The sequence below is a fragment of the Pogona vitticeps genome, chromosome 6, assembly GCF_051106095.1.
Source record: "Pogona vitticeps strain Pit_001003342236 chromosome 6, PviZW2.1, whole genome shotgun sequence".
NCBI classification, from domain to species: domain Eukaryota; kingdom Metazoa; phylum Chordata; class Lepidosauria; order Squamata; family Agamidae; genus Pogona; species Pogona vitticeps.
In genome coordinates this window covers 120,547,616-120,685,981 of record NC_135788.1, presented here as the reverse complement: position 1 = coordinate 120,685,981, position 138,366 = coordinate 120,547,616, and the positions used below count along the sequence as shown (strand labels likewise).

The 138,366-nt window shown below is 49.1% G+C and overlaps 7 protein-coding genes and 2 long non-coding RNA genes across 14 annotated transcripts in view; 4 read left to right on the top strand and 5 right to left on the bottom strand.

Annotated features, from left to right (window-relative positions):
• The window catches only part of EIF5A (eukaryotic translation initiation factor 5A), an 11,919-nt gene extending 4,945 nt beyond the window's left edge, over window positions 1-6,974 (bottom strand). Inside the window, exons 1-2 of one of the 2 annotated variants that reach the window (XM_072977193.2) lie at window positions 6,828-6,974; window positions 1,127-1,316 (exon numbers count right to left, since the gene is read on the bottom strand). In XM_072977193.2, coding sequence (XP_072833294.1) covers window positions 1,127-1,291 — 165 coding nt within the window. In that variant the 5' untranslated portion in view covers window positions 1,292-1,316; window positions 6,828-6,974. The remainder of the gene's footprint in view (window positions 1-1,126; window positions 1,317-6,827) is intronic. The other variant, XM_072977195.2, reaches the window with a different exon arrangement.
• A 7,626-nt stretch (window positions 6,975-14,600) lies between these two features.
• Window positions 14,601-24,393, top strand: YBX2 (Y-box binding protein 2). The gene is made up of 10 exons (XM_072977192.2): window positions 14,601-15,207; window positions 16,576-16,639; window positions 17,643-17,676; window positions 18,739-18,828; window positions 18,914-19,198; window positions 19,569-19,678; window positions 21,122-21,296; window positions 22,402-22,581; window positions 22,889-22,981; window positions 24,055-24,393. The coding sequence occupies exons 1-9, from the start codon at window positions 15,021-15,023 to the stop codon at window positions 22,937-22,939; spliced, it is 1,176 nt and encodes a 391-aa protein (XP_072833293.1). The 5' UTR covers window positions 14,601-15,020; the 3' UTR covers window positions 22,940-22,981; window positions 24,055-24,393.
• Window positions 24,394-26,574: 2,181 nt separating this feature from the next.
• On the bottom strand, window positions 26,575-55,736 carry SLC2A4 (solute carrier family 2 member 4). Of its 5 annotated transcripts, none has more exons than XM_020799812.3 (11): window positions 55,341-55,736; window positions 39,388-39,507; window positions 37,593-37,765; window positions 35,601-35,725; window positions 34,807-34,922; window positions 34,442-34,604; window positions 34,010-34,197; window positions 33,505-33,609; window positions 32,122-32,223; window positions 30,385-30,588; window positions 26,575-29,423 (listed from the first exon to the last, which is right to left on the bottom strand). In XM_020799812.3, the coding sequence occupies exons 1-11, from the start codon at window positions 55,380-55,382 to the stop codon at window positions 29,220-29,222; spliced, it is 1,542 nt and encodes a 513-aa protein (XP_020655471.2). In that variant the 5' UTR covers window positions 55,383-55,736; the 3' UTR covers window positions 26,575-29,219. The 5 variants fall into 5 exon arrangements, with proteins under 5 accessions (XP_020655471.2, XP_020655472.2, XP_078234603.1 ...); XM_020799813.3 differs by lacking the exon at window positions 55,341-55,736 and adding an exon at window positions 42,582-42,725; XM_078378477.1 differs by lacking the exon at window positions 55,341-55,736 and adding an exon at window positions 42,421-42,529.
• Window positions 45,275-47,310, top strand: LOC144583775 (uncharacterized). Its single transcript, XR_013537709.1, has 2 exons — window positions 45,275-45,615; window positions 47,125-47,310. It is a non-coding gene; the product is annotated as an uncharacterized LOC144583775 (long non-coding RNA).
• An 11,491-nt stretch (window positions 55,737-67,227) lies between the features above and the next one.
• Window positions 67,228-69,567, bottom strand: LOC140701394 (uncharacterized). The gene is made up of 2 exons (XR_012080328.2): window positions 69,450-69,567; window positions 67,228-68,634 (listed from the first exon to the last, which is right to left on the bottom strand). It is a non-coding gene; the product is annotated as an uncharacterized LOC140701394 (long non-coding RNA).
• Window positions 69,568-69,578: 11 nt separating this feature from the next.
• CLDN7 (claudin 7) lies at window positions 69,579-85,561 on the top strand. Its single transcript, XM_020799865.3, has 4 exons — window positions 69,579-69,801; window positions 81,149-81,313; window positions 83,193-83,277; window positions 83,901-85,561. The coding sequence occupies exons 1-4, from the start codon at window positions 69,579-69,581 to the stop codon at window positions 84,070-84,072; spliced, it is 645 nt and encodes a 214-aa protein (XP_020655524.3). The 3' UTR covers window positions 84,073-85,561.
• Window positions 85,562-87,384: 1,823 nt separating this feature from the next.
• ACAP1 (ArfGAP with coiled-coil, ankyrin repeat and PH domains 1) lies at window positions 87,385-117,426 on the top strand. Its single transcript, XM_072977191.2, has 23 exons — window positions 87,385-87,526; window positions 92,256-92,313; window positions 93,888-94,007; window positions 95,659-95,712; window positions 96,959-97,017; window positions 98,133-98,316; window positions 98,519-98,563; window positions 99,998-100,093; window positions 102,432-102,506; window positions 102,929-103,038; window positions 104,090-104,141; window positions 104,691-104,791; window positions 105,139-105,250; window positions 107,149-107,357; window positions 108,190-108,259; window positions 109,320-109,414; window positions 110,342-110,511; window positions 111,366-111,398; window positions 112,059-112,261; window positions 112,366-112,475; window positions 113,854-113,964; window positions 115,806-115,855; window positions 116,534-117,426. Exons 1-23 carry the CDS (start codon window positions 87,474-87,476, stop codon window positions 116,638-116,640), a joined length of 2,277 nt encoding a protein of 758 aa, XP_072833292.2. The 5' UTR covers window positions 87,385-87,473; the 3' UTR covers window positions 116,641-117,426.
• On the bottom strand, window positions 117,058-130,767 carry LOC110082304 (monocarboxylate transporter 13). Its single transcript, XM_020799752.3, has 4 exons — window positions 128,992-130,767; window positions 125,748-125,891; window positions 124,011-124,778; window positions 117,058-121,773 (listed from the first exon to the last, which is right to left on the bottom strand). Exons 1-4 carry the CDS (start codon window positions 129,194-129,196, stop codon window positions 121,589-121,591), a joined length of 1,302 nt encoding a protein of 433 aa, XP_020655411.3. The 5' UTR covers window positions 129,197-130,767; the 3' UTR covers window positions 117,058-121,588.
• Window positions 130,689-137,865, bottom strand: LOC110082373 (monocarboxylate transporter 13). The gene is made up of 4 exons (XM_020799844.3): window positions 137,466-137,865; window positions 136,483-136,626; window positions 134,106-134,879; window positions 130,689-131,283 (listed from the first exon to the last, which is right to left on the bottom strand). The coding sequence occupies exons 1-4, from the start codon at window positions 137,668-137,670 to the stop codon at window positions 131,096-131,098; spliced, it is 1,311 nt and encodes a 436-aa protein (XP_020655503.3). The 5' UTR covers window positions 137,671-137,865; the 3' UTR covers window positions 130,689-131,095.
• Window positions 137,866-138,366: the final 501 nt, after the last annotated feature.

Sequence of the window (138,366 nt, the reverse complement as noted above, 5' to 3'; positions counted from 1 at the left end):
AGCCTCATTTCTGGGCATTTCAGGCTGCAAAGTGCTTTTTGAGAGAACTAACAGAAAGGACACAGACAGCTGGAACAAACTGCAAATGGGACTGTACAAGATAATGCAGTGCAGACTGCTTCTGTTCTGGTCCTCTGCCCCAATCTATTTATTTTCTTTGGTACCACCCCAACTTCCTGCCCCCACTCGACCCCAGCAGTCTCCATGTCACAGTTGCTGAGCCTGCTCCATCAACCTGGGCCCCTTCTGAGGAACAGGCACACCTGTGCCTCAACACACCAACAGGGCAATCTTAACTGTAGTCTACGGACATCTCTTGTCTCTGTCTGAGAGCATTTTAGAACGGCTCCTTAGATTGAGCTAGGACTACTCAAACTAGTTAATGGTTCACTCCTTTCTCCTTTTAAAAAACACACTCCATTCAAATTCCTTCCTCTGTGGCTGTTCATTTTTCTTGTCCGATCTGCATCATTAAGTCCACGTGAAGTGGAAGAAGCGTGCTCTGAAGATTTCTCAAGTATGAGCAAAGATTTTAAAAAATCTACTGAAACCTCTCTTGGGTGTGTGTGTGGAGAGGTGAGTGCTGTTTGGGCTGCAGCTGCATGAGCAGAGACAACAAATTAAAAATAAAGGGAAATATTACAACTAGGAAGGACCAGACACTACATGGGAAGAGAACTGGGTTTGTAAACAGAATCCTGCCCCTTGACACTTTACACCATTCTTGCAGCCCTTTCATGACAAGAGGGTCATAACGGGAAAAGTTAGGAGCTGAATTTTATGCACGGATCTGAAATTTAAAAATCGGTCCTACAATCCACTAAGAACTCTGCAGGAGGGCACTATGACCCTGCTTTCAAGAATCCAGCCAGGCAAAGGTTCAAGCCACACACAAAAAACTTCCAAGCTAATTCTCAAATGCCTCAGGCAGGTATGGATAAGTGACCAGCTCCTCAGATGGACGAAGAGGCAACATTCAAAAACTAAGGGTAGACAGGAATGAGTGACACACACACTCTCTCTCTCATATACACAATTCATACACAATCAAGGATTGTCACACTGAAGAAGGGAGCTCACTGAAGCAAAACCAGCTGAAGGAAGGCAAAGGACCTGGCACACTTACTTTGGCATGACCGTGCTTGCCGGTCTTGGAAGTGGACATCTCCACAATCTTGCAGGGACGCCCTTTGAGCACCACAAAACCGTTCTTGCGGAGAGCGGAGCACTGCATAGGGAAGGTGGCGGAGGCCCCGGCATCCCCGGTCTCGAAGTCTAGGTCATCAGCCATGGTGGATCAGATGTTACAGAAACTGCTGAGGGAGGGGGAAAAGAAAAGAAGAAAACTTGTCTCAGACATGGTGGCCTCCTGGCAAGAGAGTCAAGCTGGAGCTGCTGGAACACCTCTCGAGTTCCCCAATTCCCACTAGCAGCCAGGTAGGATATAGGCTCCTTTTACCAAGATCATACTATGTATGTAGAAAACTGGGCAGGGGGCGGGGATGGGGAGCTGTTTGTGCCAGATATTGTTAAAATATCCTGTGACAATGAATCTCGCAATTTAATGTTACATTGTGTGAAAGCACGTCCGCGAACCAAATCTGCATCAGGCAATTACTTCTGTTACAGTTTTAGAAGAGGTCGCCGTGTGAATTTGTGCTGGTATGTCAGGCAAAAACAAAAACATAGGGAAAAAAAGAAGACAAAAATGTGGCCCCTTAAAGACTAACTGCTGTATCTTAAGGTGAGCTTTCATGGACACAAAATGTGTGACACCCACATTTTTGTCTTTTTTATTTATTTATTTTTAAATTTAATTAAATAAGCTTTTTTTTTTTTTTGGTAAGCAACTCTTAGCACGTCCATGGAGACATGGCTTTATGCGACTGGGCAACGGTAGGCCGTCTGAGATAGACCTTATGCTCACTATAAAAACCAAGGCCTCATCATGGCCCCGGAAATCCATCATTCTAGCAGCAGAAAGGAGAAGTCAATGAGCCCACAGATTGGCCAGGATTTTCTATCCAATAATCAGAAGACGTAATACTAACACCACTGTTAATCCGACAATATTTTCTGTATTGGGCAAGGCTGGCTTTAAGAAGACCATCCCTTCTTCCAGCATGACTACCAACCTAGTCAAATTCTCAACAGAAACACAGGTTTAAGGGTCTCGCATTGATTCATGCCAAGCTCACAATCCAGGACCTTTGGAGACCACAATGTCCATGGATCTTGCAATTGCTTTCCCCAGGCATATAGTCCTTGGCTAGTCTAGTTTTTTAGGATTTTATTCTCTGTAATAACTGGCCCAAGAACTAATCAGCGTATCAACCCAGTATTTCACCAGTATATTCTGCTCTACAGGCGGGGATCACATTCAAGGCACAGACCATTCTGTAAACAACTTTCCAAAAAACTGAAGCCAGCCAAGGGTGGGGGAGTTCAAGCAATTCACCGGGTTGCCTTAAATATTCAAGAAGGACAAGAGCACACTCTGCAACTTCACCCTCATTAACTGCTGCAGTGTTTCTCCAAACAAATTTCACCCTCAAGCCTGGAATTTATATTGTTCTGCCGCAAGACAGCTGTGGTGGCAAGGAGGAAGAAGAGGGTTTTATTTTAAAGAAAGCATAGCAACTTATGATTGAGACTCAGGAGGCCTCAGTTCTAATCTCCAACAAGCCAAGGAAACTGACTGGGGATGCAGAATTTAACAGGTCCTAAGTATGTACTCCAGGCAGAATATAGAAATCTCCAACAGCACCCCAATATGATTATGTCACGTATCCAATCCCTGCTGGGGAACATACCTACACTTTGAAAAAAAGAATGAAAAAAGTACATACACCCTTTTTTCTCCCCAAAAGGCCCCCTCAGATGGATTGATTTACACGCTGAGCGCATTTCTTCACGAGGCCTTGAGACCCCTGACAAAGACCGGGCCATGTCTTATTTCATGCAAACACATGGCTCCAAGTGATCTGGAACTCTTTCCACCTTACATCAAAGCTGGAAAAACTAGATTAGATTCCAGAGGAGGTGCTGCAGGCTCACCCTAGCGTTAAGACAACGCAGAGGCAGGCGGAGAGGGCAGCGGACAGAGTCCCCGCTACCAGCTGCTACCTTGCCCCTGCTTGGCACTCCAACGGAGACGGAGCAAGGCGGTTCATTTACCTCTCCAGAGATTGCCTGAGCTCATTTTAGTTTCAGCGGTCCTTCCACCCCATCTCCAAAGGCCTCTGGAAACCTGCACTGCCCTCCGATAATTGATTAGAACAACTGTTTGCTGTAACAGCTCGGGCAGAATGACAGGTCTTTCAGAGACGGCAGCGGCGGCGAAGGCCATGCCTCTCCCAAGCACCCCGACCAAGTGCTTCCGATTTTGTCTGCAGCAAAGGGGCCGACCGACCGGTGGGAAAAGGGGAGGGAACTGCAGAGCGAGACAGGAAGTTTTAACCCACTTCGCAAGCAAGCAGCAGCCCTTCGTGCCACATGTTCGGAGGGAGACTCCCTCTCTTCCTGCCAACACCAAGCATGATTCAGCTAAGCTGCCACTGCAGAGAGCCAGCCTCAACCACGTGGCTTTGGGGGGGGGGGGGGAGAGAAGGAACATTTAGATGGGAGTCTTCCCTCTTTCCTACTTATGCAAAGAATGCTGCTCCTCTAGTTTAAACCCGTTAATTTATTAAAGCTCTCATTTTAGAAATTCTGAACGACATTCCCGGGCAAAAAGAGATGCACGCAAACGCATGCACACCCCTTCCTAGATATTTCAATTCTTCCTACACTCCAAACACAACCGCCCCTTCCCAGTCTGTCCTGCAGGCTCCTGGGTCCCCCACATGCTGATTCAGCAGCAACACACCTCACGTGGGAAGGGCCTCTTTCAGCCACAATCATTCAGCCACCAGCTCTAGGTCACACCCAGCCCTGGGTCTCTGTCATGCAGTGAAAGCCCAGCCAACACCCACCACGGCTATTCGGCACTGGCCAGAAGCTCTATGCAGAGGACAAAGTAAGGGCTCTTTTGAGTAGGATCCCACCAACCCGAAGAGAAGTGATGCCACAAGTTCGGCTGCTAAGGCACAAGGAATCCTGGGCCACTGTTCCCCTCTTGGTGTAGAAGCAACAAGTTGGGACTTATAATTCTGGCTAAGCCAGAATTAAATTCATTCAGGCCACTCTCCAGATAGTCTGACCTACCTTACAGGGTGAGTTTGGTTCCACTCAATTTTTAAACTCAAAATAAAGCAGAAATCAGCACACGCCCTGGACAACTAAGCCTACACCCCTTGCTAATGAGAAGACATCCCTAAGCACAAGCAATGGCTCACCGAACCCAGACCACACAACCTTCATTTTGATTTTTCTGACTATATAAGGATTTAGTCTGTCTATTTTCTTCCAGTACTTAAGACTGCAATAGCACCAGGTATGGAAAAAAAAAGGCTTGTGGCATTTGTGGAAGCTTCAAATGCATTAGTTACAGCTTTACATATTGGCTGAAATCCAGTAGTAAATCACAACTAGAGTAGACCCACTGAATCCGTAGTGATTTGGTCAGACAACTCCATAGGTTCCACTGAGTCAGCAGGCCTCCTCTAGCTGTGACCTGGTCCAGGATTTCAGCCATTAAGTAAACTTTTACTTGGCTTACCTGCAAGCCCACAGGAAGCCATCTTAAGCCTTCGCTGCTTATTCCTCTTGCTGTCCCCCTCCCCACTCACTTACAAACACAAAAATTACCCCACCCGGCAGCTTCTTCTCTTAGCTATGCCCACTAGTATGGAAAACCCCAAAATCATTGACTCCTGAGTTTCTCCTCCACATTATCCACTCCTGCTGTACTTTCTTCAGCCACAAGCGAGAGGTGGAGGTGAAGAAGAACCAGCAGGTCTCGTTTTTTTTTTTTTTTTTACCTACACCTCCCTTCTCAAAGGGAAACTGCATGAGTCAATCTCTCCAAAAACCACGCTACTTAACACCTAGGAGCCTCTCTTCCCCCCCCCCCCATAACTTTGGGGCCTACTGGGAGAAATTTCCACATTTCAGTCCTACCTCTCCAAACCAGAATTTCCCTGCTCTGCTCCCCCAAAAGTGCTTTCATCCTAAGCTGGTGAGTCTTTTTCGGTTCTCACCTCCTGCACTCCCTCCTCACCCAAGCCTCAGAGCTAGGCAGAGGACCAGCCTTTTAGGAAATCACCTCCGCCATGCTTCTGCATGCGGCTGGCCGTCTCCCATGTGGAACCCATGATCTTTCCCTAAAACCCTCCTGGGAAACCCACCAACTACTGTACTCATGGAACCTAGAAAGCTAGCTGAGGGTTGCAGGTGGAAACCCTAAAATAACACAAACACACCCATCACACTAACCAGAGGAGAACATAAGGGATCATTGCCGCCAGCTCTCCCCATAAAACACCACCACTGCATTTTTTTTTTCAAAGTTCAGCTCAGGACAAGCTTCCCCACCCACCCTAACCCCATATACTGTATACAGTAATTTTCCCCATCCCCCAAACATCACTCCAGGCACTCCCTCCAAAGCTACCCCTTCTTCTTCGGGATAGGAGTGCTACTGAGACAAATCCCCAGCCCACGTGCACACACAGCCCCCCCCGCCCACAAATTTAAAAAACGCAAGAACAATCCCAAACCCTTCTTTTTCTCTCCCCCCCCCCCTCATATAAGGACTCCAACCAAACCCGTTATTGTCCCTCCGAGCCAGCCCCCACCCCACCAGGACTAGCAGGCACTGCCTCGGGGCGGGTGGTTGCCCCCCCAAGGCCCCCACCCCAAAGTCTCGAACCAAAGACACCCCCCTCCTTCTAAGAGCTCCGACAGGGACAAGCCTTTCCCTTCCCTTCGGGCTGTTCTCGCACGAGTCCAACGCCTCCCCCCCCACCCAAAGCTGGAAAAAGCCCGCCGACCCTATGCAGACCCCGCACCCCCCCCATCAGCCCAGGTGATAAGACTCCAGGTCCAGCCCACCTTCACCCCCTCATCCCCCTTTTTTTCAGGCAGGGGCGCCCCCACCCCGCCTTCCCCCTCCCTTCCAAAGCCAGGACAGAGTCCCGCCAAGAGCAATTCGTCACTGCCCGGGGGTGGGTGGGGGGGTGTCATTAAAACGCCCCCTTCCCCTCAACTTTTAGCCACCTTTCTAAAGGGGGGGGGAAAGGGAGGCCGAAGAAGTAAGAGAAAGGCCCAGCCTAGGACAGGATACCCCCTCCCACAATATTGGGGCGCTCTTCTCCCTTCCCCCCTCCCTCCCTCCCTCCCCACTCCGGCAAGGGTGGGGCTCCCTCCAATTCCCTCCCCCTCCCCCACCCCCGGGGCCCTGGGACGGAGAGGGGCCAGGGGCCAGAGCGGCCGCCGCCGTGAGTCAGCCCAGGCGGGCCTTCCCTCGCTCTCCCTCCAAGGAGGGTCGGTCGGTCGGTAGGCCGCGGCGGCGGCGGCGGGAGCCGGGCCAGGGCCGGCCTTCCCCCTCACGTGAGGCGCCGAAGCCGCCGCCGCCGCGGCCACCACGAGGACCGGTTACCGGCCTTCCTTCTCTCCCCTCAGCGCTTCCCTCCGACGGTCCCTCCCTGAGGCGAGGCGCTCCGGTCCCCCTCATGCCGCCCAGCGGCGGAGGCAGCCCGGCTGAGGGGAGGGGAGGGGAGGGGCGGAGAAGGGGGGGTTCCGCCACGCGGCCTCTTCCCGAGGGGGGGGAGCGTCCGGCCACCCGTCCTCGTGCGCGCGCACGCCGCCGCCGCCTCCGCCGCCTCCTCCCCTTTCCCCCTCCCACCCCCAACTCCCGCGGCCCGCCACGCTCCGGCTTCACTCACCCGCCCGCGAGCTCAACCGCCGCCGCCGCCGCCGCCGCTGCTGCAACCCAGCCCGCAGTGCGCACGCGCACTTATCGCCTCCTCTCGCCCTTCCCCCTCTCCTCTCGCGCGGCAGGGCCTCACTCTCCTTTCCTCGCTCCGCGGCTCCACCGCATGCGCACTGCTGCCAAGGAAACCCAACCCAAAAGCCCAGCGCCCGCCGCGAGACCCACGAGAAAAGGGAGGGGCCTCTCGGGAGGTTTTTTTAAACCATCAGCTCCGCAAGGCGCCTGCGCCAAGCGAGTTGAGCATGCGCGTTGGGTGACTTCGGCCAGGCGGCTTCCTAATGCGCATGCGCAGTGCTAACCGGGAACCGTGCGCACGCGTTCTTCTCTAGCTTCCTTAAAGCCGGCCAGTCTTTCTAACAGGCATGCGCCGGAGTTCCGGCAATCCTCGTTTTAATTGAGTGAGGCGGTCTCAAGTGAACGCTTGGGAGCGAACACTCCCTATGCGCACGCGTGCTACGGCTGCGTTCCCCAACCATAGAGGGCAAATGCCGGGTGGGCCAGAAGGGCGCACCCCGGTCTTTTCCTATTTCGGACTCCCACGCGGTCTCCGGCGGCCATCTTGACTCAGCAGCGGCCGCCATTGTTACCAGGGCAACCGAGGTTGCGCCCTTTCAAATACACGCACGTCAAATGTTATACCGTTTGAAAAGCACGTGTAATAGAAAAAAAGCATAGCTAAAAGTTGTTCGTAAAGGCCCCTGGAAGTCTCCAGGCCCCTAACTATCTTTGTTTTAATTATATGTACAATATATTCACTTCAGCTTCTTACTCCCTTCTTATAAATTGGGTCCCAATCATCCGCTCGTTTCATGGGAAAGCCTTATATGGCTATGACCTTATAGGGCTTACTTCTGCGGAGAGACGTATGCTGCCATTGCCCATAAGAATATACACCCAGAGGAGTTTGCTCTGTAATTTATACCTAATTTATTCTCATAGCTTTTAAGAGAGATACGTTTAGAAGAGAAATCTGACATAATTCTGTGCAAGAAAGAGAAAAGGACACTAGAGACGTGCATGAACTACTCAGATCCCTTTTAAAAGTTTCTGGCATGGCCATTTCGTCCTTTCCCCTAAAAATTTATTGCCACCACTTGGCTATAGAATGGAACAAGAAAAACAGCCAGTCTTTGTAGAGTAGGGCCTGGAAAAAAAGGCCATCATACTGATGCAGCCGCCCCCATATTGGGGAGCCTTTAAAATTACTTTTTGTCAAAGTAGCTCCTGAAGTTAATAACTAGTGTTGGCAGTGGCTCTCCTGACAGCGGGACTGAGGGATGCAAACAAAGTATGGAAATATGGGGTGCCCTCGAGTGGGTGGGCTACGATTCCCAGAATTTCAGGCTCTGGCGTCGCCCTAATGACAGACTCTGGGGAGTTGTATTCCACAAAAGGAATTCATCCCATCTTTGGTGTTTGATAATCTAACTAAGGCATTACAGTATACCTTTTCCCTGAAAATAAGCCCTAACCTTAAAATAAGCCCTGGTAGGATTTTTCAGGATGCTCGTCATATAAGCCCTACCCCAAAAATAAGCCCCAGTTAAGAGAAATCCCTGCCCACCACCCTTGTTCAGCAACCAGAAGAAAACATGACTGTATTTGAATCAATGTAGATTGTTGTACATGAACAAAATAAAACATCCCCTGAAAATAAGCCCTAATGTGTTTTTTGTAGCAAAAAATTAATATAAGACCCTGTCTTATTTTGGGGGGAACACAGTACACTTCTGATGTACTATAGCTTGGAATATAACATTACAAAAGGACTCTTGAGTAACATAGTTACTTTGTACTGCGGTAGAAAGAAGAAAACTGAGAAAATAAATGTGGCCCTTGTACACAACTGGAAGGCAAAGTTATTAGACCACCAAAACCAACAATAACAACTAACTGACCATTAAAACTCTTCATCAGGCTTAGCACCACAGAGCTGTGTGGGTGGTTCGGAAAAGGGGGGGGAAAGTAAATCAAAATGTGCTGTTTATATGTTGCCCCATAGTGCTTACAGCACCCTCTGGGCAATTCATTATACAGTACGATGATAAAGGCCAATCATGGCTAGTTCCCAGTTTGGCTGCAATTGGCTTGCCTGGTTCGTGGGCTAAATTTTACCCGACCTTCTCTTATATCAGGTTCACCATGTTTTCTGTGTGCTTCTATTCCAAGACAAAAAGAAGCCTCTAGTTTTTATATTGGGCAATGAGTAGGTATGGGGGAGAGGGAATTACGACATGACTGGCAAGCCTTCCTCTACCAAGACTGGGAAAGGAATTCCCACCCACACACGCAGAAGTGAAATCTAAAACGTACAGCTCTGACCTAAATCTGCAAAGCTCCCTCCCCCCTTTTTAATATTTTGTTTATTTTTAAACCTGATTTTAAGTAGAGGCTGACACATTCATCTGGCCATGCTTTGGGGAATTTATTATTATTTTTAAAATATTTTCTGTGTTCCTTCTGCATCTCTGTGGTGTTCAGCCTGTTTAAGACATTTATGGGGTGGAAAGCAAGCTCATGGCTGTCACTTTTTAGTGGTCTAACAAATATATCACTCATCCTTGATTTTGCTTTGCAGTCTAATACATTGAGTAGACTCTGAAGAATACCTGTGTAGACGCCAGGGGGCAGTCCAAGCAAGGTGAAAATCAAAGTGTAGTTTTACTCAGCCAGGTATGATGTCATGAAATACTGTATAAAGAAGGAACAGACCCATGTATTCCCAATGGACAAGTCACCTTGCAACTTCTTTCTCGTTCATAACTATCAAGAATGCATGCCTTTGCATCTGGATGTCCTGTGCATACTGTGCCATCAAGTTGGGATTGTCTCACAGTGACCCTAATAGGGTTTCCAAAGAAAGTAAGATATTTAAGGAGTGGCTTTACTGGTTTTACACCCTTACCAGTTTCAATAGCTAATCAGGGATTTAAACCCTGTTCTCAGTCTGTCACTCTATCCACTACACCTAGCCAGTGGCAAATCATTAGATTATTGACTCTGGAGGAAGGCTGTACAGGGGAGAGGGTCCTGCACTAGTTACCCACCTTGGACTGTATTATTTGGAGAGAGAGAGAAACAGGCTGCATCAGATTAAATACTACCTAGCCTATTTCCCACAGTAGTCAACAGTGTAGCTAAATTCTGAAAGATTCAAACTGTTGGCTTTAACCTATAAAGCCCTAAACAGTTTGGGGCCAAGGTACAGTATCTCAGGGACCGTGTCTCCCTTTATGAATCTGCTCAGGTGTTAGGAGAGGCCTTTCTCTCGGTCCCACCACCTTCACAGGTGCATTTGGGGGGGGGGGACACAAGAGTGGGGCCTTCGCTATGGCTGCTCCTTTAAACTTTGGAACTCCCTTCCACTGGAAGCCAGCCTGGCACCATCACTGCCATCCTTCCACAAGCAGACAAAGACTTTTCTTTTCAGGCAAGCTTCCCCTGCCAATGAGACAATTAATGAGATGGTTTATATGTTGTTGCTTCTAAAACTTTTTTTAAAGTAATGTTTTTGACTACCATTTTAAATAACATGTTATTAATTCTTTTTAAATATTTAAATATTTTACTATTTTCAGCTTTTAATATTGTGTTTTTAATGATAAATGCTACCTTGGGTTCTTTTTTAAGGAGAAAGCTGGGGGAAAGATATTTTAAGTCAATAAAGGATTAAGACAGGCAAGGGAACTGCTTCTTCACACAGCAGGTTGAAAACAGTGGCATTTGTTACTATCCTGTGGACTCCCAGATGACTCTAGAAGTGGACTGGACAAACACATGGAATATTAAGCTAACAACAGCTACCTACCCTGTTTCCCTGAAAATAAGCCCTAGTCTGATTTTTTTCAGGATGCTCATAATATAAACCCTACCCCCAAAATAAGCCCCAGTTAAGTGAAAACCTGCCCTCCACCCTTGTGCAGCAGCCAGAAGATGACAAGACTGTATTTGAATAAATGTAGATTGTTGTACATGAAAAAAAAATCCCTGAAAATAATCCCTAATGCATTGTTTGGAGCAAAAATTAATATAAGACCCTGTCTTATTTTTGGTGAAACATGATATTAAGGGGCATCATAAGTCATAAGCAACTTGGCCAAACCTTACCAATGCGACCAACAAAGGCCACAGACACCTGGATAATTGTAGGCAGGAAAATAATCAGAAGGATGCCCGCTAATCTCTTCCTTACAGGTGTCCCAAATCAATCTGGTGGCTCACATGGGAAGCCCCCTCGTGGAGAAGAGAGGGCTTTGCATAAAAGAGCCCAAAACATCTGCCTGGGACACTGAAAAGACACAGCCCCTCATCAGAGACAATGGCGGTGTTAGGAGGGACAGATGTTCTGTCTATAACAGAAAGATTTATTGGCACAAGGATCTGTGTTCTTTATTTCAGCTTGATTGGTGCATGCGTTTTTATCCCTGTAAACCGCCCAGAATAGTGCATGGCACCAATTGAGTAGTGAGAGACAGAGATTAGACAGAGACAGACAGATAGATATAGCCCCCACCATACCCTCACTCCAAAAGGAGAAAAAGAGATGTGTGTAGCATGGGGAGTGAGGAACATGCCATAGAGAGCCAGGCTCAGCCATCAGTAGGAACTACACAGCAGAGAGCAAAGCAAATAACTGCCCGGAGGTACAAAGTCTGAGCGCATGCGTCTTTCCATGCATGTGTGTCTCTAGGCTACATCAGACTCATTCCTTCCACGGCCTTGGCTCCTATTCCACCGTCTGCTTACTCAGCCAGAGATTTAAAAAGACACAAGGCAGTAATTAGAGAACTTGGATTTCTTGGAATTCTATGTCTCACCCTTGAGGTAATTATCTAAAATCATATCCTGGGGAATCTTTACCTTCTGGATATCCCTGCCTGTTATCTCCCCGGCCTTTGATTCTACTTTATTTTTTGCATACTTTTATTCAATGTTATTCAATGCACAACATTTACTTCACTTGGCGTCCATGTCAGCATGTTTAAGAGCACAACCTGTGCCGATTGCGGGTCCCGCTTTTCGCGTTATGGTTTGCAGCACCAAAGTTGAGCGAGCATCGCATATGCTTAAGGTGTCGGAAGCATCTCTACCACAGGCTGAGCTTAGAAATGTTGATGTTCTCTACTACGACTCCCAGAATGCCCAGATCGCATGCCTCCTGGGCCATTTCGGGAGCTGTAGTTGTGTGTGTGTGTGTGGGGGGGGGAAATAACTCACGTTTTCAAGCCCTGGTCACAGCCAATACTGGAGTCTGAAATCATAAACCAAACCCAAAGAGAAACTGCTCTGCAGGATGGGCTTTCCACAACTCAACAGAGAAGCCCACTGTGCTGACACAGAACTTAAGTGCCACCTCCACCCGACTGCTAGACTACACTTCCCATTATCCCCAGCTACTAGCCATGATTGCCGGTGCTGATGAGAATTGATTTCAAACACCTCTGGAAAACATCAACATCCAGGAGTGGCGATATACAGGGCTATAGTGTTAGAAGGTCAGAGGCAAACAGTAAAGCAAATATTTTGTATTAGAAAGTAGAAAGGACACAAACAAGGTGAAACTTTTTGTTACAATGTCCCACAACAAGGAAGTGTGTTCAAGACATTGAATGCTTTGTTGTTGCTTTTCCCAGATGCTGGAAGAGGAACAACACATATCCTTTTGTTAATGGTTAAATGGGGGCATCAAAGCTGCTGGACTTTTACCTTGCTTGTTTATTTATTTTATTTTATTTTATTGGATTTCTACCCTGCCCATCTAGACCAAGGTCTACTCTGGGTGGCTTGCATGATAAAAAAAAAAGATTACACTTCACGAATCAGCTGGGGAGGAAATCAAGATTAAAAACAAAGGGGATTTGTTGATTTTCCACTTCTCTGCTTTGGGGTGGGGGGAGTTTGTCTGAACCTCACATGGATAGGCTCAAATACCTAATTTCAAACTAGTATGTAGGTGGCTACATGTATGAAGAACTGAATTTCAGATCACAAAAAGTGATCCCGAGGAAAACTGGATGGTTTTGACGGAGCCACAAAATTGTGGCCGTGCCAGCTGCAAGGCGAGTTGTAAAACCTTAGAGAATTAATAAAATGATGTTTCTATCTGAGAGCTGTCCAAATTGTCTTCAGATACTGTGATTGCATAAGTCCACTGACAGACATTCCTAAGAAAGAGTCTCTAGCGGCACCTTGGAGACAAAGAAGATTTATTTGGCACAAGTTCTCATGGACCTTGTGAGAAATACTGTATCAGGTAAACTTGAGCCCCTGAAAACTTATGCCCAATAAAACTTGTTAGTCTCTAAGGTATTATGACAAATGTTGCTGTTTTTGGTTTAACAAAGTAATGCCCTTTGAAAAAAAAACCAAACTTTCCATGGTCCTTCCTCGTGTTTATAAGGAAGTAAAAAACCACTGCCCTCAGAGTTTAGTTCCACTTGCTTCCAAGTCGCATGTATGGTATTGGACAGATACACATAGGCTGAAGTCCTGTCGTAAGTGGCAACCAGAGTAGACTCATTGAATCCATGGAATTTACAGAGTAGTTGGCTCACCAAATCCCCACTGATTGAGTGGGCCAACTCTAGTTCTGACTCACTGCTGGTTTTCAGCCAGGTATTTAAGGACTGAGGTGTAAATACCAAGAGGTCTGTAGCCCTTCCTTTGGAGGGATCACACAGATGTCAACCCAAATCATCGCACCCAGGTCTAGACAGATACACACATGCCAGTTAAAACCCCAGTGCAAACCAGTTCCAGCATCTTGTGTAACGCTGTGTGAAGGCACCTCTATTAGAGTGCCTATACATGTCAAAACATAAATAAATATACCCTGGTAATGCACACATCTGTGCATGATATTTATGCACAGATGTGTGCATAAAATGTAAGTGATGGGTGGAGGGTAAATCCAATAGCTCTGGGAAATATAAATATTGTTGGTGTTCGCCAAAAGATACAGCTATATGCTAACACTGGCTATTTAATAGTAAAATGTTCACTATGTAAATAGTGGAAAAGGAAGAACGGGGGAGGTTAAGGAAAGCATTCTGCGTGCATGCAGGCAGCGTAAAAAGGGCAGCTAAAGACATATTGCAAAGCCTAATAATAAATTAATACGGAGGAATTGGCCAAGTTTCTCCCTAGGCTCTCCGTCGAAGTTTTTTTTGGGGGGGGGGAATCACGCGTCAAAGGCTCGCTGGCTTTATTGCACCGCCCGAAGCGCTTCCTGGAAAAAGAAAGGCGAAGAGCTGGCCCCTGTCCCGAGGTCTACTCGGGAGCAAGTGCCCTTGATTCCCGACGGAGAGGCTCCTCTTCCTCCCGAGGAGCCGGGCCTGGGAAGGGAGGGTCAGCCGGTCAGTTCCACGGAAACCTCCTGCCCCGGCACTTTCGAAGGCAGGACCGCCTTAGGTCCCTTTTTTTTTTTTAAGAGTAAGGCGGGCCAGAAATATTTTAAATTATGAATTTCAAATTAAATAAATTAGTTAAATACATTTAAATGTTTTTTTAAAAAAGTTTTAAACGAGGGTGAAGGTTGCGGTTAGGGTTGCGGTTCCAAGTTCCAAAAATTTAGATTAAATGATGTCAATTAAATTATATTATCTAAATCAAGTTTATTTAAATTAAATCACATTACATTGAAATTCATTAGACTAAATTGATTTTAAACCCTAACCGTAGCCGTGCACACAGCTGACGGAGAGCGGCCCAGCCCGGTCGCCGGGGTGCCAAGTTCTGCCCAGGCCACCCACGCCCACGGAGGGTCCGCTGGCCGGAGCCAAGCCGCCCGGGCAAAGCCTCTGGCGCCCACGTGGCCCCGAGCGCACCTGAGCGGCCCGGGCCGGCCAATGGGAGCGCGCGGAGGGGCGTGGAGGGGCGTGGCCCGGCGGTCTATAAGACCCCCCAGGTAGCGCCCGGACAGGGAGGGCGGCTGCTGATTGGCTGGGTGGTTGGGCGCCCCCCCGCGCGCGTGGGCGACAGGTGGAGGTGGAGGAGGCGGGCGCCGGCGGCCGTTGCTGCTGATTGGGCGTTGGCGGCGCGCGGAGCGAGGGTGTGTCCCGGGGCGCGAGGCGCGGGTTCGGCGGCCGCGGCGGCACCAACGGACGGACGGACGGGACGGGCGGCGGCGGAGGTGGCGGCTGAAGGGATGCTGAGCGAAGCGGAGAGCGGCAGCAGCGGCGGCGGCGGAGGTGGCGGAGGAGGAGGAGCCGCCGTCGTCCCCCCTCAGGGCACCGGGGAGAGCCCCGCGGGGGAGCCCGCGGCCGGAGGAGCCAAGCCCGCCGTCTCTGCGGGCAACGTCGCGGCCAGGAGCCAGGCGGCCAAGCGGGTTTTAGGTGAGGGGCGGGGCCTCCACCGTGGGGGCGGGGCTAAAAAGGAGTGGGCGGGGCTGTCCGTCCCCCCTCTCTCACCCCCCCTCCCAAAAAAAGAGGTGCGGGGGTTCGGTTGGTCTTGGTAAGGGAGGAGCCCTCAGAGAAAGGCTGGAGGTTGCAAAAGTTACTTTTGGGGGGGGGAACTACAGTTCCCTAACCCTGTGGAATAACGGGAGCCTACTCTCTCTCTCGAAAAAAGAAACTTTCCCAAACTCTGGGTGAGGGGAGGCAGACAGCCTTTCTTCAGGAGGGGGGGTTGAACTCCAGAGACGATCAGCCTGGAAGAAGGACAACGGGAATTGTAGTCCAAAGAAATTGGAGGGAAGGGTGGGGAAGGGGGTCTCTCCTCTTCCACCCCTAATTCCTCCTCCAGGTGGGGGTGAGGCTTAGTGCTTGGGGAATTCCGGGAGCTGTAGTTTGGAAGAAGTAACAATACTAGTCTCAGTTTGCACTACAGGTCCCATCAGTCCCAAGTGCCCATGCCTCCTGGGGATTAAAGGGCTGGTTCGGGGGTGGGAGTTAGCCCCTAACGGCTCAGCTCCTGGAGGGGCAAATTTGCCCGGAAGGTGGGGCCGTAAAGAGGGGAGGGGCTCCGGCTGCAGGCGTCACTGGGGTGTGCTTAACAGTGTGAGCTCTGGTTTACTTTGGGAATAGAAGGGGCCATGTTAGGCTGCTGCTCTCTTGAGCCCAGCACTGTCACTCCAGGTGTGAGAGGCATGTTTGCTGGGTGGTCCTCCTCCTCAGAGGTGGCCGGATCCGAACCCGGGACCTTTCTCTCCTGTACCCACTCGGCCACACTTTCTCTTTTGCCCCGAGATGCACTCCTTCGAACTTTGGAAAAGATGCAAGCTGCAGTTCACCCTCTTAAGTCCTGGAGGGGATGAGGGTTCTAAAGTGCCTGGCATGAAGGATTGCAGCATTTGGCTGGCGATAGGAACGTGGTGGGCCATGGATGGAAAACCCACTGCTTAGGGTTTGGTCACTCAGAGTGGGTCACGTGGTGAGCGCTTTGCTAGACATTTCTGGTCTTACTTCAGAGGAGTAATATTTCCCCCCCCCCAAAGTTCCTGGTCTGGAAACCCCGTCAGTTGAATTGAGGGTGCATAAAGATCATGGCTATGCCGGCAAAGTTGAAACCTCAAGGATTAGGTATGCACTGTAAAGTTCCTAAGGTGTGGCCGGAGAACTCTGTACTCCTTCGGTGAAAGTTGGAGGAAGTGTTGGGCGACTGCCGCCGAGCAAAGTGGCCGCGTGAATTCTCTCAAAGGGAGACTCCCATCTCGCTCGGCCTGTCACGAGTCTTTCTTTCTTTCCTTTGACAATGGTTTGCAGCCACCCAGGTGCAGGGCACGGTGAAATGGTTCAACGTCCGCAATGGCTATGGATTTATAAACAGGTAAGAATGCACTTTTTTGTTCTAAACCCATCTGGGCCGACACAAACCTTTGATCAGTCAATGGACGTCAGAGGTAGCTGGAGACCACCAAGGTGGATGGTTAACTTGTCAATGATTCTTGGAATGCTGTTCCTCTAAAATCAGGAATCATATAACCTGTCATTGTGTTGTAACGTCTTAGTGTAAATGATGGTAGCTCAAATTCACCACCAAGAGAGCTCCCTAAAGTGCACGATCAGAGATAACAAGAGATGCGAAGGGCCCACTCTAGACCAGTGATTAAGTTCCCTCGGTCTCAGTTTTGGGAGTTGGGTATAGTTTACCAACACCCTGTATTATGGACAGAGGTAAATTCGCTTCCTCTTAAGGTAAGCTTCAGGTGCAGCTTTGCTCCACTAATGCTATCTGCTTCTCAATGCCACATTTCCTCTTAGAGACATGCAAGTGAGTCAGAAGAGCAAAGATTATGTGGAAACCTTGGCAGCGGATCAGCTGAGCACCTTGCTTTCTTGGGGTTTTTTTTGGCAGAAAAAGTATTTGGGCTCTGCCCAAGATAACAGTGGGAAGCCTTCAGCAAACCTGAACAAGCTTCTCTGAATGTCTGGTGATAAATTAAGCTGCTGAAGCCTGAGTCTTTACGTTAACATCATCTCGGCATGAATGAGGGGCCTTCCCGAAACGTCTTGTTTTGCCTCGGATGAGACGTGCCTACAAATTTGTCACCATCTTTTCCCCATTCCTATGATTTTAGAAATCTGAGCGAACTGCTTAAGATGGCCAAGGCAAACAGCGGGCTAAGCCTGGCTGGGACACTCCCAGCAAGGCAGCTGAGGACGTGAGATTCCTTATCCATGCCCTGTGTTTGTTTTACCGTGCCCACTTAGGAGATCTGTGTGCAAAAGGAGCTGTGGTTCTTTTAGCTATAATTTTTGCAGTCTGCCTGACAGGTCGCTCCCCTAATCTGGAAGTACATTGAGCTTTTTGTCTTCCCCCCTCTCCGCAGGAATGACACGAAGGAGGATGTGTTTGTGCACCAGGTAAGAAGCCTGCTTCTTGTAAGGGAGTTCTCTTTTGCCACCTTCTGTTTTAAGACCTGTTTTAGACAGGTGGGTGGGCCCATCACAGTCCTTCTCGTAGTTGTGAACTGGTATTGGCAAGCGGTGGTTGTTTTCATGTGGGAATCTCTGCAGGCCCCAAATCTAGAGTCTGCTGGCCTTCTATCCTTTACCAGTTGCAACACCCTCTAGTGCAGACACCATAATCCCTTTGGTTACAGTGGGAGCCATCATCATCATTACTTAGTCCATTTGTGCACTGCTTCTCATAGCTAAGGATTCCTTAAATCACATAACCATTTAGCTTGAGGAGACACACGCCGCAGTACCAGTTGATAGGAGAGACACACGGTCAGGCAGGTCCCTTAGTCATGGGACTGAGCATTTTGAAAAGAGTGTCTGTGATCAGGGAAAGGATCCACTGAAAGGAATCTACTGCTCAAGCATCCCTGCTGGAGGAGCATCTATCTGCCTTTGATGAAGGAGAGGCCAGCACCTGCCAAGGTTGGCTGGCTCTAACAGGCGGAAGGTCTCCCTTATGTTTTGCTGGAATCGCCTTTCTTGTCGTGCGGATCCACTGGCTTGTGTCTAAACCCCTTTTTGAATGTCGTCCACCTGACCAGACCAAAGACCAGCCCAGCCTTCTGTTCTTCATAATTGTTGTCAAGATGCCTCCGGGAAGCCCACCAGTAATTCCCCAGAAACTATTATATAAAGATGCTTTATCTTTGATGATGAACATAGCCGATAGCGCTCAAGACTGATCGCCCCTAATTGCCTTACATCCCGTGAATTTGCTGAACAGCCTTCCAAAGCTCTCTTAAGAGGACGGTTATCATCGCGTTCACATGAATAAGTTTTCTTTTGTCTTTCCCTTCTTAATTGCTAAACGCAGCAAGAGAATATTCAAAAGGCAGGGCTCTAGGAGATTTGGCGGCTGTCTTTCACCGAATTCTCTCTAAGCCAGACCAGGAGAGTTAGGACAAGCTTCAGATGCTTTCTGATGAGCTCATTCTGTCTCGTCTTCTCGTTGCTCTTTCCTAGACGGCAATAAAGAGAAACAATCCCCGTAAATTCCTGCGCAGTGTTGGTGATGGGGAGACAGTGGAGTTTGATGTTGTGGAAGGAGAGAAGGTACCTGGGGGAGAGGGAGGGCCATTGGTCCAGTGGTCCTGGACCGCTGTTGGAGTCTACCTTGCTAACGATCATCTTTTTGCAGGGCGCAGAAGCAGCCAACGTGACCGGCCCGGGGGGCGTCCCCGTGAAAGGCAGCCGCTATGCCCCCAACCGCCGCCGTTTCCGCCGGTTCATCCCCAGGCCCCGGCAGGGCCAACAGCCGCAGGACGCAGCCCGGACAGATGGGGTCACCGAGACGGTCAGCGAGGGGGAGAGGGCCGATGATGTGGTGCAGCAACGCCCTCGGAGGAGGCGTCCCCCACCGTTCTTCTTCCGCCGGAGATTCGTGCGGGGCCCTCGGGCTCAGCAGCAGGGGCAGCCCATGGAAGTGAGTCCTTTGGGGGGGTGTGAATCGGTGGGTCACCTTAGGAGAAGCCAGACCCCCAGCCTGTAATCTCACACACCGCGGGGGAGTTTGTCTCCCTTCCCCTCCATCTCTGAGGCTGATGTCCAAGGCCTAGAACTCAAAAGGCAAGATCATCTTTTTAGAGTTTGTCCTTGAATAGCCTGCATGGAAATGTTTGTACGGGCTTGTCCTGCCCAGAAGGGACACGGGTTCCAGCCTCCTCTTGAGTTGTTCGCTTATGCTCTTTGTCACGGATCCGTTCCATCGTCAGCTGTTCTTCCGGCTTGAGCCAAAGGGCCACTGTGGCGGCTCTTTCCTCAGGCTCTCGAGCAACATGGTCTTCCTTCCATAGGGCACCGAGAGCGCAGAAGCCAAAGAGATCACCCAGCCTGAGGGAGACCAGCAGCAGATCCAGGCTGGGGAGAGGGCCCCAGCGCCTCGCTTCCGTCCCAGATACCGCAGGTAAAGCGGCAGGACGCTGCTCGTGATTTTGCTACCGGACAGCCCTGTGGAGGATATTGGTGCCGCAGCTCCCTTGGAACAGGGCGCTGGCTTCCCACAGTCACAACAGGGAGAGTTGGGCTACGCGGGAGCATGCGGTCTCTGACTAGAGTTTACACAACTTGCAGGCAGGAGAACTTTCCTCGCTTTTTCTGAAAAGCGTTTGATGGGATAAAGGGGCCAAACATTGCAGTTTTCTGCTTTCACGACTCCTGTGTTGGATAGGGTTGTCCTGATATAGTGTAGGACAGCTGTAGATTCTCTGTGAAGTATATCGCAAGTGGAGGAATGGAAGCGAGCATATTGTTTGTTTTTTAAAAGACTCTGTGCTCTAGCTTCTTCCTATAAAAAAACAGTTGTGGTTTTATAACTACCACCACATTTCCCCGACTCATTTCCACATTGACTTCAAGGTGTTAATGCTTACATATAAAGCCCTAAATGGTTTAGGACCTCGATACCTGACAGAGCACCTGCTCCCACCTAGCTCTACTCGTGTCACTCGATCTAGCCAGGATTGGTGGCTGAGGGGCTCGGCCCCGAGGGAGGCCCGGAAGGAGAAAGCTAGAAACCAGGCCTTCTCAACAGTGGCTCCTCACCTCTGGAACATCTTGCACTTTGAGATTCACCTGGCACCCTCGCTGGGAGTTTTTAAGGACAAGCTGAAGACTTGGTTTTTCAGGCAGGCCTTCCCCAAAATTCCATTTCTTAATTCCCTATTTCTTATAACTTGGAATTTGCCTATCTCTATGTTGTCTGATATTGTTTGCTTTATATTTGGAATGTAAGCCGCCCAGTGTAGATTAATTGAATCTAGATGGGCGGGATAAAAGCCAGAAAAATTAAAAATTAAAAATTTACAAATTTATTTAACTTAACTTCTATGAGTATTGAGCAGATACTTCAGTCCGACAGCCCTTCGGTAGACCAGCCTGCTCTCTCTCTCTGTCCCAGACACACTTGTGCAGCTGCTACTGACAAACAATTACATAGACCAGGACTGAGCAAGTTGGGAATCTTCCAGATGTTGGCCTGCAATTTCCACCCACACCCTTTGTTGGATGGAAATCCCAGTCCAACATCTGGAACTCCTGGCGGCACTAGCCAAGAGCAAAGTTGATGAGTGCTGCAGACCTATAATATCTGGAGGGCCACCAGGATGTCCACCTTGAGCTTGCTATCTAGGTTTTCAACTGTTAGAATAAGGTTGCCTTGTATTAGGGATTCTGGTTGGGTAAATAGCTAGACACAGATGTGAATCTGAGGAACACCCTCCGAGAACACAGGCAACACTATCTGAGCAGGTTTCAGTCTTTTGAAATGCAGGGTCCCTTGTCCAGATGAAATTAAGAATGATTTTAAAAATACCCTGAGAGGCTAACTTGTGATGTTTTGCTGGCCCAGACCTTTCCGCCCCCGCCCACCACAGCAACCCACTACGGAGGGAGGCGATGGGGAGACCAAAGCAGCGCAAGCCCCAGCTGACAGCATCCGTCCCGAGCCCCAGCGCCAGCGCAATCGTCCTTACTTCCAGCGTAGACGCCAGCAGACGGCTGCAGCCCGCCAGACTACAGCGGAGGTGAGACCCCAGGAGCGCAGTCGGTCAGAGGGGATCATGGCTGGTCCATTAGGTTTCTTGTCTGTTGCCTCAGGAGCTTGCAAACATTGTCATATTTAGTGCTCGCGTCAAAGGACTGACGGCTTTCTGTGGCTGAGATGGACAGGAAGTCTTCCTGCATCTCTGTTCATCTGTCTCTTTACTGAAGCTGAATGGTTTCCATCTCTTAACTGATGAGTGTGGAGTCAATACCCAGCATAGCAAGAACCTTTTCCACAAAATTATCACAAGGAGGAACGGACCTGTGTGTTCTCTAAGCCTGGGTTAAAAGTTCTGAAAGCCATGGAATTAAAAAGAGGTGGTCAGGGTCAGTACACTCCCTGCCTCTCACAAGTCCTCTTCAGACTAGTGAGTTGCCCTGAGCCAGCTCATCCATCTTCGGAAGACTGTTGTGATGTTTTTGAGGTTTCAGTATGGGGGCAAAAGAAGAAAATTTAAAAAGGCAAAATATTGTGGCCCTTTAAAAAAAAAACAAAGTTTGATTTCAGCTTGACTTTTTTTGTGGCTCAGCATCCACTTCTCGGACACTAGAGTGCAAATACGTGTCCTGTGCGTTTATACATGTATTCATGCCCAAGTGAGCATGCAGATAATGAGCGAAGGGTTCACAAGGGGAGTTCGGGTGGAGGAGGAATTTGAGTAGCTGCCTGCTTCCGTATTACAGAGAGAGGAGAGCTGCTTTATTTATAACTTGCCTTCTGTGCTTGGAGTTTGAAAGAAATGTAAGCCATTTAGATTTGCTAGATCAAGGGATCTCTGTGCTCGCTAATGGATTCCTGTCAAGTATTTCAAACGCCCGCTTGTTTCCAAGGGATGTATGACAGACGAGGCCATTTGCCACGGGCCTGCACTGTCCATAAGCTCAGCTGGGTGGCTGAAAATCTACCCCAATGTGTGCATAAACAGGTGCCCGCGCTGAGAGATAAGAGGTGCATCCTGATGCCACCCATGGCATTGCCCTCCGACCCCTGGAGGGGGAAAAAAAATCCTCGTGATAAGTCCCAGGTTTCCCATCTAAGTGCTGCTCTCCTTTCTGGCAGCTCACCACCCTCTTTTTTCTTCACAGGCTGCAATGGCTACCAAGGAGCCACCTGCCCCAAGTTCTGCCGCCGCGGGCGGCGATACTCCGGCCAGCAGCACTCCTGCGATGGCTCAGGAAGCACCAGTGGAAGCCAGCAAGCCGACTTCCCCAGACCAGGAGGGTCCCGCTCAGCCGCCGCCAGGAATCCGGCCGCAGCTTGTGGATGTAAGTGGAGTCTGGCCGGCCGGCTGGCCGCCTCTTCCCCCTTCCCCCTGGGACCTCTGCTTCCCCTCAGCACCTCTTGGTCATGTTCTCAGCCCAGTGGCGGGGGCCGTGTTGGGCGGCTGCCTGCCTGCCTCGCCCCGTCTGCTGGGAAGTTCGCTCTGGGACCCTGTCGGATGGCCGCTTTGCCACAAAGGGGCAAAGGGCCTTGCATTAAGCTGAGAGGCAAACCCCCTCGGGCTCCGGCATGACAAGGAAGCTGTTCTTCTCTGTCCCAGCAGCAAAAAAGGTGGTGGTTTTGTCTTTGCAGATTTCGACACCAGAACCTGGGGGAGAACTTGCCCCAGCCCTACTGGCATGATGGATCTGCACACGGTGAGGGGATGCCAAGAGCTGTGATCTGGTAAGGATGCCTGTGCAGGGAACGGTCCATATATATGAGTCTTGGGTCTTTTATTTTCTTTCCGCATTTTATACCTTGCCTCCTCTCCAGGGAGTTCAAGGCAGAAGAGAGAGAGTGTGTCAGGTGGGGTTAAGCTGAGGGCAAAGTGGTCCAAGGTCGGCCAAACTACTGTATATCAAAACAATATTTGCAAATCCACAGCTGGCCATGCTGGCTGGGACCTTCTTAAAAAAAAAGGCAAAAGTATGCTGCTTATATACCACTCCCATAGCATATAATGCACTCTTTGGGCAATTTATAGTTTAATTATGCAGGCTACCCATTGCTGCCCCCACCCTCCAAAGCAAGATGGGTACTCTGCTTACTAACCTCGGAAGGATGGAAGGCTGAGTGAGCCTCGAGCCGGCTTCCTGATTGAACCTGTGCCATGAGCAAAGGTTTGGCTGCCGTTGTCATCCCCCAAAAGTGAATTTTCTAAGGTTATGCTAAGCAGCAACATAAAAAGTCCTGTAGGGTTAGAGGTGCCTTAGGTTTTGAGACTAAGCTTCAGTCCTTTCCAAGCTTTTTCCAGCTTGATGCATGCGGAACCCTTTAGGTTTGCATGCCAAGTTTTAGACTTTGGACACAGGTTAGTTTTCCTCTAACCCCGCTCTCCCATTGTGCTTGGCATGTCATGGGATTTAAAAGTGAAATAATCAGGCGAGTGGCGAGAATGTCTTCTGGATCTGGGCCGCCAGGCTCTTCTGAGGAAGCTCACTGGCATTTAGAGCTGCACAGCAAAGCCATGAGAAGGAGGTGCTTCCAAACCGTTCCAACTTCTCTTCCATGGCAGAGAATCTCCCTTGGCATCAGGGAAAGTTGTCTTTCTAAGTGAATATTTGGGTAGCCTAGACTTTTTTCTTTTCTTGTTCCACCATGAAGACGTCTGCAGGGCTTGAGTCCCTGCGCCCTTGCACCCTAAACCTAGGTAGACCTTGACTGGCCGTGTCCCACTGGTCTCGCTGCCAGGAGGTCACGGCTTCCAGCCTCTCCTCACTCGGCATCTAACCTCCTTCTTTTTTCCCTCCTGCCAGGTGTCCACAATGTGCCTGCAACCCAAGTTACCTCATCCTGCACTTGAAGAGACCCCAAACTTCACCAGTCCCACCCCCCTTTTTGCTGCTGTTGAAGTCCCACTTGAAAAGAAAAAAAATTAAACCTGAGGGGGGAAATCTGACCAAAAAAAGAAAAGTCACTTTGCTTTAAAATCCTTGTGAGGGGCTTGCCTTCCCCCTCCCGCAGCTTTTGCCAGTTTGAGAGAAAGAAACTGGTTGTTGAATCTTCAGTTAATTTTTTCTCCCCCCGTTGTTGAAGAACACCCTGTGTGAACCATTGCGTGCAGTTTGGGCGTCAGTAAAAAAACAAAAAGCACAGACTTCTGTCTCATCTGTTTGTGTGTGTGTGTGTGGTCAAGAAATCAGTCATCGTTTAAACAGTAGAAAAAGGAGCTTGTTCACCATTCTTCTCTCACAATCTGTGCCGAAAACCATGATCTTTAAAAAGTAATCCTAAAACTGTTTCCATAAGTAGGAAACTGGGTTCATGATAGTGACTGTTATGTAAACGAAGGCTTGTTGAAGCCTGTACAGCAGGACCGAATATATAGAAGGGAGATCAGGAATACCTACTGGCAGATTTGTGGATGATTTGCCATATATATCCAAAAGGTTTCTTGGCTTTTGGTTCAGCACGGAAGCAACAAAATGTTTCTTGTGCCTTAAAAGGCAGAGCTGAAACTAAGAAAGTTTCAGACTGACGAGGAACAGTTCTGTGCAGAATGCCTGTAACCTCTGTTCAACTCGGGTGCTGAAATGCCTGCGCCCAGTTTATATCTTTTGCATCAAACCCGGCTGATGGATTTGATGGTTCTTTTGCCACGGACAAAGCAAAGGATATCATGCCAGCCTGATGTCTGCCCAGCTTTGCCCTGCCAAGCATAGTGTGAACAATATCCAGGTCACAACTGATGCTGGGTGGGGGCGGGAGATTCGGTATCGGTTGAGGAGATGCTGGAGGGAACATCCTTCCCACTATATAATCAAACACGACGGGTCCAGCGGGCACGTTCTGAGGGTCATCTATCCTAAAGGAAGTGAAGAAAAGTTCAGGAGATGGGGCGTTAAGGTATCGGTGCGGTCTCTGTTTTCTCCCTCCACCGTTCCTACGTTGAAAGGAACTGGCCCTTGTCTTCACCTACATCTTTCTTGGTCCCCTTGCCCATTCTGTAAGAAGGACAGCTACAGAATCTGCTGTACATCAGCGGATGCAAGAGACAGAAAGACATCAGCCTCTAAGTCACCGTTCGTAATCCCACATAGGAGTTGCCCACTGCTCTTAAACGCTGTCACTGCATGTATGTTCCGTACATATTTTTAATACTTGCACACCACCTGACTTAGTGCCAAGCACAACTCGGGGCAGTTATCAGTAACTATAAGAAAATCAACTCTTAACCCAAACCAAACCCTGCACAATCAACACCTTTTTACCAACACCAATAAAAATGAAGCCAAAGACAAGAAACCTAAAAGCTGGCACAAGAAGTGGCTCAAGCCCACCACTGGCACAAGGCAAAGATGTCTTTACATGCTTCTGTCACATAGCTTCTCTCAAAGCACCGTTATCTTTGATCATTTCAGCCGTGGCTGACCTAAACCTGGCTGGATGGGTCAAACATAGGCAATGGAAAGCTATGCAAAAGGGGCATTTCTTACAAGTTGTAGATTGGTAGCACAGCACGCGGTTGGCTTCTAGAAAGAGTATTTCCACCGGAAGTGCAGCCAGAGAGCCTCTTTCCAGGATAAGGTGGAATTGCCGTTGGAACATCCTGGGCTAGAAGGGTCAGTGATAGGATTCGGAATAACATGGCTTCACAGATTCCTCCCCAAACGCTCCTAGTGTGTGGAACAGGTTTAGCTGCCTTCCGCTCCTCACAAAGCACGTGTGTTTCTGTGAAGAGGAGCTGCTTCCTCTTTGCCTGGAAAATGCAAAGGATCAGCTGCAGTGGAAAGAATGGCATGCGTAGAGAAGACAGAAAGCATCTCTCTGGGGGAATCGGACGCAAAAGAAGATCGCTCACGGTTATGGAAAGAAGCCTGCTGTTTCGAGACTGCCCCACAGTGCTTAAAACACTCTCCAGGCAATTTGCAATTTAATTCTGCTGGCTACACGTTTATTTATTTATTTATTTTATTTGTACCCCGCCCATCTGGTCCTACGACCACCGGCAAGCTGGAGACTCCATTTACTGACCTTGGAAGGCTTGAGTGAACCTCGAGCGGGCTAGTTGGATCTGAATCCAGCCCGTAAGCAGAGTTTTCACCGCAGTACTGCAGTTTAACCACTATGCCACAATGGTCCTAAAGTGTTCAAATTAAAATACTGTATAAACGAAATATACAAAATATTAACAGTGGAAGAACTGGAGCACGCTGGCTGTTCACATTTTTGGGTGGCATTTTAAGTGTCCTGCTCTTTTGGGTTTTCACCATAAGATATGTTTTCACCGCGAAGAATCTGAGTAGACGGTATACGAAACAAACGACCACCACCACCACCTGGTAAGCTATTCTTTATATACAAATACATTTTTTTCTGGAAATACAAAAAAATAAAATAAACATGCACACGCACACACAAGCACGCCCACCATTTTAAGACAGTCCCCTCTTCCTCCTGCCCATTCTGGCCATAGAAATGAGCACACATTTGCCTCCTTTCGGCTGTCCTCCGTTGTTATAGAATAAAAATGTAAAGATGTCTGCTCTGGCTGTATCCTGTAAATTAATTCTGGGCCACGGGGTGGCTGTAACTTGACTTTTGGAGAGATGTCATCCGTGTGACCTTGACTGAAAGTTTTGACTTTGACTTTTTTCTTAAAGTCTCATCTTGAGGAGTAAAAGTGTGTGGAGCACAGAGAGAGGCTTGGATAATTGGCAAGATAAAAATTGCTGACGGATCATTTCAACAGGAGTGAACTCTACAGCACCTAGCATCCACAATATTGTCCGGGACTTGATTCTGACGCTCATTAAGACGATTCCCACCTGAGTGATGCATAATCCTAAAATCTTTGCTGCTGAATTAAAATGGTTCAAACGTCAAAGCCCCCCATCAAGACACTGTCTGAGCATCTTTCTGTCACTCAGAGTTGTTAGGATAGCCTGTCTTTAAACCAGCTGACAATTGGAGCGGGGATGATCGGAAAAATAGGGGAAAAACTAGGTTTCTTTCAGATCCGCATTCACTGTTTAAATTAGTAGTACTAAAATGAGAGTTATGTTTCCTTTAAAATTGTTCCTTATCCTCTTAAGCAGTCCTCTCAAGAGAAAAAGCTAGTCCTGCAACTGTCAGGGCCTGTGTGTGAATCTGTGGGCGCACGCACACCCGCAAGGCACAGTGAGGTACAAACGCCGATGCATGTTTTGGCCTGCCGAAGGATTCCCCTTTGCTTCACAGAAATGGGGAGGTACAAAGATTGTCTTCACAGGGTGTAAAGCTTTCAGGTCTTTTCCCTCGTTGCTTTTAATTCTCTTTTCCACCTCTGCAAAGCGGAGGAACCGTTAGAATACAGCTGCTGGTGGTCATGGGTTCGAGACCAAAAACCGGAAGGGTGTGGGTTTGTGGTGGGTTTCCTCGGGAAGTGGCGTCTAGAAAACCCACCACAAGCCTCTATCCAAGACAATGCATGTGTCCAGAAACACAATGTGGACCAGCTTAAAGCGGCCTATTAATTTGCAGGAAATGCCTGTGAGAGAAAATAAGGCTGGATACAAACACGAGGGATGCCCAAAACGCCACCGCGCATGGAGGCAACCGCTGAACATGACGCTTTTGGGCTTATTTGCTCACGCGCACGACTTCTTTTTTCCACCTCTCCCTGTTAGGGAAGCCGACGACTCATAAAACTGGGAAGTTCTGCCAAGAAAATTCAAGCTTCTTTAAAAAAATAATTAAAAAAAGGAAAACAATAATTCATTCCCAGGGTCCTCCGAGGGGAAGAAAACGGCCATCAATTTCATGGCACGTTGGAGATGTGTTTGCTGTTTGTTTGTTTGAAAGGAAGTTGTGTAAATTTGCAAGACAGCCATCGAGAACTTCTGTCACGGATGAACCCGGGAAAAGTCCTGGCTGTACAGCCAGGGGATTCTGGGCAATGTAGTCCTAAAAGTAGCCTGGCCCAAGCTCTGATTCTCCATCTCCCTGTCTTGCACACCCCCCCGCACCCCTGTTTCCCTTCTGGACATTATATTGCTTTCCACTTCCTGTTGCCCTTTGCCCTTGACATATGGAGGGACTGCTCTTGGCGGCGGCCGGTCAAGGACAGGATGCTCCTCGTTTCCGCAACCGGCCTGCCAAGATGACCGCCAGGGAGCTGCGGAAAAATCTTCCCAGCCTTTGCTGGACAAGATGGGGGGAGGGATACAATCCAGTGCTTAGACTACTTCGAATGATCCTGAAAACCACAGGGTTACCTTACAGAGAAGCAGCAAACCGTGTATAAAGACAGAAAGATACTCTGCACGTGTTTGGGGGCACCCTTGATTACGACTGTGTGCACTTCCCCCTCCTGGCCAAAATGAAAACCAATACAATATATAAATAACCCTCCTCTCGGGGAGCAAAATAAAATGAGCTGCTACCCTCTGGGTTCAATTCACTGTCTCCCGTTTTGGACTTAGTCCGGGATTTCGGGCTTTGCTTTCCGGAGAACGACTCTTCCAGGTCCCGGCCAGGAGACACGCCGAGGGTGTTCGTTTTCCACCCCAATCCCGCCACGACCCCGCTCTTTGCCGCAAGAAAAGTCAACGGCTCTTCCTGCCTCCCTTGTCTATGCCGCGAGTTTCCGGCGAAGGAGACCTCATGTTCCTAGGGGGACAAAAGCCCACCCCCGCCCCGCCAATAAACCTGCCTGACCCTGCTTTATTAAATATATTTTTTTCTTTACTCTCTTTCTTTAAAAAATAAATCAAAATGCATCCAGACTAAAAACTGACCTAAATTAAAAATAGGTTCCACTCTGTGCCGCGGACCGAAGTCTCACTGTATCATTAAAGTGCTAGACAGACCCTGCTGATTCCTGCCCTCCGTCCCAAACGCTATGGACCACACTGACGTCCGAATGTCCTTTTTTTTGGGGGGGGGGGTGCAGGGTGTCCCTGCCTGGCCCACCCCTTGCCCCCCACCCTGGGCTTCCCTTTCATTCGAGCACATCCCGGCTGAGTTCGTCCAGTTCCGTGTAAGGTTTGATCTCGCGGTCTAGCAAGGATGGCGTGCGTCGGAATGTCGCGGCGATGTCGTCGAAGGTCCGCCCTCGCGTCTCTGGCACCTTGAGGAACGTGAAGATGGCAAACGCCACCAGGAGGATGGCGAAGATGAGGAAAACGTAGGGACCGCAGGCTTCCTGGAGAAGGCAGGAGAGATACTGTGAATGGGCAAGTAGGATTAAAAAAAAAACTTTGTTTTTTAAAAAAACCTCTCTTGGCACCCTGAAATGTTTTGTGGCTGGGAAGATTTTGTGGATTCCAACTAGCTTATCTAGAGGCAAAGTTCAGATAAAATGTTAGTCTCTGAAAGTTAGTTCCAAGACCCCCCCACCCACCCACCCCGCAGATGCTGAAAACTACGGATCATAGAGAACCCTATACATATAGCATGGTCTCTGGCTCCCTCTAGTGACCAGTTCTCATACTTACATGGTGGCAATACACATTTCTTTAAAAAAATATATATTTTAAATATTTTCTGACCACGGATACTGAGTCTGTGATACTGTCAGAGAATGGGCCGAGTCGCCGCTTCTCATAACCACACCCAAATATGTCCCTGGTCCCTTTTACCCTTGCAGTTTTTTAATCCATCCTTCCCCGACTTACAACTCCCAGCATCCCCAGACTGTCAACAATGAAGTGATGGGAGTAGTAGTTTAAAAAAAAAACAACCTAGAAGGCACCGGGAGGGAGCAGAGCGACTTTACCCTGTGAGGCTGTGAACCAGATCTGGGCAAATCAGCGCAGAAACAGGCGTGCTCTATCCAGAGCTTGGCAAAAAGGTGTGTGTGTGTGTGTGTGTGTGTGTGTGAGCTCCCAGAACCCCACTGGCCATGCTCACTGGGGAATTCTGGGAGGTTTCTGTGCAAGAACTGCCGTTTGAGCCAATGCTGGCTGTACCGCTTGACCTTTGGCCACGGTCAGCTCAGATTCTCTGGATTCCTGACCCGATGACCTCCATGCTTTCCATGAGAAGCTCAGACCTGCTTCAGGGCATTCCTGCCACGGGCGGGCGGCAGAAGTTCCGACTTTCTCCTCTCCTTTCCCAGCCCTCGCCCCCACCCCGGCACGAGCGGTCCGGGCACGGCCACTCACCTCGATCGACTGGAAGCTCATGCCGATGATGAAGTTGCAGGTCCAGTTGGCGAACCCGGCCACGGCCATGGCGGCCGGGCGGGGCCCCTGGCTGAACAGTTCGGCCACAATGAACCATGGGATGGGCCCCGGGCCGATCTCGAAGAAGGCCACGAAGCCAAAGATGGCCACCATGCTCAGGTAGCCCAATGCCGGCACACGTTCCTGGGGAGGGCAGAGAAAAAAACACACAAGGAGCCACCGTGTTAAACCCTCTCAGCATGTCAACCACCAAGGCTACGTTTGCCCCCACATAACTTAGGATCCTATTTCCATCTTGATGTGGGGGTCAGCTGGTTGCTATAAAAAAAACAACAGCACAAACTTCTTGGGGAATTTTAGAGACAATATCTGCAAGGTATCAGTTACAGTGGTATCTTGCTTTATGATTGCCTCGCATTACGACAAATCCGCTTTACGACAATCTTTTTGCGATCGCAAAACGATGGTCTAAATAGGGGGAATTTCGTTTTGCGATGATCGGTTCCCTGCTTCGGGAACCGATTCTTCGCAAAACGATGATTTTTTAAACAGCTGATTGGCGGTTTCAAAATGGCTGCTGGGTAACTAAAATGGCTCCCCGCTGTGTTTAGGGACGGATTCCTCGCTATACAGGCAGCGAAAATGGCAGACATATGGAGGATCTTCGCTGGACGGCGAGTTTTAAGCCCATTGGAACACATTGAAAGGTTTTCAATGCATTTCAATGGGCTTTTTATTTTCGCTTTATGATGTTTTCGCTTAATGGCGATTTTCCTGGAACAGATTATCGTCGTTAAGCGAGGCACCACTGTACACACACACACAGTGAAAACCATGGATAATAGGGAACCCTATATATAGCATGGCCTCTGGCCCCCTCTAGTGGCCAGTTCTGGTAACTGCACTGTGGAAACACATACTGTATTTTTCCGCGTATAAAACACCCCCATGTATAAGACACCCCCCACTTTTCTAACCCAAAATTAGAAATCTATTTTGGGCTTAACAAGTGTAAGGGGAAGGGATCACTTTGATCCCTGCTTTCCCATCCACTTGCTTTTTGTTTATAAGACGACCCTCAATTTTTAGTCTAAAGATTTTAGACACAAGTGTAGTCTTATATACAGGAAAAAATATGGTACTTCTCTGTGTGTTTTTTTTTAATTTAATATTTTTAATATTTTCAGACCACGGATAAGTGGAACCAGGGATACCGATCCCGTGGATAGGGTGGGTCCTCCTGTATAAAGTTTTATTTGACTTGTGCCTTTAAAAATATAGATTACTAGGATTTTTCTTTTACTGTTTTAAACATTTTTGTACTGTGGATAAGTGAATCAGATACGGATCCCATGGGTCAGAGGGCCCGGCTGTTTACCAGTCCTCATCGGGCGGTGCCCCCAATATATGGTGGATAAGGCAGGAAGGGGAAAAAACAGAAAGTCCCTGGAGGAGATCCCCTTAAGAACAGCAGCGAGAGTGTAAGTTGCAGTGTATTGTCTGCTCTCTCAAAACACGACAACGGCAGGTTCATTCCACCAAAGTGAATGCTGGTCACTTCAACCAGAAGTCAAGATAAAGCAGCATTTCACTCTGTGGAACTCACTGACACAAGACACAACAGCCAGCCATGGAGAGAGAACTTTAAGTAGACAAGTCACTTGAGGGTTCCGGCTCGTTCTGCCTGTGGGTTGCGTTCTTTTCCTATCAACTCACCGTGAAGAGGAGAGCCACCATCATAAGAATGGCACAGACGCTCATCCCGGCCAATCCTACCATGTGCAACGTCCGCCGTCCTGCCCGCTCCACCAGGAATACCTGAGATGGGGGAAAGATCAAACGGTCAGGAAGAGACAGAGAACAGACGAGAAGGCTGAGCCAGAGAACGCCTCTTACACGAGAATTGGGAAGGAGAGCGGTCACACCTGCCTGCAGGTCCACTGTCATCATAAACCCAAATGGCTTTACTTTATTATTATTATTGGGATTTGGAAAGGAGTTTTAAAACATAATTTTTCCAAGCCCTGCTTGTAATAGTTATTTAAAATATTTTACTCCACATTTCTCCTTAAAAAGGACTAAAAAAAAGCTGCTGCTTATATACAGCCCCACAGCACTTAAAAACGCTCTCTGGATGGTTTACAAGTTAATTGTGCAGGCTACGCATTGCACACAAACCCCCAGCAAACTGGGTATCCAGCTTGGAAGGATGGAAGGCTGAGCGAACCTTGAGCCGGATACCTGGGATTGAAACCGGGTAACGAGTACAGTATTAGCTGCAGTACAGCAGTTGAACCACTGTGCCACGAGACTCACGATGACCTACATCATTTAAAAGACAATATTCAATTACCATGCTAAAAAAACACCTATAAATACAAGGAACACCAAAATGCATTCAAAGCAGTAAGGCACAAAATCCATTCAAAAAACCCACCTACTCAGGCAGCCATTGACTCAGGGAAAAGCTTGCCTGAATAGAAAGGTATTTTGCCCGCTTGCAGAAGGACAGCAAAGACGGGGCCAGGCCGGCCTCCAGTGGGAGAGAGTTCCAGAGTCTAAAGGAGCAGCTACAGAGAAGGCCCTCTCCCGTGTCCATCACAAATGGGGTACAGATGTAAATCTGTGCCTTCTTAAGGATTCCCACCATTCTTCCTCTTTCATAAAGTGAGGGGAAACACCTTGGAAATCATGACAGAAGAATCACGAGGGCTGCTCAGTTTTGCTCGACAGACAAAAGTCTTTTGGACACTTTGCTCACAGACATAGCAGGCCTATCTAGAGAGTTATTTTGGGGTTTTTAAATTATTTTCAGCCAGCGGATAAACAAGTCAGCGGATACCGGTCCCGTGGATAAGAGGGTTCTCCTGTATTTCTGGGTTTTTTAATTTAGTATTTTTAGTTAGCAGATAAGTGAATCAGCAGATCCTGATGACACGGATGGGAAGGGTCCCATTTTACTTGAAAGGGTGGGTAGGACAAGCCCCCCCCCCTCGTGACCCTGTGGAGGCAAATCCGAAGGCCAGCTTCCTCGAAGTGAAGCCGCCACTGGAATGACGGCAGTTTTGACGACAGGAAGCCCCGTTTGCCTTTACTTACCGAAATCAAGGTGAACAAGGTGTTGACCGCCCCAGTGCCGATGGTGGCGTAGATCGGCTGGTCCAACCCAGCTTTGGTGAAGATGTCGGTGGAGTAATAAAAGACCTTAAAGGAGGATGAACAGAAATCAGCGGCAAGTCCTTCTAGCATCAACCCGATCTGATTTTGGAAGATATGCCGAGTCGGGCCAAGCTGGCCCTTGGATGGGAAGGGCCCCGGGGGAAGAGGGCCGAGGGGCCGAGCCGGAATGGTCAACGCACGACCGTGGCAAGAGATTCGACCCACGACCGCCTCTCTATTAGGTCAGGCGGGGAAAGATCAGAGACGATCCGATGAGCCACTCTTGAACCTCGCCTGTTGACCGTACTCGAGGAGGACCAAGGAGTGGTTCTGGACCGGTGATTTCGGACGGCCACTCCTGCCTCCCGGGGAATTCTGGGTATTGTAGTCCGAAAGGCGCCCCGTCGCCCACACCCTCTCCTCCTTCTAGCCTCTCTCTGCTCACCGCGTTGATGCCGGAGAGCTGTTGCGATAACTGCAGGACCACGGCGATCAGGAGGGGCTGCCGGTAGAGGCGCGAGCGGAACAGCTCCAGGATCGAGACCTTGCGCTCCAGGTCCATGCGGCGCTTCTCTTCCTTCATCTCCGTCAGCGCCGCGCTCACGTCCACGAGGCCCGTCAGCCGCTTGAGACCTGGGGGAGGACACGAGGAGGAGCGGGTCAACTCGTGAGGAGTGTGTGGGTTGGGCCGGGGGGGAGGATCTGATGTACAAACTGGGTGTGTGTGGAGATGTTAGGGGTGCCAGTTGCTGGGGGGCGGGCAACCCTAGCGAGGAAGAGATCTATTGGGAGAAAGGTGGCGTCTGCATTTCTTGAAATCAATAAAGGGAATAAAAGAAAAATAAAGACGGGAAGCCGGCCGGAGGACGAGGCTCACTTTCTTTGGCTTTGGACTCCTTGTTGCGGATGATGTAGAGGTATCGCGGGCTCTCCGGGCAGAAGGGGAACATCAGGACCTGGAGGAAGGAGGGCACCACGCTGACCCCCATCAGGAGGGGCCACAGGGTCTCCGATCCGAGGATGAACTCCAACCCGAAGACCTGCGTCCGAAGAGGAGAGAGAGAGTCTGTTCCACCTTGAAGCCCACCCGACTCCCGCAGCCTGAGGGTGGACACAGGCCGGTGAGGGGATTCTGGGGTTTGTAGTCCAACGCCTCCAAAAGTCGTCCTTCCGAGAGGCTGTGACCGACGGCGGCTTTTGGGTGCGGCAGCCGGTGGGGGGAGAAGAGGGGATGTTCCTTACCTGCGCGATGAGGATCCCAATGACGATGGCCAACTGGTTGAGTGTGCCCAGCGCCCCCCGCAGGTGGGTGGGGGAAATCTCTCCCACGTACATAGGAACCAGCCCAGAAGCAAACCCTGCCAGGGGAAGAAAAAAGGAAGAAGGGTTAATCGGAAGACCACCCAATTAATGAATTCACTAGGAAGCTCTCCCCCCACCCCCAAAGCCCTGCTTCTATGAACAGATGGGTAGCTTGAGGAAGCCCAGTCGGTCTCCCCAGCACCAGATGGGTAAAGGGTTACAAAGATAAACCCCAACGGTCAGGAGAAGCTCCTTTACATATATATATAAGGAGGCCTGGGTTCAAATTCTCCAAAAAAAAAAAAAAAAAAGCATGGAAGGTCACCGGTGAGTGGCCTGGGTAAAACCACCGCTTAAATATCTCACATGCCCCAAAAATCCTTCATAGGTTGCCCCAAGTTGGATACAACTGGAGAGCCCATGAAACACGCACACACACATTTTATATTTTTGATCTTGTTAAATGGTGTTTACCCAATACCATTTTTAGGCACACATTATTCCCAAACTTGGACGTCAGGAAGCGGGAGTTTACTGTGGCTGCTCAACAGAAGGACGTAAGCTATTCTCACGCACTCTGAAAACATACTCTTTTTATAAGTCACGTCCAGTGTCTACCTGGGAATCAAGGGGATTTTGAACACAGACACACCCGGAAACCTCCAGCTTTTTCTTTCTCTCTCCGCTAACATCCCCGCAGTGCCCCGGGTTCAACGGGAGGCTCTCTTTCCTACCGGAGAACGCTCCAATCAAGAATCGGCCGAAGATCATCATTTCGTAGGACTTCCCGAGCTTGGCTAAACCCATTAAACCGCAGCCGAAGAATGCCAGCCCGTTGTTGACAATGATGGCCCTCTTCCTGAAACCACAGAGAAAAAAAAACGCTCTTGGCGCGTGCAGAGTTCATCGCCTGGAACCTTTCCAATGCAGTGCACCAGAGACTGGGGATGATGGGTTTTGCAGTTTCACACCACTTGAGAGCCTGAGGTTAGGCAGGGCTTGCAGAGAAGTTATACCGTCCACCTTTTACCTCCCTCTCCTGACCCCCTAAAGTTTGAGGGTTGTTGGTTTCTCATTAACCGTAGCGAGGGGAGGACTGGAAGCGTTTCCCACATGCTCAGAAAAAACTCTGGTCTTGCTCCAGAGCAGGAATGGGGAACTTGAGTTGCGAGACTCATTGTCCAGTCAGGCTTAAGTCTCACCGGTGATTCGGCTCAGATTCAACTTGTTGTTGTTGTTGTTGTTGTTTTCAGTGATTCAAACTCGACTCATGACTCAGAACCCGCCCACCCTTCCCCTTTTTTTCTGGGGGGAAAAAAAGCTTGTTCTTCATGGTGCGAAAAACACAGACTCAAACACCAGAGAATCGGACCTAAAGGCTTGGCCAGCGGTCCTTGCTTCAGAGGGGCCCACCTGAGTGATGGCGTGTCACCCGGAGCGACACCCAAACTAAACACAGGCGTCACACTGATTCAACCAACCGATGAACAGCTTCGGAACGTAAGAATTAAATCCAAAATTGCAACCCCATGGGGCAGATGCTGTAGAGCTTGTCCAGAGGAAGTCCTTGGCGCTGTTAAGAACAGCGCGCCTGTCCCGGAGGATCGTGCCATGCCGAGGATGCAAGGCTTACTCCGCCTTTTTTCCCTCACCATCCTCCCTTGCTGACTTCTTCCGTTCTGGGATTTGTTTTGCTTGAGGCGGCCGGGTTTAGCGCTACAGCACTTCCTGTGCAAAGTTCATTCTGACATCAAGAGCCTCTGGATCGAGACGTTCTCAATCAGCACATGGCTTTAGCATTTTGTCAAAAGGAACAGCGGCGCTCCAGGAAGGATACGGATTCTGACCCTGGACTCTAACTTTCTCTGGAAGGAAAGTAGTTTCCGGAGACCAGGCTCCTTAAAGTTTCGTGTGGACAAAAATTCTGCTCATCCTTGCAACCAACAAGGAGAAAAAGGGATAAAGTAGAGGCAGAATATTTCACCCATCTGGACATACCCTTAGTTCATTTTTAAATCAATCAATCAATCAATCAATCAATCAATCAATCAATCAATCAATCAATCAATCAATCAATCAATCAACCAACCAACCAACCAACCAACCAACCAACCAACCAACCAACCAACCAACCAACCAACCAACCAACCTACCAACCTACCTACCTACCTACCTACCTACCTACCTACCTACCTACCTACCTACCTACCTACCTACCTACCTACCTACCTACCTACCTACCTACCTACCTACCTACCTACCTAATTTATTTTGCATTGCTATCCATCCATCCATCCATCCACCCAACCATCCATCCATCCATCCATCCATCCATCCATCCATCCATCCATCCATCCATCCAATTATTTAAAATATTTTTACCCTGCCTTTCTCCCAAGGCGCCTTGCATCATTAAAAGGACAATATTTAAAAGAAAAAAAAAGGCAAGTATACAAATATTTAAAAAGAATTAAACAAGTACCCTATTAAATATGGTAAATAAAATCAATACTAAAACACACACACACACAAATAGTTCAAAGGCAACAGAGCCCAACAGTCCAAATTGGACTAAGAAAACTGCTCTCAGATGGCCAGTTGCTTTCAGGAGCTGGACGACGGGGTGGTTCCAGCAACCTGAGGACCGGTGACCCGCTAAGACGGTTCAGAGGCCCACCCTCTTCCCGACCTCCTGCGGGGGGGGGGGCAGAGAGGGAAGGGCTCACCTGCCCAGCCATTCTGAGACGATGCCCACCACGAAGGACGCCAGCATGCCCCCGATGGAGAAAATGGCCACCGAGAGGGACCACAGAGTCTTGAGGGTGCCCGGGTCAATGGGCGTTGGGTTCTCCACCCCTTGACGGTTCATCCAGGTGGCATTGTAATTCTGCTCAATGATCTGTACAAAAACAGGAGGAGGAGGAGAGGAGAGGACCGGTGAGGGAAGCCACCCCTTTTATTTCAAAACAAGGCAGTTCCACCCTACATAGTCTCTTCCCAGTGGCTTCCAATATTTGACAGTTCAGTACAGACCAAGAGATGCTTGCAGGTCACCTCAGAGTATAGCAACCCACACTCCCTCCTTCGATACTGATTTGAATACCAATTTCCCAACCTCTGGTTGATCTTTCCTTCTTTGACAGCAAGTCCTTTTCCCTCTGATATATGAACGGCGTTGTGGGTTTTATGACCCCACGGCTCTTTTGGATTGTATTTTTAATGACCTATTATTGCCACTGGATCTTTTGAAATGCTCTACCCAAATGGTAACGGGATCAGGGGCTGCATTTAATATGGGGGTTCGTTGACGTCAAAGGTATGAGGCCAGAAACAAAAGAAAAATTTAAAAAATAAAGGAGACAAAAACATGGGGACACCTTAAAGACTAACCGCTATATTTTAATGCCAGTTTTGGTGGATCAAATATTGAACCAGGTGTGTCCATAAACACTCATGTCAAAATACAGCAGTTCCTCTTTAAGATGCCACAACATTTTTGTCTCCCATATTTTTTTTTCCTTTTCCTTTTGTTTTTAGCCTACTACCCTAGCAGAAACTCACCTAAAACAGCAACTGTCAAAGTGATGATAACTGATGTTTTATGTATAGGCTTTTGTGAACCGCTTTGAGCACAAATGTACCGTGAAAAAGTGGTATACAAATCAATGGGCCATGGTGATGTCACAGACGACAACGTCATTTCAAAGTTTGCTTGTTGTGAGCATATTGAAGTACGAGATTAAAAGTCAGGACTCGTCATTATTGTTGTTGATGATGTTGATCAAGGTTCAATAATATCATACTTTCATTAACAATTTTTTCTTGTTCATATATTATTACCATGGTGGTAACTCATATTCCTATTTGCATCCTTTGACCTTTCCAAGTATTTACATATTTATTTCTGCTTATTAGATTTGTATTCTACCTTTCTTCCTCACAAGGGGAGACAAGCAGGCCTTTATGCATTCAATCTCATTAAAAACCGAGGAAAAGTGTGGTTCTGACTGAGATTGACGAGACAGCCACTGGTTGGGAACCTGTGTCCTTCTAGATGGCACTGAACTACAACTCCCATCATGCTTGCTCAGGATAATGGGCATTTGAGACTGTCATTATCTGGAGTGCCACAGGCCCACACAGACCCCAGCCTTGTCATTCAAGGTGAATGGCCTTAAAATCTAAATCAAGAGAGGGCAGGTTCATTTTTTAATTTCTGTATTTAAAATATTTTCTACCTCGCCTTCCTTCTTTAAAAGGACTCAAGGCAGCTTAGGTCGTTCAAAGACAACATTTAAAGCTAAAGTCCTTAAAGTTAAAAGCAGACTGACGACCTCTCACCCTAACCCTCACCCTTTTTCTGCCCGTATTTAAAAACCAAGAGACCTGGCTGGTCAAAAGGAGCTCTCGTGGAGCGCATGCTCGGGAGCATCAAAACTGTGCACGCTCAGAGGCCCGTTTCTACACCAGCCCTGCCGGGTCCCAAATCCATGTGGACCCTTGGGTTTTGCCCCTCTGTACCTTTTGGGGTGCATTGATGACGCCAATGTTGTAGCCAAACTGCAGGGACCCCAAAACGGCTGTGAAGACGGACAAGATTAAGGTGGGTGTTATCCCACTTCCACCATCCTCGTCTCCTTCCTGTAAACGCAGACACACAACAGAAAAGAACTCTTTAAGACTTTTGTTCCTCTTTCACATCACCACACAAAGAGCACACTCGACAACAAGAACCACGTGGGGCCCTGGGGAGAGGGACGGAGGAGACATACCTAGGCCAAGCTTCAAAATTCGGCTCCCTGAATTATTTACTTGGTTCATAGACTGCCCCATTAGTGCAAGAAGGGGAGAGAGAGAGAGAGAGAGAGATGGATGGATGGATGGATGGATGGATGGACGGACGGATGGATGGACGGATGAATGGATAGACAGACAGACAGCCGGATGGATGGATAGTTGGACGGACGGACGGAAAGATAGATAGATGGATGGATGGATAGAAGGATGGACAGATGGATGGATAGATAGACAGACGGATGGATGGACAGATGGGATAGACAGACAGAGAGATAGACAAATAAAATAAAATAATGCACTATTCTGGGCAGTTCACCACATAACAAAATAAACAGGCATATAACAATAAAAGCATAAATGAACCCCCCCCCAAAGGAATAAAAACAGCCCTAAGGGTAAAAAATGCCGGGGGACCCAAGGGAGATCACCTCTGCAAAAGCGGGGCAAAAAATGTGACATCCTGCAGGGTCCCCGTTGAAGGCCTTCCCTGAAAAGCAAGGTTTCAAGTTGTCTTCTGTCTAACCGTTTGCAGGGCGTGCGTGGGCCAGGCGTAGAGCTCCCCCGGGAGCTGGTTCCACAGAGCCGGTGCCACCACGGAGAAGGCCCTGCCTCTGGCGGGTGACTTAGGGGCCTCCCTCGGGGTGGCTATGGGGAGGAGCCGGGCCTGGGAGGATCCGGTGGATCAGGCCGGTGGCACTGGGGAGAGACATTCCAACAAGCGGTGTAGTCCCGAACCATGGAGGTCTTTATCCCTAAGCATCAAGACCTTCAACCTGACCCAGGACGTGAGGGGTCACCCCCCCAGGCAAAGGCGAGCCCAAACCGGCGTGAAACCGGCTCAGAATCCTCCAGCATCCTGGGCAGTGGCCCTACCGGCCAGGAGATTTCTGGGACCCGTAGCCCCCCCCCCCCGAAAAGGGGACTTTCCCCCAAGTGTTGATCTTTTCCTATTACACACAAACCCCCAGCAAGGCTGCTGCTCCTCTGCCGTTTCCAGCCTTTCCCCCACCCCTCCTTCCTTTCTTTTTTTTCGAAAGGCGACTACGCAACAGAATTTTCCACTGGACTGGGGCTGCTCCATCTTTAATACAGAATCTCTTAAGAGTCGGATGACTCAGAATTTTTTTTTCCCCATGCTGATAAAAATCTCCAGAAGGGAGATCCTGGTGGGAACCGGCCAAAAAAAAAAAGGGGGGGGAGCTGTAAACCATTTGTTTTGCATCCGTAACCCAGGGACCAGGAATTCTCTTCCACCAGTAAAACGTATAGTATTCCTTTATGGGTTCAACAATCCCCCACCCCATCCCGTGGCCTTCCCACTCACCAAAACCAAGCATGGGAACCAGTTTAAAAGGGGACGAAGCAAGTATTCAAAGCAAGTTTCTTTGGCATGCTATTATTTTTTTTAAAAAAACATTACCAGACATTTCCTGTTCTTTTATCATCTTACAGGGCTTGGGGGGGTGGGAAGGATTCTCTCCCTCTTTTTTATTGTGCATGGAGGGCAGTAAAATGCTCCCAGATCCTTCTGCCTGCCTAGCCACTTAGCATGCTAGCTGAGGGGATTCTGAGAGTGGCAGTCTCCACCCCCCACCCCAAAAAATAGGTTTTTTTTTTTTTTTTTTTTGGCTTTTCAGAGTTCTTGATCTGACCCAGTTCAGGAAAGGCGGTAGGTACTCAGCTTGGCAGGAGAAATGTCAATATTTGATCTTGGCATTACGGAAGCTGTTATCGCCCGTTTGAGAACTCCACGGCAGGACCAAACCCAGGTCAAAAGATGGGAGAAAGGGAGAAAGGGTGATGGGTAACCTCACCGGATGGTCCCAATCCAAGGTATTCCATTTGAGGCTTAAAAAAAAAAAGAGCGTCCAAGAACGAAACACAGGTTCGGAAGATGCCCATGGCTACAGAGGCGGGCGAAAGGTGAGGAAGAACCACCTCCAGAACACGGCCAAAGAGCCCGGAAAACCCACAACAGATTTAAGAGCAAAAAGCCACAAGGTCAGACCTCATCTCTGGCATCCATGAAGCGGCTTCTTCTTTTCAGAAAAGGCACCTCTTTGGTTTGGCACGCACGGGCGCCATCCTTGTGCAAAAGTCACACACGTAAATCCCAGACAGCGAGGAAGTCAGGCCTCAAGGTCACAACAGCCGGTCTGTGCGAAGCGACCCGGGGAAGGTGTGTGGCGCCTTCCGGCCCTTGTGCGCGTCTCTTGCAAAAGGCACTACCGGGAGGCAGGTGGCGGAGTCCAGGTGTGTATCAAGCGGTCCAGGCTTTGTGGTGGCTTCTGCGGCTTCCTTTGTCCTCCTCCTCTTGCTTTCTTTCTTCTTCTTTTTGCACCGTCATGCCTCCTCTTGCATAAAAAGTTATGCTCTGAGTTTCCCCGGCTGGGCTCCTCGTAGGTCGCTCCACGTCCCCTGGCACCCTGAGGCCACCCTGTTTTGTTTTTTAAAACACCAAAAAAAAATGCCCTCTGCTTGTCTTTGGAGATCAGCCTCCGGAGTGTGGAAGAGAGAAATCAGCGTGCTTCCTCCTGGCGAAAAAGCGGGGCTTCCGGCAGAATATTTCAGCATGCCCAGGCTGGCTGGCATCGGCTGGGGGAAGGGTCACCGGCGGTGCCAGGGCAATGCCCCAAAACTCCTGGTCTGAGTGCAGAAACCCTCCCCTTCTCAGTCTCTCCCCCCACCACCACCTTGGCCAGGACCCCCCAAAGAGCTGATATCCAGACATGTCTCTCTCCTGGTCCTCATCCTCACCCCAGAAGTAGCTGGATCTTAGGGGTGGGGGCCAGTGCTATCCCATCCTTTGTGCCAACTGCAGGGCTGGCACAGGATCCTGCCCCCCTCTTTCTCTGGCACCTGGGCAAAGAAAGGGAGAGGGAGAAAAGCGAAGAGGGAGGAGGAGAGGACAAACATACCCGTTTCCTGCCAGGGGCCATCCTGAGCCGGTTCAGAGCCTCTCCGCTGGCAAATGACGCACAGGCATGGCGTGCGCGGGCTAGCTAGCACACTGCTGCCGCTGCCGGCCGGCCCTCCCTCTTCCTCTGGGTCTGGTATGTGGGGTGAGGCCTGTTTCCATGGAACTGGGTGACAGGGAGGGGCGGCTCGCAGACCAAACCAGCCACAGGGCTGTGGCGTGTAGTGGTTAGGGACAGGCTGGCCAGGCCTGGGTGGGTTTTAATTTTTCTCTCTCTCTCTCTCTCTAAAGCTTGCCAGGACCTCTGCTTTTTTTTAGTTTCCTAGATTTTTAACTTTAAAAACAAAACTCAAGAAAAAGTCTGTGCATCAAAGCAAAAGTTGGCCGGCAGAGTTTTTTTTTCCCCTCCAGCAGAAAAAAAGGGGGGAGGTTTCATCTGTTGAACTTCCACCTGCTCGGAAGCTGCTACATACCGGCACAGAATATTCCTATGTTCTATTTTTAAAGGTAAAGTCCCCACTAAGGAGTGACAGTTAAATTTGCATAAAAGTTAAAAGAGTCTGAATTTGGTGTTTTTTTTTTTTTGTGGCAAGCCGCTGTGGTGGTGGCGACGGTTGCGTTTCTCATTTATCGTGAATCCAGCAAACTTTTGCAGACGTGTGAGATGCTCAAGGAAGGATTTCCCCCCCCCCATTGCTGCCTCCCCCCCCCCCCCCGTGCGTTTTCAAGGCTGAGCAAAAATTCAAAACCCAGGGTTTTCGAGTCCTGGTCGGATGATGGATCCCTGGACTAAGGGGCTCACAGAAAAGTTTGTTCTAAAGGCATCGGGCATCGGGCAGAGGAGGAACTCTGGAAAAGTTTTCGACATGCTTGGAATACAAATCCCGGAATCCCCCAGCCAACGGTGGGGGATTATGAGACTTGTAGTAAAACAAAACAATACAAAAAAAACCCCCACAACCTTCCCACATTTTTCTACCCAACGCTGTTTATGGGTCGTACTCCGCTGGGGATGTGCCGGTAGGCCATCCGAGTGTCTAAAATGTTTTCCCAGATGGGCCTCCCACTAGAGATGGGAAGGACTGGGTGGGGGGGAGGAATGGGGAAAATTGAGTTTTTTCCCCCCTAAGCTGTTTCTCCCCACACCCTGGAAAAACTGGGGGGGGGGGGACATATAGAGTGTGGAATAAAGTCTCAAACGTCTTCCATTAAGGTCTTCGTCTTATATACTGTAGTTTGAATACCGTGTCATAGACATAATATTTATCATTGTAAAAGAACACATTCCACACTCCTTATTTTTTCCCCCATTTTTTCCAGAAAGGAAAAAAAATGGGGAAACCCTTGATTCTCCCCCACCCACCCAATTTTTCCATTTCCCCCCCCCCAACCTTCCCATCTCTACCCCCCCCCCACAGCCTCGGGGAGGGCCGGCTGGACAAGCAACAGACCCACGAACGGACCATATTAGGGGATGACGTGCCGGAGCCAAGCTGCTGTGTGCATGTAAACAGGGAGAGGAGGGCTGACCCGGCCGACGTGCGTCTCCAGGCTTTCCACAGCATTGGGTTGGCAGAAAAAGAAAGGCCACGATCCGGGGAGAGAGTCCGGGGAACCCTTGCACCTTCCGGGGAAGAAGAAAGAGTCCAGAATCGTTTGCCAGCAGCCCATTTAGGGCACATTTACAAAACTGCCACCCCTCTGGATTCCCCCGGCGGTGCACCCATGGGTGGCCACAGTATGAACAGAGCACCCCTGAGCATGTGCAGAGGGCTTTTGCTTTACAACATCTAGAAAGGCCAACAATTTTTTTAAAAAAAATCAAACTATAGGGCTGTTACGAAACTTTAAGCCCTAGAACCGCCTACCATGGAGGCAGAGCGGCTATGAATCACCAGGCATGCCCGGACGGACGATCTGACTTCACCAGAGATTCTCGGACAAGCCTTCTCACTATCAGGCACTGGAGGGGTTTTAAGAGCTGTAGCCAACCCCCCCCCCCCAATTTTAACTCAGCTCTGATTTTTACCCACAGCCCCCTCTGAAGTGTAGTATTTTATTTTGTCTTCTATCGTTCTTTTTATTCCAAGAGTTTTACTCCTGTCCTCCCTCTGCTCTTTCTGCTATTCTTCTATTATCTTTTCAGGTTTCTTTTGTTAACCATTTGAGAGATTCCTTTCAAACCCCCCAAAATGGGGGTTGTATTTTTAACACCTTTCCCCCCCCAAAAAAAATACCACACCACACACATGATGAAAATAAAATAAACTTATTTTCCCTCTGGTGTTTCTCTCTAGAAAACGCTCCCCCTATGCCTATCCAGGAAGTTCGAGAAGTTTTTCTCCCGGACTACAGGGCCCAAAATCCCCAGGCAGTGGCCAAGCAGAGAGGTCGTGGACGTTGTAGCCCCCAAATAAAAGGGATCGAACTCTTTCTGCACGTGGTCCTCAGTGTGAACTTTTGGGAGAAAGAGGGAGGAAGGGTTCCCCTTTAAAATGAAAAAAATGACATTAAGCTGACTCAAATGTCAACCAGATGTTTCTGTGTTTCTTCTTGCTAACCTCCAAGAAGCCGGAGCTTTTCCGTGGAAGTGGGCAAACCGCACCTTAGATTTGTCACCACGCTGTTTTGCCTACGTGCATGCAGACGCGTGCACAGAGAGACACTGGTGCACCACTTCCCTTCTCGTCCCCCTTCCTTCCCATCACAGCGTCTCCGGATAATAAATACTGTACAGACAGGGGCGGTTGGCACAGCAAGACGTCGGTCTGAGCAGACCCAGATCTATCGGCAGATCAAACGTTCCTTGAAAGGAAAGGACGGCAGGGTGATCTTGTCTACCTGCCCCGCACACACCCTGTTTCAGGAGCCGGTTCCGGACAAGATGTTGCAGATAACAGAAAACAGGAGAAAAATCCCGCAGGGTCAGAACAAACGACCATCTGGTTCACCGTCCGGTCCTCCCCGCAGGGCCCAGCAGCCCTCGGCTCTACTCGCGTGTTGACACCGGCAGCTCCAGCGACAGGGAGACGGAGGTAAGCCCTGGTGCCTCTCGAGCTGAGGATGATCAAAGAGCGAGTACGAGGGAATCGCTGCGGGATCACTGAACGGATGAGCTGTAAAAGGGACCCTAGAGGTCATCAAGACCAACCCCGTGAGACAAAGCAGGGAATAAAAGGCGGAATGACCCCGGACAGACGGCCGCCCACTGTTTTAGCACCTCTAAGGAAGAAGAGCCCTCCGTTTTTCTGGAGGTAGTCCACAAATCATATAATGATATGTCACCAACTCGATTACGACTTGTGGTGAACTTTTCCAGGGAGTTCTTGGTCTTCAAGATGACTTAGACATGGTTGACCATTCCCTCCATCTTGTGTGTGTGTGTGTGTGTGTGCTCTGGGACTATCTCGAAGCTTGCCCGAGGCTGAACGAGCTGGCTTTTCCCGCACCAGGCCCAGTGGGTGGGAATCAAACACCCGACCTCTGGCTCCACCACCAGGTCCCCAACTCACTGAGCTATCCAGCCACCAGAGGTCATCCACACCACGGTCAAGCTTCCTTCAGGAGCTTCATCTTCTACACAACAGGCCTTCAGGTATTGGAAGATGGCTATCTTGTCACCTCACTTCCTTCTCTGGGCTGAATAGACCCCCTCAGCCATTCTTGACAGGGCTCAGTGTCCACATCTTTTTATTCTCGTGCTTGCTCTCCTCTGGACACATCCCATGTTCTCCTCCTCTTTCTGAAACGGGGGTGCCCAGAACCAGAAACAGGATTCCAGGTAAAGTCTGACCAAAGCAGAACTGGGAGATGCTATGACGTTTCTTGAGCCAGACCTTGCATTTCTGTTGATGGAAGCCAGTATTGCATTGGTCTTTTTTGCTGCTGCATCACACTTGCTGGCTGATGTTTTGGCAGGTGGCCTACTATAACCCCTGGATCCCCTTTTCATGCACTACTGCCGAGCCAGCTGTTATCTACTTTGTGCATAGGTGCATCTGATTTTCCTTGCCTCAGTTCTGAATCATACCTTTTCCTCTGTTGTCATTCCTTTTGACTGTCTTAGCCCAGTTTGCCAGTCTATTAAGGTCATTCCAATCCCCTGATTCTATCCCAGTTTGGCGACACCAACAAATCTGATTGGCATCCTTTGGATTCATGTTATGGGCAACGTGTTGCCCAGTATATTGTTCTCTTGCAAAGATTCAGGCAGACGAGGCCTAATATTCTGAGAACTTGCCGCTGGAGAGATGAAAATTTGCTTAAATTAACAAACAAAAAGAACATTCGTCCAAAATGAAAACCTACCATTCTCAGGGGCGCCCATGAATTTATCTGGCCCACTTTTAAAGCTGTTTCAAACACTGAGCACCATCACATCTCATGGCGGTGAGTTCCACCGGCTAACAGAGACCCTCATAAGCCTGCAAAGTCACCGGGCCTGTGTGTCTTTTCCAGATCAAGACACTTTTTGATGTTCACAAAGATCTATCATCTTTTGGTTCTTCATTGAGACCTTTGTGTTTTTTACTCCCATTTTACAGACTAGAACTACTGAGGCCCACGAAACACAGCAGCAGAACCCGATGGCAGAGCTTAGATCTGAAGAGCACTCCCTTTTTGCAATGACATGCGCTGGCTTTCCTCATCTCCACAGAAATCTCCTGAGCCGGAAACCCTGCCTCCTAGTCCAGGTGGCTCATTGGATGTGTGTGCCATTCACTTACTGGTTATTTATTTAAAATATTAAGAAGTCTTTGCCCCGTCATTGTATACAGGGAAGTATATGATCGACTGTATTGCAAACAATAAAGCAATAGAACAGCTGATAAAATCCCTTGCAATTAAAAGGCTGCAACATAATTCATGAATGATTGCACATCCACCCACTGATGCATTCTAGATGGTTGTGTGTGGGCCTGTTATATTAAAAAATAAGGCATATAAAATAATGGTAAAACAACAGCCATATGGCACAAAAGTTAATGAGCAGCAAGGGGAAACCACAGAGTAGCCCACGAGAAACATGAAAGTAAAACTGACAATTTAAAAAAAAATCAAAGTAGCAGAATAAAACAGACATAAAAGCATTAAAGCCGCTCACATGCCAGACAGAGGAAGTTTCAAAGGGCACAGAAAACGCCTTAAAATAGGCAACACGTAAGCGTTTCTGGGAAGGCCTCTGACAGATGTTTCATCAGACGGCTGTGTCCCAGAGACCTTTGGGTAGGACTTGCAGAATTCAGGTATGTGGGTCCCAAGCTGGTTAAAGTTGTGAAGGGAACCAGTACATCGAACTGGGCCCAGAAGATGATGACAGATAAGCCATGAATTTTTTTTTCCAACTTGTTGCAACGCACTCCGTGTCCTGGGATTCCACCAGCCCACATTCGGGGGAATGCCGGCTGAAACCCACCAAACCTGGCACGTCACCTTCAAGGGTGGAGTCCCAAACGCCCCCCCCCCCATTTAAGAGCTCAGACCATCACAGAAGAAGCACCGGCCGCTTTATGCAGGGACTGGAGATAGGACGTGAAAAAAACTGGCCATGCTAGCATTGCATAAGAAGCTACCCAAGGAATGACGGACGGGGTCACTTACATCCTTTTCAAAGGTACCCACCAAGTGGTCCGTTCGAGACACACAAAGGAAACATCTCCCTCTGCTCTGGGCTACTCTGAGGACTAGGTAAAGGTTCCCCTTGTCAATTTGTCCAGTCGTGTCCAACTTTAGGGCGCGGTGCTCATCCCTGTTTCCAAGCCGTAGAGCCAGCGTTTGTCCGTAGACCGTTTCTGTGGTCACGTGGCCAGCGCGACTAGACACAGAACACCGTTTCCTTTCCACCGTGGTGGTACCTATTTATCTACTCGCATTTTTACATGCTTTCGAACGGCTCGGTTGGCAGGAGCTGGGACAAGCGAGGGGAGCTCCCTCCATCATGTGGATTCAATCTTACGACGGCTGGTCTTCCGACCTTGCAGCACAGAGGCTTCTGCGGTTTAACCCGCAGTGCCACCCAGGTCCCCTCCGAGGACTACAGGTTACCCAAAAAACCCACACACACATTTCCTGGGAGTGTGGGGCTGGAGACACACAAGAGCCTCCCTCTGCATCAAGTGACCTTTTCTTTTCCAGTTAAAAATAGAAGGGAGCCCACGCCCGCCCGGTGCCTACCTGCATTAAGCAAAGCATGAATGACAAGGGAAGGACCGTCCATGGTGGCCCAACCAACACCCAGTCCCTAGCGAGGCAAGGAATGTGTCAGGCTTTTGAAAAGCAACCGGGGCCTGAGAACCACCCAGGGTGTGTGTCTCTCTTTCCTCGGGCCCCCGTCTCCTTTTCTCGTCCCTGGTCCATCTCATTCCTGCATCCGGGCCTCGGTTGGCCAACGGCATCGCTGGACGCAGATGTCACAGGGAAAGAGAAATCGGTGCCATGCACTCACGACAGCTCGTTACAGGTCCTCTGGTCGGGTGGCCTCACTCCTGGGGATGTTAAGACCCATCGGGGATTAAGACGGGAGCCCCGAGGAATACGCAAAGGTATTGAGAAAGACACCCTGACTTTAATCTTTTGGTAATCTGGAGCAGAAATGCCAAGGGCAATGGGGCCAAAAGGTTGCTAAGACACCAGGAGAACCGGGAGATTATAATTGTGTGTTTCAATGCATTTGCATTCTGCTGTTTTCGTATTTCAATTATTTTCTTTTCTGGGTTTTGTCAAATTAGTATTTTAATGACGTTATTGCACGCTGCGTTGTAAACTGCCCAGATTGGCTGTACAGAAGTGAAATAAATATACATACTGTACGGCCCAGAGTGGCAGTATAGAAATATGAAATGAATCCATCAATAAAGATTTGACCACAAGGCCAGCTTTCCTGTCTTTCCCAGGAGAGATTGTAGGTCATGCAGATTAAAACTGTTGTGTAAGCTCCAGGTCTGCACATGCTCAGAGGCACTCTTCCTTCGGTTACCACCCGTTCTAGGGCACCGTGAAAAGACAATCTTGTTATGTGCTGTCTGGTCGCTTCTGACAACCTTGATGATGCTTTCAAAGGATGTATGATGTTCACCAAGTAATTTCCCATGGCCTGCCCCCCCCTTGAGTTTCCACGGCTGAGTGGGGATTTGAACTCAGATCTCCTGAGTCCAACACTCTGTTCCATACACCACACTGAAAGCAGGATGGGTGCATCTCAAATCAAACACTCTTGGGAAAGGGTGGAGGTAAAAAACGTGCCCCCAAGGTTGTGGCATGATGTGGACCACACGGTTTTCTCTTGCACAAGAGGAAATGACCTTCCACTCGTGCAAGAGGCCTTTGCATGGGCCACAGAAAGAAAGAGGATTTCGCCCATGAATTTTGATCCCAGGTCTTTGCCTAGTGAGCTGCTCCACTGAGCAGCAGAACCTGTAAAAGTCAACAGACCTTGGAGTTGTGACTCAGACTTTGGAACTCCCTGCCACTGGAGGCCAGCCTGGCCCCCTCTTTGTTGTCCTGCTGCAAACAGACGAAGACCCTTCTCTTCAGGCAAGCTTTCCCTTGACAACTGGCTGCCTGCGTGGGGTGTTTTAAAACGGACGGTTGTGCCTTGCTGCTTTTAATGTGCTTTTCGTATTGCTTCTGTTTGTTGTCTTTTACCGTGACCTTTGTTTGATCTTTTTCAGTATTTATATACTCCTCGTTCCTGGCTTTACAAGGTATTGCCTTTGAATCATGTAAGCAGCCTGGGGTCCTTCTTAAAGGAGACAGGCAGAGTAAAAGTATTTTATATAAAACAAACAAACAAAAAACTTTTCCAAGCTCTGTGATGGAGTTATGTGACTCTAGGATGATTATTCAGGGTTATGCAAGGACGTGATGGAGGAAGGGGGCAGGCCCTGCCAGGCGTGGGTGTGCGCTGGAGGTTTGCATGCATATGTCTACGTGACTTTCCCTTTTTTCTCTCTTCCTAGCAACCTCCCCGAAGGGAGCGGGTTCTGTCTATCCTTTGGCAGAAGGAGTGCGGAATCCACCCCGGGGGAAATGGATTACTGGGCATCATTAAAAAATGGGCTGCAGGTGATGGCTTTGGAAATGTCTTCTCCTGGCGTGTCTACAGCCAGAGGAAAAAAGTCCGGGTGCCGTTCTTCTCCCAGCAAGTCGAAACCACTAGGATGTGTGTCAGGGCTTCCTGTTCTGCTTCAGGTGGCAAGATCTTTGGGGACGGCCTTACCTAGGAAAAGGAAGACCACCACCCCACAGTTCCCTTCTGGATGTCACAGCGTTGGCAGGCCTCTCTGGCTTCTCCCGGCTTCCCAGCCCCTCTGACCAGGCCAGGATCCTGCCCGCCGCCTCCATTATAACACGGGAAAGGATCCAAGCGCGTTTCAGATTTCACTCCCTGGGGAGAGGGAGACTGCAAAAGCGGAGGGTCATATATTTTGCAAGAAGTTGGCAGGCGAGAGAGCCAGGTCTTTTTGCAAAAGGGCGGACAGGTGTGTGTTGGGGGGTGGGGGAGCAGCAGGCAGAAAAGGGCCTGCATCAGAGAAAGGCTGATTGTCCCTTGTCCTCAGCACCCTTGGCAGGATATGTCCCCCCCCCGTGCCCCAGCCACCCTCCCCCTCACCACCTCCCTGCCCCTCTGTGGCTGCAGCATCTTTGAATGGTATGAATTTCACGCTGGGTAACTGGATCTCTGGCAAAGGCCACCCGGGAACCCCCCCCCCCCAGGGGTGAAACGAAAGCAGGTGGGGGGGTGTCTGAGCGGGTGTCTTGACAACTCCGACAAGCGCCCGTCCGTCAGCGCCGAGGGCCTGGCACCCAGCACCTGTTCTCTTGGGTGCCCGGGGGGGGGCAAGAGGGAGGGAGGCGATTTGTTTTAAAGGGCCAGCGGCCACTCTGGGAGCGGGGGGGGGGGGGAGAAGAAGCGGTCCCGTCCCGTCATGCATCTGTCACTCCGCCTAAAGGCAGATCACCGGGATTTGGACCAAGCCAACCAAATAAGGTAAACTGTTTGCGATGAGGCTGAGAGAAGAGCAATCTTTGCCTCCAGACTTGGGAAAGAAACACACACCAACCCCTGCCCTTCTGAGTCAGTCATCAGAAATTAAAGAAGCGGTTTTGCCAGCGCTTGCCCCACCTCCGCCAGTGAGTGGCCGAGCGGAGATTCGAACCCGCGTCTCCCGAGTCCTCCCCATCCCTCACTCTGCTCCCCGAACCACACAGAGCTTGGTGCTGTCTGCATAACAGGCAGTAATTGTAATTTTAGTTACGAGGGCAAGGCATGGAACACCATCATGCACCCCTGAGCATGGACAGAGTGCATCTTTCTCTTAGCAGCACGCACACCCCAGGGATCCCCCCCATCAGACATGCCAGGTTAGTGGACCCAGCCGCTCCGGATCAGAGAGCGAGCCTTTGCCATCTTTAATTATAGAAACAGACCGTACCCCGGTCACGATGAAAAGGTTTTACAATGTGACCTGTGGCTAAAATTAACATTATGAGAAAATTCGTAAGGAAGAAGACCGCTCTAATCCTCTCTACAGGGCGGGGAATGGAATAGCTGGCTGGAAGGGCTGGTTTTATGGATCCGCCTGTTTTCGTATAGGCTGGATTTCGTTTCCTCTTGTCCTCTGTTTTACGACAACGGTAAGCCACCCTGAGCACTACATATGCTACAGGCCAAGGTGGGGTAGGAACCTAATAAACAAACACAAGGAAGGCCACTGAATGATATACAAGCACAATTCCCAATACAGCTCAGCTTTTAATCGCGGCAAATGACACACACTGGACACCTGGGTGTGGTACGTTTTAGCCACATGGGGTTGTTGGATTCCACCTAGATTTGCAATGGACCCCTGGAGCATTGCTCAGCACCCTCGTGCTTTCAGAGGAGTGGCCTTAAAGGTGCATAAAGCATAGAATCCTGGAATCACGGAGTGGGAAGGGGAGCCCCGAAGGCCATCCAGTCCAAACCCCCTGCTCAAGGCAGGAATCCAGATCAAAGGAGATCGGCTAGAGACGGTGGTCCAGCCTTCTCTTGGAGGGCTCCCCAGCGCTAAAACGCTCCCCACTGAGGTCATCGGTTCCCTTGTTGTACCGCTCTAACAGTTAGGAAGTTTTCTCCGGATAGTGCTAAGAGGTAACTCTGAGTATAGGGTATGAAAGATTTAGAATGTTATTAAAAGGACAGGAGGGGAAGGTAAGCAAAGGTGACCCATCCCAGACCCAAGGCAGACGCTCCGTGTGGGGCAAAGATGCTCCAGGCCCTAGATTTCTGCATCGGCTCGGGGTTAGACAAATTAATTCTCAGATCTCCAATCCTGGGATTCTCTGACTACAATCCAGCCCACAAGCTAATAGGGAAGTCAGCATGGACCACGACCCACAGGGCTGGATGTGGGCCTCTGGATTTAAGTTTCTGCTCTTATTGTGCTCCTGGGAAAGCCACCCTGCCACCCGTCAAGTGGCCCCAAAACCTTCCAGGGTTGTCAGAGAGTAAAGCCTGTTGCATGCTAATAACACCGGGAGTAAAGCCCGTTAAATGCTAACAACACAATACGACAGGGATGTAGGGGTGATACATAGGAAAACAGACGAATATATTTTCTGCCATTGACTCTTAAGGCTACAATACTTTCATTCCACTCTCCCTTCTATAAAAAAAAAAAAAGCACTTATTTATGTCGTCCTTAATGCAATTAACAGTACTTAAGGCAACCTCGCTAATTACGAGGGAGGAGGATGACAGCTCTCTGACGTACATTATACAGTACGAAGGGCGGCATTTCAGAAAGGTTTTGCACCATGCAAAGAAAGTAGTATTTGCATAAATGTAAAACTGGGACTTCATTTGCACACACTGACAATTTTGGCACAGTGACCCAGCATTTCAGAATTGTCCAGGGACTGTCAGCAGAAAGAAGAAAAGCAGGGATGGGATCCTGCGGGAGTGGAAACCAAGAGAAATAGACTAAAAGGGGGATTGAAATGTCTCTCTGCCTCAGTTACCCTTCTGTAAAATGGGAATCTTGCTATTAGTGCCTCGTTTCTAATACGGCAGGCGTGGACCCCCTTTAAGGGGATTTTGCAGCTGTAGCTACTATCCTGCCTGCATCTTAGAGCAAATCAAGGGAGCCATCCTAAGCCTCAAACAGATGATGCCCACAGCTCTGCATTACTTGTGTAAGTGAGCCAAGCTGCGTACGTCCGGAAAGAGCAGACTACAACAGAGAAAAAGACGTTTCTCCATGCAAGACCTTTATAAAACATACTGGTAGGAACAAAACTGGAGTTTCAGGGAGCTGTCCTTGAAAGATGTCACTTTTCCAGGATGTCTTTGGTTCTTATGGACACCAAACCACTGGCTCTGAGTTAACGCTCCAGCCTTTCTCTCTAACAAATCCTGAGCGATACGTAAAAGGAAGACCCCCCCCCCGCAAGGAATAAGCTCAAAAGCAACGTTTGTAGGGCTGCAAACCGACACCTTTGGTCCATTTCTGTGCAGCTCCCGAGGTGAAAACCAAGAGGGTGGAGTGATCAGACCATGTGGGTCACAGCCCATGGGCCCCAAACGAGGCGGCCCACATTATTTCTCACCAAACCATCCAGTCTGTCCACTACCCACTAGAAACTTCAGCTCAAAATCCTGGTACGGATCTCTTAAGCAGGCACAGACTCCAGTTCTGAATGTTCACGCTGAACTTTCTTGAGGTCTAGAAACTTGCTAAAATACAAAACCTAAGTTGCCCAAATTCTACTATATTCGTCCCAATCCCTAAAAATTCCGATGATACGGTCTGTGCCGAGGATCCCATTGCAGCTTCGGAACTGAGCATCCTTTCCTGCATCCTCAATGTAAATCAGCCAGGTGGGGCTACTCTGAGGAGGATGAAGGAGTCAGAGGAGTACTCTGCCCATGCTCTAGGGAATGATTTTCTCATCCATCAGCCTGGAAGCAAGAGCAGTGGGGACAATATCTGAACTTGGGAAAGGGAGGCTGTAGGACTACATGTCCCAAAATCCTCCAGCTATGCTAAAATCATTTTCCAAGCCTGGGGGGGAGGAAATCATCGGGTCCAGCAGAACACCATTGTTGATTGCTCCTGCCATTGGAAGACTCAGGGTGACCTCTATCCAACCTTCAGAAGAACCAGGCTAAAATCTAAGCAGAGAGAGAATTTGGGGGGGGGGGTTCCCTCCCTTCCCATCAGCCGCTCAGCCCAGCCTGCAACCCTACGCAAAGGGGTGAAAGCCAGCCCCACGGAACAGAGAGGGTCCTCTGCCCGTGCACCCAGATAGAGCTCCACTGTCCAGGGCTGCTCTACCTTATTCCGGGGCTGCTGTTTTCCTCGACTAGGTCCCTACCCCCAAAACTGGGAAGACCAGCAAAAGCAGATCACAAGCAGGGGTGCAAACGCACATGTGCCGGACCTGACAGTGCCCGGGGGGGGGGAGTCCGTGCACACGAAAGGGCGCACACTCACATCCATGTGAGGGGCAGACCCCACCACCTCCCTTCTCCAAATTACACAATAGCTGGGACATTCTGAACCTCCGGGTATAAATAGGCACGACCGGGGGGGGGGGGGCAGCATTAAAACCATGTCTAAATTCCCATCAAAGCTTTGGAGGCTGTGAAATATCAGATGTGTCGGCAAGGGAGCCACAGAAGACACAAACACCCCTCCCCAAATATATCCGCAAACCTCTTGCCCCCCCAATGCTGACCCCAGCACCCTCCCCACCACCATTCCCTTGGCCCCATTACCTCCTCCTCCTCTGTCCGCATCTGCCGGAACCCACTGGGCATCTTTTTGTTTGTTTTTTTGGCAGGCGGGTGGCGAGTTTGAATCCTGCCCTGGGAGGGCTGAGCGACCTTCCCTACAGGGGCGGGTCCCTCCTCGCAAGGGGGGCAGTCCCTCTGGTCCTTTGAGGAAATCGAGTTTAAATCCCAAACGGAGAGGTGGAGGGGGATCCGAGGAGAAGGAAAAAAGGGTCTCCGGCTGGGCGGAACGAGAGTTGCAGAAGACCAAAAAGAAAAGAAGAAAGGAGGAGAGGAGAGTCCGGGCGCTCCTTACAGGCGAGGCAAGGAGGGCGGCGAAGCGGAGGGAGCCCAGGGGGGCAACTGGCAGCCGCCGGGTCCTCGCCGCGTGTGCCCACCACCGCCCTGGCCCGCCCCACATCCTCCTCCCCATTGGTTCCGCTGGGCATCGACGACCCTCCCTTCCAGCCTGCGGGGGGGGGGCTTTTAAGAGGAGGGGGAGGGGGAGGGAGAGGGGCCAGGGGAGGCGTCGCTTGTGGGGAGGGGGGCGGATTGGTGACGTTGCTCTCTGGGCTTCCCTCCAGGAAGCTTGGGGGCGCGTGGCTGGCGCGCCTCCTCCGGGCTTCTCCTCCTCCCCATCGACCCTGCGAGGTAGGTCAGACCCGGGAAAGCCGGAGCTTCGGGCTTCCTAGCTGGGCGGGGATTCGAACCCACGTCTCGGACCCTGATTTCTTTCCAGAGCTGAAAGGTCCGTTTATTCATCTGTTCGACTTTCCGTCCAGTCGGATCAAGGCGATTTCCGTGGCTCCTTTCCTCTTTCTCCTTCTCCTCTTCTTTTTCCTCAATTCGCTCTGGCAAACAACAACCCTGCCAGGTAGGTCAGTCGGAAAGAGAGCACTGGAAGCTCGAATAGGGATTCAAACCCAGCGCCGAAATCGGGGTCCCAAACGGATCCTCGCGGGAGAGGGGTCCAATTACAGGCATTTCAGAGAGGGAGGGGTGTCTTCCAACGCTTTCTGACCCACCCTGCCCAAGAGATTTTCTACTATTTAAGTTTTCCTCTATCATCCTCACCTTCCTCATCTTGTCATTATTATTAGACTTATACTGATCTTTTTTTTTTTTTCCAAAGCACAAAATTCCTCCCCTGGGCTTTTTTTACTCTTCACAACAACCCAACGAGGTAGACCAGGGAGAGAATTTAAAAAAAAGTTGTCTGGCCGGACAGCACTTTGTGTCTGGCGGCTGAGGAAGGAGCGGCTTCGACTCTTCCCCCCCCGCCGCCAAAACCCAATCCTTCCCCCCTTGCTTTAAGCGACGGGTGGTAACCACTAGGCTTCTCTACCCTCTGTGGACTTTGGACCTCCTGGGATCTTGTCTCTTGGGAGGGGTCCGGATCGGGGCCAGTCTTTCTCCTATTTGTAGGGGGTAAGTCAGTGCACCCTATAATTTTGGGGCATCCTATGGGCCTAATCCATGCCAGCAACCGAGCAACCTCTGTTTGCCCTCCCCCTTCAATCGTGCCCAGATTTCTCCCCTTCCCCCATAATAACTTGTTGTCCCATTCTCCACCCTTTTAATCCAACACCCCCCACACACACACACTTCCCAATGCTGATTTTTAAACTCTGTTTGAGACAGAGGCCTGGAGAACAACCGAAAATGCATGCAGAATCTTGCCAGGTGGTTTTTTTTTTTTTAAAGGGGGGGGTATGTATGTGTTTCTTCCCAGCCTCTAGTTTAGAATCATGGACTTGGAGGAAAAAAAATCCTCTTTCTGACTACAACACCCAGCATTTCCCAAGGGAGTTCTGGGAGTTGTAGTCCAAGAGAGGACGCTGGCCCCCTGGGTTCTTTCTCAGGAGGGGCGTGTGCAACTTGAGCTGGGGGGCAGAAATGGCCAGGGGGGAGGGGGACGAAAAAGGCCACCCACCCATCCACCCCCAGATCATCTGCTCCTTGGGTGGCCTTTACCGAAACCCTGGGCGTGCCCGGTGCCCTTCACGGATGCTCACTCTCTCCCGTCTCTGGGACTCAGCAATGGTAACACCAGTCACACGCTGCTTCTCAAAATAACTCACCGCCTCCAAAGGATGTGTGAATTCAGCCCTGCGTCCTATGAGAGAACAGTGGGGTCAAGATAATGGGAGACAGGGTGGCCTGGATTGAGAGGTGCATTTGACCCATGTGGGATCAGCCCCAAGGCATAATCCGAGTGGCATGATTCAGACACGCTGGCATCCGCCTGAATCTAGGGCTCTGTTATGATGGCCTCCCGTCAGGAGCCCCAAAAGGGCAGGGACAGGCGGGAGGTGGATCTCCCTGCGCCGTGCCCAGCGGCTTCGGGAGGGTTTGTCGCTCCCAAGTGCTGGGCGATCCCGGCAACAGCATTGGCTCTCTCCGTTGGGCGGCCCGACAGCCAAGGAAACAACATAAACCATGTGCCACCACGTCCCACGTTCAGAGGAACTCTTTGCCTGGGCCTTAAATATATTTCCCCTGACCCGCCTCTATGGGTCTGGGGCCAGGCATTAAGGTGCTAGGAAGGAAGGAAGGAAGGAAGGAAGGAAGGAAGGAAGGAAGGAAGGAAGGAAGGAAGGAAGGAAGGAAGGAAAAGGAAGGAAGGAAGAAAGGAAAAGGAAGGAAGGAAGGAAGGAAGGAAGGAAGGAAGGAAGGAAGGAAGGAAAGGAAGGAAGGAAGGAAAAGGAAGGAAGGAAGGAAAGGAAGGAAGGAAGGAAGGAAGGAAGGAAGGAAGGAAGGAAGGAAGGAAGGAAGGAAGGAAGGAAGGAAGGAAGGAAGGAAGGAAAATGAAGGAAGGAAGAAGAGGGAGGGAGGAACAGAGAGAGAGAGAGAGAAGGAAGGAAGGAAAAGGAAAAAAGGGAGGAAGGAAGGAAGGGAGGAAGAAGGGAGGGAGGGAGAGACGGAGAGAGGGGAGGAAGGAAGAGAAGGAAGGAAAAAAGAAGGAAGAAAGAAAAAGGATGGAAGAGGGAAGGAAGGAAGAAAGGAAAAGGAAGGAAGGAAGGAAGGAAAGGAAGGAAGGAAGGAAGGAAGGAAGGAAGGAAGGAAGGAAGGAAGGAAGGAAAGGAAGGAAGGAAGGAAGAAAGAAAGGAAAAGGAAGGAAGGAAGGAAGGAAGGAAGGAAGGAAGGAAGGAAGGAAGGAAGGAAGGAAGGAAGGAAGGAAGGAAAGGAAGGAAGGAAGGAAGGAAAAGGAAGGAAGGAAGGAAGGAAGGAAAGGAAGGAAGGAAGGAAGGAAGGAAGGAAAAGGAAGGAAGGAAGGAAGGAAGGAAGGAAAGGAAGGAAGGAAGGAAGGAAGGAAGGAAGGAAGGAAGGAAGGAAGGAAGGAAGGAAGGAAGGAAGGAAGGAAGGAAGGAAGGAAGGAAGGAAGGAAGGAAGGAAGGAAAGAAGGCAGGCAGGCAGGCAGGCAGGCAGGCAGGCCAAACCTGACAGGGAAGGTGGCTACCTGAGTCCATGATAATACTGTAAAAGCAAACCTGGGTCCTCAGATTGCTGTGCAGGCTTTTGAGTTCTCCAGAACTCTTCAGGCGAGGTCAGAGGAGAAAGAAGGGATAAGCACAGAAGCAGAAACATTTAGCCGAGGGCAAAGTTTTGGGGTCCCCAGCTTCTCTTTCCCTTGCGCCTCTTACATCCTTGTTTATACTACCTGGTGTGATGAAGCATTCTGGAGAACTCAAAAGTTTACACATTGTGGAGGAGCTGGACCTGCTCCCGAGGAAAGTGGTCTGTGTGCCGCCTTCATGGTTTCCAGGCCTCAGGATTGGAAAGCTGGAGGAGGAGAAGGAATTGACCTCGAGTTATTATTTGTGGTGGAGGAGGTCCAAGACATGGCGGGGTGGGGAGGAAGGAGGGGGGGATGCCGGGAAAGGGCTTCTGGTGCGAGGGGGGAGAAGGAGGGACACCTGCCGACTGGACTGCACGGGGCTTCGCTGACCCGCTGTATTTTTAGCCCATCCATCCATCAGGACCATCAAATGTCAGCTATTTCTCGTGAGTCATGTGGGGGGGTGAGGGAGCGTGGAAGCACGGCACGTGGAGGAGGATGCTTGGAGGACTGGCCTCACGGGCGGCCACTTCCTTCTCTTGGGGACAAAACATACCGATCCGTCCCTGGGCCATGGCATGAGATTCGCCTCAGGTATAATTACCTCGTTCGGACTCCCGTACCATTTAGCCCGACCAACCTCAGAGGCTTGTTGTGAGAACAAAGTGGGACAGGGAATAGAAAAGAGGCCACCGCCAGCTCACTGGAGGAAAAGTCGGCCCAGAAATAAATTGGTAAACTCTGGGAAGATTAAGAGATCATCAAGGTCCAGGGTGGTCGCCTAGGGTGAGCACAGAAGGAGAAAAGGCGATCACCTCCCCATTCCCAGATCGAAGTTCAGAAAAGTTACTTTTTTTGAACTACAGTTCCCAGAACCTACCATTCTACTACTGTGCCGGAAACTGTCATCCAGAAAAGTTACTCTCTGGACTTTGCCCCTGGGGGGGAATCCATCCGTAAGAGAAGGAGAAATGGTTTTGCATACGTCGAGCAGGAACTGGAAGGGTGGAGAAATTCAAGGTAACTCACATCAAAAAAAACCCAACCAGCCCTGGGAGAAACTAGATCTAGTCAGGATCCTGTATGAACCAGGAAGAAGGAGGGGAATGTTTCATCCGCGGCCCCCAGGCGAGCCTGCTGGGGATGAGATTTTCTATGACACCCCCCACCCGGTCGACATTTGCAACCCAGCCATCATCCAACGGAGGCATTTTGGCTCTGTGTGTATTTTGAAACCTTCCCAGAGACAGCCCGTGCGCCGCGTTCTTAGGTTACTCACGAGGTGCGCATGTGTGTTGTGGAATCCCTCTGGGTAGAATGTCATTCCCTCCTCCTCCTCCTCCAAAGTAGGATGATGGGACACAAGGCACCTGTTTCGGCCTTTAGAAAGGGCTGCTGGCAGACGCGGGCGCTGGCTGGCCTTGCGCCAGTTTCCCAGACACTCTTGATACGGGACGGGGGTCACCCGGGGACGCCAGGGTGTGTGTGTGTGGCCGGTTCCTCATTTCAAAGGCTGCCTCTCGGGGCTGGATTGTGTGAAGCATGGCTCAGGGGGTTGGGGAGGTCTCCGGCTGAGGGGCCAGAGGTCGGGAGTTCAAATTCCCCCCATCTGTGCCTCCTGGACAGGGGCTGGACTGGATGACCCCACGGGGTCCCTTCCAGCTCTGCCGTTCTCAGATCATTTTCTGAAGACTTAATTTCTCAACTTGGCTTTCCCTGCGTCCATCCTTTCCAAGTTAACCCGAGGGACACGCAAGAACATATGAAGGACCCTCCAGATTGGACTGAAATTCCCTCTTTTAAGTCCACCATTCAGAAGTTTCCATGCTGGCTGGGGCTGGGGGGTGGTGGTGGGGTTGGATTCTGGGAATTGCAGTAAAAAAGTAATTTTCACAAACTTTGTTCTGCTGGGTGGGATTGTGCGTAGCAAATTACATAAATTAAGGATGCTGTGTAAGAAGAGTCATTTTTGTCTTATTTTTTGGGGGGGGTTGCTATGTTTTTATGTGTTTTCTGATTTAGGGGCAACAAACCTACGAACAAGAGACAGCTGAAATGCAATGTGGCTGACAGCCCTGCCCTGCATTTGCAAACCCAAGGGTCATGGCTTCCTTTACTGACTCAATCCATCTCACACCCAGTCTCCCTCTTTTCCTACTGCCTTCTACTTTTCCCAGCGTGATCATCTTTTCCAGTGACTCTTTCTCCCCCTCCCTCATGATGTGCCAAAAGTGTAATAACCTCAATTTCTACGGGGAGCTCAGGCTTGATTTGATCTAGGACCCACTCTTCCCCCAGTAGGGTCCCCTCCCGATGTGCTATAATATAAAAACAGCAAGGGGAAGACAATAAAATCAGAGATTCTTTTGATACAGATCAGGCAAGCAAAAATGAAAAATAAAGACAACAAAAATGTCACGGCGCAACTAGCTGTTGTATTTTAATATGAGCTTTCATGGACAAGTCCACTTCCTAAGAATATTTTGATTCGTATTAAACCCACCTTTAAATTTGTGTGCCAAGATCCCACTATTACTTTTAATTTTCCTCCAGCTGACCATCTTTCCCACTATCCTTGGTTTTCAAACTTCCCCGTGCCAACTTTACATCGGTAGCTTTACAGGAACACAAATTCTCTCTCTCTATTCTGGAAAAAAAAATTATCTTTTTAGAATTTTAATTTCTATTTCCCGTCCCTTTGACAGTTTGAACCCTCTTGGGACAAACCCTGACTGCATCTAACACAGAAGAACAGCCAGAGGATGAATTGCACCCTCTTGAGGTCACCGAAAGCCTTTCTGTGGGCCAGGAGTGAAATCCTGAAACGAACTGGGCAAAATTAAAGGGGGAAAGAGAAATAAACAATGGAGGAAGAGAGAGACAAAATATGCTTTGCAGATAAACACGGGACTGCCAGAAAGACAAACAAGTGCATTCTAGAACAAAATAAGGCCTGAACTCTCTCGGAGGCAAAATAAAGGTTGAAACTGAGTCCGTTCTACTTTGTGCACATCCTGAGAAAACAGGATTCCCTGGAAAATAAAATCATGCTAGGGAAAGGTGGAAGGCAGCAGGAAAAGAGGAAAACCCCAATATGAGATGGATAGATTCCCTAAAGGAAACCACAGGTTTAAGTTTAGAGTTGCTGAGCAGGGCTGTTGAGAACGGGATGTTTCGGAGAGCGCTCCTTCGTAAGGCCAACGTATGTCCAAAGGGACTTGACCGGCACATAACAACAAACAACAGCACACTAACAGGTTTACAGTACTTCAATGCGAGCTTTTGTGGGTCAAAACCCACTGCTTGAGAAAAAATAAAGATTTTTAAAGGAGGGAGAAACATGTGGCGCTCCAGGCTTTGGGCTGACTCCAGGACCTGTCATCCCCAGCTAGGCTCATCCCTGCTTGGGGATGATGGGAACCGGAACACCTCGAAGGCCCTGTCCTCTCATTCTTGAGGGGTGGGAACATCTAGAACTCGGGAGCTCCTTGTTTCCCCTCAAAATTTACGAATCTCAGCAGTTTTAGCAAATCCAGCCAGCTTTTTTATATTACGAACATATCTATGTCTGTAAGGAGTTAAAAAATCTCGGCATGTGTATATTTGGGGCTGGCCCCTACCACGAAGCTTTCTTATTTTTACTGCAGAGAACTGGGAAAGGTGCTGCTGCCATTGTGCATCATCATCATCATCATCATCATCATCATCATCATCATCATCATCATCATCATCAAATAGTGCCTGTTTTTTGTTTCTATGTTTTTTGCATTAATATGCCGTTTAATTCTGGAGGTGGGTGGGGTATATTTGCGCTTGAAGTCGCACCGAAAGCATAGGAAACATTTACTCCTGCGTAAACGCGCGCAAGCTTGCCATAGGAAACGTGAGATCCTTGGTGCAAATAAGTCGCAGCTTTGGATCAAGAGAGCTGGCTGCAAGAAACGATGCTCCGGGTCCTTTGTTTGTTTGTTTTAAACCTCTTGGTTGCAAAACACAACACACTTTTGCGGCGCGTTTCCGGTGATGAGTCCCCCCCAAAAAGGCATCTTTGCGCGCCCGCGCAGGAATCCGCCGCTTTTCCCCAGGATCGCTTGACTGCGGTCAGGGCGACATCTAGCGACCACTTTCAGAACTGCGCTTAGAAGAAACCGGTCTGCGAAGTCCCGGGAGCCGAGAATCCATCCCGGGTTTTCGGAATGCCAATGCCACCTTTTGTGAAAGGTGAACTCCAGATGCAGGTGAGCGGATCTGCACCAAATCCTGGACTGGATTCTTTTCCTCCTCCCACGTCCCAGACTGCGGATAGTAGACAGCTCTGGGTACGGAAGAAGAACGTTTTAGGAAGGGTTTAGCCAGGGGTAGATTCCCTTGAGCCTGCAGGCTTTCATATACATATAAAATGCTGTGGTTCTCCAAAACATTTTGTGTCATAAAAACACAGGCCCCGAAAGGCATGACCACTGCAATTTTATTCTCCAAACACTGGGTCGTGGGGCGAAAGCCCTCTGCTCACGTTCAGAGACAGTCTTTTCTTCTGCTTTCACATCACCGGTTTGGGGGAAATTATTCGAGAAATATCCAGCGATATTAGTCTGCAGATCATTGCAAAAATAAACGAATTGTGAGATCTTAAAAACCAAACAAGTTTTATTGGGCAGAAGCTTTCACGGACCACAGACAGGCCATATAAGTTTTTGCCGGATTGAGCCTGCAGAAGGAAGCAAGAGATCTTAGTCTACTGCTGATTTTGATTACTGCTTTAGTGTGGCATTGGTGTGATCCTTCTAAATAATTGTGAACTTACTGTTTTTAGCTCTTAAATATTTATTTATTTTATTAGACTTCTATATGGCCCATCTAGAACATATCTGCTCTGGGCAGTTTATACACACACAAAACAAACAATGAAAATACAAATGTACTAAAAATACAACCCAAATTAACAGCAGAATGCAAGATGAAAAAGGGAAATAGGCTAAGGTGATGGCTGTAGGGAAGGCCTGCCTATACAGCCATGTCTTCAATCGGGTCTTAAAGGCCTCCAGCCAGGGGGCCAGGTGGATCTCTACAGGTAAGTTCTTCCAAAAACAAGGGGCCACTGCCAAGAAGGCCCAATTTACAGGTTTTTTCCCCCTCTTTGGACCTCCCTTGGTGTTAGGCCCCTCAGCCGCCCGGCCTGACTGGTGATACAGGTAGAACTGGGTGGAAGAAGGTGCTCTGCCAGATATCGAGGGCCTAAACCATTTAGGGCTTTATATGTAATAGTCAACACCTTGAAATCGATGTGGAAGCAAATAGGTAACCTCTGCAAGGTGGCCAGGGTGGGAGAAATATGATGGAATCGCCGTAATCTGGACCATTCGGAGCTTCTGCATCAGTCTCAAAGGAAGCCCCAGGTAGAGAGCATTACAGTAGTCTATTCTTGAGACCACGAGCACATGGACCAGCATGGCGAGGGGCCTTGTGTCTAGATAGGGAGGCAGCTGGGCGATCCGCCGGAGATGTAAGTGCGTGGACCGAACCACGGACCCTACCTGGGTCTCCATGGTAAGCGCCGGGTCAAGATGAATCCCCAGTATGCGAACCACACTCTCTGTGGTGAGAGTCCCCCCCCCAAAAAAGAGGGAGTTCCCCAAACCACTGACATCGGGGCCACCCACCCGCAGGATCTCCATCTTGTCGGGATTTAACCTTAGTCCATTCGAATAGCCAAGGTGGTATTTGAATGATGTAGGCCACCTTGGGTCCTTTTAAGGACAAAAGTGCTGTAAATATTATCTATAAGTAAACAAATACTGAGTATGCCATTTTCTTTGACCAGATGTAAGGAAAAAAACCCAAATCCATACCAATGCAACACTGAGAGCATTGGAAAATTATGTTTTGGTGCTGCAATCTTCCATCAAGCAGAGACCAAAGCTATCTGGAGGCTGCAGTCCAAAAAAAGTGACTTTTATGATCTCCGATCATTTCATTATTAAGCTAGCCAATCTGTCACTCCATTGTGTGCCAGCTTTGGAGTTAGACAGAATTCTTGATTGGACTAGAGATGGTAAATAAAGCAGGGAGAAGAGAAGGAAAAAAATGCTAAATTTCTGAAGTTGCCCTCTAGTCATAAAGAGAGCTTCAAAATGTTACTGGGGGTGGGGGAATACAGTTTCTAGACTTCCCCAGCTATGGGGAGTCTGGGGGTTGTTTTCCTTGTAAGGACTACACAGTGAGTCCCCAGTGCTGCAATCAAGCCTCTGATCACAACCTGAGTTCAATCTTGGTGGACTTAGGTAACCAGCTCAAGGCTGAGCTTGGTAAAATGAGTCTCCAGCTTGCTGGCAGGGGGTAGGGGTGGGCTCAAAATGATGTTTGCTTACTTATGTTGTAAACCACCCAGAGGGTGCTCTAGCACTATTTTTATGTATGTATGTATGTATGTATGTATGTATGTATGTATGTATGTATGTATGTATGTATGTATGTATGTATGTATGTATTTATTTATTTATTTATTTATTTATTTATTTATTTATTTATTTATTTATTTATTTAAATTTATACCCCACCCATCTCGACACATGTCTACTCTGGGCAGCTAACAATAAAAATAGAATAAAAACAGTATAATAAAATTATACACTACGAGGCGGTCTATAAGTTGAAACAACAACAATAATAAATAACTTTTCCCAAGCTCTATAGGAGCGTACCAAAGATTTCACAAAACGATATTTATTTTCATAAATTGCCCTGCTTTATCTTTAAGAAAGACCCAAGGACAGGTTACATCATTAGAAGACAATACTGAAAGTGAGAAACCGTAAGTACACACAGACAGACGAAAAGGGAGGTGAGAGGGTGAGAGTTTTGATAGCAGTGAAATTGATACTGGCAGACTGGCAGGCCGTTCTCTATGTTTCATCATTCCACGAAAGCCATCAAGTGAGTTTTGGTGATCAGAGGAGGAGGAGGAGGAAGAAGGGGAGACGTCTCGGAGGCAAGCCACCTCGCCTGGGCAAGACAGGAGGCTGTGGACTCAGCGCTTCTGTCCTCCTCCCCGGTCCGAAACTCTTGCTACGGGAGTGGCAGGAACCTTTGCCCATATGTGGGCACAGCCGCCTTCACTGAGCCAGAAGCTGCTTTTATAGGCCTGGCTCAAAGGCAGAGACGGGCATGCAGTGAGAAGCCCTCCCTTCCGGGGATTCAGCCCAGAGATAAAGCCAAAGCGCCTTGTGCCGGATTGTGGAGGAAGTGGCTTGCATTTCTGGGAGAGTAAAAACCCACTGTTAACTAGCCATTGCTGAGTAGCACCGCCTTCCCACCTTCCCACCCTGCTGTCTTCTTCAAGAAAAAAAAAGAGAGGACAAGGCCCATGTCCTTTCCTCACCCCCAAAATGAGAAAAATTATGCTTTCCTAACTATCGCCAGCCAATGTTTAGATTCGGATGCCTGCGGGGAGTGAAGCCTCAGGCACTCCATCTTGGTTATGGGCACTATAGAAATATAAAACCTTTCTCCATTCAGAATGCTAGTGGGATTTGGAATAAATGAGGGTATCATGGTCCATGTGCAGAGAGCACTCATCTCCCAGAACCTGAACCCAGAAGCTGGTTTTGGTGGCAGGTGACTCAGCTCTGGATTCTCTGATAAAACCATAAAGGGACAGAGCGTTGGATCTGGCCCGTTGGTTTCATCTCGAGTCACGTGTGAACAGAATGTCCTTGGGAGTATGACTCACCGCCCCAACGCCCTCAAAGTGCCGTATTTTCACAATCTGCTCTCAATTTGCAAATTATAATCTGTCAAGTAGAAATAAACAGACAGCACCTCCTGGGAAGTCTGCTCTGTCCATGCTCAGAGACATTCTCTGTTCATTTTAAAAGAGCCGTTGGTCAGCCCTGGCATCAGAAAGGATAGTTCTGGGCAAAATTAAAGCTCTAGAATAGAAACGGGCTATGATTCAGGGCCACCAAGAAGGAAACCTTTGCAGAATTTCTGAAGAATGGTTTTGCAACAGCTAGTGGCTATGTAAAGCCTGAAGTCTCAATGGAAGGTAGAAATGTTGAAATGGAGACTGTCCTACTTTGAGAACATTCTGGGAAGACAAGATTCTCTGGAAAAGGCAATCATGTCGGGAAAGGCAGAAGGCAGCAGGAAAAGAAGAAGGCACCAACGGGAGTGGCCCTCGCCTTGTCTTGTGGCAGACAGTTCCACATGGCAGTACAGCATCACTTTTCCATGCACCGTCTTCCAAAGGGAGATGCTCCCTAAACCCAGTTACCAATTTGCAGTTAACTTTATGATCAAAGAAATGCCCTTGGCATATGCCCAGCTAAAATATCCTTTTATTTTATTTTATTGCAAAGGGGTATGGGTAAAATTGAAATGGGAAATCGTTTGGACAAGCTTTCTGAAACTCTCCCATGGCCAGAAATTTCCCTTGTGCAGGGTGGGGATTCGGATGCCTGCGGGGAGCGAAGCCCCAGTCACTCAATCTTGGTTACGGGCACTATAGAAACATAAGACCTTTCTCCATTCAGAATGCTAGTGGGATTTGGAATAAATGAGGGTAACATGGTCCATGTGCAGATTGCTCATCTCTAGCTCTGAACCCAGAAGCTGGTTTTGGTGGCAGGTGACTCAGCTCTGGATTCTCTGATAAAACCATAAAGGGACAGAGCGTCGGATCTAGACCGTTGGTTTCATCTCTAGTCACAAGCAAACATAATGTCCTTGGGAGTATGACTCACCGCCCCAACGCCCTCAAAGTGCCGTATTTTCACAATCTGCTCTCAATTTGCAAATTATAATCTGTCAAGTAGAAATAAACAGACGGCACCTCCAGGGAAGTCTTGCTCTGTCCATGCTCAGAGACACTTTCGGTTCATTTAAAAACGCCATTGTTCAGCCCTGGCATCAGAAAGGATAGTTCTGGGCAAAATTAAAGCTCTAGAATAGAAACGGGCTACGATTCAGGGCCACCAGGAAGGAAACTTTGCAGAATTTCTGAAGAATGGTTTTGCATCGGCCGGTGTCTCAATGGAAGGTAGAAATGTTGAAACGGAGGCTGTCCTACTTTGAGCACATTCTGAGAAGACAAGATTCTCTGGAAAAGGCAATCATGTCGGGAAGGGCGGAAGGAAGCAGGAAAAGAGGAAGGCACCGAAGGGAGTGGCCCTCGCCTTGTCTTGTGGCAGACAGTTCCACATGGCAGTACGGCATCACTTTTCCATGCACCGTCTTCCAAAGGGAGATGCTCCCTAAACCCAGTTACCAATTTGCAGTTAACTCTATGATCAAAGAAATGCTCTTGGCACATGCCCAGCTAAAATGTCCTTTTATTTTATTTTATTTTATTTTATTTTATTTTATTTTATTTTATTTTATTTTATTTTATTTTATTTTATTTTATTTTATTGCAAGGGGGTATGGGTAAAACTGAAATGGGAAATCCTTTGGCCAAGCTTTCTGAAACACTGACTTTCTGAAACTCTCCCATAGCTAGAAATTTCCCTTGTGCAGGGTGGGGAGCACCACAGAAGCATCCAGAGCGTTTGCGACAATCAACAGGTGAAGATTCCTGTACAGGGGAGGTGCCTATTGAGTGTCAGGCTCTGGAGGCTCAAATCTCTGTTTGCCCCTGAAAATTCAGCGGTGGTAGATGGGTGGCCATTCCTGTTCACCATTCCTTGAACATCTCCCATCAGGGCTGCAGTAGAGTGGTATGACTGCACAGAATGATAGCAGTGTCTGGAAAAATCACCAAGATTATTTGTCGACATAAGGAAAACCCCGGGGAATCTCAATCTCTTCCGAATGGTTTAAAATTAATTCAGCATTTCATTTGATTTCAATTTAAAACGTGGATTTTAAATGGTCCGACCGCGTTTTAGCGCTTCTCCGGCCTTCCTCTTTTGATAGAAAGGCAGGATACAAATATTTGTAATGCAAATTTCTGTCTATAAAGACGGGAGGGGGGGGAGATGGTGTGTAGGGAGAGGGTTTTTTTAAATAACAATCGCGAATACAAGCAACAATAGTGTTTTCTTCGGGGGGGGGGGAGTTCTGCCTGTCCTTGAATGCCAAAGAGATTTGGGAGTGGGGGGGGGGAGGAAGCGACGACTACATCCTTGATCTGAGATAGACTTTAAAAAATAAATAAATTCGCAACTGCCCTCTCCCGCTGGATTCCTGTCTGCTTTTAGAAGCAGCAAAGTCTCCCTAACCCTGACCCCACCCGCAAAAGGTATGATCCTAGTGCTACACTTGCTTCCTTCTTACACTTGGTTACTTTGTAACTTCCCCTGTTGGGTATCTGCCTGTCCTTAAAGGCAAGAGGGAGAGAGAGGGAGATGAAGTAGGGAAAAGGCATGGTCCGGCTGGGGGGGGGGGCTCCAGGAAGCGAAGGTGGCCTCGGGTGTTGCTTTCTGTTGACACTCCCTCCTCCTCCTCTTCCTCTTCTTCTTCTTCTTCTCCCCCCCCTTCCCGTCCGGCCCTGATGTCACTCTTTCTCTCCCTCCCTCCCGCCCTCCTTGGGCTGAGGGCATAAATACAGGTGCGCTCACCTGGCGCGCAGGTAGGAGCCGCCCGCCGCGCCGGAGTCCGCCTGCCGCCGCGCTTGGTTTTTTTTTTTGCAAGGGCTTGGCTACCGCTCCTGCTTCTTCCCGGGACCGCCGCCCCCCCCTCCGCCACCGATGGCCAACTCGGGCTTGCAGCTGCTGGGCTTCGCGCTGGCCCTGCTGGGCTGGATCGCCACCCTGGTGGCCACCGTCATGCCCCAGTGGCAGATGTCCTCCTACGCCGGCGACAGCATCATCACCGCCCAGGCCATCTACCGGGGCCTCTGGATGGAGTGCGTCTGGCAGAGCACGGGCCAGATCCAGTGCAAGGTCTACGACTCGGTGCTCGCCCTCTCGTGTGAGTCGGGGGTCCCGGGAGAGGGCGGGATTTAAAAAAAAAAGGGGGGGGGGAGAAGAAGGTGGTGGCAAAATCTGGGCACAAGGGGACCAAACTGGAAAAGTGCCCGGTTTGGGGGGATTGGACTACAACCCCCATGCTCCCCGGAGCGGTATTCACAGTGAAAGGGAGTAAGGGACAGCACTTGAAAAGGCTCCTTGGCGGGGGATTACAAATCCCAGCATCCCCTTGCCAAGGTGTGCAGGGGTATCGCCCTTTTTTGGATCACAAGACCCAGAATCCCCTCCTCTCTCACCTGCATGGCCCCTAGGAGTGGACAATGGGAATGGAGGACAGAGAAAAAAGGCAAAACTCCCCCCCCTTGGGCTGTGACACAAATTTGGGAGGCCAGGAAGCTGCCTGGCTTGGAGGGCAGGCAGGGGAGAGGGTGAAATTTCCCCCATAAGGCCCTCCACCACCACCCCAAACCTTGAAAGGGGTCTTGAGGGCTGAATTTGGGGCAGGGGAGGGACAGTGGCCAGGATCTGCCATCCTGGAAATGCCATTTTCCTTCTCAAAAAGGCGGTTTTCCCTGCCTGCTTGGTGTCCTTTTGCCCGCTGGGTTACTGATTAACTCTATATAATTCTCTTTTTTTCCCATCCCAGCCTTGACTCCTTTGGCGACAGGGGCCAGGGTGGGGGTGGGGAGAGAGAGAGGGTGAAATTTCCCCCATAAATACACCATTTCCTGCCCCTGTTGAGCCCTGTCTTTTGAAAGGAACCTGGATTTTCTCTCTCCTCCTTCCTGCCTCTTTTTTTTTTTTTTTAACCTGTCGGGTCATCTAGGCCTGCGAAAGAAGCCATGTTTTCAGGAGGGGCCATCTTGCCTTTCCTTAAATGGTGACCCCACCATTTATTTATTTTTCAAGTTCATTGCTCCCTTCTTAACGTGGGCAGGAACGCCTTTGAAAGGATACTAGTTCAAAGAACCCACAGACGTTTCATGGGTTGGTTTGTTCAATCCAACGTATTTAAGAATCCCCTTTGAAAATGCATTTTTTTAGATTACAGTAAATGTCTTTTGATAATGCCACCTGGCCGCCACTGGACAGGCGTAATTTCCAAGCATTAGGAACTGTGTCTTAATTACTTGTTCCTGAAAGGAGATGCTGGGAGGGGGGCATCCATGACTCACCTGCTCATCTAAAAGCCCTATTCAATAGATTTGTAATTTATGATTAATTAGCAAGGCGGGGGAGGGGGTGCGCAGCAGGCTGCGGCTCTCCATACATGGTCAGACGTCCTCTTGATGTTTCCTTCCATTCACATTCAAAATAGTCTTGGGAATTAGCAGTTCTGATTCCACTTAACATCCTTTCTCTCTACGTTGTGTCCTGCCTTTATTCTGGTGATGCATCCAGCAAACCAGCTAGACTTTCCTGTCTCCAAAGAGCAAAACATGTTTTTGGTTGAAATGTTCACAAAACCCTTCGAATCTCACAAAACAGGGGGAACCGAAGTCCAATAAGGAAAAATTCCATGGGGTTGTTTCTCTAAAAGCAGCTGGAGGTGCCTGTTGGCTCAAAAGATGGCTGGGGAGGATGGAGTTTGTAGTCCCAAATAGAGATGGGGAAGGCCTGGGGGAGAAATGGAAAAATCGGGGAATTAAACAGTTTTTTTCTATCCCCCCAGCCTTTAAAAAAATTCTTTGTGTGTGTGTTTTTTTAATTGAAAAACATGGCGTGTGGAACATCTTTTATAATGATAAATAATATGTCTGTGACCTTAAGCCTTCGGAGACTTTATGTGTTTAAGTTCTCTGAAAGAACTTAACTTTTTTTAATGGACATTTTGGGAAATTGTACATCTCTTTTCCCAGGTCATCTAGATGGGGTCACACTGCATGGGGGGGGGGTGGCGGCGGCGGCTCGGAAGCGTTTCCCTATCATCGTCTTTCCTTTCCGATTCCCCGTAAAAGCCCTTAGCTTAATAATGTATTGGTTCCTATCTCTCTGGCTTTCCTGGGGGAAAATACGGCTTTTCTACCCGCCCCTGATCTACATACAATCCAGCTAAATCTGTAGCATTTCCAATGGCCTTAAATTGGGCTTGGTGAGGATTTACGGGGAGGGAAGGAATCAGAGAAGCTTTTGAGAAAAGGCCCTTGTTGTTAGCTCTCTGTTTAGACAACGGAGCTCCGAAGAACAGCCTGTCCCTCCTTCTCCAAACAAGACAAGAAGGTGTGGGAGAACCACTGCCCTCCCCTATGTCCACAAATCTCATTGTGTTTTTTTTTTTTTAAAAAAAAACCTACAAAACTGGTATTTTTGAAAACACCGGCTTTAGGTGATTTGGATGGCCTTTGTTATTTTCTTGCCTCGGAAACATCTCTAGCTCTCGGTCTCCAGCTAAAACTTGGCTCTCTCTAAAAAAAGAGAAAATGCCCACCATCGTTGATTTTTTTTCCCCCTCTCATTTCCTCCTCCTCCTCTTGCAGAATTCCCCTCCCTCGAAACCGACTTGGCCGGTTGGGTCAGTTCCCTCGGCCTTCCATCCATCGGCACCCCCTCCTTGGGCACACCTTCCGGGCGAACCATGACAAAGGGCTCCAGCAGAAGAGTTTCTCTCTGCTTTGTCACCATCCTGTGCTTGCCGGGAGTCTTTTTACGAACTGGTGGGGCAGGTGCCCAGGAAGGGGGGGGGGGGAGCGGGAGGAGAAAGCAGGCAGGCATCCAGTTTCCACAGCACCCTCGGGTGTACCTGGGTCCCTGAGTTTCGTAGCGGCACCCGGCGAAGCCAGCCAGGGCTCTGCCCCCCCCAAGGCGCTATACCAGATGAGAGGTGCCGCCTGCGGAATTGGCACCTGCCGTTCTGTCTGTGAACATTTCTTTATTTCTGTGTGTAAAATAATTTTCACCCCACCTTTCTCCTCCTTCAAAGGAGCGAAGGTGGCTTACATCCTTAAATGGCAAGGTGAAAGCGAACCACCGGCGCGTTTGCAAATACTGAAAAGGATCAATCTAAGACCACCCTAAAATAGTAAACAAAAGCAATACTAAAAAATATGTTCAAAGCCGTCAGGAGGAAGAATCCATTTAAAAAACTCACTCAGGCAGCCTGTCACGAAGGAAAAGCTTGCCTGAAGAGAAAAGTGCTTGTGGAAGGAGAGCCAAGGTGGGACGAGCCTGGGCTCCGGTAGGAGGGAGTTCCAAAGTCTCTGCCAACCCAAACCAAAAGTCTTGTGGGCTCCTAAAGACTGGCAAATTTGAGAAGGGGGAAAGGAAGGTTTCGTAGACCCATCAGTTCCTTCAGAAGCATGGGCTACAGGCCACGAAAGTTTTTGCCACAGAGAACTCCAGGTGGGTCCGAGCAGGTGGGTTGTGAGTTCCGAAAAACCTGCCCTGAAATACATCTGCTGGCCTTCCGAGGTGCCTCAGCTCTTGCGGTGCCGGTTGCCGTCGTCCCGTGTCCATTTTGTTATACCTGCTCTAACAGACAAGCCTTGGTGACCTCTCTTCGAATCAAGCCAAGATTTGTTGGTGCTGAAGACGCAAAAAGAGGCTTCATTTTTTCAGAAGCTAGCTTTGAAACCCCCGACCGAGCCGAAGGGAAGCGCTCTGGACCCAGGCTGCGGCCAGAAGAAAGCTTTCGGAGAGAGTCAGAGGAGGTTCCCCCCCCCCAGGAAGAGCGGATGATGTCGGAAGAAGGATGGAGAGAGAGCGTAGAGAAGGACGTCGAAGGACCAATTTGGACTATCAAACTAGCTTCGAAGCCAAAGGGGGGGGGGCTGGCTGCGATTCTGGGATGGAACCCCAGCCGACAAGAGGTTTCAGATCAGAGACGCCTTTCTGTGCCCCATTTCTCTCTGGGGCAAGGAGCGACTTCCAAAGAACCCAGGCATCCGGCTGGCAAGAGTCGACTTTCCCCTAAACCTGTATTTCATTTGGGTTCAAAGTTCTGCAGGGAACTCTAGCTGAAATTTGCAACCAGAGGAATCCAGTTGTATTGAAGGAGGCTTGGTGGGTCAACACCTCCTTAAGTTCCATTGAGTCAATGGGCCTACTCTCGCTCTGACTGACGACCGGATTTCAGTGGGAGAAGAACGTGTTTTTGTTCTGTTGGTTTAACTGGGCTGTGCCTGCTGGGTGGGTATGGGAGTGGTAGCGCAAGACATCTGGAGGGCACCACTGGGCAAGGTGCGGTCGGGATCCCCTGCGCCGGGATTTAAGGCCCAGGCAGGGCGCCTCTACTGCCCCAGCCTGTTTGCTTAGGGATTTGCCTTCTGTTTACAGTATTTTTCTCCAGTTTTGTCAGTTGAAGGAGCCGACTGGAACTTCCTTTCCTTCTCAAGGAGGTGTAGGGCAGACGGGGGAGATGGCTGGAACTGGAAAAACAAAATATCCGAGGCAGGTTCTCGCTGGCTTTTCTCTTGGCTCTCGTGCAGGAGTCAAAAACAGGAACCCGGGTTTAGGGCTGGACAACTGGCGATTTTGCTAGGCTGTGTGTCTCGCGAGCCCTGGGCGTGCCTTCCCAGCGGAAGGATGATGGGAGAGGGTGTCTCATCAGCAACTGGTTGGGGAAGACTGGTGTAAAGCCTCAGGCTGGATGATCAGGGCTCCAAAGTGGAGAGTTTACAGAGTTTAAGGAGGAATGACCAGCCGTTGGAGGTCTAGCAATATGGCCTAGCGGTCAGGGCAGGAGGAAGTGACGGGAGAAGAAATCCAGGGTTCTCGGATCCTTAGGGAAGATTTGGCTTCGCCAGGTGCTTGACCACAGAGTTCCTTTCGTAGGGTAACCCTCCACCGTCCGCACCGGCAGCTAGCTGGAATGACGACAAAGCACAAGCCGGCAGCCCCATTTGCCTGTAGCTTTCCTCTGTTTATAAAATCAACGCCGTGCCCGATAACATATCTTGCCGCTTCATTATTTGAGAAAACAAACTTGCCCTACGGTGGCGCAGGGAGCAACCGCAGGGGTCACAGGGAGCAGGCTGCGCCGGAGCGGGGCCTGTTCGGAGCCCGAACCGTTGGGAAGACTATGTCACTGGTTGCCCTTTCATCCCTCTAGGTGGAGTGGGGGGAAGCCATCAGCAAAAGGCGTTGGCTTTTCTTTTTTTCTTATTATTAAATTTTTAATTTTATTTAAAATAAAACACTACAAGACAGACAAGCTAAAAACCCTCTACAAGAAAGAAAAAACACAAGCGAGCAAAAAGGAAATATCCCACTACTGACTAAAATAGACCCTCCCCTCCTTTGGCTCACGGATTTCTCCAACCGGTTCCCAGTGAGAACTGAGTAGATAAATGATCAGGTTCGCCCTAAACTCCTGTCTTTTCCTGGGCCCAAAAATATATTAGTTTCTACCTTTGTTTTACATAGTGTCTTGGTTGTTCCCGCAATGCTTCTGAAAGTGTATCAAGTTCTGCTATATCCCATAATTTCTTTATTAACTCTTCTGTTGTTGGTGTCTCTTCACTTTTCCATTTTTGGGCCTAGAGTAAAAATACATTAGACAATATTTTATTTTCTTATCAGTAACTTCCGGCATAATATTCAATAATGCTATTTTAGGTTTGATATCTAATTTTTGTTGAATAATTTCTCTTACTATTTCCCGCACCTGTGTCCAATATCTTTTGACTTTTTCACATGACCATAACATACGATAATAAGTCCCTGTGGTTTTTTTTTTTACACTTCCAACAAATACTGTTGTTACCCTCTGATATTTTTGCCAATCTTACAGGTGTATAATGCCGTCTATAAAATATTTTGAGGATATTTTCCATCAGGTTTTCTGACTTAATCATCTTGTGACATTCTTTCCACATCTTAGTCCAATCAGCAATATCAATGACCAAATTTTTTTTGCCCATTTTACCATCATCTCCTTCACCCTCTCATCCTCCATGTCATACTCTAATAAGTATGTATACATTTTTTAATTATTTTCTCATCAGAGTATATCCACAGTTTATCCACCTGAACTTCACCCTCAAAGAAGCCCAGGGATTTATCTTTTTTGTATCTTGATTCTAGTTTCAACCTTGAGCGCCACTCGGAGGCCACACCCAATTCCTCTAGCTCTTGCTTATCCTTTATATTCTGTTCTTTAGTAAGCAATTCTTTATACGTGGTTTTCTAGTGTCGGAGACACTCCCCATGATTGTAAACAGTTCGGGCTGGGATTTCTGGGTCTCCAGCAAAGAGGGACGGAAAGAGAAAAATATTAGACCAGAGGAGAGAGGATTTTATGGCACAGGACAGGAAAGTGTACCCAATTCAGAGCTCATAAAAGTCAGTGCATTTTTTGGACCTGTGTGCTAGGGATTCCCAAAGCAGTAATTTTTTAAAAAGGAACTTATCCAAGCACAGTTGGGAATCCAGATCCAGACTTCTGGCTTATAACCTAGGCTAGGTGAGTAGTCAGCTTGAGCAGATAGATCAACCAGGAGGGTCCAGAAAACAGCTTTATTGACTGTGGGGGAGAGCCAGAACTCCTGGGTTTATTTATTTATTTGATTTTATACCCCGCCTATCTGGACTACTAATTCCCAGAATGCCAGGGGGTTCCAGCTGTCAACCCCCCCCCCCTTTCAGCTGCCAGGGCTTGGTTTCCTCTGCCTGTCTTTGAACTCCATCGTCTGCCTTCGCTTTCAGTGAAACTCTTTGTTCACCCGTTGCTGTGTGTCGGTTGTGGCTCAGCACACTTGCGCGCGCACCTGTCCAGAGGGAGAGCTGATGTCACCTTACCACCCTGTCTGTGGGGAGAAGGGAACGGGTGGGGCCCTACACACTCGCCTTCGATTCGGATCAGTCTCTAGGTCTGGCTTGCATAGAAACCGGAAATCAAGAAAACGCCGAGAGTTCAAAGTCCCCCCCCCCATTTGCTTGCTTCTCGTAGCCCCAGGCTGTGGAGACTAAAAAGGGCTGCTCATGTCGTGACTTTTTAAGTGAGAAGGCCGACGTGATTGTTCGTTCTCTGCCCTGGATGCATGTGTGGTTCAGGGCTGGAAATATTTTGATGTGGGCAAAATGCGTCTAAATTCTTTGCCGCTTATAAGCGTTCTCTTAGGGTGTAACCCTGGGCTCCCCAAAACAAAGCATGATTTGATGTGATTTGATCTGATATTTTGCTATCTGCTGCCTTGCTGACGACACTGACTTCAAGGTGGAAAGTTTTTTTCCCTGTGACTCGAATCCCCATCCTTGCGAGAATCCCTCTCAGGCTTTGGGTGAGAGATTCTGGAAACTGCTGTAAGACAAACGCCAAACTCGAACCCTTTTCTGAGCTGTGGATTTTATGGGATGCAGGACGGGTATTTTTCTCAGAGCTTGAGAGAAGCCAAGGACACATGTTCTGAGGCGCCTTGTGTATATTTCTTGTTTAAAAAAGAAATGCCATGGAGTTACAGAAACTATGGCATATTTTAAATTTGAGGCCCGGGCCAAATAAGCTGCGTATCAATATTACTCACGACTGTGATAGGTCCTGAATCAAGATTACTCACGACACCACACTATAAAGTGACTTCACGTCCGCCTGCTAGGCAACTTTTGAAACGCAATTTTTGTTAGGTTGTTGCTAACCAGGAAATAAACCAAAGAAAATTCATGCCAGAGAACCCCACGATTTGCAACTTTTTGCTTCCGAATTCGGCTTCTGGTTCCCTGGCCTGAAAGGAGAGAGCAGCTTGCGATTTCTTGCTTTCTCCGTTTATAAACATTGTGGGGATTTCCCCCCCCCCAAACAAACGGGTGCAACTCTTAGCTTCTCACAAATAGAAATAGCCATTGTGACCTGCTCCCAAATCACCCTGCATGTTTGGAGGTAGATTATTAAGGGTCTCCCCTTTTTTGGGGTGCTGCTTTTTTCTTTTTAAAATAAACATAACCGCGAAGGCTTTCTCGGCCAGGATCTAATGGTTGTTGTGGGTTTTTCGGGCTTCTCCCTCCCCCAGGTTCAGAACACAGCCAAAGAGCCCGAAAAACCCACAACAAACGTAACAATATTTATAAATCTGCAAACCAAGTCAGAAGCAGCTGTTCTGCTTTTCCCTTTGCAGGATCAAAAGCAAGGTTTGGAAAATAAGGAATGGCCAAGAATGTTAAGGAATGTGTAGGGTTATCTCTCTCTCTCTCTTGTTGATAATCTCCTTGTGCAAGATTAGGAAAAGAATGCGCTGGTATCTTTTTGTTTAGAAAATAAGCATGTTGGAAAGCAAATGGAGGAAGTTCTTGTTGCCACCCTCTCTGTGTGTGTGTGTGTGTGTGTGTGTGTGTGTGTGTGTGTGTGTGTGTGTGTGTGTGTGTGTGTGTGTGTGTGTGTGTGTGTGTGTGTGTTTAATTTAAATGATTTTTTTTGCCCTTCTCCAGTGCAAGGCCCACCTCCCTCCCAAACTCTTGTCTCCCAGATCGCCTGCCGTTGGGCCCCGATCCCAGCACCCTATCCAGGATCTCCCATCCCGCCAGGGACCTGGGAGGGGAGAAATGCCCTCGGGGACTTTGGCCCCATCCGTCAAGCCCACAAAGAGTTCAAGCAAGGTGTGGTTTTACAACCCCATCTGCTAGCAAAGAGTTCTTTTTTAGACTTTGCCTCCTTTCTACCTGCCCAAACGGCCTTTCCAAAGGAGGCCAAAGGTGGGAAGCGAAGCACAGGTGTGACTCTGGATTTCACTTCCCCCTCCTGGTTCCTTGGCTCCAGCGGATCTATCAAAGGAAGGATGCTCTCCGAGGAATTTCGGGGGGGGGGGCTTGGAGCCCTTCTGCCCCCTTCCCTCTCACCTGCAGTTCAGCATCCGTTTCTTTCTTCCTTCTGCAATTCCTGCATTACGAATGCAAGAAACTATGAGCCAGGCTGAGGGTTGCGTGGGTGTGGGTGGACGGGCGGAGGTGTTTGTGTGCACACAGGCAGGTAAGGGCAGAAAGAGACAGAAGAGTTGCATTTTTTGGACTCCGGATCCCAGGAAAGCCCAGCTAGTATGGACCACCAGGAAATAGAGTCGGGAGAAATATCTCTGCGGTTCTGGGTTGTTGATTGGTTTTTGGACTACAACTCCCAGAGGCCAACAGGGTGGCTTCTCCGGTGGCTTGAGTTACCCACAGAATGAGCACAACGCTTTGCATAGGGCACTTCGAATCCCCTAGACCAGCCGTTCCCAACCTTCGGCCACCCATATGTTCTTGGACTACAACTCCCAGAAGTCTTCACCCACACCTCTGCTGGCCAGGATTTCTGGGAGTTGAAGTCCAAGAACATCTGGAGGCCCAAGGCTGGGCACCACTGCCCTAGAGCAGCCGTTCCCAACCTTCGGCCAGCCAGATGTTTTTGGGCGGCCGTTTCCCAGAAGCCCTTCACCATCAGCTGTGCTGGCCATGGGGGGGGGGGGGTTCTGGGAGTTGCAGTCCAAGGTTTCCCAAGGTTAGGGGAACCCCGGACCTGGACGGATCAGCTAAACTTCCCAGTCATCGTTTCAACCTCAAGAGGGTTAACAGGAATTAAAGAGATGAGTTTCAGCCTTCAAGAAGTCTTGGGCTCCCTCTGCCTCTTTTAGGATCAATAGAGCTTAAATGGTTTCAGGCAATGCCTCCTGGGAGCAGATGGTAGATCTGTCGTCCTTTAGCCCCGGGGCCTCTAATTTGAAGAGCTGCTACTCCTACGGCAACCCCGTAAGAGAGTGTGCGTGTTTACTCTTCGGTGCATGGCGTAATCGAGGGACTTGCATTCTGCATACCTGTCTTAATTCCTGAAGGAGCAGAGATGTTCCAGTGGCTGTGAGTGCCGTAGGTGAATGAGAAAATTGCCCTGGGTTTCTCAGGGTGACAACTCGTGGATGATGGTCTGGTGTCTCACGGTGGTGATTAACGGTCTGCTTAATTGGCTTCTGTAAATAGCTTATCCTTCTCCTCGTCTCCACCTGCTGCTCAATTCCCCTTTGGTATTAAGTGTTCCAGAGTCTGTTCAAGTTTGGTTTTTTGGACTGCAACTCCCAGTGGCTATGCTGGGTGGGGGATTCTGGGAGTTGTAGTCTATGGGGTACAAAATAGCCACACTTCTTCACTCGTTTTTTTAACTGGGGCACCCTCTGTTCCAAGGTCATCTTATAACTGTGTCTTATCCCACCCTTTAACTTTTCTTGGTCTTTTTCCGAGACCCCCGGAGCATCTCCCTGGAGTGCAGGAAGAGCAAAACGTAATCTCATTCTCCCTAGGAGTGACACCAAGAGTAGACCATTCGTCTAGATGGGCAGGGGATAGGTAGGTAGGTAGGTAGGTAGGTAGGTAGGTAGGTAGGCAGGCAGGCAGGCAGGCAGGCAGGCAGGCAGGCAGGCAGGCAGGCAGGCAGGTAGGTAGGTAGATAGATAGGTAGGTAGGTAGGTAGGCAGGCAGGCAGGCAGGCAGGCAGGCAGGCAGGCAGGCAGGCAGGCAGGTAGGTAGGTAGGTAGGTAGATAGGTAGATAGGTAGATAGGTAGATACTGTAGGCAGACAGACAGACAGACAGACAGATGGTCTGAACTTCTTTATAGATAAAGCCACATGTGTGCTTATATATTAGATGGTATAGCATCAATCTCCGGACACCTTCAGTTTTAAATCAACCTTTTATTTGTGTCATGTTCTCACTGTTTGCCATTTCATCTATGTATTTTTAGAGAAGCAATTGTTTTAGCTTAAAATAACTCTGTGTATGTGTGTGTGTGTGTGTGTGTGTGTGTGTGTATGTGTGTGTTTAAGGCACCCAAGCACACTTTGCACAAACAGAGGCTTTGGATAGCGTTCTTGCCCAAATCTGCTATTTCCCCTTCTCGTCCAGTTATGGAGGTTGATGTTCTTGGTTTGTTCGTCTTTAACATCCATCTTTATTTTATTGTTTTTTTTTCATCACTCTGGCTGCTCAATTCCTTGTTATATTTTTCTTTGATTTTATCTGACTGTTAACCACCCAGAATAGTAGTGCTTTGCTAGAATAATAAAATCATGGAGTGGGAAGGGGGCCCTCTAAGGCCATCAAGTCCAACCCCCCTGCTCAGGGCAGGAATACAAACCCAAGGAGATCCGCCAGGGAATTGGCTAAATTTCTCTTGAAATCGGGCAGTATAAAAATCTAAGAAATAAATAAAACATGCAAACACTAGAAAGGGCTTCATACTCTCACAGAAACAAAAAAAAATCTAGGCGCATGGCAGAGATTTGGGGGGCAAGCCCCTTTGGCTTCTCTGGGGGAGGGAGAAGCCGACGCTCGGGATTCGAACACAGGATCGGTGGATAAAAAGGCTGAGCCAAAAACGCCAGCCTCCCTGGGCCGGTGGAGCAATGTGTCCCGGCCCCTGCCTTGTCTTAACTCTCTCTTTCTCCTCCTTTCCAGCTTCTCTACAAGCCACCCGGGCGCTGATGGTGGTTTCCCTTGTCTTGGGGGTGATCGCCACAGGGGTGGCCGTCATGGGAATGAAGTGCACCCGGTGTGGCGGGGACGACAAGGTTGTGAAGGCGCGGATTGCCATGGGGGGCGGTATCGTCTTCCTGGTTTCAGGTATGTCTGACAACCCAGGGAGGGGCCTGGAAAGGTTCTCCACTATAACCAGAGAGAGAATACTGTGTGTGTGTGTGTGTGTGGGGGGGTTCATTTTCACCCCTGATTCAGCTGGAATAACAAAAATAAAAAGCAAAAGGGTTTCAGCATCACAATGAGTGAAAAATTGATTTCAGGGCCAGCTTTTCTGGATTCCATGAAATCTTCAGAGGCAGCCCCTGAGTTTTTATAGCCGAGCAGGGAATCGAACCTGGGTCTCTTGAATCGTAGTCCACGACTCTCTGTTGCACCCCATTGGCTTTCCGCTCACCCCGCACTTGACTGGATGCACCCATCATTTCTCTCAACGTGGCCTAGGGCTGATGAGATTTGCGATCTTAAGAACCACTGGCGGGTCTGTGGTTCCATATTCTAATCCGTATAGGGCGCGATTTTAAGAACTGAGCTTAAATCCTTTTACTAGTCCTAATGGTACTAAACCCGCTGAATGAATGGAATGCCCCAAAGGGTGGAAATATTTCTTGACCCAGCGTGTTCTTAGTCTGTGGAACTCCTTGCCACAGGACGCGATGGCATATGGCCTAGATGCCTTTGAAGGACAGATTTCTAGAGGAAAAGTCCATCATGGATGAAAAGCCACAATGGGGAGGTCTAATCTCCCAGGCTCTTAGAAAAAAGGGACCTCCAAAGGCCAGATGCAGGGGAAGGGTTATCGGAAGACGGGTCTCTAGTTGTCTTGTGGGCTCCCAGAGGCATCTGGTGGGGCCACTTGTGAGAGACAGGGAGCTGAACTAAGAGGGGCCCCTTGGCCTGATCCAGCAGGGCTCTTGTGATGTTCTTACGTCCTTATTCTTGTTGACTTAAGGTTCAACAAGCGATTCAATGCACTAGCTCCAGTTGAGATTAGGGATTTATGATTGTAGCTTTTAGACTGACTGATTAACTGCCGGGATCATTTCCTTCCGATGGTTTCCAATCTCCGCAAACATCACAAACCGCTCCGGAGTGCTGTTGGTCCCGACAGCTGCCCGGGTTGAACATCTTCTGCAGTCTGGAAGCAGAAGGGACCACACCGTTTAGGGCTGGATATCAGCAGGGGGAAAAGGGAATGGTGCGGCCAGCCCCTTTTCTGTCCCTATAATTCCCACCGGAAGGCATCTCTCAAGGAGAAGAAGCAAAATCCCAAATTTAAAAGGTCCTTGCTCTATAAAACTGAATTGGTAAATCAGGCACGGAAAGCAGAAAAACTACACCCTGTGCCTCGTGCCACCTCTGTTTATAAACATATGCAGAACATATGATTTAAGGGCAACGGTCTTTATGAATGCAATGCGATGTATCCAAAACTTTATGGGGGAAATTCTTGGTTCCACTTTAAATGGGGCCGATGCTTGGATCAACCCTGTCCATTCCATTAAAGAGTCTTTAAACCCTTAGGATATGGGTGGATAAGCGCTAGAGGTTTTTCAAGGGACAGATTTCTGCACCCAGAATGGTCAAACACCAGAACAAATGAAACTAGGAGCGACCCAGGAGGTCTCTGGCTGCAGAGCCAGAGATTGGGAGTTTGATTCCCCCGCACGGGGCATCTCAAAAAAGAGCCAGCCTGGGTAGCCTTGGGCCAGCTGCACAGTGGTCCCAGGGCTACCCCCCAAAAAAGAAGGGAACGGAAAACCACTTCTGAGCATTCTCTGCCTAGAAAACTCCGGAAAAGGTTGCCGTGAATCAGGACCAGCTTGACGGCATGCAGTTGTATTATAATTTGGACTGATATCTGCCATATGGATCAATCATGATGAATGGCTTGGGAAGGAGGGGGGAAATGGACTAAATATGGGATGTGCTAATCTTTCTCTCTCTCTTCCCCCCCCCCCTCCAGGTCTGGCTTCCCTAATTGCTTGCTCGTGGATCGGAAACCAGATTGTAAGCAATTTCTATAATGTGAACATTCCAGTCAATTCCAAGTAAGTTGCTCAAAGAACAAGCAAAGCAGAAGAAGAACGGGAAGGGGTGGGCGGGTTAAGGGTGGCCACGTGTCCTTTTTAACAGCGGGTGGTCCTCGATCGGAAGGGCCGTCCCGTCCGGGCATCCTTCGGCACTGGGGAAAAATGGGTCGGTTATCTCTTCCTGTGTTGCCTGAGATGGCCCTCAAGATAGTAGGGGGGGGGCACAATGTCCAGCATGACTGGTTACTGGTGAACAGGCGTGGTAGCCCGGCTTCATTCCATCAGTGTCTGCGATGGGTTTCCTGCTGTGGCAGGGGGCTGGATTAGATGACCCTCGGGAGCCCCTTCAATCAATCCACCAATCTGTCTGTCTCTGTCAGCCACCTTTCTCTGTTACTTGGACCAAAGTTTGTTAAAAGTTGTTTTTTTTTTTTTACTACAGCACCCAGAATCCCCCAGCAAGCCTACGCTGGCTGGGGGATTCTGGGTGCTGTAGTCCAAAAAAAATAAGAGGCAAATTTCTTTGCTTTGCGCCTCAACCATGGATTGTGTGAGGCATTTGAGAAGAGACCTTCTCTACCTAAGCAGGCCCACACCGGCGTCCCCTTGTCTTCACCGTTCCTTATCCGGTCCGTTTTCAGGTACGAATTTGGAGCGGCCATCTTCATTGGCTGGGCTGGGGCGGCCTTGGTGCTCCTCGGCGGGGGCCTCCTGTCCTGTTCATGTCCGGGAAAGGACGGCTTAAGCAGCAACCGCAGGTACCCTCAAGGGAAACCCATCTCTAAGCCCCCGAGTTCCAAGGAATACGTCTAAGAGTCTCGCGCGAAGGCCAGTTCCGACGCCCGACCTCCATGCCCCTGCGGTCAGGATACCAACGAACCGCCGTTCGTCCACCTGAGCGTGTCCTGGACACTGAGATACACCCTCACCCACCGAGGTGTTTTTTTCATAGTCCACACTGACTTTACCTTTTGCATTCCCTTGTATTTTTTAAAAACTCCCTTGTAATTATTTAGCTTTATAATTTTTTGATAATTGATAGGAGCTGAGCTTTGAAATGTTCTTACTTGGGTTTTTTTGGGGTGTGTGTGTGTAGTGGTCTAGACCTGGGAGTTGTGGGCCAAGAAAATAACATTTCCAGCCCCTGGAGAGGATGTGCATTAATGGGGAAAATCTGCAAAAAAAAATGAACATACTCTGTTAACGTTGAAGGTACCAACACTTCCTGGTCTGCAATAAAGTGGGCAGTGGTAACCGCAATGGAAATCTTAATTTTTCTGTACCATGTCAAAGGAGAAAGGGGATTAAACGCTGTTTTATGTGTGCTTCTCCTGAAGGAATTTACATCCTAGCCCCACGAGGAGAGGAATACGAGCTCAGATTTATTGAAGGGCAAAAACAAACAAGCAAACAAAAAAACCAGAACTAAAACAGAAGAACCAGCTCCCTAGAAATAATGTTGCTTCGTGGAAACCTATTTCTGAGCAAAGAACGCTGCTTAGAAAAGTTACTTGGGTGGCTTACCACCCTCCGAACCTCGCAGCTAGCTAGCATGGTTGCTGGGTGTGTTTTTTAAAATTTGTAGTAACTTTTCTAAGCTCTGTTTAAGAAATAATAATGGAGAACTTGCTGATTCTCGAGCCTTTCTGAGGGTCCCTTAAGATCAGCTCGCCGAATTCATAGTTATTAAATCCCATCTCCTTGAATGTTTACAACTTTATTCATCATTGTGGATTTACTGAGGAGGAAGGATAAATCCTTAAAGGCCTGCTGGACAATCTGAAAGAGGATCATTTATTTCTTCTTTGGGACATGAATGTAGGGGGGTGTGTGTGAACAGAAACAACAAAGTTATTTTGGATTAAATGATGGATGACATTTTGGAGTGGCAGAAGAGACTGCCTTAAAGTCTGTGGAGAGGAACATATAACCGAAATGCTGTGATGTACAGCAGATGATCAGCACCCTTAACCTATTATTAAATTCTCCCATTAAATACCCATCCTTTTGCCCTGTTTTGACATCTTTTCTATAATGAGCTGTATTTTGTTGGCTTCAGATAGGATCTTTTTTTCTTTCTTGCTTGGGGAAGGGGAGATGTTTTTTAAATGAATTGGCAAATTTGACCAGGAATGGTGCCGTTTCTACAGTACAAAAAAAAAATATTGCCTTATTTAAAACACTAGAACTCATGTGGGTTGTTTATGCACAAGCCTGTGTTTTTTATATTACAAATGGTGTCTTGTGTATTGCTGGAATTGACTTTTTTTTGTATATATAATAAATAATTGTTTTGGACAAACACTGCCTTCCTTTGAGTCCTGTTTTGTGTCAAAAGTGGAGAGGAGAGCGCAGTGTTTTTTGCATCTGGCTGTGGAGCCAGACGTTGGGGGTTCAATTCCTCACTGGGCCACCTTGACGGGTTGGACTGGATGATCCCATGGGGTCCCTTCCAGCTCTGCAGTCCTAAAATAAGGAATGGGACCTTTTTCACTGGGGAAAGTTACTTTTTTAAAAAATAAGGGGAGGCTAAAGCGGTTAGAATCTTCCACCTAGTATTGTCAGTCAACCATGAAATTCACTGGCTGACGTTGAGCGAGTCGCTCTCCTGTTCTCTGAGCCTGGCCTACCTCGTAGGGTTGGTGTGGACATGGAAGTGAGGAAGAACAGTTTCTAAGCCTCCCAGGGCAGCCCGGTGTGGTAGAGTCAAGCCCAGAAGAAACCAGGTTTGGCCGACCCCATGCCTTGCAAAAGGGTGATTGTTTTATGTGCTGTCAAAAAAAAAATGACTGTCTTACGATCTTCAGAAGGTCCTGATATTTTAAGTTTTCCGATGTGAAAGCTGAGAAGTCAAGAAAGCGGACAAGAAAGAAGGGGATTCATCTGGAACCGGGTGCGGATGAAGAACTTTACAATAATAGACTTGCAGTACTAGAAGGGACCCTGTGGGATCATCCGGTCCAGCCCCCATCAAGGAGGCACCGTGGGTGATTCGAACTCTGAACCTCTGGCTCCCTAAACCACCGAGCTGTCGGATATCTCATAGGGCGCCAGAGGGACAAATCAGTGGGATGGCACATAAAACCACTCGGAAAGTATCTTGCACTGGTTGAAAACCCTTTTATGAGAGCTGGAAGGGTACGGCAGATCAAGTGGACGAAAGGTCAGGAGAGGTCTGGGTTCAAATCCCTACCTGGCCACAGAAAACTCCCAGGAACTGCTGGATAGCTCAGTGAGTTAGGCTGGGAGTTTGATTCCCCCACGACGCCTCCTTGGCAGGGGCAGCCCCGATGATCCAGAGGGTCTTTTCCAGCTCTGCAGTTTCAAGCTTATTATTGTTGTTAATATTCAAAAACACTAAGCACAGTCAATCAAGATTATAAAAACATTGACTGGCATTACATAACAAATGCAGGTTTTAACCAAAAAACCTAAGCATCTGTTAAAGATCGTTGCAGTATGTATGCTGTTCCTAATATTGCCAGCTTTCGGTAGGTCTGAGGGCATAGCTTTCTGAGACCTGCAGCCGCTTATCATACTGCGTGAAATGTCTTCCTATTGCTCCCAAAGCCCCAATGACGGCAGGGACTGCGCAGAGGCGCGTCTCTTCCAGAGGCCAGAGGTCTCTGCATTTGGTTAGTTTCGCCAATTCTTTATTTTCAACTCCTCCTTTAAAAGCAAAAAACCTGGAAAAACTAACAAAATGCAAAGATCTGGCCATTGAAACATCTCGTTTGTAGATGATGATGATGATGATGAGGATGATGAGGATGATGAAGAGCAAGTTACCATAGTCTCTGGGAGACTGGTGGATGCGTAATCTATTATTAGCTTTGGGCCTGCCAGCGGAGAGGCTCGACGGCGCGGGCCGTCCCAGCGCTCCTCCGCCGGGGGGCGCCCTTGGCTCTCTTCCCCCCCCCGCCCGCCCGCCCGCTGGCCGTCCCGGGGCTCCCTGCTGCCCCCTGCAGGGTCCCGGGGGGAACGGCGCCTCCGCCGCCGTCGGGCAGCCCTCCCCGGGGCGGATCGGGGCGGGTCGGGCGGCGGCGGCGGCGGAGCCGGAGCGCCTTGTCGTTGCCGGCGGCGGGGCGGCGGAGGCGGAGGCGGCGGCTGGCGGCGGCTGGCGCTCGGGGGTCTGCCCATCTCCTGGGGGTGGAGGGAGGGAGAGAGAGAAAAAAGAGAGGGGTGGGGTGGGGGTCCCGATCCTGGCACGCGCCATGACGGTCAAGCTGGACTTCGAGGACTGCCTGAAGGACTCGCCGCGCTTCAGGTGAGCCCCCGGAGACGCCGGTGCCAGGCGGAGGATGATGGGGATGCCTCGCCGCCGAGCCCGCGCACCGACCGAGGAGGAGAAGGATGATGATGATGCGCGCCTCGCTCTCCCCCTCTCGCCACCGCCTCCGGGGCGCCCCGTTGCTGGCACCGCCGAGGCAGCCGTGCCTAGTGGTGGGAGCGTGGGAAAGGCGCCTGTCCGGGGGGAGCGCACTGGGCCGGGAGGGGGGGGCCGAGCCCCTTCACTTTCAGGGAGGAGGAGTGCCTCCCTCCAGCTTTGCGGTTTTTTTTTGGGGGGGAGGAATTGGGAGTTTGGGGCCAACTTTTTCCAGGCTGCACGGATTCTAGCCAGAATCCGCTCCCTGGGGGGGGGGGACACACACACGCTGCCTCTGTCTTCCATTTGGGCAAAACCCTCCCCCCCCCGCACCCACATGTTGTGCCAAACTTGGGGTGATCCTGTGCCACCAAACCCTGCTGATCCTAGGAGGGTTTTCTGAGGACGTGGGAGGTTCAGGGAGGGGGTTCCCTCTTCCTCTCCCCCTGCGAGAGATTTCACACGGCCCAAAGGGATTTGAACCCAGATCTCCAGAGTTGGCCCAGGCCAACGCTCTGCCCACTACGGGCCCCCCACCCGGCTCTCCTTTGGGGTGGCAACACCAGCCAGAAAAGGCCTAATCCCCTCTTTTGCGGGCTGAGGGCTTCTGCTTTCTCGGTTGCCTTGCACTTAAGCGGTTTGATGAGGAGGAGGAAGCGCCCAGAAACATGGCAACTTCTGTATTGGAGACCCTGGCAGTTCACTTGGCTGGGCTCGTTAGGGGAAGAGTTAATTGCCGCCAGATGCAAAGCATTACGTAGCATTCAGAGAAACTGGGGGAACTCTTTCCTCTAGATCGGAGACAGGCGGTGAAAAGCAGGCAGCTGGTTGGTGTGAAATGCATCAGCGTTGCCAACTTCCAAACCACCGCTGCTCCTCTGCCTCCATCAGCAGCCCGAAGTAGGGAAATAAGTTGGAGAAAAACATATTTTCCGTACTGTCATGGGAAGGTTAGCTCCCTTATTGATGCCCAGTCAAGTGGCCCCAGAGACGCCAGTCTGGCCCATTTTTAAAATTTTTTTAATCCAGATCTCTGATCTCCAGTAAAGGTTGGAGGACAGGAAGTGATCGTGTCAGCAAGGCCCAAGCGGTGTTTCCGGTAGCCACATGGCTAGAAAAACCAGCCTGTGTGGCCCAGGCGGGTGGGATGATGATGGCCCATCCTTGTGGCCTCCGACACATCTCCGAGAATTGTGCTTTCTGGGCAAGACGTTTGGGTCGCCTTCCAAACGGGAGGGATTCCCTTTGGGGGCCCTTCACTCTCAGCAGCACATTTTTTAAAAGTGGCTTTTTTTTGGAGGGGGGGAATGAAGCAGGCTGGGGATGCTGGGTGTTGTAGTCCAAGGAAGGGGTCGTTCCCGAGCTGTTTAGCCTCAGAGGCTTGCATGGTGAGGTCTCGGTGGGCTTGGGGCTGTGCAATGGGGCAGGAGGCAGGCTGGCCGTGCACACTTTTCCAGCTTCACAGGAGGGCTCCCGGGTGCAAATCCTGCAACCAGCGACACCCTTTGGACCCTAGGGGCCAAATCAGAGGTCTTCTGGACATGCACCGTCCCTGGCCCTCATCATGATAACCTTACTGGTCAAGGAGGAGCACCCTGGGGGGGGGGAGCCTGTGTGGTCCCCCGTCACAGGGGGTTACCACAGTTGAAAAAGAAGAAGAAAATACGTAATAACCTCTTTTAAAAAGGGGTGGAAGGGCCTTCCGTAAACCGTGATGCCAAAGCAAACAGGCCTTCTTCCCTCCCTTCCTCTTTCTCTCCGTCCTGAAGTCTGAGCATGCATAGATGTTTTCCATTTCGTAGCGTTCTCTGCTGCTCAACCAGGGCGGTTTCGAAGAGTCATTGCTTCCCCGCCTGGCCCTCCGACCCCGTCTTTCCAACAGCAAGAGCGCCTTCTGATATTTCCACGCACCCTAAAAAAAAGAAGCTTTTAGGCGTTCTCCTTCCAAGCCGTTCTTTCCCTGCCTTGGCGGGTCCGTTTCGCGAGGGTTAAACCTTGTGGTGTGTTTTGCCAACTTCTCTCTCTTGGGCGCCCTCTGCTTCTCCTCCTCCTCCTCCTCGCTGGCTGTGGTTTTTGTGACACTTCCTTTTGGGTCCAAATAACTTCTCAGTTTTCGGTTTTTCGATCCCTTGGTCAAGTCGGAGCTGTCAAGTCCCGGTGCATTGTGGGAGATGCCAAGACATGGAGGCAACCCTCTTGAGATGACCCATCCTCACCGGCTCGGCCGTACCGAGACGCCAAAAAGGGGATGGGTTTCATCTTGCCGGCAAAGAGCCGGGACTGACCATCTCTGCCGGGTTGCCAAATTATCCTGATGTTTGAACTCAGTGTTCCTCAATGGATGGCTCCACGGATGGGTGAGACTGCAACACCCATCATCCACCTGAGGGACCCTGGTTGACAAACCTGTTTTTTTACACCAGGGAACAAAACTCAGACTTAGGAACTCAAGCAAGGGGGGTAAGGAAAACCTGAGCGCCAGAGTGGCACGGTAACGGAGCGATGGCCTAGGAGTCACGAGACCCGGGTTCAAATTCTCGCGTGACTTGAGACAACTTAAGAAACTGCGGGAGATGGTTTCTCTGAGCTTGGGTGTCATTGCAACAGGACGGCTGCTTTCTCTCCACCACACCTCTTGCGGTCACCTCCGAGCTTCCTGTCTCTGTCGGGCCTTGCAACCGCTTCCTGCCGGTTGCTTGGAAACTTTAGTCTCCCTCCACTCTAAATCCGGAGAGAAACCAATTTTATTTTATTTCTTTCCTTGCAAACTCACCTGCAAAGCCGTTTGTAAAACCATGAATGATGATTTCAGAAAATTACCTCTAAGAACGGGAAACGTTGGGGACAGGTGGAAAGAGTCTCAAACCAGGAGCTCTTGGGGCCTTCTCTGGCTCTCTCTCTCCCCCCCCCCACAAGCTCTTTTCTGGCTTTCCTCTTTACCTGCCTTGAGTTACCTGCCTGTAGTTGTGTATTTTTCCATGTATAAGACACCCCATCCCCTTTTCTAGTCCAAAACTAAGAAATCTAAGTGAGGCTTAGCAACTGTAGGGGGAAAGGGATCAAAGCGCTGTAGGATAGCTTTGATCCCTGCTTTCCCCTCCACTTGTTTTTGTTCTCTCCTCCGCCTACTTCCGTGTATAAGACGACCCTCAATTTTTAGGCTAAAGATTTTAGACAAAAGTATAGTCTTATACATGGAGAAATACGGCACCTGCTTCCGGACCCCAAGCTGGCGACCCTTTCGTGTGCTTCCGGTTCTGTTGTTTCTGACTTACAGAGGCCCTAAGAGGGTTTGCAAGTTATGTGAGATATTTATGGGATGGTTTCCCCGTTGCCAGCACCCTCCCCTCCCAATGAGGCTTAACCAGTTCTGCTCAGGCAGTGGCTAGACCTCACCTTGAGTCCCGTGTCCAATTTTGGATGCCACACTTCAAGAAGGACACTGATGGATTGGAACAAGTCCAGAGGCAGGCGACCAGGATGATGATCAGGGAGGTGGAAACCAAGCCCTGGGAGGAAAGACGGAAAGAACTGGGCAGGTTTAGGGTTGCAAAAAGAAGACGGAGGGGAGAGAGGAGGAGAGCCCTCTTCAAAAGACTTGAATGCTAGTCCTCCAGAGGAGGGGCAGGATCTGTTCTCGATCCTCTCAGAGTGCAAGGCACATCATGATGGGCTTAAATGACAGGAAACCAGATTTCGGCAGAATGTCAGGAAAAAAATATCTTAACTGTTAGAGCAGTATGACAGTGGAGCTAGTTGCCTCAGGGAAGGGGGTGATTTCTCTAGGGCTGGAGGCCTTCCAGAGACAATTGGACAAGCCATCCGGATTTCTGCATTGAGTCGAGGTTGGATTGGATGGCCTTACAGGCCCCTTCCAACTCCATTGCTCTTTGATTTTGATTCTAATGCATTTCTGTGGTCAAGCAAGGATTGGAACCCAGTTCTTCCGTCTTTGTCTGGCGTTTGACCCAAGGTGCCACACTGGCTCTCCTTGCTTATATTTGTTTACCTGGTACGTGTCTACCTTGTTGTTTCGTCCAGAAAGATGGCCGGGGTGGCTTCCGATGTGGGTAATGCCACCCCCCCCCCACAGCTCTCGGCGTTCGGTTCAAAATTTTAAGACACGAAACACAAGGAGTAGGTCTGCCCGTTGCATTCAGCCCCTTGCAACCCGCTTCGAAGGCAACATGGCAGAAGTGTTCTAATGCAAACCAACCCTGCAAGGTGGGTTGCTCGGAGCCTGGCAGGCTGCAGGGGGCAAACAGAGCCAAGGAGAATGGCAAACCCAGGTTGTACCATGTGTGTGCATGGGGAGGGGGGTCAGGCCGGGCAGCCCGTGCATATGGCCCTTGCACTTTTTCATACTTCCAATTCAGCTGTGTCGCATGCCATCTGCGGCGCACCTGCTGGCAGTCTCTCTTGTGCGCTGGCCTTAAAGGTCCAGGAACCCTTGCTCTCTTTTGGGGCTGATTCCCCCCCCCCTCCGGTTGCACGGGAGTGAGCTGGTGGTGGCAAGAAGGGCCACGGACCAGTCTCCTGGCGTGGATTTCCCTTTTCCAGTCTCCTGGCCCCCCCCAACCTCACCTGGTCCCTTTTGTCTCTCCTGATCCCCTTGCCCCGAACCCTTTAGGGCTGCCATAGAGACAGTGGAAACGGAGGTGTCTGTGTTGGAAACCCAACTGGAGAAGGTAAGACCGGCGGGGTGGGGCGGGGGAAGCATTTGAGTGGGGTCAGGCTTTCTCCATCGCCTTGAAGGTCGACTCTTGGCATCAAGTTTTGGGTGGCTTGCCCCCCCCCCTTCCCGGTGGCCATCAAGAACGGAAGATCTGAGCTGTGTCTCTCCGAGTGTTTGGCAAAGCATCGCTTTTGTTTTGGACTGCCACTCCCATCTGCCCCAACCCCACAGGGCTGCTGGTGAGGAAACATGGGAACCATAGTCCAAAGTACTCGGGAGCAGGTCAAAGCCTTCCCGTTTCCGGTGGGTGGGTGGGCTCGCTTTCTGGAGCCCACGTTGGCTTTTAAGCCTCTAAACTCATGATTATGCCAGAGGACGAGGAGGATCGGATGAATGCAGGGCGGTGGAGAAATGGAGAGAAGTGCATGGATTTATTCTACCTTTTTTTTCCCTCCAAAGAACTCAAGGCAATTTTCGTGGTTCTCTCCCCAGCCTCCCCCCCCCCAACCTTCCGGGTTTCCCTCAAAAACAACCCTGTGAGGTTGGTGGAGGGTGAAAGCCTTAGCGGTGCCGCTGCTAGAACAAGGTGCTTCCCGGGGAGAGCTGGTTTTGAACCTTCTTTTCAGCCACCGAGCTGACTGGGTGGCCCTCGTGGAGGCCGGTGGCTGTCTCTCGGCCTCGTCTAGTTTACAGGGTTGTTGCGAAATAAATTTACGACCTTGTGGGCCTGGCTTGTGCAACCTACGCGTGCCACCCAGAGTTCTTTGGTTGAAGGGTTGTATTTTTTTTTTTTAAAAAATCTAATAAAGTGATAAATATTAAATTTGGCTACATGGTAACCCTTTTCAAAGACTTGAAAGACTCTCCTAGAGAGGAGGGGCAGGATCTGTCCTCCATCATCGCAAAGGGCAGGAGAGGTGACCATGGGCTCAAGCGACAGGAAGCCAGATTTTGGCTGACTATCAGGAAAAACTTCTTAACTGTTAGAGCAGTAGGACAATGGAACCCATCACCTCGGGAGGTGGTGAGCGCTTCAGCACTTGGAGAGGCCTTCAAGAGCAACCTAGACCACCCCCTGTCTGATCTGCTTTGATTTGGATTCCTGTCTTGAGCACAGGGGTTGGACTGGATGGCCTCAAAGGCCCCCTTCCAGCTCTAGGATTCTGTGACTTAAACAAGAATTTGGGGGGGGGGGAGTTACTGGATTCTGGGCATTGTAGTGCCCCAACGTAATTTTTACAAGCTCCAGAGTTGGTCGGGTGAGAATGTGGTATGGTGCCCGTGGGATTTCAGAGAAGAGGAAGGCAACGAGGAAGGGGAAGAGGTTCACGGTTCAGGGGTGTGGAAGAGGCGCCCCTTAAATTAGGATGAGATCTGGGGATGAGCAGCGTGGATGTCCCGGAATATGGTCAGACTGCCATTCCCATCCGCTGCAGCCTGCCGAGCCTGTGGGGCCGAAGGGTGGCCACCGCAGCCCAGATTTTCCCAGCGGACGGCAACTGGCCTACCTTGTCTGGAGGTCCAAAGCTGATGCCAGGCTCTCACGCCCCTCTCTTTGCCCTCCTCTCCTCCCCCTCTCCCCGCCAGCTCTTGAAGCTATGCACCACCATGCTGGAGTCCGGACGCCAGTACTGTGCCCACAGCAAGACCTTCGTGTGGGGGGTCCAGGAGCTCTCCCACCATTCTCCGGGGGACCCCATGATGAGCGTAAGTCTGTGCCCGGTGGGGCCGCTGAGCGCACGGAGGGCGAAAAGGTCTGGGGAGAGGGTGGGAAGAAGCCGGGCGCCATGCCAAGAGAGATGCCGCCTCCAGCCGAGGAGGTGGTGGGAGGAGAGGTGGTCCTGGAGCATCCCGGATCTCGGCCGGTTGCAGCTGGTCTCACCGGCCCCGTCTGTATTTGCAGGAAGAGAGAGAGAGAGAGAGAGAGAGAGAGATGGAGACTTCAGAGAGATTTCCCAACCAGCCTAAACAGAAATGAGTATTCCAATGGTGGGGTTTCATCTCAGGGCAAAAATTAGGAGTGGAGGAACTGAGGATGGAGGCTTTAGGGAAGCTGCTTCTCCACACCAGAACTTGTTTTGAGGGCCAAGGCTTTGCTTTAGGGGTGCCTCTGAGCATGTGCAGGTTGCTTTTTGCCCGTGAGCACCCATGGCAGGTGGGAGCAGCCCGGTCACTCCCACGTGGCCGTTTCTTTGCTTTGTTAATACTGTATCATGATCAGGACCTGGAAGAATTCATTTCCTGGGAGGGGGGGCAACTTTCTGATTCCTCGATCTTCTAAAAGCTGGGAGCTAAACTCTGACGTGCTTGGTGTTGTAGCTTAAATTATTCACGCATTCAATTTTTATGTATCTCCCCTCTGACCGGCATTCACTCCGTATGGTTCACAGCACAACAAACATAGACATAGTATAACAAAGTGCTCCAAATTAAAAAAAAAAACAAGGATTCAAACTAAAAACAAATCAAACAGGCAGCAATTAATATAAAAAGGCTGATACTTTCACGGATCTCAATTCGGCTGATTCTGAAAAGCCTGCTAGAATAAAAATGCTTGAAGAAGCTTCTTTAAAAAGATATCAGAAGGGGGAGCCTATAGTAAAATGTTCGATCGTCTGATGGCGATCTTATATTTCCCCCAGGAAGCTCAGCTCTATATGCATGGATCTCCCCCACCTGCAAGGTAGGTTTGAGCAGAGAGAGATGAAAGGTTGCAATTTTGGGTGGGAAATTTTGTGCCTACAAGCCAGACCTAAAGGCTCCCCGACTCCCTTTGGACAAACCGAGGGCTGATTCTGAGGTGCGTCTTGACTGCCATATAGACGTCTGTGGACGTCGGAGGGGAAAAAAAGGAAAGTCAGGTCAATTTCCATCTTCAATAATTGTTACTTGGATACTCTCAGAAATGACTCTGCAACCGATTATGAGTTAGTTACTTGAAACTTTGCTTGAAATATATAGAGCAGGAGAGTTAGTGACCTGCGATTTTTTAAAAAAACTTTTTTTACAACAGATCCTGGGGCTTCAGGTTTATTTATTTTTTAAAAAATCAAGGCTTTAATTGTAATTTTAAAAAAACCTAAAACCAGGGAGAAACCGGGAAGAGAGAATAAGTAGGAGATACTCATTGTCTTTTTTTTTTTTTTTTTTTTTTTTTTGTGGTTGCTGTTTCTGAAACAGACCTTGAGGTCTAGTAAGATCATGTTTTCTTTTTAAAAAAAGAGATCCCCACATTTGCTGTCTTAGCTCTTTAGTAAACTGGGGACGGGGCATTTTGGTTCCGGGTCTGGGTGCGAATCATCCCCAGATGACCTCTCACAAATCCTCTTGCTTGCTTTTTCTCCCTCCCACTTTCTAGGAGTGCTTAGAAAAATTCTCGGAGAGCCTGACCCAAATGATCGACAGGCACGAGGTGAGTGGCGTGGCCCGTTTCGGAGCTTCCGGGTTTTCTGCTTTTCTCTTTCCTGGGAGACCCCCTCAGTCACGCCATCCTTTCCGGGGACGTAGGAAGGAGATCTGATCCCGGACGAGGGAGGAATCAAGCAAGGACGGATGGGAGGGACGGAGAGACATAATCTGGGGTGGGTGGGTGGGTGGAAGGCCCTACCGGACGGTGGCCGGGTTTGTGTATTTTTGGATAGCAATACCTGGAATTCATCATCCAGAAATGCAAGTCTGCCCACCCTCCAGAATCTACCTGTGTTTGTGCTGCTGTTGTGGGCAAAGGGGTCTTTGTGTGCAATTAAAACACTTTGGGAAATAAGAATCTGGATCCCTCCGTTTTGTTTCTACGATCTGAAGCCGCTCTGTCTCTACCTCCCCCCCCTTTCCTTTTGGTTTCCTTCCACTTTCATTGTGGGTGCTGGATTTGTTTGTTTGTTTGTTTGTTTGTTTGTTTGTTCGTTCCTTCGTTTGTTCGTTCCATTTATACCCCGCCTATCTGGTCATTGCAACCCCTCAAGGCGGCTTACAACACAAAATTTAAAACAGATATATATATATATATATATAAAATAGATGGAGGTGCCTGTTGCTCTGGAGCCCTCCGGGGATGCTGGCGGGTCTTTGGGGCCGAGCCCCGAGCATGAATCCCTATTAAAAACAATCCGATGAGGTGGATTTGTCCACGAAAGCTCACATTAAAAAAAATGTAAAAGGGAGCTTTTCAGGTGCCCTCCCCCCCTCCGTTTTGCCTTTTTTTCAATTTCTGTTTTGCTTTAAAAAAAAAAAAAACACCTCTCCCCCCCCCCCAAAAGGAGGGGTGGATGGGTTCTGAGTCCAGTCTAAGTCTTTGGGCCGGGAGGGGGAGACAACACCCAAGTTGAGTTGCGGGTGCGACTTAAATCTGACCTGACAGACAACTTGAGTTCCCATTTCAGGTATCCTTTTCTGCAGGACCCACTTTTCCTTTGTCAAGCTATTCTGTTCCCCCCCCACACACACAAAAACCTCATGGAAAGCACCAGGAACTCTTAGCATTCTCTCCCCCCCCCCCCCCCGTGCCTCCAAATAGGGAAGGTGCTTTCTGTTTGCTTCCCTGCCTTTGAGAATGATTTTTGCCTCTTTTTTCTTCCTGCCTTTCCTGAGCCCTTTCGGGGGCTTCCCCTCTGGCGATTCCCTCTCCACGACGCCCATCTCTGTTTTTTTTTTTGCCGTAGGAGCTGCTGGATGTGACCCAACAGTCGCTGAAGAATCAGCTCCACAGCCTCGTGAAAGAGTTGAGTGAGCGACTACAACACCCACAACCCTTTGCCCTGGGGCAGCTTGACGGGGGGGGGGTCCTGGAAGCTGGAGTCCCTAACCTTTGAGGGCAGCAGGATGATGCGTTGTGAGGGGAGGCGTCTCTGGAAGGACGCTTTGGGGGCAAAACTAAGGTGGGGTCGGACCAGCGGGGGTCCCCATTTACTCAGCCTCTGTCTGAGTGGCAGAGGGGATTAGAGATGGGCACGAACCAGTTCGCCCCTGTTTCTTAAAGGGAGGAGTACAGGGGCTGCGGCTCCTCTTCCCCGCCTCCTCAGCCAATCAGCCCCTTGCCAGACCCAGCTTGCTGGCTTTTTCCCCCGCCTCCTCAGTTGATCTCCCAGTCACAAGCAAGAGCACAGACTTCTCGGCCCCGCCCTTTCCGCTTGAGTGGCAGATCAGCCCAGAGGGCGGGGCAGAGAAGCCTGAGCTACTGCCGGGATTGGCAGATCAGCTGATGTTCACAGAGGCCGGGCCTGGCGAGGGGCTGATGGAGCCAGCGCTGCGGCCGCCTGGATGAACTGCGACGAACCGGTTCGTGCCCATCTCCGGAGGCGATCTTCCATGCCCTCCTGCCATTCTTAAACCAGTGGATCCTGGTGGATTTCATCATCCAGACTGATCACTTGATCTTGAATATGGATCTTTATACCTTGAGCTTGTCTCAAAGAAGGCTCAATCTGGCAGACATGCCGAGGCGCACCATGCATCTGGTGTTCTCTGGATCAACGCACGGCTTGGGCATCCTTCCTGTGCTTGGCGCTTTTCCTCATTGAGTCGATCTGCTGCTGCTTCCTCATTTTGGTGTCCCGCCCCCCCCACCTTGTTTTGCCACACCTTTTCCTAACTCTGAAATAACCCTAAGCCGGTACACACCAATCGTGGTATTTGGAGCAAGACCCCAGCGCAGGTTTCTAGAAAGAATATTTTTCGTGTAAATATTTGATGTAAATATTTTGCACAAAAAATATTTTTGGTGTAAAAACCGAGATCTTGCTGTAGGTGATTTATTTCCGCCAACTGGGTCGAGATGCGTAGGTTGGTTGAAGGCTCAACGTTCTCCCCCCCCCCGCCCCCACAACTGTGTTTTAGGGACATGAAACATTTCAAGGAGGCCCGGAAGGAGTTTGAACGGGGCAGTGAAACTCTAGCCAGTGCTTTGCACCACAATGCTGAAGTGCCTCGCCGGCGCCACCACGAGGCCGAAGAAGCGATGGTTGCCCTGAAGGCATCGCGCACCTCATTCTGCGCCCGAGCGCTCGACTATGTGCTACAGGTAGGCGACTGGGCGGCTCGGACGCCTGGATTCTCCTGGCTGTTCTAAGGAGAGTCGTACAGCCGAGTGAATTTCCAGAAGGTAGAGGGAGATGACTGGAGGGACCCTCTGGGTTTTCTTCCATGGGGAGTATGGTGGTGGCATAGAAGGACGGAATTCCCAGAAGGAACCCATGGTTGTTTTTTTCCTTTCCATCTTTCAGATCAACGTCATTCAGTCTAAGAAGAAGTCGGAGATCCTGAAATTTGTGAGTCCTTTTCAGAGGGTGGTTCTATGTGGACCCCCCCTGGCTTAGTACTCTGGTTTGGCCCCGTTCAATCAGTCCATGGAAGTGGTTTGGTTTTCACCAGATGGGAAATTTTAATACAGTGGTGCTTTGCTAGATGATTGCTTCACATAATGACGAATTCACTTTACAATGAGGTTTTCGGAGTGATCTTGCGCTTCGTATAACGATGTTTCCTATGGGCGATTTTCGGTTTACGATGTTAGGGACCTTACATCGCAGGACGATTAAATTTTAGGCTCCTGTTTTTCACTTTACGATGTTTTTGACAGCTTGGTCTTGCTTTGCTAGACGGGTCTTTTAATGGTCACTGTTTCGTTAGACGGCTGTCTTTGCTTGGGAAACGCGTTTCGCTTAACAATGTTTCCTATGGCGATTTTCGCTTTACGATGACAATCCGTTCCCATTGGAACGGATTATCAGGTTTTCAATGCATTTCAATGGGAAAACGCATTTCGCAAGACGATGTTTTCACTTAACAGCGATTTTCGTGGAACAAGTTAACATTGTCTTGCGAGGCACCACTGTACATGGAATCAGGGCGGTGCCAATTTCTGAGTGTGTTTGTGAATCCACTCCTGGTTTTGAGTCCAGCCATTTATAGGCATTATCAGAAGTGTTGAAACCTGTTCCTAAAAACAGGTTAACTGCTTGGGAGAACACCTGTAAAGTTCAGAGTAAAACCCCGGAAGGGGTCCGCTACACCAGCCAAATTGGAGTCAGTGGCGATAACATTCCTAATGTCTCAGAGGCGTGTTTCTGTTCACAGGGCCAGCCAGCTGAGCTATTTCACGCACTTTGAGCCCCCCCAAAAAAGGCTGTTTGGGACACCCAAGGACCACTGTAGGCTGCAGAAGCCCACCCAAAGTGAAACTGGGAGGGACTGGGAATCCACTTCTAGTTCTACTTTTTTTTAAAACCCTTTTATACTGCCCGTGGCCAAGGCTATCTGGGGCATGTGGGGATTTCTAGTGCCTTTTCCAAGCTTTGAGATGGAAGACGTTGTTCGGCGCCAAGGGAGAATTTTCCCTCTGTCTCCATGCAGTGTGGTTTGTATGTTGGGGTTGCCGACCTTTGATATGAGGTTTCCAGGCTATGGGCTTATAGGAGGTCAGTTTCGGGGTACCCAGCCTTCGCTCCTCATGGCTTCAAGCCATCTTGGTTTCAGCCGAACCTCCTTCCAGTGCTCCAGCTCAGACTGAGAACATGAGAAATCAAAACAAAGAGCGCGCCCGAGCATGTCCAGAGTTTTTCTCCTTTAACTATAGCTTTGAACAGTTTTAGACTTTAGCTGCAGCCCTTCCCAGCCCCAATGAATCTTGACTCCCAGATTGTTTAAATAAGCAGCCCCAAAGGTGCCACTTCTTCAGTGCAGCTGTTTTTTAATCTTCCCAGATGTTGACTTTGATGGAAGGCCAGGCCTCCTACCTGGAACAAGGGTTCCTGGTGGCAAAACAGCTGGAGCAGTATCGCAAAGACCTGGCAGGGCAGGTGAGCAGAAATGGACGCGTGTGTGTGTGTGTGTGTGTGTGTGTGTGTGTGTGTGTGTGGAGGATACATTGGAACAGGGCCACGGAGGAAATGCGGGATCTGATACTGTCCCTTCTGCTTGGTAGTAGCCATGAGGAGGGAGGAAGCCAAAGGGGAGGGAACGGGCCCGGCTGCCAGGAGAGCAAAAAGGGTCAGACAAACAGGATGCAGGGATTCAGCGTCCAGATTCAACCGTATTAAGAAGGGCATTGGCAAACGGGAGCGCATGCCCGCAGGTGGTTCTCCGGGATGGCGATCTTTCTGGGGATCAAGTCCAGCCGGAAGGCGTTGAGGAAGGCGACCGTGTTCGGCCTGGGGGGGAGAGAAGACGGATGGGGGGGTTGTGGTCCCGGAGCTCAAAAAAACCTTAAAAAGGCTGCTGTGCAGGAGATGGAGCAAATTTACCGTCTGTTGATGTTAGGGCTAGACATAACGGGTGGATTATTCCAGGGCCGTGCCTCCCTCGGTGAACCTGCTCAAGTGTTCATCAGGAGAGGCCCTTCTCTCGGTCCTGCCACTTTCAAAGACGTGTTTGATGGGGACACAGGAGAGGGTCTTCTCTGTTGCTGCTCCAAGACTCTGGAACTCCCTGCCACTGGAGGCCAGTCTGGCCCCGTCTTTGCTCTCCTTCCGCAAGCAAGCCAATACCTTTCTCTTCTCACCATGACTGGTTGCCTGCATGGGATTTTATACAGATTGTTGTGCCTTTACTGCTTTGGCTGCGTTTTTAGTATTGCTTGTGTTTATCCTTTCTTGTTTGTTCCTTTTCAGCATTTGTAAATGGACAGTTTTTAGCTTTGAATGTTGTCTTTTAATGATGTAAGCCCCCTCGGGTATTTTTTAAAGGAGAAAGGCGGGGTAAAAATAGGTTGAATGAATGAATGAATGAATGAATGAATGAATGAATGAATGAATGAATGAATAAATAAATAAATAAATAAATAAATAAATAAATAAATAAATAAATAAATAAATAAATGAATAAATGATTGGCTAAACTTTAGGAGAAACTTCCAAAGATCAGGGGCTTTTCACCAGTGGTACAGACTGCCTCAAGAAGTGGCAAGCAGTTCTGCATTGGGAATGTTTAACCAGAGGCTGGGTGGTCGTTTCTCAAGGAAGTGGCCGTGATATCTGTGTGGCCATATAATCCATCCACCAATAAAATGTTCTGATACGATGTAAAGGCCAGAATGGTGAATGTTGTTCCTAGTAATTCAGGGTCAACCCCCCTTTTATTTTTTATTTTTTTTTTGAACTGGGTTTCCAACTGTGCTTCAAACATTTTTTGGTGTGTGTCCTAAAGCTGTTTTTTGATTTTTGTTCTGGTTTCGCTCCTGAGGAAGATCATTTAGTCCAAAATGTTTCACGTTTCAAGGGGAATCCTGTTCTTAACATATTTGCCATAGGTAAACTTATTTGAATGAACTGGTAAAAAAGCAACACAGTTTTTGAAACTTAAAAATGTTATGACGAGAGGTGCTGTATGTGTGCCAACAAGTGCAAACCAACTTATAGGGACCTTAATAAGCCTTTTTAAGGAAAGTGAGATATTTAAGGAATGGTTTTACCCGTGCAAACCTGCCCTGTGAGTTCCCATGGCCGAGCAGGGATCGGAGCCCAAATCTCCTGATTTCCAACACTCCATCATTCTGGGTATCATTGTGAGGAGGAGATGAGTTATAGGTGGACAAGATCTGGAGGGCATCAAATATGGCTTCTTTTAAAATTCAGATTTTCCCAGGTTTTTCAACCCAGAATTCTCAAGGGAGCTTTGGCACACCCATACCCCAAAAGGATGGGCAAAATAACAGTAGGGTGGCTGGAGATATGGGGCAGAGGGGGTGGTTCTGTGGCCCCAGATCTCCTTGACCTTCAGTTTTTGTCCAGGTGGGTGGGTGGGCAGCTTCCTCCTTTCTGTAATCCCGTTGACGTTGCATTTGTGCGGTGTAAGCCAAAGCGTCCGGGTTCAAATCTTCCCCAGCCGTTTCCTGCCTGCAGCGACACCCTTCCCTGCGAAATGACCCCTGATTTGTGTTTTGACTCAGAGGCGGTGGGGCAGTGGGGGGGGGGAGGTCCAAATTGTCCTTGGTGGCTTTCCCAGCCTTTTTTTTTTTTTTTTTTGGAAGGGAAAAATATCAAATATCAGCTGTTTTGAGTGGGGTGGGGAACTCACCCCATCAGCAGAGTTTATGTGCCTTTTTTGTCCCGCTGAACGGAAAAGAACCCAGGCGTCTGGCCTCACTCCCTCTTGCTCCCTTTTTTTTTTTCATTCTTCTCTCCCCCCCCCCACCCCCAGCTCCATCAGTTGGTCCTGGAGGCCGCCCGAGAGAAACGGGACATGGAGCAGAGACACACGGTGGTCAAGCAGAAGGTAAAGCGTCTTTTCTCCTTCTTTTTAATTTTTTGGGGTCACGGGAATTGATCCAGCAACCTGCCTGTGAGGTTAGTCATCACCCTGGTCTTCCAAATTTGCTCCTGCGTGATGAGAGCTTGAGAATGAATGAATGAAAGTCTCTCTCTCTGTGTGTGTGTGTGTGTGTGTGTGTGTGTCCTGGGGAGAGCGGCTCTAAGGGTTTCATGGCAATAGGAGAGAGCAGCAGGGGGAGGGGCCTAGAGGAGAGGGGAGGAGCTCATCAGCAATGGGGCGGAGCTTGAGCCAAAAAACCCCCAAAGAGGAGATTGAGATGGTTCTGTTTTTTGCTCGACTTTCGGGAGATGATCGTTTTCTTGTTGCTGCTGCTGCTGCTCACTGTATCTTGAGCTGGGTCTTTGTCTCGTCTCGCCTTTTCGCAGGACCTCTCGCAAGAAGACTTTGGCCCCGAAGTCCGAACAGAGCCAGGTGGAGTGGTGATGGAGGGGTATCTGTATAAACGGGCCAGTAATGCCTTCAAAACGTGGAGCCGGTGAGCGAAGCCTGTTCCGAGTCTCCTAAATGCTTTTATATCACCCTCTTTCCCCTTCACTCAAAGCTAGAAGAGGGCAAGGTAGAGAGATGGCTTGTTCGGTCTTCATCATTCAGATTGTTTGGTATAAAAGATTTTTCAGCCCATCGGAGTCCAAGTTCCTAAGCCCTGGCCTATTTTTCTGCGTTCCTCAGGTGAGCACACAAACCACTGTCCATCCTCCTCCCTTTCTGATCAGTTTCTCCCTTGCTCTTTTCTGGAATGTCCTGCTTCAGGGGCCCCCACTGAGAAACTAAACCAAGGACCGGCTGCCATTCCAGGTTTAATCTTGTTTGTCGCAAACCTTGATTGAAAGAAGTCCTCTTCTCCCGATGCGTTGTGGGCTGCTTTCCACAAAAGTGGATGCCAAAGAAACCATCTTAGTCTTCAGGGTTCTGCAAGGCTCTTTGCCTTTTGAATGATGGCTAGTTAGCCAGTCCTTCTCCTGGCTAACTAGCCAGAAGGAAAACTCCAATTTCAAACCTCCACTGCCTTGTGGCTATATCCACTCATGGAAAAGGCTTCAGGAGTTAACCTCGAGGCAAAATCTGGAGCTGGAGTCCTGAAGGCAGCATGTGTCGTTCTGCCAACTCCTGCGACATTGCTGGAACCAGTTGTATTGGCTCTTGCCTTTCCATTGGACCATTTCAGCAATGTGGAGAGCGGGGATCTGCTGCTTGGGTAACAGCCTATCCTCCATATTACCTTACCTGGGCTTCATGCTCTGGAGAGGACACTCCTCGATTCAGAGCATGTTACCATAGTCTCTCGAGACTGAAGGATGCCTATGCTAGTTAGCCAGTCACAAACCATGATTGGAAACCGTGGTTTGTTGTTGGCTTACCGATGCTGGGCTTGTTCAGATTAGAGTTTCCAACCTTCACGTTTGGGACGATTGGAATTCTTGTGGCCGCCAAGCTCTTCCGCCTCTCCTCTTTGCCTCTCCTCCCTCCACTGTGGCAGATTTTAACTCCTTCATAACAATCTCTGTGTCGTTGTTTTTTAATTACAGGCGTTGGTTTTCTATCCAGAGCAACCAGCTGGTCTACCAGAAAAAGGCCAAGGTGAGGAGATAGGTTTGGGGGGAGCAGTGACATGATCTTTTCTTTTTCTTTTTTTTTTTTAAGGAAGGATGGAGTAAAACTCAGACGTACGCAAGGTGTGGCCGAAGGTTTAGATAGAAGGGGAAAGCTTTGGGTTGATTTTGCTCACAAGTCTTCTGCTTTGTGCTTCCCCAAATAAAGCCTTGTCCGGTGTCCTCTAGAGTTTTTCGGACACCACTCCCAGTGGGGAGTTCTAGACTGACCTTCTTATAATAATCATCCGAGAACTGCAGAGATGGAAGGGACCTGATGGATCATCCAGTCCCGCCCCTGGGGGGGGGGGGAATCGAGCTCCCAATGTCTGGCTCCAGAGATAGAGACCTCAAATGCGGAGTTGTCCAGGAGCTTTCATGATCATCTTGCTACCATTGGTTACCAAAACATGTCAAAGTGAAAGGCCACAAAGCCCTGTATGGTTTGGAGTTGGCCTTGCCGGTTTAAGGCTGAGAATCGGGGGGGCCCGGGAGGTCCGTCACGGATCTGAACCTTTTGTTTCCATTTTGTCTCCAGGATGCGGTGACGGTGGTGGTGGAAGATCTCCGCCTGTGCACCGTCAAACCCTGCCCGGATCATGAGCGGCGCTTCTGCTTCGAGGTGGTGTCGCCCTCCAAGTGAGTGTGCCTCACCCTCCCCATCTTGGCAGGGACGGCGGTCTCCCCACCCCTTCCGGGCAGTTTTCAGAACAGAGCTTAGGATATGACTTTAAGGGACGGCAGCCCTTTAAAAGCTGGCTGGGGATTTCTGGAAGGCAAAAAGCAAGGGTTTCAAGGCGTCAGTCTGGTGCCTAGAGTGGGGGGTTGTGTCTATAGCACGGCCCTGTTGGTGCTTTCGTAAAAATGGGCATCCCCGTATTTTGGCTTGTTGTCGGTGGGTTTGAGGAAAACTTGGGACGAAGGAGACGTTTTTTCTTCCCTTCTTTGCCCTGAACTGGGGCCCTGTCGTTCTGTCTCTCTGGCAGAAGCTGCCTTCTCCAAGCGGACTCGGAGAGGCACCAGCAAGCCTGGGTGTGCGCCGTCCAAAATAGCATCGCGTCAGCTTACAGCGAGGACCGGCTGGAGTTCTCAGGGCAGGTACGGACGGATCTCGCCAGAGTGCTGAGACCTCGATACCAACCGGAAACTTACCTTTAAAGGCCAGGTTATAAGGTCTCTGAGCCCTGCTTGTGTCTCTTCCACCCCAACTTGGGTATGGGAGATCTGCTTGAAAGCCGCCGGGATGGGGAAATGAGAAAAGAAAACTAGAATACACTCCCACACTCCTTTCTTCCCCCATCCCCACTGGAAAAACTTTTTTTCTAACAGGAAAAAAAAATAGAAGCCTTCAAGAACTTAGAAAAACACTCCGACAGCATGTATTTTTGCCTTGGGAATGAGCGGAATGCTTTTTAAGATAACAGTTTGCTCGCTCCGAATACCAGGGACAGCATAGGGCTGAGGATTCGTGTGGTTTGCAGAGTTAAGAGCGTTACATGTTGCCATTTTGAGCAACAAAGATATGTAATGAAGTTATGTTTCAAAACAATGATAAGGATTAAGATGAAATTTACATTATTCTTGCAACAAACCTTGTTTTCTGGTTACTTCGAAACTCCCTTTTAAGTCACATTTCAGAGGTGTATTTGAGAGACATTTTCAAAGAACCGTGCCATACGCATTAATCAGAAAGTTTTATTCGTTCAGTGTAATGCAAAGCGCAAAGCTGTAGATAACGCAAGGTACTTGTTCAATATTGCATCGGGGTGGATTCCTTTCAAAAGATGCTAATGAGTGAATGATTTCTAAAAAGTTGGTCTACATCCTCTTACTGATCACCGGCCAGTTTTGAATCTACTGAGGATGATGTGAGTGGTCATATCGTCCAGATAGGAGGGATATAAATAGAATAAATAAACTAAAATAAAAAATGGTGCCGGGAAGATGAAATTCGGTCGATGGGCATCCTGCTACGACCATTGGAAAGGATTGCTCATCAGAGATGTCTGTTTCTGGAAATCACCCCCCCCCCAAGCAACTTAGAGTTCCTAAGGCACTGGATTGCAAATCCCATCCCCAGCTCACCAGGGGATTTTGGGACTTGTAGTCCCCAAATCTAACCTTCCCCCAGCTCTGGAAAGCTCTTACCTGTGGTTGCTTGACAGCTGGAGGTGCCGAGGTAGAACGTGGAAATGTTGGGGTCTGAAGGAGATGCTCCTACCCCCCAGGATGATGGTGTCCTCTCCTTCTCATGCAACCGGTGGCTGCCAGGGAAAGTGTTTCCCAGCATGTGGCAGCTTTCAGCTTGACTTTGTTGTTTAGTCGTTAAGTCATGTCCGACTCTTCGTGACCCCGTGGACCAGAGCAGGCCAGGCCCTCCTGTCTTCCACAGCCTCCCGGAGTTGGGTCAAATTCATTTTGGTCGCTTCGATGACACTGTCCATCCATCTCCTCCTCTGTCGTCCCCTTCTCCTCTTGCCTTCACACTTTCCTAACATCAAGGTCTTTTCCAAGGAGTCTTCTCATGAGACAGCCAAAGTCTTGGAGCCTCGATCCTTCCAGTGAACACTCAGGGTTGATTTCCTTTAGAATGGATAGGTTTGTTCTCCTTGCAGTCCAGGGGACTCTCAAGAGTCCCCTCCAGCACCACAGTTCAAAAGCGTTGATTCTTCGGTGGTCAGCCTTCTTTAGGGTCTTAGACTGAGAAATTTTGCATATGGCTTATTTCCTCCATAATACCATGGCTGTTCATTTCACCCCCATTTCACTCTGGAAGCCAAGCTCCTGTGGCCTCCTGCATTTTCTGAGATTTCAGCATTGTTAGCCAGCACCTATGGCATCCTTTGTCCCCATTCTTAAGGGGATGAAACTTGACTTATTTGTTGGTTGTCAGATGAAACCGACCAGTGATGCTCAAGGTGGAGATGGCATTGCTGGGTGAATGATTCCTGAACCAGCGTGCTGTGTTTCCAGACCTTGGTTCTGCTTCCTTCCAGCCCCTGGAACGCACCACATCCCTCGTCGCTGCCAAGCTGCAGTCACCGTCCGGTCGCAGGCTGCGGGGCGGCGTGGACAAGCACGTCTTGGACCAGGTGCAGCGGCTGGAAGGCAACGCCCAGTGCTGCGACTGCCGGGAACCGGCCCCCGAGTGGGCCAGCATCAACCTGGGGATCACCCTTTGCATCGAGTGCTCCGGCATCCACAGGTGACTTGGCCCCAGCGGCACCCGGGACGAGAGGGAGGGAGGACGAGGAGCCAACCTCGCTGGGCCCTTTGCTTTCGCTTCAGCGTTTCCCTTCTCCACGAGGAGGAAGCAGATGGGGGGCACCTTAAAAGAAAGGTACAGCTGCTCCCCAAGCCTGGGTGAGGATGATGGAAGCTGTGGTTGGACACATTGAGAAGGCCCCAGGTTGGTTGAAGGAGGGGTAGGATCCAGAGCTTGGAAATAATACATTGCAGGCAAAGGAGTGGCGTGCAGTGAGTTATTATTTTTGTAACAATTTCGATTTCAATTCAATTTCAATTTAATTTCAATTCAATTTCAATTCAATTTCAATTTATTATCATTGAATGTATATACACCATATACACATACAACAAAATTCACAAAGAACACTCAGAGACCAGACCAAAACACACACACACACAGACACTCATAACAATCCTTAAGTCCCAAAACCACACCCAAGAGCTCATAGTATCCATACCACATACAACAGAAGAGACCAAGTCATAGTCATACAGTCCAACAACTCACTGCTGGTGATTCTTAAGTTCCTTGTTAAGTGCAATTATAGCTCTAGGATAAAAACTTTTCAAAAAGTGTGTCGTCCGACTTTTAACAACGGAGGGGCGAGGTTACATTTGGTTCTGGCTTCCTTTCCTGGTCCCCCCCCCCCCCCCGCAGTTGATGAAATCAGTAGGAACAAAGCTATTTCACTGGTGTAACAAACAACATCTCCCAATTACATTTACTTCAGATCATTTTTGAAAGCTTCTTCATAGGAACCTCTCCACTTCTGTATCCTCCCACACAGGAGCCTCGGTGTCCATTTTTCAAAAGTGCGGTCGCTGACGCTGGACTCCTGGGAACCTGAGCTTGTGAAGGTAAAGGGGGCGGATAAGCTGATGGGGGGGGGATGATAGTTATCCAGATAATTTTGTCTTGTCAGTGAACCAATGTCTTCCAGCCCCATGAGCTGAAGAGGGCGTTGCAGCTGATGGCAAACTAAATATCATTCCACTTCCCAGCCAAAACCAAGATACACTTTGAACGTTGAATTGATTTGAGTGTACTTTACTCTCCAGTGAATAAGTGGCTGCAAAAGCCCTTCTTTTAGGGCGAGCAGGCCCAGGATCGGTGAAAATGTGTACATCAGTGAAAATATTATTTTGTTTATTTAAAATATGTTTGCAACACAAAAGATTATATAAGGGAAACTGCATGCAAGAATACACAGACGGAGACAGACAGACAGACAGACAGGCAGGCAGGCAGGCAGGCAGGCAGATAGATAGATAGATAGATAGATAGATAGATAGATAGATAGATAGATAGATAGATAGATAGATAGATAGATAGATAGATAGATAGATAGATAGATAGATAGATAGATAGATAGATAGATAGATAGATAGATAGATATCAATGCAGATAGATAGATAGATAGATAGATAGATAGATAGATAGATAGATAGATAGATAGATAGATAGATAGATAGATAGATAGATAGATAGATAGATAGATAGATAGATAGATATCAATGCAAAATAAATTTGATAGATCGATAGATAAAGGGAAATTGCACAGAAAAAAATGCTAATATCAAAAGCAATGTTTACAAGATATGCAGAAATTATCACTGAGGAACAAGCTTGGCAAACTGAAGGGTGTGAAAATTTAAAAATTGAGTGGAACTCAAACTGACAGACCTTATCTGCCAGAGCTCTGGATATGTGGCTCATCTAGAGCTGTGAAAAGTTTGTTTTTTTAAACTGCAACTCCCAGTATCACCCATCCAATATTATGGGATATATTTTAGAAACCACGGTCCAAAAAACCACGTCACTTTTATTGTTTAATGAGTGCACACGCACCCATGCAGAGAAGAGATGAAGTTAGAAAAAAAATGATACCTCTCAGTCGCTCTCTTCCGTCTGTTGCAGCTGATGTGTGAACTGGGGAACCGTGTCATTAACCAGATATACGAGGCTCGAGTTGAGGAGATGAACCGGAAACGGCCACAGCCTGGCTGTTCAAGGTAAACCATCCTTTCCTGCTTTTTTTAAAGCACTCCAAGCTGGCTCCACCCTTGACAGCAAATGTCCATTCTTGATTTGCTTTTAACCCAACCTCTTCCACCTTTGCTAACAGTGGGCAAGTTTTCTGTGTTTCTGGTTTTGTTCCCACACCTGCCCAGTGGGTGGCGCTGTTGCACTGGGCTCGGTTGAGAGGGCGGCTGTTGCAGGCTTTGTCCTCTAGATGTCACCAGCGAGACTCACCTGCGCCGTGGCCCTTTTTCTATACAGTGGTGCCTCGCTTAACGATGTTAATTCGTTCCAGGGAAATCGCTGTAGAGCGAAAACATCATCAAACGAAATTAAAAAAACCCATTGAAATGGATTGAAAACTGTTCAATGCATTCCAATGGGCTGAATACCTGCTCATCCAGCGAAGATCCTCCATATGGCGGCCATTTTCGGTGCCTGTAAAGCAAGGAATCCGTCCTAGAAAACAGCGGGGGGCGATTTTCTTCAGCCGGCGGCCATTTTGAAACCCGGTGATCAGCTCTTTGCTGATCGTTGTAAAGTGAAAATCGGTTCCCGAAGCAGGGAACTAATCATCGCTAAGCAGAATTCCCCCATTTAAAACATCGTTTTGTGATTGCAAAAATGTCAACGTAACGCGGATTTGTCGTAGAGCGGGGTAATTGTCCAGCGGGGCACGACTGTATACCGTTACATACCACCCAGGTCCCAAGAGCATGATGAAATTTCTCTTTCTCTCTTCTGGAAGTCATCCCAGCCATGTACTGAGTGCCTCTGAGCATGCGAAAAGCAACATTTGAATCAGAAACTGAGCTTGCTGTAGAGTGAACAGGTGGATGGGACTCGATGGGCCTTATAAGCCCCTTCCAACTCTTATTATTCTGTGATTCTAGATTTTGTTTTTGTTTTTTTCTCCCCAGGGCAGAGAAAGAGGCCTGGATCCGGGCCAAATATGTGGAAAAGAAGTTCATCACTAAGTTTCCCAAGGCTGGGCTGCGACCAAATTGGAGCGGGGATATCCGGGGGTCTGAGAAGCCGCCCAAACTCTTCCCCAAACCAAAGCCTCCATCTCAGACCCGGAGGAGTCTGGGTACGGAGAGAAAAAGTTTGGTCTCTTCTCAAAGGCAGGGTGTATAAAATGGGGGGTGGGGCGGGTGGATTTTAGGGGGGAAATGTTTGGGTTGGTGGAGGAGGTAGAGAGCCTCTCCATCTCCGCTTCCAGCAAGCTGCAGATCTGAATGTTAGCTGACTATAAGGTGGAGCAGAGCAAACCTTTGCCATCTAGGGGCATGAGAGATGATCTTCAGGAGAAAGTTGTCTTCCGATCCAGGGTGAGAAGGTGAATCAATGGAAGTGGGGAAATCTGAGCCAGCCTCACCACCATTACCCGGTGGAACTCACCACCACAAGAATCCATGAAGATTAGTGGCAGAGATGCCTTTCAAGTGGGATTACAGATAGACCCACAAAGGTGGTGTTTTCCGGCTTTGGGGAACTTCTAGGTTTGCAACCCATCCTCTCCTTCTGAGAACTACCTTTGTCAGCTTTCCAGAGGCATCAGGCGGTGGGTGCGAGGAAAGCAGATGCTGCCTTAAAGGAGGATTATGGCCACTCTGCTGTTATTTGGGTGGCGCTTCTCATACGCTCTCACGGCTGTCTGGGGCTGATGGGAGTCGTAAGCCAGGCAAACTCTGGAGAGCCTCAGCGGCCGAGTTGGGAACCAGAAAAGGAGGGCTTGGGGTCCAAGTTCAGTAATTCTTGGTTTATCATCCTCTTGAGTCCGTCCCATTTTTCTTCTCACCTATTGAGAACAGGAATAAAAACGGTAATTATAGGGGGAAAAGGACTAATAAGCCATTAGACCAAAGAGGCAATATAAAACACATGATAATTTCATACAGGAAAGTGCCGTGTTCTTACCTGTCTCCTTCCCTCTCCTGACAGGTAATGCGCCAGGTCGCTCGAGTCCTGTCCCAGGTACGTCTTAGAGGAACTGCAGTCTTTCTAATGCTTTTCGTTTGAGTGAATTTGTGAGTCTGGATCAGCCTCTTCAGACCGGCTGGGCTTAGGGTTTGCTTGTGATGGATCCGGTCAGTTGGAACCCCAGAAATCTTATCCTTTGTGCTCCAGGCTTAAGGCCCATAAAATGATGATAAAGGCCAGGCAGAGTTGGGGAGGGTACCACTGAGCACGTGAAGAGCGCTGAGATAGCCCTTCTTGGTAAAGATGGTCTTGGTTGCTTCGCTTTCTCAAGTCCATGTTTTTTTTAAAAAAGTCTTCATGTTTTCCTCCTCCTCCTCCTCTCTTCTTCCCCCCTGCCGCCCAAAGGCCCAGGAAAGTGTGTGAAATTCTTTTTATTTACAAAAGGGAAGCCCTAAAGATATATATTTGTGAATGACACTAGAGGTACAGCCTATTCCTTCACGTGTTCTGGGTGCCTCCACGCAGTGCAGAAAGACAGATTCTGTGGGGATTAGAATACAACTCCCACCATCCCCGGAGACTGCACCAGGAATGATGGGATTTGTAGTCCAAGCCCTCCAGACGCTTTCGCCAGGGCCGGAGTTGTGGCAATAGCTAACCTGTGTTTGGGGCAGCTTTGGCATAATGCCGTCTCTGTCTGTCTCTGCGCCTCAGGGTCAAGGGAAGGCGTGACGCCCATTGCCTCCCCTCCTGCTGAAGACTTGCAGAATCTCCATCCAGGAGCCCTGTTGTACCATGCGGCTGGCGCACCTCCCAGCTTGCCCACCATGGCAGACGCTTTGGCTCATGGGGCAGACGTCAACTGGGTGAACGTGGCTTACGAGAGCCGCACCCCTTTGGTTCAGGCAGTCACGGCGGTGAGTTGGCAGCTTGGTTCCAGAAAATGGGGGAGAAAGAGGCTTCTGGGGGTCTCGAACTCCCCCTTCGAACTAACGAATCCCATGTTCTTGGTTTCCCCCAGAATTCTTTGCTGGCCTGCGAATTCTTGCTTCAAAACGGTGCCAACGTCAACCAGCCGGACAGCCGGGGGAGAGGCCCCCTCCACCATGCCACCGTCTTGGGCTTCACAGGGTACGGCTGATTACTTTCTTTAAGATATGTTTGGAATAACTTTATTTTAAAAATGTTTTTAAAAATGCAATTGCCTTTTAGCACTCATATATCCTGGAAAGCACTGGGGAAAGTTCGTGTTTTTTAAAGAAAAAACTCCCCAGAATTCTGGGATAGGGGCCTCGTAGTATGTCAGGTTGCAATTTTAATTATGTTGTTGCTGCTGTCTGTTGTAAACCACCCAGAGAGGTCCTAGGCCAGAGAGGCGATCATAAAATAGAGTAAAGTAAGTTTGGTTGTTGTAGGTTTTTCGGGCTGTTTAGCCATGTTCTGGTTGAGCAGCCCCCCAAAAATACAACCACGATCGATTCCTGGCCATGAAAGCCTTTGAGAATACATTAAAGTTTGTTAGTTTGTTGGTTTGCTTGTTTATCTGTCCCACGTTTCTCCTTAAATGGAACCCAAGGAGGCTAAATGTAGTAAGGAGAGAAAAATAATAATCTAAACTCTGGTTTAAACAGTATATGCATACCAGAAGTACAGGTGGTTAGATGAACCTGAACAGAATAAATTTGCTTTATACCCCTTCTGGATATTGATCCACCTCGTTCAGTCTGGTGCAGGCCTCTTTTTTTCAGAACCTGGTGGGTCGGGAGGTCCCAGCCTGCCCTAAGTAGAGCCTTTCGTGGCAACACGACTACGTATAAATGCCTAAGAAAAGAAATGATTAAGAAGTGAGGTCTTTCAAAACATTTCTGGTCTGAAGGTGTCTGTAAAGGTTCAAGATGCCTGGTTTACACGGGCTGGTAGTGGCTGTGCAGGATATCAGAAGGGAGGGGTCTTGGCGACCCCCCTCCACCCACCCACCCCGGCATGAAGACCAAACCCTGGATCCTTTCTGCCGGCTAACCGATGGCCCAAAAGAGCTGATTTTGAACCCAGGAGAGCCATGTTAACATTGCAACCCGTCGCATGCGATCTAGCCACTCAGGTCATGGAGACCTTAGCTTAGCATGGCCTTGCAAGACCTGAATCGCTAGAGTCCCAAAAGAGCCCTGTGAGGACTCAGCTCCTGGGCTAGCGGAGGATCTTGTGCGATTTGTGTTGTTCCACCGGAACAGAGAGACACCCGCTCGGTGGCCTGACAAGACACTTTTGGGTGGATTGAGCAGACCCGTACCCTGTTCTTCCAGCAGAGGAAGGAAGGGGAGAGATGTCATTCTGACTGTCTTGGACTGCAATGTAAGGATTTACACCAGAGGGTCAACCTTTAAGGGTCGTCGTCCAAATGTTGCTACTGATAGGTATACCAAGCCACTTAAATAGAAGCGGTTGTAGCCGTTGCCAGTTTCATGAAAGCAGCTGTTCAGGAGAGACGCTTTCCTCCCACTCTTTCTAGGCTGGCCTGCCTCTTCCTCAAACGGGGCGCCAACATGAACGCCGTCGACGCGGATGGGAAGGACCCCCTCAGCATCGCGATCGATTTGGCCAACGCGGACATTGTGACCTTGTAAGCCGAGCTCCCGTCTTTCTTCCCCGCCTGCCCTGGCGACCCAGCCGTCCTCGATCGGAAAGCTCCCGGCTGGCCATCGGGTGTGGGTTGTGCCCCTTTTAGAGACTGGGAGAGAAGGGGAGGATTCTGGGAGAGGGGCCAACGGGGAAGAGGGGGATTCTGGGAGGGAAAAAGAGGGAGAGAAGAAGGAAGGAAGGAAGGAAGGAAGGAAGGAAGGAAGGAAGGAAGGAAGGAAGGAAGGAAGGAAGGAAGGAAGGAAGGAAGGAAGGAGAGGAAGGAAAGTAGGAGAGGAAGGAAAGTAGGAGAGGAAGGAAGGAAGGAAAAGTAGGAGAGAAAAGGAAGGAAGGAAGGAAGGAAGGAAGGAAGGAAGGAAGGAAGGAAGGAAGGAAGGAAGGAAGGAAAGGAAGGAAGGGAGGAAGGAAAGGAAGGAAAGGGAGGGAGGGAGGGAGGGAGGGAGGAAGGAAGGAAGGAAGGAAGGAAGGAAGGAAGGAAGGAAGGAAAAGGAAGGAAGGAAGGAAGGAAGGAAGGAAGGAAGGAAGGAAGGAAGGAAGGAAGGAAGGAAGGAAGGAAGGAAGGAAGGAAGGAAGGAAGGAAGGGAGGGAGGGAGGGAGGGAGGAAGGAAAGGAAGGAAGGAAAGGAAGGGAGGGAGGGAGGGAGGGAGGAAGGAAGGAAGGAAGGAAGGAAGGAAGGAAGGAAGGAAGGAAGGAAGGAAGGAAGGAAGGAAGGAAGGAAGGAAAAGGAAGGAAGGAAGGAAGGAAGGAAGGAAGGAAGGAAGGAAGGAAGGAAGGAAGGAAGGAAGGAAGGAAGGAAGGAAGGAAGGAAGGAAGGAAGGGAGGGAGGGAGGGAGGGAGGGAGGAAAGGAAAGGAAGGAAGGAAAGGAAGGGAGGGAGGAAGGAAGGAAGGAAGGAAGGAAGGAAGGAAGGAAAAGGAAGGAAGGAAGGAAGGAAGGAAGGAAGGAAAAGGAAGGAAGGAAGGAAGGAAAAGGAAGGAAGGAAGAGATGGAGGGAGGGAGGGATGAAGGAAGGGGGAAGAGGAAGGTTTGAGAATGAAAATTTTACCCACAAGGGTTTCACCTCTTGTGTTCATTTCAGCCTGCAAGGAAAATTGACCATATAGATAAGGAAGAGAAGGAGGATGGAAGTTAACACTAGAGTTTTATTTATTTTGCATCTTGATATGTGATTTGCCCAAGCTGAAAGCCCCACTGGCTTTGTTTGCAGCGTGCACAATGAAGCAAAACCAAACTCCCAGCAGTTATAAAAGTAAACTACTAACAATTATATGAAGCATAATATTCAACCCAAGCAGCAAACAGCAGCCAGGTGTTTTGTAAATTTTCCTCTGCAGATCAAAGGCTGGATAATTCATGGATTTGATTAAAAGCAGATTCAGACCACAGGGGTCTTCAGTCTGTTATAGAAAAAGGTGTCAGCGAAGGACCCGGCTGCACTTCTGCAGGGAATCTAGCATAAAGTCCCTCTTTCTCAAGACTGATCCATGAGAGGGATTCCCCCTGACATATCAGGAAGCTGGGAGCACGAGTTCGTATAAGTGCCAGATAATGTGGCCTCAAGCTGTATAATAGATGACAGCCAGCGCTTTGAATCTGGAAGCACAGTCGTAATGGTTGGCCTTGTTTTGCTGTGGTCTCCTGGCCTCTTTCTATGGGGAGCTGCCTTCTCCACCAGCTGATGCTTCTGAACTATCTTCAAGGGCAGCCCCGGAGACAGTGCTTTGCAGTAGTCCAGCCAGAGGCGCCACTAGAGGGCAGGAAGGAGGGCCTTTTCTGTTTTGGCTGACAGATGTTTCTCTTTCTCTCCCACCCCCCACCCTCAAAGACTGCGGTTGGCCAAAATGCGAGAGGCGGAACTTGCCTTGGGCCAGTCAGGTGAGCCTTACCTGGGGTGAGGGCTGGGAACGAGGGAGGTTTGCTCAAGATCTCTCCGTGGTTTTGGTGTCTCTGCGGAGCCAGCGGTCAAGAGTTCGATTCCCCCAATGGGCCCCCTTTGGCAGGGGCTGGACTGGATGACTCACCGGGTCCCTTCCAGCTCTGCAGTTCTAAAATACGATTCTCATCATCATCGTCACCATTCCTTTGGTAAAATGTAAGATGGGCTGAGCTGGCTTTGTCTTTCGGCCTCTTGTTTGTCCATTCTGTAAAACGGGTGTAAGACACGCAAGGTGTGGTTATTTAAATACCATATTTCTTCTGTGTATAAGACTATACTTTTGCCTAAAATCTTTAGACTAAAAATTGAGGGTCGTCTTATACACGGAAGTAAGCTGAGGAGAGAAGAAAAACAAGTGGAAGGGAAAGCAAGGATCAAAGCGATCCTGCAGCGCTTTGATCCCTTTCCCCCTGCACTTGCTAAGCCCCACTTAGATTTCTTAATTTTGGATTAGAAAAGTGGGGGTCGTCTTATACATGGGGGAGTCTTATACATGGAAAAATATGTTATTTAGTGAATTGTTTAAAAACAACGGTACCTCTTTGGGGAGGGAGTAGGTAAGAAACACACACACAGACTCCCGATGCCAGCTTGTGCTTTTCCGGTCTCTTCTCCAGGAGATGAAACCTACCTGGACATCTTCCACGACTTCTCCCTCATGGCCTCCAACGACCCGGAGAAGCTGACCAGGCGAAGCTACGACCTGAAACTGACCACGCTGTGAAGCCAGCGTGTGTGTGGAGGAATCTTCCTTCCTGCTCAGGAGGAGAATAGGGGGGACGGGACGCTGCCAGTCGGTCATTTGGAGGGAAGGCTTGGCTCTCAGAGAACTTGGGGGGGGTGGGGGAAAGGGCACCAGGTTAAGACGTGACCCGGCCGCTCCTGCTTCCTGTCCAAACCAGTTGTATTGGTGACTTTGCACGGATGGTTCACAAGGATTCATGTTTTTCTGGGGGATTCTGGGGAATCCAAGAACTGGCAGAAGGGAAGAACTAAAATCTCTGGATGCCTCCCTTCAAACTCAGTCTTTCCCCCCCTGTTGCTTTTTTTATTTATTACGCCAAGTCAGGACAGAAGGCTTTTCCATCCGAAAACTGAAGACTTTTTTTTTCTCTCTCTGCTCCACCCGGCCACGATTCACCTCTCTTCCCCCGTAGCCCAAAGAGGCAAGACCCTTCCTCGGTGGGAAGGGGGCGAGGTGGCAAAATGAACTGTAAATGAAATGTAGGAAAGAAGAGGTGGAATAAATTCCTCTTTTTCCCAAGCGGGGAATCGAGAGGCATCCCTCCGTGCACGCTTGCCCGTGGGACGCTAAGAGGGCCAAAAGTCCTATTTTGCAAAAATCGGTCTCTTCTGTGCAAAGAGAAAGAGGTTCCAGCCAATGTTATTTTAGTTTATTTATGACCGAGACCCATCTGTGTCAGCCTGCAGTTCGTTAAATTCTTGTTTGATATTCTTTTTTTTTAATATAAAAGTATCTCTGGCCAGATCACCTGAGATGACAAGTGTATATGGTTGGTTGTCTTCCTTATTTTTTTGTCCGCGGAGGTCTAACTTTGTCTTCAGCCATTGCTCTCAATTGGGAAGGCAGATACCCTTGGCATTTTATTTATTCATTTATTTTTTAAATTTATATTCCCCCCCCCTTCATTAGTGCAAGCTCTAATCTGGCCGGTTATAGCATAAAACCCACAAAATGCTGCATAACAAAATACGTTCAACGAGAGGATGGTTCATCATGTAGATCAAGAATTCATACAAGAAAGGCGAGGAATGCATGTATAAGGAGCATCGTGTCTCGCAGTTGGTAGCTTATTCCAGAGATTGGGGGCCACCACTGAGAAGGCCCCCCTGCCTTGTCGTCACCTTCTCTTTAGAGAAGCGGGTGAAACAGAGAGCTGGTTTCTCCGAGAGAGAAAGAGAGTCTGAACTCGCTTAAAGTTCGGAGGGAAACCGGAGAGGATTCGCCATACCCATGAGGCCAGGAGTTGCAAAGCCCTGTGGGTCGGAGGGAGCAAAACATTCAGAGAAGGACCATTATATCGCCACCACATCTTCCTCTTCTCCAGTAACATGGAGCAGTGGACATGGGCATTGTGCTGTAGGAATCTCACGATGACCCGGGGAGGACAGCCGTGTCGTGAGAGAGAAAAGAGTTGGCTTCAGATGTTTCCCCCTTGGAATCCACACTGAGTTGTGTTGTGGGAAGTGAGGCCCAGCAAAGGCAGGGCTGGCTCTTGATCGTTGCCATCCCGTCACTAGAGAAATGGGCTCTGACACCAAAAGGGAGCAAGAAGAAGTCCCACTGGTGCAGCTTTCCCTTTTAGACTACAGCCGTCCTCTTGGGATCAGGCGAAGGGTTTGTGTTTTCTTTACCCTTCAGGAGACGCGCTTTTTTGCGGCTGTCTCACCGACCGGATCCCTTCAGCTTCTCCCCATGGTTAGGTGTTGTGTTTTTTTTTTGCCCCTCCAGACTCTCTTCTGACTCATTTTGCCCATCATCCCCCATCAGCTGCAGGTCAAAGAATCGCTATGTTGAGGGGGGAGCAGCTCCCCTCTTTGGATTTGACGCCCGGAGACGGGGAGACTCTTGAAATAGGGGATGCTTTTAGGGAGGGGTGTCTCCTTTGAAGGAACGTGTCTTTTACGACCCCGAAGTTTCATACATTTCATTGCCCAGCCAAGAGACAACACCACCCTTGAAACCAGGAGCTTGGGGCTTCTCGTCAACGCCTCGTCCAACCGTCCTGGCTCCTATGACGAATCCGTTTCTTCCCTCCTTGCTGCCTGATCCCGGAAAAGTTGACTTTGGGGCTTTTCCAAAGGGGGGGGGGCTGGGAACAGTAGTTGAAAAAAAAAGGAAATGTTCTGAGCTCTATCCTGTGGCGACCCTCCCTCGCCAGGTCGTGAACCCAAGAGGCTTCCCTGGATCCTGCCCTCTGCTCCCCATCCTGCAGTAGAAAAAAGCCGTGTGTAAGAGCCTGGGATCCCCTCACTTCACTCGATCCAGTCCTTAAGCCTTTTGTTTCCAACCTCCACTTGTCCTCCGTCCGGAAATTTGAGGTTGGGTTAGGGTAGCTGAGGGCCTGCCGCTCCGGCCGGTTTAAAGCTCTCCTTTTAGCCTTTAGATTAAGAAGTACAAGTGGTGCCTCGCTAGACAGTTACCTCGCATGACAGTTTTTTCGCTAGACATTGGCTTTTTGTGATCGCTATAGCGATTCGCAAAACAGTGATTCCTATGGGGAAATTTCGCTGGTCAATGTTTGGTTCCTGCTTCGCAAACCGATTTTCGCTAGATGACGATTTTGACAGCTCCCTCCGTGCTCGCAAAACGGCTGTTTTCAGGACCTAAGCTTTGCAAGACAGCAATCTAAACAGCTGATCGGCGGTTCGCAAAGCGGCTTTCTTATGGCCGATCTTCGCTAGACAACGATTCTTCCCCATTGGAACACATTAAACAGGTTTCAATACATTCCAATGGGGAAATGCTTTTCGCTAGACAATGATTTCGCTAAACATTCAGTGGAACGGATTATCATCGTCTAGCGAGGCACCACTTGTAAAGCAATTCCCATCTCTCAGGCATAGATAGAACACAGAGGTTTAGCCACAGGGGGCCCACAGGTTGCATCTGGCCACTTCTATTAAATGCACACACACCCCTGGTGCTCTGTAGAGACATAATTACTTCGGACCCTTGGGTTACTAAATGGATTTCCCGCCCCCCCGGGTGGAGGCAGATTAACGACCAATGTGGATAAGCAATGGACATAGTATAGGGTCATATTCTATGGGGTAAAGGTGGATACTGCAAGAAAACCAGCAAGACCAGTACGGGACAGAGCCCTGTTTTACCTCTTCCCTCCAGCAGATGGCGCGTGCCTATGTGATCTATGTGCTACTGCCCCCTGCAGGGCTAGCCTAGACCTGCTGCTAGAGAGGCTCAAACAGTGTGGCTGAGTTGTTATTGTGCAGGTCACCTTAAGTCAGTGAAGTGACTTGATGGCCCATGACAGCAGCATCTCGGCTTTTACTAAATGGAAGCTAATATGACTGAACGGAGGTTGTCGTCCTTCGGGCCTGTCATGAAACCACTCACAAAGACAAGAAGGCCAGGAAAAAGAGCAGGAAAAGAGGAAGACCCGAAAACACGAGATGGATGGATTGAATAAAGGAAGCCACCGCTTTTAGTTTGCAAGGGCTGACTGGGGCTGGAAAGGGGAAGACAGTTGGAAGGAAGTGATATAAGAGGCCCTCAAAAATCCAAGAAAGCTTACATTAAAACATAACAGTTTTTAAAGTACCACAACATTTTTGCCTTTTTTTATTTTAACGTCTGTTTTGGTTTTGCCTGATATTAATTCGTAAAGTCACCTTAATCTGCAAGCAACATCATGGCACATAACAACAGCGGTGTTTGTTTTCTGTTACTGTTTCTGACAAGAGTCAAAGATTCATGACCTGTGTGGGTGTGGGTGTGGGTGTGGGTGTCATTTTGGAAACTGCTGATCTGCCCTGATGACATTACAAATGATAACCACTGAGAAAAACATCTTTGAGTATAATCAGAATGCTTGGTCGTGGTGGCTGAGTGAGTGCAATTAATCCCTTCCTATCAGACGCAGAGCTGGCTAGATCGCTCAATGGTTTCGTAGAGGTTGGGAGTTCAAATCCCCCCACTGGGCCTCTGGGGAGAAAGAGCCAGCCTGGGTAGCTTTGGGCAAGCTGCAACGTCCCAGGGCATCCCCTAGAGCAGTGGTCCCCAACATTGGGCCTCCAGATGTTCTTGGACTTCAATTCCCAGAAATCCTGGCCAGCAGAGGTCGTAGTGAAGGCTTCTGGGAGTTGTAGTCCAAGAAGATCTGGAGGCCCAAGGTTGGGGACCATTGCCCTAGAGGAAGGGAAGGGTAAAACACTTCTGAGTTACTCTTAAAGATAGGGTAAAGGTTCCCCTTGACAATTTTTTTTGTCCAGTCGTGTTCGACTCTAGGGGGCGGTGCTCATCCCCATTTCCAAGCCATAGAGCCAGCGTTTTGTCCGAAGACAATCTTCCGTGGTCACGTGGCCAGTGCGACTTAGACACGGAACGCTGTTACCTTCCCATCGAGGTGGTCCCTATTAATCTACTCGCATTTGCATGCTTTCCAACAGCTAGGTTGGCGGGAGCTGGGACAAGCGACAGGAGCTCACTCCGTCGCGTGGATTCAATCTTACGACTGCTGGTCTTCTGACCCTGCAGCACACAAAGGCTTCTGTAGTTTAGCCCGCAGCGCCACCACGTCCCTGAGTTACTCTTAGAAAACACTAAAAAGTGAGAATCGACTTGACAGCATATGGTTATTACTTTATCAGATGCAGAAGGAGCTTATTTGAATACCTCTCTATTATTAGCTGCTTAATACCACTCGGGCTTCCACGATTCACACCTAAAGCATTTTGGGAGCTGTAATTTGATGATGAGGTTGGCATTCTGCGTCAAGAGAGTCTTCTTCCCATTATTTGAACTATGGCGGAGAATTCAAAGTCCCTTCTCCCAAACTCCAAAATCCCAGAGGTCCCCAAGACAGGGCCGTGACAATTGAAGTGATGTCAGGCAGTGTGAACTCAGATTAGTGCAGACACATTCGTGGTGGGTCGGCATCAAAGACTTGTTGAGGGTTCAAGCGTCTACACTAAGCAGGGCTTAAGTCCTGCATCTCCTCTGCTTGACGTCCTTCGGGGTGTTTGGGCGCAATGCGGGGGTGACGGCAGGAGAAGAAGTTGCGCAGGAAGAAATGTGTCAAGCTTCCGGCGATGAAGAAGGAGCCAGAGGTGAAGAAAGAGGCGTCGTAGCTTCCTGTCACATCCCGGATCCAGCCTGAGGGGGAAAAAAGAGAGAGAAAATCCCCGATGCCATGAGTTAAGCCTCCATTTGGAAAGGGCGGTATAACAAAGATAGAACCAGAACTGAGTACTGTATTTTTTCCATGTATAAGACTATACGTTTGTCTAAAATCTTTAGACTAAAAATTGAGGGTTGTCTTATACACGGAAGTAAGCTGAGGAGAGGAAAAAACAAGTGGAGGGGAAAACAGGGATCAAAGCGATCCTGCAGCGCTTCGATCCCTTTCCCCCTGCACTTGCTAAGCCCCACTTAGATTTCTTAATTTTGGATTAGAAAAGCGTGGGGGGGCATTTTATACATGGGGTGTCTTATATACGGAAAATACAGTAAATTTACATTGTTGGACAAAAGTTCCCATCATCCCCCCCCCCCCCCCGGCCAGCATGGGAACTGAAAGAAAGCATTAAAGTGCATCTGGACCTCGATGGTGGAGAGAGGGAATCATCTGTGTAGCCTCACTTCAGGGAATTGTGCTTCTCCAAGGAGTGCTGGACTATGACATCCATCATTCCTAAACATGGGCTTTACTGGCTAGGGATGATGGATATTTTAGTCTGGCTTAATCTGGAGAGCTAGGCAGTCAAAAAAAGGAGGAAACGGTGGTCCCAGGATGTAAACAACATAATGCTCTCTGTATTTCGGTATAAAATGCTCCTCGTGTTTGAGTCTCTCAGCCTTCTTCAAGGTCATCTTTGCTAAGCTCTAATTAGTTCTCCTTCTGTTTATTCGGTCTGTGGCCAGCTCCATTCAGCAGGCCCTCATCCTGACACAGAAATACTTCTCCCAGAAGTTCCTTGGTGGAATTTTAAAAAGCATCAATGAGTGAGTGTAACCAGTAACCCGAACCGAAGATGCTGGTGCCAGGATGGGGTGCAAACCAGATGAGATCCAGCCTTTTGACTCCTCTTATTTTTCCTAATTAGCTCTTAGGTCATATCTAGATTGTGGCCTCCCCTCCCCAGGGAAGCCATCTCCAAGGGCTTCTCTAACTAAGTTTGGGGCTCTTTCTCCTGCACTATCACTAAAAGGATTCCTTGCATCAACACCATGTTTTCTACTTTTGCCTGAGCAGGAATTTCCAGACGAGCGAGTCCTTTTTCACATCCAGAAGCTCAATCCTAGCCTGCTGCCGTGTGCTGAGGAGTGGGGACTCTTAACACCTCTTCCAAACGGCCTCCAGAAAATTAACCGGATTCCTTCTTGCAAAGGAAACTTCCATGATCTTCCGCCCTGCTTCTCCTGAGGGGCAGAGTGTCGTCTCCACAGACAGACATTTGTACAGGAACAGAACAGAGAGGAACGTGGCCCATTGTGAAAATACTTATTTATTTATTATCCTAGAATGATGGAGCGGGAAGGGGGCCTCCGAGGCCATCCAGTCCAACCCCCTGCTCAATGAAGGAATACAGATCAAAGGAGATCTGAAAGATAATTGTCCAATTTTCTCTTGAGTGCCTCCAGTGTTGAAGCACTCAACACCTCCCAAGGTAATGGGTTCCACTGTCGTACTGCTCGAACAGTTGAGAAGTTTTTCCCTGATATTCAGTTTGTATGTATATATGTAGGTAGGTAGGTAAATTTTTACCTCACTTTTCTCCTTAAAAAAGACCCAAGACGTACATTTTTAAAAGACAGTATTTAACACTAAAATGGTGAACATATAAGTGCAAAAGCATCAGACAGATACCATATGAAAAAACATCTCAAATAATGAAGACGTAAGGACCTATGGTTTTTCCAGTACTAATTTATGGAAATGAGAGCTGGACCATAAAGAAGGCTGACTGCCAAAGAATTGATGCTTTCGAATGGTGGTGCTGGAGGAGGCTCTTGAGAGTCCCCTGGACTGCAAGGAGAACAAACCTATCCGTTCTGAAGGAAGTCAACCCCGAGTGCTCACTGGAAGGACAGATCCTGAAACTGAGGCCCCAATCCTTTGGCCATCTCATGAGAAGAGAAGACTCCCTGATGTTGGGAAGGTGTGAAGGCAAGAGGAGAAGGGGACGACAGAGGACGAGACGGATGGACAATGTCATCGAAACGACCAACATGACTTTGACACAACTCCGGGAGGCCGTGGGAGACAGGAGGGCCTGGCGTGCTCTGGTCCACTTGGGTCACGAAGAGCCGGATATGACTTAATGACTAAACAACAACAAAGGACCAAAGGTTCCAGTAGAAATGACACCCCTTTCCCCCCACTTTCTTACCGGAGAATGGGGGGCCAGCCAAAGCCCCACTGCTTGCCATCACCTGGAGGAGCCCGATGGCCCCCATGATCTTGTCGGGACCCACAATGTCTGCCAAGCTGGAGAACCGGAGGGGGAGGATCGAGCTTCCCAGGAACCCATAGCAGATGCTGACGGCCAGCATCACCCCGTAGCTGCGTGCCAGAGGAATCGCCAGCAGAGAAATGCCGGTCAGGAGGGTCCAGAGGGTGAGTTGGTGGATGAGGGTCAAGGAAGTGCAGCTGGCCAGCCAGCCGCCGAGGATGCGCCCCACAATGTCGGCCACCCCGACAGCAGAGACCAGGAAGGCGGCTTGGTATTCGTCAAAGCCTGTTTCTCTGGCGTGGGGGAGCAAGTGGGCAACGGGGATGAAGTACCCCAGAGCCATCAGGAACCCTGCCCCACTGAAGACCATGAAATCCCAGTGGCGGAGCAACTTCAACCCTAAGAGAGAGGCCAGCCTCTTCCCTCGGCTCTCCTCTTCCGGAGACGGCACGGCGCCCGTTGCGGCAACGTTCAGTGGGCGCAGGAGGGCCCCGCAGACCACCAGGTGGGAGGAGATGCCGGAAAGGACCAAGAGCCCACCACGCCAGCCGTAGGAGTCCACCAGGAACTGGAAGAGCGGTGGGAAAGCCAACGATGCTATGCCGGCGCCGGAGAACACCACAAAGTGGGCCAAGGCGCGTCGTCGGTTAAAATACCGAGTGACCAAGGACATGGAAGGGGAGTAGAGGAGCGCTCCGCCCAGACCTGAAGGAAAGACAGAGAAACAGCCCCACATGGGACACCACCTACTTCCTTTGCTCTTTCTAAATCTGCACAGTATATAAAAACATCATAGTTTCCCCCATCTTACTGTATGTCCCTTCCATCCCTTTATTAAAGGAGGAAGGTCTCTCCCCTGGATAGAAGCAAAAAGACCCCCGACTCATCCTCACAAGGGGAGAGACACTTGGATCCACAAATCTATGGAAGTGTTGACTCAGTTGTGCAACCGTCACGCGCTTTCATGCCACTTTGGGCTAAAAGCCGCCTCAATCGGTTTTTGAAGGTATATGGGGTGTTCAAGGCGTGGTTCACCTGTGACATGTCCCAGTGAGTTTTGGCGGCTGAACAAGGATTTGAAATGGGCTCTCCTGAGTCTTTGTCCGTCACTCTATCCACTGCATCATACCGTGGACCTACTGTTGTGTATTCGTTTATTGGCCGAACGGATGTTTGGTGCTTCAAAGCCCCGCCTCCTCTGGTGGGCACCCCCTCGGAGGCAACAGACCGGCTTCCCTGCTCTGCCTCCTCTGAGCGCTGCCCCTGATCGGGTGCCTGCCAGAGGAGGAGGGCTTTGAAACTAGGAACTCCTGTTTGGCCAGTAAACGAAACGCCGAACCAGTGTTTCATGCCCATCTCTATTGTTAATCAAGACAGGAAAAAAAATATTTCAGCTCCCTAGGTTGTGTTCTTTTAAAAAAAAAACATTGGAGTCTAACATGGTGCATAATGGACGAGCCCACTGGTTTTTTAAAATTGACATCCGAAACCTAGGGCTGTGGGCTTGCCAAATGGTTTCTCTGTGCCCCATGAGAAAAGTGCTGCCCGTTCACAAAATGCTGAGTGGTTAATCACCCAGACAGGGGCAGCATGATGGGGCGGAATAGAAATGGAAATATCAATCGATCGATTGAACGAAAAAACAAACCATCACCCCAAAGCACTTGCCCCTACCTGTGAGCACCCCGATGAACAGGCAGAGCTGAACCAGGCTGGTGGCAAAGGAAGCCAACAGGTAACCGCAGGTGGAGAAGACGCCACCGACCATGGCGACGGGCCGTTCGCCGTATTGTGTCCCAAGGGCGCTTGCCAGTGGACCTGTGAAGGAAAGGCAGAGCCGGTTAAGTCAGTGATACGGCGGTGATGGGGACGGATTGGGACCTGAGGGACCCAGGTTCGAATTCCCCCCCCTCCCGTTGGGGTTTGAAAGGCACTGGGTGAGCCGTCAGGCCTTTACCCACCTTGTGAGGTGGTTGTGGAAGAGAACAACGGAAGAGGAGGATCACTGCACGCTTAGGGACAGCGATGGAGAAGGGAGGCCAACCGAACAGCCCCCTCTCTTCAGCCAAGCTTTCCCCCTCAGGGACGGATGGCTTCGGCTGCGTTTTTAGTATTGCTTGTGTTTCCCATTTCTCCGAGTGGTGTCTGTTCGTTCCTTTTAAAAATATTTCTATACTTAAGTGTTTTTAGCTTTAAATGTCGCCTTTTAATGACATAATGCCACCTTGGTATATATACTCCTCGTTTTGTTCTTAAGTATTGCCTTTCAAGGGTGTAAGCCGTCTTCCCTCCTTTTTCTCAGGAGAAAGGCGGAGTACGAATGAATGAATGAATGAATGAATGAATGAATGAATGAATGAATGAATGAATGAATGAATGGGGGGCGGTCGGTCTTCCAGATTCCAAGTTCCACACGCCCACCTAAGTTTGCCATGCTTAGGGTTGCCAGACGTCCGGCAAAGAGAGGACATGTCCTCGTTTTTAAGCTAAAATCCCCTGTCCGGCAGGCAAAGCTAAAAAGGTTTAAAATGTCCGGCTTTTCTATCTCTACCTCCTCCCCCCCCCACCCCGCAGACAAACCTTAAAGTGTACATCACATCTCCGTCCTTCCTTGGTTGTTCTAAATCCTCCGCTTGTAAATCTTCCCTTCTGATGGGAGATAAGCCAATTTGATTGGTCCCCTGCTGTGCAACAAAGCCTGGGGCAATCAATGACTGCTTCCGGGGGAGGTGACTGGGAGCACGAGGTAAAATTTCAATTAAGGAGTGACTGATGGCTTGACAGAGCTTGTTTATAAGTAAGCTTGTAGAAAAATTGGGGAGGGAGGGTGTATGTGAGTGAGAAAGAGACCTACTTTTATAAAATCATGAAAAAAGGTTGTGACTGCAAGGGAGAGAAGGCTCAAAGGTGCGAGGGAGGGATGGGTGGAAATGGACATGAGAGGAAATGGACACAGTGAACTGAAGCAACTGAGGAAGGGTTTGTGTGTCAGAGAGGGAGGGAGGGAGAGGGGGAGACACACACACACACACAAACACACACACACACAGAGAGAGAGAGAGACTTGACTTTTCCATAAAACCATGGAAAAAGGAACATTGCAAAATTTAATCTCCATTGCATTTAGCTCTGCTGAGAACAGCAAGTATTTCAAGATTCTATTTAGACTAAATTGAACTGGGTAGAACTGGAATATTTAGCAGAAACCTAGTAAAAGACAGCTAACACACCTAGGACAAGATTTCTGAAGTGTGTAGCAATCATGTTTCTCCGTTTCTCATGCCCATAGCAGGCAAAAGTATCATAGCTTATTCCCCAAATCTGAATCCCAGTCTCTGCTCCTGGCCCTGCTTTGACTGCAACACCAAACAAAAGGTCTTACAAACAAAAGACTGTGGCTTTCTTTATTGAGTCAGTCCATCTCATGTGCTGGAAAACAGTTCTCCCAGATTAATAAAAAATTTAAAGGTAGTAATTGTACAATTAGCTGTTTAAATAATGTTCTTTGGTATTTTGAAAAAAGCCTCCATTAAATTTATTTTTATTTTTTTAACATGACTGTTTTTTGGTCAGTTCACTAAGAGACGTTTATTGGCAGGAATTGTAATAAAATTGTATTGATTGCAGGTTTAATATGGATTCATATGAAACATTCAATATGTCCTCCTTTGTCCTCCTTTTTGTCTTTCAATGTCCTCCTTTTGGTACCAATGTATCTGGCAACCCTAGCCATGCTTGATTGCAAACTTCAGGGTTAATCCAGATTTCCATCCAAACGTCGCTTTAAAAGCATCTCCTCCCATCTCTTTGAGAAAATGCCTTCTCTTTAGGAGAATTTTAACCTTAAAAAAATTTAAGAACACCATCTTTTATGTTGAGCATCTCTTCTGGAGCAGTGTTTTTTTTTCCTCCACATACTTTTCTGAGTGTGTCCTTAGAGCAGCGGTTCCCGCCCTTGGCACACCCTGGTGTTCTTGGACTAAAACGAAAGCTTTCGCCACTAGCGATGGTGGCCAGGCCTTCTGGGAATCGTAGTCCAAGAACGCCTTGAGGGAACGACTGACAGGGCTTCTGACCCAAGACTTCCACTACCTGCCAAATTCAAATGGGGAACACCACCATGCTCACTCCGACCCCGGAACAAGGAGATGCAAGAAATAAACCCTGCTTCCAGGACAGACAAAAAAAAAGGAAAAGGGGAGTCATGGAAGAAAGGACTCTTTTCCTGGAAATAAGAAGAATGTTGTATGGAAGGCAGGAAAAATAGCTGCCGCATCAGTAGAGAATTAGGGTTCTTTAAGGAGAACAAAGGTTCTCTTCAAATTAGCTCAGAGTCAGATAAGTTGACCTTACTGTAGCTTTTAAGGATGAAATGGAGAAAGACTTTTCTCCCTCAGATCAACGGCCTTATTTTGACCAAATTATAAATGTATGGAAGTTGGCCCTGATTCAGTTTATTAATTTCAACAGGTTAAGTGTGGCTAAGTTTGAATTAAAATGCTAGGGGGAAAAATATATATAATCAATAAAATCTGACCTGATCAATTGATCACTCTGTATATACGGGTTCTTATATTAATTTTTGCTCCAAAAAAAAAATGCATTAGGGCTTATTTTTCAGGGGATGCTTCATTTTTTTCTTGTACAATCTATGTTTATTCAATTACCGTCCTGCCATCATCTTCTGGTTGCTGCACAAGGGTGGAAGGTGGGCTTCACTTAACTAGGGCTTATTTTGGGGTAGGGTGTGGGAGTCCTGGGAAGATTATGATAACATTCCTGCCGACAGTAGGGCTTCTATGATGAGCATCCTGAAAAATCATACTAGGGCATATTTTCAGGTGAGGTCTTATTTTCAAGGAAACAGACAGACAGAGATCGATCGATCGATTGATCAATTGATCGATCTGGTACTTACTGCTAAACATCAGCACAGCTACTGTAATGGAACTGACCCACGAGGTCGCGCTGGAGGGCTCTTCGAAATATGTGAGGAACTCCACGAAGAAGACCCCGAAAGACCGGACCACCCCGAAACTCAGGGCTAGCTGTATAAAAGCCGCCAAAGCAATCATCCAGCCCCAGCCCCCATCGGGGGGCTCCGAATATATTCGTGGGCTCATGCTGCTCCAGTCCAGGGGCTCCCCCTGTAAGTCAGGATCACACGGCAAGCTTCCAACCCAGACCCGGGTGCGAATTTTGCCCTGCCCGCTCCCAGAATCAGCTGCATTCTCGGTATGCAAAGAGATTCATTCCCAGCATGGCCGCAGACTTGGAGAAAGACCGCGTGAAACCACTCACAAAGAGCGAGCCAGCCCTATCCCATTTGTCTCAAGGCTTGTCAGCTTTCGGACCCTTTCTCCACGCCGTAGGTGCCTGCGTGCCGGCGGTGGATCACAAGAAATTGTGGGTTCACCTTTCCACCTGTTCTTATCACACAGTCTGAAGGCCAAAGTCTGCAGGGAGGTGTGCGAGTGGGTGTAACCTGGTTGAACCCGGTGTCCCAACAGTTAAGCAACCTCAGGTGCCATTTAAACAGGTGGCCTGTGAGGGTTTTTGTGGGTTTTTTAAAAAACTGGATTGTTGCTTTTAAGTGTGTTTTTACGATTGGTTATATTTGCCGTTTTAAATTTTTCCTCTTGTTTCGTTCTTTTAAAATATTGATATACTTCCTGTTTTCAGCTGAAATAATTGTCTTTTTCATGATATAAGCCACCTTGGGACCAGTTAAGGAGCAAGGTGGGGGTTAAAATATTTTAAATAAACAAATATAGTGATACGTCATTGGTGTGTCAATAACCATTTAAATTTGAAAAGAAGAAGGAAAATACTTGGTCGGTTAGGATCCCTATGATCCCCAGTGAGAAAGGATTTTCTTAGCACAATCGCCCTTAGGGGCTCTTCCATCTGGTCTGCAAAAATTCCCAAATTGCTCCTTAATAATATCTTTTTTATATATACAGAAATTATCCTTGGCCCAGAACAGCCAGTGACAGAAACTGGGACAAGCTGTCCCGCCTGAAAAGTGAATTTATTTATTATTCCGGCTTGCTGCCCTCATAGGTTACTGGTTATCTGTGGTTACCTATAACCTGGAAATAGGTCAATAGGCCATAAGTTCCATAATAGCTAGAGGCCACGGCACAACGTAGCACCTAAGGGCAGGGTAAATTTGCAGCGTCACCACTTAGATTTGATTTGATTTGTGGGGAGGTGGGGACTCCAACTTTCCCACCATTGATCCCTGCATTCTGGAACTTGTAGTCAAACAAGAATATCCTACTAAAGTCCTACTAAAAATTTAGCGTCTGCTCCATTTTCTGTTTTTTGGGGCAGTTTCCCACATCCTGCCTGCCAACCTTCTCACCCCCTTATCTCTAACGAACACAGAACGACGTCAACGACACAAAACCCAAAGGGTGACCCAGTAACCAAGACTTGGCTTGTATTCACAGGGAAAAATCAAGGCAGGTAAACAGGAAACACTCCTTTGCACCGCATCCTATTGGCCAGCGGAACTCACTGCTACAAGATGCAACGGTGGGTGGGACCGATACAAGGATTGGGTAAATCCTTATGGCGTTAAAAGATGCCAAATGTCAGAGAACTCACAGATCCAGACATGAATTTAATAGTGAGTGGTAAGGAAAAAAAGCAGCCGTCCTGTCTTAGCCTTATCCCCTGGTCCTTTACTCTTGCTGCTGCTATTGTTAAAAGCATACATTTTAAAATTTTCATTTAGTGAGCACCACATTCTGTTCCTCCTTTCACTTGGTGAAGGCTTGTGCAAGCGTCTGAGGGCAGAACGGGCCAGAAACGAAGCTGTTTGCCCCGGAAGTGCCCAAATGCCTCTTTAGGGCTCTGTCCAGTCACGTTTCGGTTCTTCATCTCCCGTTCGCTTTCTTCAGGAAGAATTAAGGAGAAAAAAAAGACCTCCTTGTGCTAACCAGCCTCTGGGATGTGTGCCTCCTAGGACCGGCGGACCCGCCTCTGACGTCTTCCTTTCGGTCGGAGAAGAAGAGTTAATTTCTTGGCTCACAAGCCTGGTGGCCTGGAGGTGGCCGGGAGCCCTCCGTCGGCGTGGCCGAGGGCCTGGCGCGGCAGGAAAAGTAGTTGGGTAAGGTGGCCAGGACCAAGCCGCCAGCCAAGAGAAACGCTCCGGCCGTGACAAACGAGAGCGTGTAAGTCCCCGTGAGGTCCCTCAGCCAACCTGGAAGGGAAGAGAGCTCCATGAATGGGTTCAACAAGGCAGGTCTGCATCACAGCATAGTGCAAAATTCTTGACCTCCAGACTTTTCCCAGGGGCAGACGAGAGCTGTCTGGTGCTTTCTGCCTTTCCCCGTCTTTCCCACCTTGACTTTGTTCTCAAGAGATGAAAGGGGGGGGGGCAGATGACCATGGCTCCTTCTCTCTCCAGCTTCGTTATCTCAAACCAGGGCTTCTATCCCCTTCTCCGTTTCTATGAAACCCAGTTATAAAGGCAGGAGTCGGTGAGACCTTTACAGACAGACCCACTAAAGGAATCATACAATCGGCTAGCCTTGGTGGATCGGGACCAACCCCCCCCCGCCGCCACCTCATCTGGCTTGCACCACTGTTTTATCTGTAGTGCAAAGAAATTAAAAGTCCCAAATGTTCACGGCAGCTGGATTTTGTCAAGTCTTTCCCCCTGTCTTTCCCCAGTAAGGACAGATATCGGCTGCACTGGAGCTGTGGCTTTTACACACACCAGTTCTTCTTCAAACAAAACAGGTCAGGTATACACACTCCTCTTCCTGTTTGGTCTTGTTTTAAAAAACTACCCATATTTTTCCATGTATAATATGCCCCCATGTATTAAGACACCCCCCCACTTTTCTAATCCAAAATTAAGAAATCTAAGTGGGGCTTAGCAAGTGCAGGGAGAAAGGGATCAAAGCGCTGCAGGATCATTTTGATCCCTGCTTTCCCCTCCACTTGTTTTTGTTCTCTCCTCAGCTTACTTCCGTGTAAAAGACAACCCTCAATTTTTAGTCTAAAGATTTTAGACAAAAGTATAGCCTTATACAGTGGTGCCCCGCTTGACGACGATAATACGTTCCAGCAAAATCACTGTAGAGCGAAATCTAGAGCAGGGGGGGAACCCATTGAAATGCATTGAAAACCGGTCAATACGTTCCAATGGGGGAAATACCTCACCGTCCAGCAAAGACCCTCCATAGGGCGGCCATTTTTCGGTGCCTGTCTAGTGAAGAATCCGTCCTGAACACAGCAGGGAGCCATTTTGCACAGCTGGTGGCCATTTTGAAAACCCAACGATCAGCTGTTTTTGATCGTTGTTAAGCAAAAACGATCGTCGTCAAATGAAAATCGCCCACAGAATCATCGTTTTGCGATTGGAAAAACATCATCGTCAAGCAATTTCGTCGTATAACAAGGTAATCGTCAAGCGGGGCACCACTGTACACTGAAAAATATGGTACATGTTTCTATCTGACAAGGGTGAATTTAATTTGTTCTCGGTATTTGCTGCAAAGCACCAGTGCAAGCTTGAGGAAGTGGGTTCTTCTGACCCCTGGAAGCTAGCAGATTGTAGGATTTCTCTAATGTATCAAAGGTATCTCCTGCTTCTGCATTTGTAACGTGTCATGAGCACAGGGCTGTCTTTGATTTCACCAAATTCGGTCACTTAGAACGTACTGTGGCTGCGGTTTGCTTACACAGGTGGAGAGGGTGTTCAAGCAATCCTTTGGCATCTCCAAATGGCAAGATCCACAAGCCAATGTGGCTCCTGTGAGGCCATCTTGCTTCTTCTCCAACAATAGGAACTGCCTTATGTTGGGTCAGACACTTGATCCTTCCAACCCAGAGCTCCCAGCTCTGACTGGCAGTCACAGATTTGCAGGTTGGGAATATGCGGTGCTATTAGCAGGGCAGAGTCTCTTTCCAAACCATGGCCGTTGTTATGTTCCACTTATGGATATGGGACAGATATTCACCTAATATTCCATGTAGGGCCTGGACTGTGACATTTGGTGGAATCCAGCAAGTGCTTAACAGGTCCTTCCTTATCTCCTGTGAAATCGATTTTAATGCTTGGTACCCGTCCCGCAAAGCAGGGATAAAGAGCTATTTTGCATCTCGAGGAATTGTCTCAAAGAGACTGCATGCCTTAGTTCTATGCCGGAAAGATACGGGCCAGCTCTTAAAGGGGGACGACAGATTGTTTTAAGAAGGAACATAATCAGACGAGTCTATCTGGAAGTTGAGTCGTGGCAACTGGACTTATTTCTTCTTAGGTTGAAATGTTTTCGCTACCCATCCAAGCGGCTTCTTCAGACTGAGGAGAGTTGGTAGGAGATCCTTGCCCTATCCTCCCCATTAGTTTCACTCCCCCCTGGTGTGAATAGGCTCGTTAGAAGGACAAAGGACGGGGAGTGAGGGATAATCCCACCTTTGCAGTCCTTCTCCACCCATTGTCATGGGTCGTTAATGGTCATTAACAATGGTCTTTCTGGTGTCTGCCGGCCTAATCCTTCTGGGGAGGGATGAAAGGGCAACATGATAAATAGGAGAGAGATTGTATCTAAGGCTCCCACCCCTGTTGAGTGAGGGGTTTTCTATATGCACATGTATGGCCTCCCTGACCCCCCCCCTCTAACCATCTATCTTCTCAATCTAAAATGAGTACATCTTCGTTATCCAATGAGTGGGTCATTTGATGCCGTGACTCAACTTCCAGATAACCACATCTGGAGGACTGAACATCTGCACAGATGAGCAGAAAAGGTTATTTTCCCCATGCCAAACAGTGCTACCGGGCAACCATATACGATAACTATGTGCCTGCAGGGACATTATATGCACGTGTGTTCCACTTCCAAGGAGCGCAACAGTGCACCACCGCTACTAAGAAATTTGGGGATTTTCTCCTGTTTTTGGGGTGGTAATCCCTCGAACTGCCCTGGCCAAGAGGCTCGGAGGACCAAGCTGGCTGAGGAATTCGGGGAACGGATCGCCCAAAAGGAGAACGTCCGTCGCCACAGCCTTTACCTGAGAGGGGGGTCCCCAGCAACGCCCCCACGCTTTCCAGCATATTCATGAGCCCGATGGCACCAAGCACGTAGCCGGTGCCCACGATCTCCACCAGGCTGGTGAACTGAAGCGGGACCAATCCACCGGCAACGAACCCGTAGCAAAGGCCGAGGGCCAGGAGGGAGGAAAATCCACGCCCCAGCGGGAGCAGAGCCAACGAAATGCCCGTCAAGACCGTCCAGAGGGTGAGATGGTGGACGAGGCGGCCGGGGAGCCCAGCATCTGCCAGCCAACCGGCAAAGATCCGCCCAGCCATGTCTGTCACTGCGGCAGAAGCCATGATGAAGGCAGCTTCATACTCGTCACATCCCACTTCCCTCGCGTGAGCCACCAGGTGGGCGTAGGGGACGAAATACCCGACATCAACCAGGATGCAGACCACGATGTAACGCAGGAAAGGGCCCTGCCTCAGCAGCTCGAGGGCAAAGAGAGAGGCCAGCGTCCCCGGCCAGCTGGAACCCGGGGCCTCCTCTGACCCGCCTCGGTCCCCTTCCGCAGCCAAGGGCCGTAGGAGAGCCCCTGACACCATCAGGTTCAAAGACATCCCAGCCACCATCAGGAGGGCCCCTCGCCAGCCGTACACGTCGACCAAGCACTGGAAGAGCGGGGAGAAGACCAGGGAGGAGATGCCGGCTCCGGAAACAGCCAACCCCATGGCGAGCGCCCGCCGCTTCTCGAAGTAACGGGACACGGCGGCCATGGATGGGGTGAAGACCAGCGCCCAGCCTAGCCCTGGGGGGTGGGACGAAGGAAGGGAAAGAAGCAGTGAGGTTTGGCAGTGGGGACGGTCAATCCACCATGAGCCTATCACCCTAGAAAGAGTGTGCGATGCTCTTTTCTTTCGGCATGCGGCAGATGGCTTTTCCTCCTGCTTGCAAAAGACACCGACATGCAGGAAAGGCAAATTTGCATCTTGCAGGGTCAGGATGAAATAACACCTTATCCATCACCCATCGCCAGAGGAGGAAACTCTGGATAGGCTGATGGTGTGTGATGGTCCTGGCAGCAAAGGCTTTTCCTCACCTCTGGTAGTTTGCAAATGACCTCGCTTGGTTCTGCTCTGTGATTGGTCTTCCAGACACACAATTTGCAATTCATTTGCAAATCTGATTTCTCAAGGAGGAAGATCTGCTGGAATCCCGTCTCCGGAAAACCAGCATGCTTTAAGCTGAGTGATGTCTATCTGTACGCTAGGGTTTGGATATCGACTGATTTGGGTCCTTTTGCAGAAGTTCTGTTTCTGATGGCCTCGTCCGTATTTGTTAGCAGAGCCTTAAAGGATGGCACCCCCCCCATCTGATTCGAAATATATCGACCTTCAGCGGTGGTTCCCTGTCTGAGAGACAGGGTGGCCATCTTCCACCCTACCTGACAACCCTTAGGAATGTTGGAACACAAGATTCATCATCCCCCAACCAACATGGCAGGGGATAATGGGAGTTGTGGTCTGAAATCCTTAGAGACGACATCAGCTTGTGGGATTCTCTTTGGGGTCCTCCAGAGGCCACCGGCTGGGTCTTGAAGCCCAACAGCATCCATATGGCCTCCAACAGACTCCAGGGAGAACCTTGCCCCATCTGCTAGCCAGAGAGAAGTTAATCATCATCATAATAAAAACAAAAACCCCAGAGTATTGCAGCCTCTGTAGCCAGTGGCCAGGGGTGAAGCCCCCTGAGGTCCTTTTTGAGGAGAAAGGTGTGGTTAAAATATTTTAAATAAATATGTACATAAATAAAATAGCTAAGGTATTCTGGAAGCTATAGTTCCTAGAAAAGTAACTTTTCTAAGCTGTCCTCTGCAATAAAATAAATAAATAAATAAATAAATGGCATGCTCTTCCTCTTTTCCTCATTTGCTCAATTGCATGAGCGCATGCCCATGCTCTCAGTGACCCCAGGCGTCACCGTATAAAGTCCCAATTTAGAGACCCATGGGTGCACAGACAATTTAGCCCCTGTTCTCCTCCTCCTCTTCATGGCTTTGCCACACAAGCCAAGCCTTTGTAGGCTCGGGAGGGAAATATACCTGTTACTCCTTTTCTCCTCCCCCTGGGTTTAACCCCTCAGGATTACTCTTCTCGGTTCCGCTTTTGTTCCACAATTTAAACACTGTCCTGCTTTCGAGCCTGCGCCCCCTCAGAGGGGATGCAAATCTCTCAGCCCGGGAGAACCCAAAGGAGGGAGGGAGCGAAGGTTCACACCTTCCCCTGTCGCTCTCGAGAAAACCAGCTTTCCTCCTCAGGCTGGCATCTAAGAACAACACCTTTCTATGTCCCATCTTCAATCCTTGTTTTTCAAATCCTGGAGATAGGATTTCAAATGGAACCAGGAGGTACCTGTGACCAGGCCGATGCTCAGGTACAGGTGAGTGAGGGTGGCGGAAAAAGAAGCCCCCAGGAAGCCAAGCCCGGCCAGGAAACCTCCAACCATCACGACTGGGCGAGTCCCGTAGCTGGCGCTGAGGGCACTGCCCACGGGGCCTGTGAGGAGCAGCAGAGTGGAATTAGATGAGAGTCACACTTTGCAACACCATACCAGCTTTGCACGACCTGAGCTGCTAAACAAGACAGAGACCCTAACAAGACCTCAGGTGCCCCAGTTTGGTTAATTAACACTACATACTTCTCAATTAAAATAAATGGGCTAGGCTTTGCAGGAAAACAGAACTGCTGGATCAAGGAAGGGGAATTTTTTTGGGGGGGGGCTGAAAAACCAAGATTTGCCAAGGCACAAAGGCCCACTTTCTCCAGATATGTCAATGGGATTGCACTAATGACGCGGCATCGCTTAAGCTGTCAGGGGACCTGATGAACTCTGCAGCTCAGTTCATGCAAAGCATGTATTCTTAATCAAGTTATGTAACAGATGTGAATCATACATTATTGCTTTAAACTCAGTAATCTTTAAACTTGCAAGCCGCTGGACTGATGATACATATCCCTCACTTATTTGGAAGCCAGACACCATCATGTCGCTAATAGAATTGGCATTCACATAATCACATCAAGCTGAGACTGCTTTCGTAGAAAGAATCTACTTTCCATTTTAAAAATGTGGTTTTAAAAAAAAGAAGAAATGCTGGAGCCTGATTTCTCTTGGTGTGTAGATCCAAGAATCTAAATTACTCTTTAACTTTTATGACGCCTGCGGTGCATTAAACGCCTGATCTGGTTTCATCGCCTCTCCGCACAGATCTGTGCAGGTTCGTGGGAGGAGAAAGGACCCGCCGGGGTGAACAAGTGAGGTTAACTGGTGCCATTTATTCAGCCCTTCAAGCATCGCTGGCTAGAAATGTCACCAGGATGGTTCCTTCCCTTACTTCCAAACTGCAGGACGGTGACCCCGAGCGCCATGACCCAGGAGACCGCGCTGGACGACGCCTGGAAATGAGCCACGAATTCCACGAAGAAGACGCCTGAAGAGCGGATCACCCCGAAAACCAAAGCGCTCTGGATGAAGGCGGCCAGGACCACCATCCAGCCCCATCCGCCGTCCGGGGCTGGCAGGTCTTCGCGAGGAGCCATGAAACCTGGTCCCTTTTTCACAGGGAAGAAATATTTGAGCAGCGGAAAGAAAACAAGTCATCCCAGAAGCACAAAACGGTAGAGCCGGAAGAGGGTCTCGGCGTCTTCTGTTCCACACACTCCCCCCCCCAGCTGGGAAAAACATCCCTGACAGGTAGGGCCACGAACCTCGTTTAAAAATTGCTAGGAAAGGTGAGTCTATCACACTCTGAGGCAGTCCCGTGACACGGTCAAACGGCTCCCCATGTTAGGAAGTTTTCTGTAATCAGGTGTTCATTAAGGCCCAATTAACCGAGTAGCTATGGTTACTTTTTCTAATAATAATAATAATAATAATAATAATAATAATAATAATAATAATAATAATAATAATAATAATAATAATACTAATACTAATACTAATACTAATACTAATACTAATACTAATAATACTAATACTACTAATACTACTACTACTACTACTACTACTACTACTACTACTACTACTACTAATAATAATAATAATAATAATAATAATAATAATAATAATAGAACTGCAGAGCTAGAAGGGTCCCTATGATCCTTGAGTTCCCACCTTGGGGGAATCGAACTCCCAACCTCTAACCCCAGAGCTATCCAGATGAGAACACAGTTTGTCTCATCGCCTCACTGCTGAATGGATTCTGGGTGTTGTAGTTCCCTCCCAAAGCAGCTTTT

What these genes read in the sequence shown, in the direction of transcription:
- YBX2 (XM_072977192.2), top strand. Translation starts at nt 15,021, where the DNA reads ATGCTGAGCGAAGCGGAGAGCGGCAGCAGCGGCGGCGGCGGAGGTGGC. An exon ending in GGCGGCCAAGCGGGTTTTAG is followed by an intron (nt 15,208 to 16,575) that starts GTGAGGGGCGGG and finishes AATGGTTTGCAG; the next exon opens with CCACCCAGGTGCAGGGCACG. An exon ending in TTCCGTCCCAGATACCGCAG is followed by an intron (nt 19,679 to 21,121) that starts GTAAAGCGGCAG and finishes TTGCTGGCCCAG; the next exon opens with ACCTTTCCGCCCCCGCCCAC.
- SLC2A4 (XM_020799812.3), bottom strand. Translation starts at nt 55,382, where the DNA reads ATGCCCAGTGGGTTCCGGCAGATGCGGACAGAGGAGGAGGAG. An exon ending in CTTGATTGGAGCGTTCTCCG is followed by an intron (nt 34,923 to 35,600) that starts GTAGGAAAGAGA and finishes TTCCCCTGGCAG; the next exon opens with GGTTTGCTTCTGGGCTGGTT. An exon ending in TGGTGGCTCTCCTCTTCACG is followed by an intron (nt 30,589 to 32,121) that starts GTGAGTTGATAG and finishes TGCCCTCCCCAG; the next exon opens with GAACGTGTGCCGGCATTGGG.
- CLDN7 (XM_020799865.3), top strand. Translation starts at nt 69,579, where the DNA reads ATGGCCAACTCGGGCTTGCAGCTGCTGGGCTTCGCGCTGGCCCTGCTG. An exon ending in TATCGTCTTCCTGGTTTCAG is followed by an intron (nt 81,314 to 83,192) that starts GTATGTCTGACA and finishes CCCCCCCTCCAG; the next exon opens with GTCTGGCTTCCCTAATTGCT. An exon ending in AACATTCCAGTCAATTCCAA is followed by an intron (nt 83,278 to 83,900) that starts GTAAGTTGCTCA and finishes GTCCGTTTTCAG; the next exon opens with GTACGAATTTGGAGCGGCCA.
- ACAP1 (XM_072977191.2), top strand. Translation starts at nt 87,474, where the DNA reads ATGACGGTCAAGCTGGACTTCGAGGACTGCCTGAAGGACTCGCCGCGC. An exon ending in AACGCGGACATTGTGACCTT is followed by an intron (nt 113,965 to 115,805) that starts GTAAGCCGAGCT and finishes CCACCCTCAAAG; the next exon opens with ACTGCGGTTGGCCAAAATGC. An exon ending in ACTTGCCTTGGGCCAGTCAG is followed by an intron (nt 115,856 to 116,533) that starts GTGAGCCTTACC and finishes TCTCTTCTCCAG; the next exon opens with GAGATGAAACCTACCTGGAC.
- LOC110082304 (XM_020799752.3), bottom strand. Translation starts at nt 129,196, where the DNA reads ATGAGCCCACGAATATATTCGGAGCCCCCCGATGGGGGCTGGGGCTGG. An exon ending in AGCTGTGCTGATGTTTAGCA is followed by an intron (nt 125,892 to 128,991) that starts GTAAGTACCAGA and finishes TTTCCTTCACAG; the next exon opens with GTCCACTGGCAAGCGCCCTT. An exon ending in GGCTGGCCCCCCATTCTCCG is followed by an intron (nt 121,774 to 124,010) that starts GTAAGAAAGTGG and finishes TTTCCCCCTCAG; the next exon opens with GCTGGATCCGGGATGTGACA.
- LOC110082373 (XM_020799844.3), bottom strand. Translation starts at nt 137,670, where the DNA reads ATGGCTCCTCGCGAAGACCTGCCAGCCCCGGACGGCGGATGGGGCTGG. An exon ending in GAGCATCGGCCTGGTCACAG is followed by an intron (nt 134,880 to 136,482) that starts GTACCTCCTGGT and finishes CCCACCCCCCAG; the next exon opens with GGCTAGGCTGGGCGCTGGTC. An exon ending in GCTGGGGACCCCCCTCTCAG is followed by an intron (nt 131,284 to 134,105) that starts GTAAAGGCTGTG and finishes CTTCCCTTCCAG; the next exon opens with GTTGGCTGAGGGACCTCACG.